At 37.1% G+C, this 144,179-nt stretch overlaps 1 protein-coding gene and 1 pseudogene across 10 annotated transcripts; both read right to left on the bottom strand.

Moving 5' to 3' along the window:
• Window positions 1-58,326: 58,326 nt before the first annotated feature.
• On the bottom strand, window positions 58,327-115,309 carry VGLL3 (vestigial like family member 3). Of its 10 annotated transcripts, none has more exons than XM_055259590.2 (5): window positions 115,137-115,309; window positions 103,083-103,359; window positions 93,151-93,687; window positions 73,445-73,481; window positions 58,327-58,576 (listed from the first exon to the last, which is right to left on the bottom strand). In XM_055259590.2, the coding sequence occupies exons 1-5, from the start codon at window positions 115,260-115,262 to the stop codon at window positions 58,546-58,548; spliced, it is 1,008 nt and encodes a 335-aa protein (XP_055115565.2). In that variant the 5' UTR covers window positions 115,263-115,309; the 3' UTR covers window positions 58,327-58,545. The 10 variants fall into 10 exon arrangements, 8 of the variants coding, with proteins under 8 accessions (XP_055115565.2, XP_055115566.1, XP_055115564.1 ...); XM_055259591.2 differs by having other exon boundaries at window positions 58,522-58,576; window positions 73,424-73,481; XR_008653521.2 differs by having other exon boundaries at window positions 58,531-58,576; window positions 73,274-73,481.
• On the bottom strand, window positions 64,266-65,466 carry LOC134735451 (uncharacterized; annotated as a pseudogene).
• Window positions 115,310-144,179: the final 28,870 nt, after the last annotated feature.

Genomic DNA, 144,179 nt, shown 5'->3' with positions numbered 1-144,179 from the left:
TTACACTTAAGGTTAATATTGTTATGTATAAATTTGATCCTGTCATTATGATGCTAACTGGTTATTTTGCCCATTAGTTGATGCAGTTTCTTCATGGTGTTGATGGTCTTTACATTTTGGTTTGTTTTTGCAGTGGCTGGTACCAGTTTTTCCTTTCCATATTTAGTGTTTCCTTCAGGAGCTCTTGTAAGGCAGGCCTGGTGGTAACAAAATTCCTCAGCGTTGTCTGTAAAGGATTTTATTTCTCCTTCACTTATGATGCTTAGTTTGGCAAATATGAAATTCTGGGTTGAAAAGTATTTTCTTTAATAATGTTGAATATTGGCCCCCACTCTCTTCTGGCTTGTAGAGTTTCTGCAGAGAGATCTGCTGTTGGTCTGATGGGCTTCCCTTTGTGGGTAACCCGACTTTTCTCTTTGGCTGCCCTTAACATTTTTTCCTTCATTTCAACCTTGGTGAATCTGATGACTATGTGTCTTGGAGTTGCTCTTCTCAAGGAGTATTTTTGTGGTTTTCTCTGTATTTCCTGAATTTGAATGTTGGCCTGTTTTGCTGGGTTGGGGAAGTTCTTCTGGATAATATCCTAAAGTGTGTTTCCGAACTTGGTTCCATTCTCCCCGTCACTTTCAGGTACACCAATCAAACATAGGTTTGGTCTTTTCACATAGTCCCTTATTTCTTGGAGGTTTTGTTCATTCCTTTTTATTCTTTTTTACCTAATCTTGTCTTCACACTCTATTTCATTAAGTTGATCTTCAATCTCTGATACCCTTTCCTCTCCTTGATCAATTTGGCTATTGATACTTGTGTATCCCTCATAAAGATCTTATGCTGGGTTTTTCAGCTCCATCAGATCCTTTATGTTCCTCTCTACATTGGTTATGCTAGTTAGCAATACCTCCACCCTTTTATCAAGGTTCTTAGCTTCCTTGCATTAGGTTAGAACATGCTCCTTTAGCTCAGAGGAGTTTGTTATTACCTACCTTCTGAAGCCTACTACTGTCAATTCGTCAAACGCATTCTCCATCAGTTTTGTTCCCTTGCTGGCAAGGAATTGCGATCCTTTGGAGGAGAAGTGGCTTTCTGTTTTTTGGAATTTTCAGCCTTTTTTTACTGTTTTTTTTTCTCAACTTTGTGGATGTATCTACCTTTGGTCTTTGATGTTGGTGACCTTAGGATGGAGTTTTTGCAGGGTCATCCCTTTTGTTGATTTTGAGGCTATTCCTTTCTATTGATTAGTTTTCCTTCTAACAGTCAGGCCCCTCTTCTGCAGATTTGCTGGAGTTTGCTAAGGGGTCCACTCCAGATCCTGTTTGCCTGGGTATCACCAGCAGAGGCTGTAGAACAGCAAAGATTGCTGCCTGCTCCTTCCTCTGGAAGCTTTGTCCCAGAGGGGCATCTGCCAGATGCCAGCCGGAGCTCTCCTGTATGAGGTGTCTGTCGACCTCTGCTGGGAGGTGTCTCCCTGTCAGGAGACATGGGTTCAGGGACCCACTTGAGGAGGCAGAATGTCCCTTAGTAGAGCTTGAGCCAAGCATTGTGCTGGGAGATCCACTGCTCTCTTCAGAGCCAGCAGGCAGGAACATTTTAAGTCTGCTGAAGCTGAGCCCACAGCTGCCCCTTTCCCCAGGTGCTCTGTCCTTGGGAAATGGGAGTTTTATCTATAAGCCCCTGACTGGGGCTGCTGCCTTTCTTTCAGAGATGCCCTGCCCAGAGAGGAGGAATCTAGAGAGGCAGTCTGGCTACAGAGGCTTTGCCCAGCTCTGGTAGGCTCCGCCCAGTCCAAACTTCCAGGTGGCTTTGTTTACACTCAGCTGGAAATGCAGAAATCACCTGCCTTCTGCATTGGTCTCCCTGGGAGCTGCAGAAAAGAGCTGTTCCTATTTGGCCATCTTGCCTGGGAATCCTCGTGTTGTTTCTTAAAGGAGAAGACCTAGTAATCAAAACAGGAATGCCTTTTAAATATTTTAACAATGATGGTTGATAGAAAAGATAAGTTATTAAGAAATGTTTTTATATTTTAATTTTAAAAATCATTATTGTTGTAATCAATATAGAATTGTATATTTCACAGCAAAATGTTAATGCACATCAGTGTTATTAAAACTCATTTGTAGTGCAGCAAACCAACATGGCACATGTATACCTATGTTTCAAACCTGCATGTTGTGCACATATACCCTAGAACTTAAAGTATGATAATAAAAATAAAATAAAATAAAATAAAAATAAAAATAAATAATCTTGAAATAGAAAAACAAAAAAACCAAAAAACTCATTTTTACTTCTCCAAAAATAACTTTCTATTTGTCTTGAAGAGTATTTAACTTTATGGTATCTGATTTTTAACCCATCTCAAATTTAATGTTAAATCTTGGAAATAAAATTCAACTATATTTTTATATTTCTAAAGTATATTAATGATTAACATTGCCTTATTTTGATATATTTTTTCATGATTATATTTACATACAAAATTCCAAAACTACTTAGAACTACAAAAATGTGTTTATTTCTTCAAATACATGGACTCATTTCTCTTCAGATACATTAATAAACAATAAGCAATCTCAAACTTTTTTTTTTTTTTTTGAGAAGGAGTCTCTCTCTGTCATCCAGGCTGGAGTGCAGTGGCGCAATCTCGGCTCACTGCAGGCTCCGCTCCCCTAGGGTTCACGCCATTCTCCTGCCTCAGCCTCCCGCATAGCTGGGACTACAGGCGCCCGCCCGCTCGCCCGGCTAATTTTTTTTTTTTTTTTTTTTTTTTTTTGTATTTTTAGTAGAGACGGGGTTTCACCGTGTTAGCCAGGATGGTCTCCATCTCCTGACCTCGTGATCCACCCGCCTCGGCCTCCCAAAGTGCTGGGATTACAGGCGTGAGCCACTGCGCCTGGCCTAGTCTCAAACTTTTTAAACATTTGTAACTGAGCCTAAATAAACATAGTTTTGTGTTTATGTTTTCTCTGGTAAATGAATAAAATAATGCCTTCACAAAGTTATAAATTCAAACACTACAAAAGGGATCATAACGGAAAATGCTACCTTCCCACACCAATAATGACAACTAATCTTTATATAGTATAGTGTTTCTTATGGACCAGATATTAGTCTAAGTCTTCTGTGTATATACATATGTACATTAATTTTCACCACATCCTCATGTGGGAGGTAGTTATTATTGTTTTCATGGTATAGATGATGAAACTGAAGCAAAAAGTATTAGGTAACTTGTCCAAAGTTGCATGGTTAGTAAGGGTCAGGGTCAGAATTTATAATCAGTACTTTTACTGCAGAGGCCACGTTCTTAGTCGCTACTCTTTTCTCTTTCCCTCTGAGCATTATATTCTTGATGTGACTAGTGAATTCCTTCAACAGAAAATAATCACTGTATGTTTCTTAAATCAGATGGGTAAAAAAAAGTGTATATTTTTGGCCATGTTGAATTTCTTCAACAGAAAATAATCACTGTATGTTTCATAAATCAGATGGGTAAAAAAATGTGGATATTTTTGGCCATGTTTTTTATTAGAGAACAAGTCAGTGGAAGGTCATGCTGTGAAGGATGGATGTGGGTCTGTGCATTTGTCTGCATTTCACTGTAATAAAATTTATTTGCTTGTGGTAGTTACCTTTCTCTTTATGTTAATTATTCTAACAAAAGTAAAGGGGATTAAAACATTAAACGGTCACCAAATTCTCTTGCATGGCCCTTTCAAATGTGTCTCTCAGGGCTTGGATTAAGACCTTCTCCTGCTCTGCTGTGACAATATTCTTCAAGACAGATTTCACAATAAGGAGAAGAAGCATTTAAAAACGGAGGCATGGTGGATATTTGTGTGTGGAGAAAGGGAAGGAATAAAAGGAGAGAGATCCAGGGGAACAAGGAGCAAAACATCGCAGTGGTTGTTTAAATAATCTGAATTCCACTAATAACCAAGAATTGTAGAAATAAAATGCTTTAGAATGTTGACTGGGCATTCATTTATTTGTTAACTAACAAGTTGAACACAGCTTTCACATGGAGGCCCTTTCAATTTCCCTCCTAATTTAAATTGAAGCTGTGACACATGGTTCAGTTCCAGCAAATATGACTTTCCCCTAGCCCTCAGAATCTAAGCAACCCATCTCTCAGTTTAAAAAGAAGAAAAGTAATAATAAATTCTTTATAATATACTATAATCTATTTGCTCCTTTGTTGAGGAATAGTGACAGTCATTTTACAGATTGGATACTGATCAGAAAATTTTTCAAATTTGCTTTGCATTCAGTTTCAGACCTGGACCACAGCTATCGATTATTAATTTGATTTGGGCGCACTTCATCTGATATAATCTAAAATGTTGATTTAGACTGCATTTTGAATATCTCAGTACATCTCGAAAATATGGAAACTCACCTAATAGCTGAACACTGCCTACTGAGGTGGGCTAAAATGTGTATTTCAATTTAAGCTCATTTTTCTTATTAACATAGGAACCAGGGCTGTGTGAGTGTTGTCCTAGTAAAATCAAGTCAACCGATAGTCATTTCATACATTGTAGGCATTGTAGGGAATACTAGAGGAAAAAAAAAAAAAGACACCTGCACAGTCTAATTAGAAAGGCAAGATAAATGTTCCTCTAAATTTTAAGACAATACATGATCAATTAATAGATTGGTTTATACAAATATAAGTACTACTGGAAATTCAATGTTTGAAATACCTCTTTTTTTTTTTTTAATTGAGCCTGAGTTTCGCTTCCCGGGTTCAAGTGATTCTCCTGAATAGCTGGGACTACAGGTGTGTGCCACAATGCCTGACTAACTTTTGTATTTTTAGTAGAGAAGGGGTTTCACCAGGTTGCACAGGCTGGTCTCAAACTCCTGACAGGTGATCCTCCTGCTTCGGCCTCCCAAAGTGCTGGGATTACAAGAGTGAGCCACCATGCCTGGCCTTGAAATATCTCTGAGGTTGAATCATTAATAAGGTTTTTGTGAAGAAAATTGTTCTAAAAAATTGCATATGGTATTATGTTGCAGAAAAATAAGGAAGAGACTGCAAGGGTGCAGTGGAAAATTTAGCTCTGGGAAGAAGCTAAAGTGGAAGAAGATAACAAGGGGCAATGACGGAAGTTACCTTACATTGTAGTATGACACAAAGCGTTGCTAATGACTGGAGGTTTGTTTCCAGCCTCCCACTCTGCCCCAATTCATATGTTGGAACTTAATTCCCAATGCGATAGTATTTGGAGATAGGGCTTTTGGGGGTGATTAGGTCATGAGCGTGGAGTCCTCATGATGAAATTAGTGCTCTTATAAAAAGAGACACAAGAGAGTTTGCTTCCTCTCCCTGCTCTCCACCATGTGAGGCTACAAGGAACGGGGAGCTGGCTACAAATCAAGAAGCGGGCACTCACCAGACACTGCATCTGCTGGCACCTTGATCTTCAACTTCCCAGCTTCTAGACTGTGAGAAGTACATACGTGTTGTTTAAACTGCACCATTTATGGTAGTTTACTATGGAAGCCAAAACTAAGATAAATATGTTGATAGTCACCCGTCGATGATCTGGACTGTCTGATGGTGCTAAGAATCTACCTCTCAAAAAGCTTTTACTCCTAACCTCCTAAGTAAAGACATGCTATTTTCAAGTTGGTTGTTTGGGTATTTCAGGGAAGATTACTCTCTTTACTGCCTTAGACATTCCCCTTTTTCAGGTCACCAGCGGCATCATGTTTTTCCTACTCTGTTATACTTCTGAGCCTCTCACTGTTTGATGGGCGGACCCGGTCCATGAGACTGTCCTTGTCCTAGGCTGGACAGAGCCATGCTTTCCATGTGATAGTGTGTCATGTAGACCAAGCAGTGTGTCGACACCTACCTGAGATTCAGGTGTTTCCATGGAAGCTAGGGCCACTCATTCAGGTTGCATGCTTAAGGACAACAGGTGCAGTCTCTTGATACGTAACCTTCTTACTATCTTCCTACCACAATCTCATCCCCTATCCGAGTCCCCTTATCTCTCAGGGACCACACAACTTTAATTCTGCTTCCCAGACAACCATGAGGAAAAGTTTAAGCTGTTAAAAAAAAAAAAAGGAGTTGAGCTGCTGTATCTTTGTATTGAAATATAAACAATTCAAAATTCAAACAGGAAAAAAAAAGTTTTTTCTTTATATTTTGTAATTGATTAATTATGGGAAGGGAGCAAGCATTATTCAATGTAAAAGATGTTCCACCTGTGCCTCCAATATTTCTCTACTTGTGGCTTTTGTGATCTGTAAATCCCATCCCTCCTAGGTAAGCCATGACTCTTTTGCTGCCCCATCTCCAAGATTCTAGAAGAAACTAATCTGATACAATTGTAAACTTAAATGTATATGTCCTTGGCATACAGTGTAACCCAGATATAAAATATACTTATGATTTTCTAAACTCCAAAATACCACCTAGAGCAAGACATAAATAATGAAATTTAAGTGAGAATATTGCTCAGATATTTATCTTGAGTGGTTATCTGGGCGCGTTCTCTCTCTCTCTCTCTCATTGTTTTAAGCAACTTTTTTTCTGGTTGCATAATACAAAGTCATGTATTAACAAAATTTCAAATTGCCACAGGTTTTGGAATCTTGTAGTAGCTTGTTGGCAAAGAGATACAGCAGAGAGGCTACTGTGTTTTCATTGTAAAAAGGATCTCTGAAGAGGGAATATTAACCAAAAGGAAAATATAATAACAGTGTGGGAATAAAAGAAATTTTTGTTATCTTCCCTTAAAAATAATTGTTATTATGTTGAATTACATCTTTCACTGTAGCTTAGTGGGTGTTATCACAGGAGAGGAAAAAGTCTTAATAGCAAGTAAGCAAAATTTATATTTTTAGGAGAGCATTCATTTAGATCACACCACATATTGGCATATAACCAGTTCCTACCAAATGAGTCCATTGAGATGACAGTACTGATTTGTTGAAATCAGTGTTGTTTTGAAAATCAATGTTGCATTTACAGTCCACTTAAAAAGTAGAATAATTTATTAGTCCTACTTTATACCCTAAACAAACACTTCTTTTTAAAAAAAAGCCATAGTATTAATTCTATTTATATATTAGTCTACTTTAAGAATGTGCACAAATGAGAGGAAAAACCAATGGTAGAGGCAGGGCAATGAAACCCAAGTCTACCCCTCGTTTAGCCTTATTACACTAGAGCTTCAACAAAATCGTATGAGCAATTCTCATTTTTCAGAAATGTTTGACAATCTTTTTGTTTGTTTGTTTTGTTTTTGGACACAGGGTCTCGCTCTGTTACCCAGGCTGGAGTGCAGTGGCGCAATTACAGATCACTGCAGCCACAATTTCCTGAACCTAAGTCCTCAGCCTCCTGAATAGCTGGGACTACAGGCATGCACTACCATGCTTGGCTATTGCTTTTTTTTAATTTTTGTGTAGAGATGGTGTATTAGTCCAATATTGTATTTCTATGAAGAAATACTTGAGGCTGTGTAATTTACAGATAAAAAAGGTTTAATTGGCTCATGGTTCTGCAGGCTATACAGGAAACGTAGCAGCTTCTGCTTTTGGGGAGGCCTCAGGCAGCTTCCAATCATGGCAGAAGGCAAAGGGAGAATGAGTCATCTCACATGGCCAAAGCAGTAGGAAAAGAGAGAGGGGCATGTGTTGTACTCTTTTAAACAATCAGATCTCTTGAGAACTTACTATTGATGACAGCACCAAGGGGATGGAGTTAAACCATGAGAAACTCCTCCCACGACCCAATCACCTCTCACCAAGCCCCACTTCCAACATCGGGAATTACAGTTTTACATAAGATTTGGATCGGGACACAGATCCAAACCATAGTAGACGGGAACTCACTGTCTTAAACAGGCTGGTCCTGAAATCTTGGGCTTAAGCAATCCTCCCACCTCAGCCTCCCAAAGTGTTCTCCCAAAGTGTATATGTTGAAGTCTTAAACCCCAATCCCTCAGAATATGACTGAATTTGAAGAGAGGGCCTTACAAAAAGTGACTAAGTTAAAATGAGACAGGTTGAGTCCTAATCCAATATGATTTGTGTCTGTAGAAAGAGGAAATCTGGACACATGCAAGAAACACCGGGGATGCATGTGCACAGAGGAATGACCATGTTGAGCACATAGTGGAGGGCAACCAACTACAAGCCAAGGAGAGAAGCAACCAATCCCCCTGACACCTTGATCTTGGACTTCTCAGCCTGTAGAACTGTGAAAAAATAAATTTCTGTTGTTTAAGACACTCAGTCTTGGTACTTTTTTATGGCAGCCCTAGTAAACTAATATGTATGCAGATGCAGAAATAGCAAATCCTTATACAGGCATATATTCATTGCTACGTCATAGTTGTTAGAAACATGCATTAGAAAATGTTCTACAACTTTACATGCATTATTTCATTTAATCCTCAAAATATTGTAGCAACAACGAGTTAGGTGCTATTTTAATGTCCATTTTACAGAGAGGAAATTGAGTCACAGATGGTTTTGATAACTAATGTCTCACAGCTAGTCCAAAATCAGAGTTCAAACTCATAACCACTATTCTCCAGAAGAAACTTTTAAAATTAAAAAAATAAAGAAATAAATAAAAATTTAGTTTTGTGGGCATGTAGTACAAATTGTACACCAATAAACCAAAAGCATGAAGCCCCAAAACTTTTGTTAAAAACTGGGAGAATTCAAGTGACTTTAAACCTAATTTAGGCATACATGAGTGCATGTTACCAGATGTATTTTTATAAGAACATTTCAATGTTCATTTTCATGAGGAATGTGGATGACATGCGATTTTTAAAGCACTAAGAGTTGTTTTTAATGCAGCCTGGCCTATAATTTCAGAGTCCCTTAGCACATTAGTTTCAAGTATCCATTGGGCAATTCCATGATCACAGACACAAAAGTAGATATAACTCAGAAGAAAATGAAAGCTAATAACTCCCTTGTCCAGTCCATGGCTAAAATGCTCATATTTTCAACTTGAAAAGTGTTTCATTTTGCCCACATCATTTGGTGTGAGGATTTCAATAGGTCAGATATCTAGATTATATTGTTTTAACAGAAACACAATTTGATAATTTGAAATGTGTTATTAAGTATTGATAGGAGAGGCCCCCAGGGTATATAAGAATTTAGAATGTTTAGTATTAATTACTTATAAATAAATGTATCTAATAAGATAGAAATAGCATTTGAAGTTATGAAAAATAGTTATTACCACATGCCAGTTACCTTCTTAGATTACAGATATAGAAATCAACAAGATAAAATCATTTTCTTTATTTGTCATAAATATGAGAAAAATGCCACCTCAAATTCATTTAATATTATTACTTTTCCTTGAAATGACTCTTTTGATGAAGCAGAAGGAAATGTTACCTGATGACCCAATAAATATAATCATAAATTATAATTATTTAATTCTGCGAGTGGCAGTATTTTCTCTTACTTATTTATACAATCTTATTCTTTGTGTATCTTAAAATCTAAAAAATGGTACTTAGCACTTAATTATTTTCTCTAGCTATAACACTAATACATAACCATTTTGGAAAATTCCCACATATTATCCCTCCATTGCTGAAGATTAGTATCAGATATTGATATATTGCATTTCAGTTTCATATCTGTATACATGAGTATGTGCTCTCAAAGGTGGCTGCATGTATTTATTTATTCTTTTGTTTAGTTACTGTAGCCAATGTGTATGGATAACAATTCTGTTTCAGAGCAATGGAAAGCAGAAACCATAAACTCTGTATTCAGAGATTTAAAAAAACAGTCTATTGATGGAGAGATCAGGAATCCAGATTTGGACATGCTAAGTTTGAGATGTGTATGAAGCCCTCAAATGGAAATATGTTAAGCAGGGAGCCAGATATTGAGTTGTGCGGTTCAGAAGAGAAGTCTTGTGCAACTTTATTATATTTGGGAGTCAAACGTATTTAAGACGGTGCAGCCACATAAAGCAGAAAGACATGGGTATGGCTAGAAAACAGAAGACACCAGGGATGAGCCCTGAAGCACTTCAATATTAAAAGCATGCGCGGTGGCTCACGCTTGTAATCCCAGCACTTTGGGAGGCCGAGGCGGGCGGATCACGAGGTCAGGAGATCGAGACCACGGTGAAACCCCGTCTCTACTAAAAATACAAAAAAAAAAAAAATTAGCCGGGCGTGGTGGCGGGCGCTTGTAGTCCCAGCTACTCGAAGAGGCTGAGGCAGGAGAATGGAGTGAACCCGGGAGGCGGAGCTTGCAGCGAGCCGAGATTGCGCCACTGCACTCCAGCCTGGGCGACAGAGTGAGACTCTGTCTCAAAAAAAATAAAAATAAAAAAAATAAAAGCACGAAAAGAAAAGGAAGGGCCGGCAAATCTGACAGAGAAGAAGCAACTAGTGAGAGAGGAGAAAAAGAGATTGAGTTTGGAAAGCCAAGTAAAACATTTTTTTCTAAATTGTACGACTAAAAGAGATAGTTTCAGCTTCGTTAAATAGTGCTGATAGACCAAATGAGGTGACAAGTGGGAACAGATTGTTGGATTTAAAATGAGGAGGACAGTTTCTTTATCCACTTGTAGATGGACGGGCATTTGGGTTGGTTCCACATTTTTGCAATTGTGAATTGTGCTGCTATACACATGCATGTGCAAGTATCTGTTTCGTGTAATGACTTCTTTTCCTCTGGGTAGATACCCAGTAGGGGGATTGCTGGATCAAGTGGTACTTCTACCTGTGGTTATTTAAGGAATCTCCAAACTGTTTTCCGTAGTGATTGAACTAGTTTACATTCCCACCAGCAGTGTAGAAGTGTTCTCTGTTCGCTGAATGCACGATGCACCAAAATCTCAAAATCACCACTAAAGAACTTACTCATATAGCAAAACACAACCTGTTCTCCAATAACCTATGGAAATAAAAAAACTAATAAATATAAATAAATAAATACAACAGGGAGGACGTTGGTAATCTTGATGAGAGCAGCTTCTATGGAGTATTGGAAAAGAAAACCCGACTGGAGTGGAATTAAGAGAAAAGGGTATAAGAACTGGAGAGTGTACACGCTTGTCTTTCTTGGAGTTTTGAATGAGGAGGCTAAAGAAATAAAAGCAAATGGTGTGTCAGAAGGAGGTGAGAAATTGAGCCAAAATAATGATTATTTTTCTTTTAAGATGAGAAAAATAATATCTGGCCTAAATGCTAATTGAAATGAACCAAAGGGGAATAAAAAGTTGATGATGTAAGAAAAGGGAGAGAACTGTGACGCCGATGAGAAGAAAGGAGAATGGGGCATCCTGTCGTCAGTACGTGAGGAGTTGAACTGTAGTGATATGCAAGGGTGCAGAGAATGTGAGGGCAGGCAAGGATAGATAGCTGGTCATGATTATTGACAGCCTGAAATAATCCCTTAGATGTGAATCCACTAGAGATAGGATAGGATAGGTTCAGAAAGATCTAGGCTACTAATCATGAATTTAAAGTGAGAAAAATCAGGGGGCTTGTTTTCTCCACTAAGGTTTAGCTGATTAAGTGCAAAATAAATGTAGGATAAATTTTGAATTTAGATAGTATTGGCTAGTTTATCAAGTGTCCAAGAAAGTAAAATGAAGATTTTTAACATGAAGTCATAAGCCTCTTTCCTGTATTGTTGAGTATCTTTAAACTTACTATTTTAATGTTTATAAATAAATATGAACAAAAACTTATTGAAGTATTTTCCAATTGTTGGAATGTTTGGTTACACTCATTATATATAATATTTCAATAATTATTGAATTTAAGGACCAAAATTGAAAATCAATTTAAAAAAATAAAAAAAATAAATTACAAAGAGCTTCCAAAAGAATAACTGTTTTAATTATGATCTATTGCTATATAACAATTCATTCTCAACATTCAGTTGGTTTAAGAAACAACAGACGTTAGTTTGTTTACAGTTTTGAGTTGTGCAGTCCAGAAGAGAAGTCTTGTCCAACTTTATTACATTTGGGAGTCAACAGTTTAGGAAGGACTTGTTGGGAATAGCTTATTTTGTACATGAACGCTCATTAGCTAAAGTAACCTGGCTAGAAAAATTACTTCCAGAATGGTGTCACTCACATGGCTGTTGGTGCTGGTTGCTGACTGTGAGTAAAGCTGGAGATATTTGAAAGATCAAAATATATCTTAGAAATCAATATTGCTTGTGGCACATATACACCATGGAATACTGTGCAGTCATAGAAAAGAATGAATTTATGTCCTTTGCAGGGGGGACATGGATGAAGCTGGAAACCATCATTCTCAGCGAAATAACACAGACACAGAAAACCAAACACCGCATGTTCTTACTCATAGGTGGGAGATGAACAATGAGAACGCATGGACACAGGGAGGGGAACATCACACACTGGGGCCTGTCAGAGGGTGGGAGGCAAGGGGAGGGAGAGCATTAGGACAAATACCTAATGCATGATAGGCTTAAAACCTAGATGACGGGTTGGGTGCAGCAAACCACCATGGCACACGTATACCTGCGTAACAGATCTGCACATGTATCCCAGAAATTAAAGAATAATAAAGAAAGAAAGAAATCAATCAATATTTCTATGACGGATATAAACTTAGATTAGATTAGGAGAATTTTTATATATTTCACTATTTTTCACCCAAATTTTTTTGAAATTTATGAAATAAACTTTTTTAATAATTAAGTTTTGCTTAAATTTTTTTGAAATTACTTTTCTCTTTCTTTTAAGTTTACTTTGTTCTTTGGCCAATTGATGTAAAGGTTTATTTAATTTAGTTTTATTCTACTTTGTTAATCTATTTTTTTTGGTGTTTATCAGTCTCAATTTTTATATTTATTTATTTTTTGAAATCAGTAGGTACTTTAATGAGGGTGTATGTGAAACATAGTCGCGACATTTTATAGCCAATGAAACCAAAGCCCCCCATCAAAAAGTGGGTGACGGATATGAACAGACACTTCTCAAAAGAAGACATTTATGCAGCCCACAAACATGAAAAAATCTCATCATCACTGTTCATTAGAGACATGCAAATCAAAACCACGATGAGATACCATCTCATACCAGTCAGAATGGCGATCATTAAAAAGCCAGGAAACAACAGATGCTGGAGAGGATGTGGAGAAATAGGAATGCTTTTACACTGTTGGTGGGAGTGTAAATTATTTCAACCATTGTGGAAGTCAGTGTGGCGATTCCTCCGGGATCTAGAACTAGAAATACCATTTGATCCAGCAATCCCATTACTGAGCACATACCCAAATGTTAATCTATAATTTTTAAATTTAAGTTTTAAATAATTTTTAATTATTAAAATGTTTAAAACTATGCTTGTGCCTCTGGATATATTCTTGGACACACCTTAAATCATACCTAAGGTATAGCCTAGTTGTTCACTTTTGCTCTTAACTTCTATTTTGTTTATTTAAAAAATGAGAACTTTAAAATTTCTTCTTTGAGAAATACATTGAGGTTTTCTTTGTGGCATAATCTAAATTCACTTTTTTTGATGAATTTTTAATGAACTCTTAAATAGTTCTTATTCTAAGTTTTAGGTTGTTAGGTTCAATGCATGCTTTTAATTTAACTTAGTGATTCATCACCCAAGCATTTTCTTTTATGATATTATGCCAGTGACTTGATTGGCTACAGTTTTTAATGTGTAACAAAATTATCATGCCAGATTTATGACTGAGAACTAATGTATATAGTATTAAGAAAAAAAATGTTCATGACACTTGTTAAAGCTGGCAAGGAAGAATCTAGGGGAATACAAGGGACTACTGCAGTGGGATTTTACAGTAGGGGAAAGAAATTAGGCTCAATTCTGAATACCACATAAGGATTTACAGCTAAGAAGTAGGGTGAAAAGATTGGTGGATGGAAAATTACTAAGAAAGTAAGGTAATTCTCTGCTAAATTTACCTGTCAAGATTCTTGCTAAAGGTAATCAGACATCACGAAGGGGATGGTAGAAAGGAGGAAATTGTCCAGGTATTAAGGCTGATAAGACTCTACAAGAACTAAGACCAAAGCCCAAGTTTGAGCTACTTGAGTGGAGGGCTTAAGGGAACTTGACTGAAGTTTGGCCAGGTACAGTATATTTGACAATAGCATCTCATTGGTAGAAATGTAATATTTTCAGTTAAAGTAATATCCTGTCGCGATACAATTAATTGTATTTGCCAAAATGTAATCTGAATAATTGATTCACTGTAAAGCCATACAAACAACCTATAAAGCCATTCTATGATTTCAACCTAAAAGACCATTCTAAGATTTTCCTATAAGTATAATGTTGACAAAGTATTAGCCTCTTACATTTAGAATCACTCTGTAATCTAATTCTAAATAATATATTAAGTTGCTAGGTATTAAAAGTTATGTTGCCGAATCCAATTTATCTCTTCCTAATACTTAAAAAATATACTAAAATTTATAAAACCTAAAAAGACAGTTTCCATATTATTCACAGGAGGTATCTTCCTACACTCACAACTTTAACAATGTAAGTCTTCCCATAATAAAATGCATCTTAAATATTCATGTTTTATGACCTCATCAATTGTAATCATTTTATCCACCTGGATGAAGCATCAAAATAACTATATTAATCATGTTAACAGCGTTGCAGTCTGAGGGTACTTACTGAAATCACATATCCTCTCTTTTGACTTTTCTTTTTTTGCAGAATTGATCTCATGATTTATTTTTACACTGCTATCATAAGTTTCATTGACATATATTATTTAATGCAGTTAATATTTCAGCATGGCAATAATATTTCTTAAGGTTCTTATGGGTAAGTTAAAAAGTGTTCATGAGATCTCCATATGCAATGTAACAAACTCACAACAATATTTGACTTTCGTCATTTGCTTACTAAGAAAATGACTTATAATTTATTTCTATGTAACAGAATATTTTCTCTGTGAACTTCATTAACATAGATATTTTTCCATCTTCTGGATTTGGAATTACACTTCAAATCATCACATGGACAAATTCAGTGTGATTGAATGCTTCCTAGGTAATATAAATAAATAATACATTTTTGCACACAAGGTTGACTAATAGCTAATTATTCTTACAGACAAGCCTCTGTAGTAGAATTTGTGAGGTTTGTAGGTGTATTATAATGCCATTCCAACAAATGTACCTCTGTAACAAGAGAATAAGCCTAGATTTTAGAGATGGTTTGCTGGGGTTCCAGAACTATTTGAAAAGTAAAGGATACTTTGATTTTTTTTCTATGAAATATATTCATATTTCAAGTTTACTTTTACACTTTTATTTGTAATTTTACTTCTTCTCTTTTATTCTGACTCTAAATATAATTTTCATCTTCAATCTTGAGCGGAACGTTTGTTTCCTCAAAAAGTAACTATGTACTGTATCAGAGTGAATTGTTTGTATTGACATCTACAGGAAGATAATGCACTACATTTAATTTCCCCAGGTAAATAAGTCATATAGAAAATATACATTTTATTACAGCCTCTAATTCTAGAATTTAGAGATGCACTTTGTTAATAGTATTACTATTGTGTTTGTTTTTAAAGACCAAAAATCCATATGGAATATTTTAATGTTATCCTCACATTCCTTTCAAAAGTATCTACACATCTTGAAGGAGAATAAACACATGCATACACACACACACACACACACACACAGTGTCTCAGCAATTGAAAACTTAAGATAAATACGTCAGTATGTAGAGTGTTATGAAGTAGACCTGTGATATCAGATCTCTTGAATAAAATTCTGTGTTCTCCATTTACTACATGGAGAACTACATGCCTATCCTTTTATAAACTACTCAGTTTAAGTTTTGAAATTCTTATCTGTAAAATGACATTTTACTTAGGACTACTGTGAAGATTTAGAGTGATCATGTACCTAAAGGGTAGTATATTCCTGGTACGTATGAAGCACTGACCATATGTTAACTACTATCTTTTTTGTGGTACGTTTTTCGTATCAATACAATTTTAAATGACAGATAACCATATGCATAAAACTATGTATGTCTGTTAAAAAGTAATTTAAGCTGGCATATGATGGATTTCACAAGGAAATCTATACAGGCTCAAAGACTCAGAAGAAAGAAAGAATATTTAATTAATATTTTTTGAAAAGATTCCATGAATGAATAACACCCTTCCCAGTCACTGACACAGATAGCTATAACATGTTATTAATTTACGAGTTTTTATTTTTTATTGCTATAAATTATATAAACAATTGCCTGGATGACACAGATGCATTATTTTTCAAGAATAATAGAATTAGTACATGTTTTTGAATAAAAAATAGATCTAATTCAATGTATATGAAGTTGATAATTTATTCTTTATTAGATTTGAGTTCTTCTAGTGTGTTTGAGAAGCAAACTACAATTGTTTTTAAAAGTTGCAGGTTAAAAAGTATGTGAAATACTTTTCAGAAAACATTTCAATTGGTTGCTGCACAGATAATAACCTACAGCATGTGGTCGTGAATTAAAGGCAAAATAACATCAGGAGCCCTGCTTCAAGAAATAATTAGGCTTTCTGCAGAGTCATTCAGTAAAATTACGTTATAGTGTTCTACTGAGAGGAGCTGTGTAGAATTGTATTTGTAAAATATAATTGCAGGGACAGCTGGCCTGAAAAAGGAAGAATCTTAATAATATATGTTGCTGAGGTGGTTGTTTACTCCCCATTATGAAAGTGGCTGATAAGAAGAACAGTTACTGTTGCATGGGAAAGAGAAATTAATTCAGGAAAATAATGATGCAGCTTCTCATGTCATTTAACTGAATTTTAAAGCGAAATGTATTGTTAGGCATGCAAGCAGCATGCCTGGAGAATTTGCGCTCCTTTCTCCTACTCCCAAAGCCTCCAATCTGCTGTGTGGCCTTTCCCAGTTGGCTTCTTTTATTTTCTTAACTTCTCCCTTGTAATGTAAACATGGGAAAGAGAAAGTGGTAGAAGAACAAAGAATAAGCATACAAAGTAGCTCCACTCCTTCTGCATAGAGCTTTAATAGGGAAATGGTGCCACACTGAGACTATATGAATAGATTGATAATAGTGTGTTCATTTAAACCAAATAAGGAACCACTATATATTTTGCCACTTTAAAGTCAATTTCTCTTTTACTTAAAGGTCTTCTAGATTTTTTTCCACTCTTTGTCAAATAGGACAATTAGTTTTATCAACATAACCTTTCAATGCTGTTATAAACTCACATGTGCTAAAATAAATGTCTTAACACCCTCATGGTGATGACTTATACAGATTATCACATAAAATATGGGTGCTAGTATTTGACACACAATTCACTGTCATGTAAATTAAACATAAATCAAGGGAAGACAAAGAAAAATGTTTAGATGATTATTAACTCTGGAAAGAACCACATTTTAATGATTAATGATTATTTAAATGCAGGTTAGTTTTGAAGTGGCTTTTCATTATTCAAATGAATATTAAGTAAATATTTGTTATAATCATCCTACAAAACAGAAACATTGATAAATGAATACATTTACCATTTCCTGGAAACTGAAAGTTTCTATTTTTAGACAATGTCAGCGCGATGTTCTCTTTAAAATTATTGGGATGACCTGTATTTTCATTTGTAAAAGCCAAGTTTGTAATTTACAGGCAAAATATCTGAAGGCCAAGTTTTACTTCTTTGACAAATATATATTAAGGCTACTATGTGCCAGTCACTATTCTATACAGAAAACAAAATAGAGAAACTACTTTCAGGGAAGGGGTATGCAAAAGTGAAGGTGGACGTTACTCATTTAATGTCATGTCAGTAGTAATAAATACAGTGAAGAGACAAAAAGAGGAGTAAGGGTATCAATGAAGGATGTGCTATTTTAAGTCGGTTAGTCAGGGACGGCCTTTCTGAGGTGGTGACATTTGAGCAGAGTCCAGTCTCTTATTTATTTATTTATTGAGAATCCTTTAATATTTTTATTATTCTGAAATTGAGGAGAAATAACACTACTTGAAATCTGTAGGATAAAATAATGATGCAGCTTCTCATGTCATTTAACTGAATTTTAAAGCAAAATGTATTGTTAGGCATGCAAGCAGCCTTTTAATGAAAATCATTAGAACAGATATTTGTGCAATGCCAACATTATGATGGAGATGGTTTCACCTGTCCCTATTTAACTCAAAGGCAATTTTATGTCTACTTGAGAATAAATTTTGAAAGCTCTGCGATGTCAATCCAATCATGGCCTCTCTTTCTGATGTTTCCTTTGGCAGGTAACTTTAAGTGACAAGTGAAGTATTCACCCAATCAGTTTCAGCTACAGTAGCAATAAAATCATTCTAGTATTCTCCTTCACTGTGGTTATTCATTTACTAGATCAACTTTGAAATGACAGACAATATCATTGAGAATAATTCCTACAGCCATGAAAATTCTTAATTTGGGAAACTATTAAGAACTTTTAATTTTGTATCTAATAGTAGCTCTGAGGTATTATTTTAAGATAATTTTATTTCTATGTAAAAATGCTTTCTATGATATCTAAATTGCCACCATTTTGCTATGACATTTTAAATGAGAACATGTAAAATTCTAGGAATGGCCTTGCATCCATTGTAGCAGTTTGTTTGAATTATCCAAATTTCTGGTCTGTGTGGACAGCAAGGAACTATACATTCTAGAATTCACTTGATTTTTAACGGGAATTCTTATTTCTGTTTATGCCAGTTTGAGGATAGCTATGTGCAACTGGATACTTACTTTTCTTTTCTTTTATCTATGTCTCCCACACACTAGCTATGACTATGCCCTATATTAATTACATAAGATTTCTCAATATCTAAATTCTAATAATTAAATTCTTAACATCTGCATGAGTTAGAAAACAAAAATTCTTCTTGCAGTTTTGCTCATTAAATAAACGGAAGCTACTCAGAAATTGCCAAGTGGAAATAAGAAGAAAACACTTTCCACTCACCTTGTGCTGATCTGATGAAATAGTCTCATTCACTCTTTAAATGTGTCTCTAAAGTTTGACCTTGGCCAGAAAGTTATGAGGACAGAATTACAGTCTCTTGTCTTTGAAATGGGTGGGTCTGCTAGGCAATTTTCCTTTTGGCATTCACAGTCTCAAATTAGTTGTGCACTTAATTAATAGCTACTTTAGTTCCTTTTTTGAAAGTGTAATAAAAATTATATGCCAACATTTAAATGTCTATCCATATAATCACCTAGAGATGGTTTGATATCACTGTTGTGGGAATATCTGGGTCTAGATATCTGGGGATATCTGAAAGTTTAATTTTTTTTCTGCTTTCAGATGCTTTATTTTCTGTGCCTTTAGCATTATAGAAGCCTTACTATAAACTACTTAATAACAAATAATGTTTGTAGGAAGCACTCATACCGCTGAGCAATTCACAGGCAACACTTACAGCAATCAATGTTCAATTAAATTTATTAATTTTATTTTCTAGAAACCAGGTGTCATTTTCAGAGCTGTGGACCCATGAGCTTTCAAAAATAAGAACTAATGCTTCCTGAGCACTAATTCAAATCCAAGTGTTTCTCTAGTGCTTCTTTGTATATTGAGTTATTTAATCCTCATTACATTTTTACAAAAAAAAAAGATACTGGTTTTGAAGGAGAGAGAGTCATACCCATTTCTACATGGACATTCTGTCCCAGAGAAGATCACAAAGCTTGTAAATGATAGAATCAGGATTTGAAATCAGGCTGTTTGTTTTGCCTGTTTTTTAACTGCTATATTGTTTTTGCTCTCTATATAAAATTAGGAAATTATTTGTAAAGACGCTGTGGCCTTAAGATAAGTCACGGCAGAACCTATATATTCAAAATTGCTTGATTGTGAGTCATTTGGAGTTTTCAAGTGTTCAGGCCTATGAACTCACCACCTCGAACCATGTAGAAATATCCGATTATAACATTTTGTAGCAATTGACACATCCCTTGATCACTTTTTATGTACAATATATGATTACCACTTGGAGATACAAATATATATGCATATATATAAATGTTTGGGGGTAATATTGTCACTATTATTACATTTTAAGACACTATTTTTCTTCTAATTTTAACTTAGGAGTATCTACAAATGAGACAAATTGTATTTTGGGATTTATTTTTTTTCCAAATTAATGTTCTACTTTTGGTGACCTCAAGTAGATATCTCAGAAAGTGAAGAGGGAGGGACATATTTAAAAGGCAGAAGCATTTCATGTATTTTGACACACTGCCTAAGATAAGTGCAAGTATAATGTTAAAACAGTAATTGTTTCTCTTATACATGCAACTAGTCATAGCCTTTAAGTAAATTTTTACTTCATGGATATATCAAACGTATATTCTTAGATATAACTGACATAATTTCAGAAGAGCTGTTTATCAGGTTCAACAAAATTCACATTCTGGAATTTTTATAATGATTTTAAAAATTATTCAGTTTTGAGAAAAGTTTTAAAATAACAAGTCTCTATAGACCATGGAAATATTTCTCAAAGAAAATAAAATGGAAATATGAAGATAAAATATTTCAGGATAGCTGTTTGTTGTGACTTGTTAAGACAGAGCCTTTCTTGTGGAATTAAAAATTCAACACATCAACAAAATATGTTTGCTAACTTATAGTGTGTGGGAAATAACTCACATATTTTATTTAAATCACTATTATGTTGTATGATTTCTTTCTTCTCTGACTATGCAAGGCTTAGACTCATTAAAGTACAAATTCAAAAAATTTTATTTGAAGAACATTATTACTAGATCTCATAATATGTTTTCCTTATGATCTCTTCAGAAGTGAACCATTTTTTCCAGATATTATTTAGCTTTAGCATTTGGCCAGTGAATCAATAAATATAAACGTTATAATCTCTATGGATAGATTTGGTGCTAGGTATGGAAGTAAAAGAGCAAGAATTTTTGAGACATTATGTTGGCTGTGCCTTGTGACGACGTTCCCTGAGGCTAAGACCGTATGTTTTTCATCTTGAGTCTAGCACAATTTCCGACACATAGTAGGCAGTTAAAAAATATTTGCTGAATGAAAAATGACTGAATAGCCGAATGTACTTAATTGTTCCAGTTTGGCATTTAGAAGTTATTTTTAAAACTGTTAGAGTGATGAATACACTCATTGAATACGGCAGCAAATATTTTCCTTTCACAAATATCCAAGGATTTTTTGGTAGGTATGTCAGTTTCCCATTGTGCCAAAAGCTCTAGTAATTTTTATTTTATTTTTATTTTTTAATGTAAGTACACCTTAGAAGTCTTTGGTTAAATTGCAAAAGACTTAAGTTTGCTTTTTCAGTTTTTGTAAAAATGTTAATTTTCGTGTTAAATTTTCCATTTGATAAAGTATCATTAATAGTTTTTATATAGTATGCCTATGATTATAAGCAGTTTTTCTTCTTCTTCTTTTTTTTGTTTTTTTTTTTGTTTGTTTGTTTTTGAGACGGAGTTTTGCTCTCGTTGCCCAGGCTGGAGTGCAATGGTGCAATCTCAGCTCACCACAACCTCCACTTCCCAGGTTCAAACGATTCTCCTGCCTCAGCCTTTCTAAGTAGCTGGGATTACAGGCATGCGCCACCACGCCCAGCTAATTTTGTATTTTTAGTAGAGACAGGGTTTCTCCATGTTGGTCAGGCTGGTCTCGAACTCTCGACCTCAGGTAATCCGCCCACTTCGGCCTCCCAAAGTGCTGGGATTAAAAGTGTGAGCCACCGTGCCCAGCCAGCAGTTTTTCTTAAAACAATTATTCCTATTAAATTAAGTACCATTTAGCAATATTGAAAATTGTGCATAAACCTCATAACAATCCTAAGATGTAGGTATTATGGTTATCATTCCTATTTAATTAGGTCTAGAGATGTTAAAAGAGTTTGTCCCAGTTCATTCGACTAATAGCAGGGCCAAACATGACAGATCCTAAATTGTTGCCTTTATTATGGTCTTTGGCAAAGCTACTTTTTGTTGGCATTGTAGTATGTGTACCACATTCATTTCTCACTGTGTGTCTCTGTGTGTGTGCATCCGTGTGAGTGTGTATATATATATTTTTTTCTAATATATATCAGACTATTTAGAGTCCTTAGCTCAGCATGTTAAGTACTTCGACTAAGTCTAGAATCAAAAGTGCATGGCTAAGGTGGGCGTAGTGATGCATGTCTGCACTTCCAAATACTTGGGAGGCTGAGGCAGGAGGATTGCTTGAGCCCAGGAGTTCCAGACCAGCCTGGGCAACATGGCAAAACCGTGTGTCTGCAAAAACATAGAAAAATTAGGCAGGAGTAGTGGCACACGCCTGTAGTCCCAGCTTCTCAGGAGGCTAAGGCCTTAGCCTGGGAGGTAGAGGTTGCAGTGAACCGACTGCACTCCAGCCTGGGTGACAGAGTGAGACCCTCTCTCAAAAAAATAAAAATTGTGTTTAAAAAAGTACATGGCTGGAAACCCCAATTTTTCAAAGTATTTGATATCAAAAATATAATTTATTTTAATATTTTAAATATCAAATTACTTAAAAACTTTTCCACATTATTAACGGTGAAATATAAAAACTTAAAAAATAAGACAGAACTTGTTTATTTTTAAGCACCAGATCTGTTTCCCATACAGTAATTACTTTGATTTGTTTTATTTTGTCTTCCTGCTTCCCAAAATGCTTACATGGGTGTGCCTGGTTACAAGTCAAGTTGTTTACGTTATTCTAGTTTTTCAGACAAAAAGAAGTTTCTTTTATTTTTCATACTTTTATTAATATGTCAATGTACCACTAAAAATTCTAAAGAAAGACAACTAGAAAATAAATCTGAACCCATTACTGTCTGCAAATGAGTAAAAAACACATGTATTTAAATTACCCGAAAAAGTGCTCATTTTGCTTCTTCAATTGGTGTGATTCAGATATAGTGACGGAAGAAACTCTCTAAGAGCCATAATTGCATTTCTATTATACCATGTGGATGCTCCCAGCTGCTTGTGTCTCAGGAGCCACATCGTGGCCATGCACAGCCTGTTTCCTGTGGAAAGCAGCGACACTGCCACACAGTTCTCCATAAAAAAAGAGACAAAGCACTGCCATGTTCACGTTTTTGACATTTTCATTATTATCATAAGTTGCTTCCGTTTTCAAAGTTGAACATTCATCAGAGTAATCATTATATCCAAAGCAAAAGAAATAACTATAGAACTCGAAATTTATTGAAGACATGGAACAACTGATTTAGGGGAGTCAATATTGAACCCGATTCTATTATCATACTTTTAGTTCCCGTATTTTTGCTTTATACTGTATAGATGGGCAAATAAATTGACTAATTTTATCAACATGTAGCTTATTGACTTATAAGTCACTAAATCCAAAAATTTAGATGAAAAGATATTCCTGAATGTGTATAGAAATCACAATTTCTGGCTGGGCGCAGTGGCTCAAGCCTGTAATCCCAGCACCTTTGAAGGCTGAGGCGGGCGGATCACGAGGTCAGGAGATGAAGACCATCCTGGCTAACACGGTGAAACCCCGTCTCTACTAAAAATACAAAAAATTAGCCGGGCGTGGTGGCAGCGCCTGTAGTCCCAGCTACCCGGGAGGCTGAGGCAGGAGAATGGCGGGAACCCGGGAGGCGGAGCTTGCAGTGAGCCAAGATCGCGCCACTGCACTCCAGCCTGGGCGACAGAGCGAGACTCCGTCTCAAAAAAAAAAAAGAAAAGAAAGAAATTACAATTTCTATAGTAATCCATTCACATATTTGTTGAGTACATTAGAGAACAAATGAATAAACTGAGTCCATCTCAGCTGCTTTTGGTGAAACCAAACCAATGAGGAAGTAAGGCCTTAGTGAAGGATCATGGATGCCTGTTTGAATATTACAGGTACTGAGAGAGAGAGAATATTCTTTCCTTATTTTAACTTTTGATATTTGTTGTTGGTATAATTTGAAGATGACTGATTTAAGAGTCGGAGGCCTGGATATTTACTGATTCAGCCGTGTAATGCTGTGTAACCTGTTGCCATGTATTTAACCATTTTGGGTTCAAATTTCATCGTGGAGACTGTCACAACTTTCCTTGACTTACAACTTTTTGGTGACTACCAAAAGTTGTAAGATACTGTTTTTTAAAAGCCGCATTATAAACTAAAGAGCCTTTTTAACAGATTTTTCTTATAAATATAAAGTTGAAGATTTTCTAGAGTTTGTCTCATTTGGATAAAATCTTATCCCCCAGTAGCTTGCTCCTTTTTGAATCTTTGGAATTTTCCATGTCTACACTCAAGAATACTGAATGGGAAATTTCCTTGAAGGGTTTAGAGATAACAGAGATGAAGAAGGAAAGTGTGCACCTGTCATAAGATCAGATGACTAAATTGAAACCAGCATTCCGGATTGCCTGTGGTCTCATGTACCCAAACCGACATCAATAATCTTCTGTGTATGTGTGCATGTGTTTGTGCTCATGTGTGCTTCTGTGTATATTTGTCTGAATTTTTACCTTTATAATAAATGCTTATGATCCATTCACCAAAATACGCAAATTTTTAACTCCCGAATGATCTACTACATGTAGAAACTATTCTGAGCCAATAGTGTATGTATTAAAGAAAACTCCTCAAAGAAAATAGATTTATGTTTACCCACAGGACTGAAGAGCAAGAAGACATTATAAAGGAGAAATAACCACCTTGTCCAAAGGACCAGTCTTAAAACGATACACGTTTTATGTTCTCATGTAGAAATGATGGATGGTCCTCATTGTAAATGGGATCAGATGGCAATAAAAGGAAGCATATCTGATGGCTACAATATCGGGACCAATTAGATAAAATGAGACAGCAGTGCATAATGGACAGCACACATCTGTTTACAATACAAAGTGCTCCAAGGAGTTCAAGGACTACACAAGAAAGAGTAGGGGAATTTCACACTCATTGACTTTGCCTCTAATTGATATTTCAGCTGCAGAGATAAGATAAACCTGTTTTCATGCTTAAGTAACAACACTCTCCAAAATATCTAAGTATCATGAGCAATTATGATATACAAAGAAAGCAAATGTTATAATATCTGACTTTGTTTTCCAGTGGTTAATTAAAAGAATACATGCTATTTCTTTTGCTGCGAAAATGCATTCAGTCTTGAAATATAAAATCAAACTTAGCAGTGCAAGTGGCAAGGAACTAATTTGTGAACACCACATATAGGCACTCTTAAGAAATTGAGGATGTCAATGTTTTAGTATTACTGGGCTCCAGCAGCTGTGATTGTCTGTCAGTGTAATCAGCTATCTAATTATATTGGAATGGTGGAAAATTTTTTGTGTATTTTATAGCTCAGTGGTCAAGATACTCAAAATTAGATAGCACATTAGGGCTTTGATAATGAAAGTAACGTACTGTAATATTTTTGAAGGCAAGGGATATTTTGGAAACTGATGTTAATTGATTTTAGTGTTAATCCATTTTTAGTTTCAAATATACCTATCTACTTTGCTATTGGAGAATTATAACTAAAAATAAATTAATGATCCTTTTTCAGTCAGCACATTTATTCCAACAGACTTTTCACTCTTAGTGTCCGTTTTTATAATTAGCCACAACACAATTAATAATACAATACAAATTTTATTATATATACGGGGGAGGGAGAGAGAGAGAGTTTACTGCAATCTATATCAGATAAATACTATTATCGCTCAATTTCGCAAAGGAGAAACTGGCACCAAGAATTTAATTAACTTTTCAAAGATCAAAAGCAAGTAAATTGTGAACACATGATTCAAATGTAGGATGGTTTTGCTACACATTAAACCTCTACAGGAACCTGGATTTCACTGTTCATTAAAACTCCAAATTTATATAAAGAAGAAAAATGTTGAATCCCTAAGTCTGCTTTCAAGTAAATAATTTATCATCAAATTGTTATTTATTGTGCCTAATTTCAAAGTCTGTTGTATTTGAGTTTGAATTCTGACCTATCCTTGTCACTTACTGGATGTGTGATTTGAGGTTAGTCACAGTTTCTTAGCCTCATTTCCTTATGTGTAAACAATAAGAAAAACATAACACTGTCCTTTCACCATTGTACGCATAATTGAGCAAAGATTAGTCTTATTATTTGTGATATTCTGGGCGAAGAGAACGGAAAAATAGAAAAGGCCTAGTATATGGAACTATTAACATTAATATCATTGTTGCCATCATTATCATCCTCCTTTAACATGTGATTCATTTAAAATAATTTGATAACTTTCCATAAGCATTTCATAAATAGATAATTGATACTTTTATTGTTTTAGAGACTATTAGCCCTATCTGTTAAATTGAGAAATATACTTTTAACCTGGCTTCTAAACAGTAGAATTTCATGATCCATTTGTAGAGAGGGACTAGAAACAAAGAATAAGTTATTTCTTCAGATATTTTATTTACATTAAAACAGTATATACACACAACCATCTATTCTTCAAGTGAGCTCAAAGCTGTGTAACGTTGTTATCTATTTGAATTCAATTCAATCCCTGATCAACTTTTGTGGTTGAGCTCATTAGTTGATCTGATCCTTTGGCTCCGTCATCTTCTACAATAAGAACTCTTAACAGCTTCTGCAATTAACTGTGCCTAAATATATTTAAGACAAACTGACATCTAGCAAAGAAACACTTTGCCTTTCATCCATCTTTGAGGAGTAAAGACTTGTGTTCAGGTATGCCCAACTCTTCTTAAGTAGTCTCCACAATCTTAAACACCTCTAAAGAATATAATGTTATATATGTAAAAATATAATGCACCATGTTGCAGAGATCCTATTTAAAACAGATTTAATATTGAGATTACATTGTAAATATAGTAACAAAAGGCTAATTTCTATTATTTAAAAAGTTTTTGCACAGACTCCTTTCACTTTATTTTTTTCTTTTCTTCCTCTTTTTGTGAGGATACTTTATGTGCAAACTACAGTCCTAAAATTTCATTTACTTCAACACTTGCATAGTACCTGCTAAGAATATTAGCTACTACTAATAGCTATTCTGCATTAATTATACACTTCCATTTTCAAAAGAATCCAGTAAGGTAAATATTGTCTCCATTTAATAAACAAGGAAACTAAGACTAAAGATATACAGTAAAAAAAGAGATAGAGCTTGCACTCAATAAAGCTTGCAATCTACTATGTTAGAAGATAGCCGTAAACAAAAACAGCTTAACGCAAACCATGGCGTAAGTACAAGCCCTCTAAGCATGCTCGATATACAAAAATCATTGAATGCACAGAAAGAAGAGCACATGATACAAGTTGGAGAAAGCTGGGAAAAGCTGGCATTAGATGCAGCTTGAAAAAGAACAAGTGAATATCTGAAAATGGGGAAAGGACAATTGAGGCAGAAGAAACAATTTGAGAAAAGGCGCAAAGGTGTGAAAGTCTATGGTATATTTGGAAATTAGTGTGTCATCTTGTGTGATTGTAGTACAGAATATTTGAGGAAGAAAATAGGTGAGGCATAATGGTTTAGATCCGTTGCTCTCAAATTTTAGTACCACTCAGTAGGGACTCCCAGGAGGTCCCAAGAATTTTCACTTCTGACAAGTGCCCAGGTAACCCTAGCGCTTCTGTCTCAGAAAACACACTTAGAGAACTACCAGTTTAGAGGCATATGAGTTGCTAATTTTAAATGCAGAATGTAAAAAGGTTTTATTATTTATAATTCATAAAATGAGATGTTCAACGTTGGCCTACAATGTTAAAATCATGTGATTTAAAAGGTAATTAACTATAGGCTTGAAGGGCCTGTTAAGAAAGGATTTTGTACCATGAAGTCTGGAGTTCATTTGACAGTCTAACAGGATGCTTGCTCATAACCCTAAGGATGAAAGCCCTGTTGAAATTGACATAAGGGCCGGGCGCGGTGGCTCACGCTTGTAATCCCAGCACTTTGGGAGGCCGAGGCGGGCGGATCAGGAGGTCAGGAGATCGAGACCACGGTGAAACCCCGTCTCTACTAAAAATACAAAAAAAAATTAGCCGGGCGTGGTGGCGGGCTCCTGTAGTCCCAGCTACTCGGAGAGGCTGAGGCAGGAGAATGGCGTGAACCCGGGAGGCGGAGCTTGCAGTGAGCAGAGATCGAGCCACTGCACTCCAGCCTGGGTGACAGAGCAAGACTCCGTCTCAAAAAAAAAAAAAAAAAAAAAAAAAAAAGAAATTGACATAAGAACAGGCTGTGGCTAGGAGCAATAGTTAAAGAAACCATTGGGACCTTAGTTGTGGTAATACAACAACAATCCCCCCAAAATGAAGACTGGGGTAACAAAGCAACATTAGGTCACATATGTGAAAGAAGACACCACTTGAGACCAAAGGACTGTCTTTGAACTGTCTCTCTTTGAAGAGCTACTTCAAAAGGTCACGAATTGGTACACAGCACAAGGGTACTGAGCGGAAGCTGACAGAAGGAGTTAAAATGTACCTCCAGGCTGGGTGCAGTCGCTCCTGCCTGTGATCCCAGCACTTTGGGAGGCCGAGGCACGTGGATCACCTGAGGTCAGGAGTTTGAGACCAGCCTAGCCAACATGGTGAAACCCTGTCTTTAATAAAATTACAAAAATTAGCCAGGCATAGTGAAGCACGCCTGTAATCCCAGCTACTCAGGAGGCTGAAGCAAGAGAATCGCTTGAACCCAGGAGGCAGAGGTTGCAGTGAGTAGAGATTGTGCCACTGCACTCCAACCTGGGTGATGAGAAAGATTCTGTCTCAAAATAAATAAATAAATAAATAAGAAATCTACCTCTAATACTTTCACTGTCATATCTGATGCTGAAGCAAGGGTGTAGTTTTGCTGTCACAAAATAATAATTTGTCTGGACTGCACGTCCCTTTCTAATTTATCTCCTCACTTCAGGAGTCTATATTTTTTCATTCAAACCCAGTAAGCCAAAGAATTGGGCAAAATTAGTTAGTTCTAAAACGTGGAGAAAAAGCAATCACCTTCATATTGCTGGTACTGTAGTAGTAGGTTGCATGATCTTAAGTAAGTGGCCTAACTCTTCTGGGATATAGTGTCCTAAAACATGAATTAAAATAGTCAAAATAAGTAATTTCAAATACATTTTCATATCTGAAATCTGTCTTTTAGAATAAAGAAAAAACAATGTGAGTAATCATGAGTATTGACACAGGGAAGATCTGGGTTGAAAACCACTCACTTTCAGAATGCTCACTTATTGAATGATTTTGGGTACACTAATCTTTCAAAGTTTCAGGTGACTTTATTTGCAAAATGAGAACAATAATCCCTACTTCATAAGAACAGATAAAACGGAAGAACAAGTTCCAATATAAATTTTTTTCAAGCCACTGAAGCAAAACATTTCGCCCATTTTTTTTTTTCATGGTAAGGTAAATAACCCTACAGAATGAAAATCCATACCAACTTCCATTTCAAATCTTTCCTTACCCAACCCTAAAAGGTGTAAATTGCTTTAAAAAGAAAGGCAAATGAAATTGCTTTAAAAAGAAAGGTAAGTGAAATTGCTTTAAAAAGGAAGGAAAGAAGAAATGAACAGATGGAAAGAGATGGAAAAATCGAAGGAATAAGGGAGGTAGGAATGAAAAGACACCTCTTTTAATTCTAGAAAAGAATTACTTTTCTTTAATCCAAAATGACTAAATCAAATCAAGGCAGTACAAGAATATATAGAACAAACGAGAAGTTACATACTATAAAAATTAAATTGTCAACAGCTCTATATGAAAAGTATGACTACAGAGGGAACAAACATAAGCAGTACAAGAAATATTAATATTTAACAGCTATCTATATTTTTACATGTGTTCTTTATAAAGAAGAAATTAATCATTAAGATGTCAAATTCTGGGCCGGGCGCGGTGGCTCACGCTTGTAATCCCAGCACTTTGGGAGGCCGAGGCGGGCGGATCACGAGGTCAGGAGATCGAGACCAGAGTGAAACCCCGTCTCTACTAAAAATACAAAAAAATTAGCCTGGCATGGTGGCGGGCGCCTGTAGTCCCAGCTACTCGGAGAGGCTGAGGCAGGAGAATGGCGTGAACCCCAGAGGCGGAGCTTGCAGTGAGCCGAGATTGCGCCACTGCACTCCAGCCTGGGCGACAGAGCGAGACTCCGTCTCAAAAAAAAAAAAAAGATATCAAATTCTGCAGTGTCTTTAAAGGATGTGAAGCACCATACTGTTTTCTAAGAATGCAGATACAGTGTGGGTATTGAGGCTTAAAGCAAATTTTATTTGAATCTTGATTCCAGCACTTGTGTATTCCAGTGACATGACTTTGAGCCAGGTATTTACACTCTCTCAACCTTAATTCCCTCATTTGCCAAATGTAAATAATACTACCCGCTTCTCTAATGAATCTGTGCTCACTACTCAAGTGACCACATAACCAAGCATTTAAATACTTCAAGCCCAATTTCTGAGCTATCTCTGAGTGTTGTTTATTTTGGGGATTAACTGAGACAATGTATTTAAAATATCCACATATATTAGTCTTTCAATAAATATTAGCTTTATTAATACTAAAGAATTAACATGCAAGTGTGCAATTGACATGCAGTTAAAAATATTCCTATTTGAATACCATAATTTCAGTCATTTTAGCACCGTAGGATTTTTGAATCTATCAAATTAATCTAAAATAGCTATTTTTTCTTCAACAACTGATTAAGGATGAGACATAATAACAAACTAGTTTTCTAGAAATTCTGTTACTTTTATGGGACAAAACAGAAAACATGATTACCTCAAGCATCACATTTTTTATAGAAGTCAACTCATATCACCAGGCACTTCTGAGTGCTCATCAATTTATCTCAGAAACTAGACACAGTAACACAGGTAGTACCTATCTAAAATTCAAATGAAAGAGTCAGTTATCTATGTATGGGTCCTGAACATGATTTTTCAGAAATTCCAAGAAGATGGTAATACCATACTACATATCTTTTTATCATCTCACTCTCTAAAATTCCAAACTTTAATGCTTCTTTCTGTAAGTGAGGAGCTAAGATTCCTACTATCACATTCACATACCCATGAAGGACATTTTGAAATGTAATCATTGGCTCTCCATGCTTATCCTCATTTTCAAACATGATTGTGACCAATTGCCTCCCCTGACATACTCAATTTCATGATCTAGGTGACTTTTGCAGGCCTTGTTGGCTCCTGTTTGAAATGAATAAAGGGCAGTAACACTGCTCAGGTTACAAATGAAATGTTCTTTTATTGACATATTTTATAACTAATATTTAGGTACATTACATCAATTTCGAAATGTACATAACAAAGTCAAAGAAGAAAATCAGTATCACCTTACACTCAAGAGATGTCCTACATGCACACAAGAAAGAAAATAAATACCCTGCTATTTCCATATATCGCAAATATTTTTTCTGGTAACTACTTTTGTAAATAACTATTCTAATGAGAAATATATGTTAACACAATCATCCTATAATTCATTTCAATAACCCAATTGTTGATGCCCATTTTTCAGTATTATAAATGTCATAACAATAAAGATATTTGGAGACAAATAGATGGCAATTATGTATAACCTTAAATAGCTTCCTAAGAAGAAAATTTCTGATCTAAAGTTAATAAAGCATTTATTTTTGGTAAGTGCTGTATTTTGTTTTTCAGGAAGTTTATACCAGGCAACAGTAAGTAACATCACTATTTAAAATATTTCCAGTAATCTTGTTGTATACCTTAAAAAAATTCAATTTTTGTCAGTTGTACCTCAATAAAGCCGGTGGAAAAAATAAATAAAAATAGAAGACTTCTGATAAAATTTAATTTTAGTTCAATAGAAATATAATTAATGAATGTTCATTACAGAAAATTTAGAAAATACAGACAAAAATTAAAAATTTGAATAAATTTTGCCATTCACAATTACTGGCTGTTCCTTTTTTCAGCAGAGCTTATGTATATATTAAACACACATTTTTTTTTTTTTTTTTTTTTTTTTTTTTTTGAGACGGAGTCTCGCTCTGTCGCCCAGGCTGGAGTGCAGTGGCGCAATCTCGGCTCACTGCAAGCTCCGCCTCCCAGGTTCAAGCAATTCTCCTGCCTCAGCCTCCTGAGTAGCTGAGACTACAGGCTCCCACCGCCACGTCCGGCTAATATTTGTGTTTTTACTAGAGACGGGGTTTCACCATGTTGGCCAGGATGGTTTCGATCTCTTGACCTTGTGATCAGCCCGCCTTGGCCTCCCAAAGTGCTGGGGTTACAGGCGTGAGCCACTGTGCCTGGCCACATTTTCTATTTCTGAGTCTCTGTTTTTCTTCTCTATTTCAGAGATTGGCTACTATCGACAATGTTGCTCTCATCAGAAACTCATGGGTATCACTCCAGACATTACTTTCTTTCTTTTGTCCAGCACCAGCAGCTTACGAAGTCCTAAAATGTCCACTTGTAGGATAATTCTTGTAAGTTTCAGCTCCCCTCCGATCATATTTCCTCTCTTGTTCACTTGTATTACCACAAATACCTTTCAGCAGGTCTTTTGACCTTCAATTTAGCCATTTTATATTCCACATCCCAAGATCCTGTCAGAATTTTCTTCCCAATGTTGAAATAAAACCCTGTCACTCCTAGGATTATAATGATTCATTTAAGATAAAATCCTAGTTTTTCCGTGTAACACTGTTCCCCTTTACTTTTTCAGCTTCATTCATCTCTTGACATTATGTCAGATGTAGCCTGCACTGAGGCATGCCAAACACTTGCTGTTCCTTGACTGTTTGCTGCTTTTCCATGAGTGTGTAAGTTCCATATTGGAAGCCTCAAGTAGGGGCTCAGAGCAGGGGCTCTGGGTGAACACTGCCTATACTTAAGTCTTAGCTGTGCCAGGTGTTGGCTGTTGTCCTTGGGCAATTCACTTAACTTTTTTTCTTTTTTTTTTCTGAGATAGACTCTTGTTCTGTGGCCCTGGTTGGGCAGTTTCCAGAGATTCTCCCGTCTCAGCCTCCCGAGTAGCTGGGACTACAGGTGTGCACCACGATGCCCAACGAATTTTTGTATTTTTAGTAGAGACAGGGTTTCACTATGTTAGCCAGGCTGGTCTTAAACCCCTGGCCTCAAGTGATCCACCCACTTGGCCTCCCAAAGTGTTGGGATTACAGGCATGAGCCACCACACCCGGCCTCACTTAAATGTTATATGTAACTTTTATGTTTTCTCACTTGTAAAATTAGGATAATAACAGTATTTACCTCTACAATCATTAGAAGGATTAATTGTTATGGTTATTAACTAACAACTATGTCTATTAAATAAATGCTTTCTGTTTTGCCTGCATGTTATACTGATTAACTTGCACAGCTTACCTAACATTGAGATCTCCCCAAAACCTTTTTTTTTCCTGATACTCAGCTGAGATGCATTCTTCTCTACTTTTACCTTTGTCCCATCATTTTCATCCAGTGTTGAAATTGTCTGTTTGTAACTCCTAAAACAGACTAAGTTGTCTGAGAGTAGAAGTTGTCTTTCTCCTCTTTGTCGCCAGCATCGAGCAGAAAGCTTAAGCTATGTCTCAAATTGTTGTGCCTCTGTATCTGTTTTATGAGTGAACAATATTTGATAAATGGTAGTTTTTATTAAGATCTTATTCATCACTCTTCTTTTTCTGTGCAATATGCTTTCAAGACCTTAGTTAAATTAAAAAATATACATATTACATATATATAAAGGCCTAAGCTTCACATAATAAATTAAAAACATGTAATCTAATTTTAAAGGGAGACAGGGTCAAAATTTACTTTTATCTGGTATTTTATTGTAATATTTTCATGGAGAAAACAAATAGCCCATGTCATATAACAAATACAGTGAAAATTAACAGCCAAGCAGGCACATTGACTGAAATTGTATGTTGTAACAATTGCAAGTAAACACCATGAGAAGACACGAAGGAAAAAGACATAGAACTTACTTTGCAGGATGCTTGGGGGTCTCTTTGGCTTCAGAACACACATCCCCAAGATTCTTTAGGCACACCTGGAGATCTGTAACAACGTATAATTCAGAGAATAAGCAAATTAAAACAATGTCGTATCCACTGTTATAAAGAAGACATAAATAGAACCATTATGACGGGAACTTTCAGCTCAGCAATGAAATATTTTAGGATGATATTAGTCTTCATTCAAATTATAAAGACAGAGACAAACAAGGCTCTGAAAAGAGAAGGTTAAAAAAGTTAAGGGAGATGAAGAGAACACTCAAAGTCATAAAAGTAGAAATGAGATTGATATCACCAGAAAGAGGCTTTGTGGAGGATGTAAAGCAATCGGCAAATTCTTTTTCTCAGTCTGATGGTGCAACAGGAAATGAAAAAAGGTATACTACAGAGCATGGAAGTCTTTCACTACTGAAGTATTTAAGAATGAGTGAGGGCGCTTGTAATCCCAGCACTTTGGGAGGCCGAGGCGGGCGGATCACGAGGTCAGGAGATCGAGACCACAGTGAAACCCCGTCTCTACTAAAAATACAAAAAATTAGCCGGGCGTGGTGGCGGGCACCTGTAGTCCCAGCTACTCCGAGAGGCTGAGGCGGAGAATGGCATGAACATGGGAGGCGGAGCTTGCAGTGAGCCGAGACTGCGCCACTGCACTCCAGCTTGGGTGACAGCGCAAGACCACGTCTCAAAAAAAAAAAAAAAAAAAGAATGAGTGAGGTAAAAGTACTTCATAAATGAAGAAGTTACAAAATGTACAGATGCTTATAATACCACCAATGTTCCTATTAAGTTTCTAACAACAATAATAGTAAATGATAACATAATAGCACTATGACTGATGATGATGAAAAATGATGAATATTATCATTATATTAGTAATCAAGGCGAAGCAAGATGAATAGACAAATATAGATTTTCTAGATTATGTTATTTAAATACTTCAGGTTTACTGAACACCTGGTTGTCTAACGTGAATTATTCCAAAGAACATTCTGTTCCTTTCCTAACAAAAAAAGCTTCAAAGGCAAATAAATAATTTCCAATTCCTTTTTGGTCTCCAAGTCACTCTTTACACAAGAGGAATTTGGTGAGTTAAGTGTAAATGTATAAGAAACACGTGGATTGCATTTTCTTTAAAAATATACAAGGGTTTAAAAATTAAGGACGAAAAGTGTTTGGCACAATGCATTTTTGGTGAAGCCAAACCAGAAACATTTGAGACAGTTTCAGATTGTGACCTTCAGCGTTGCTTGTGTTTCTGGGTATTAAATGAATCTAAAAATAAACGCTATCCTGAGCTAGAACTGAATCAATAAAACCTGTAGCAAGGTATGGACCTGAATGAAAAATTTTTTGAGGATTTACTGAATTTTTTTCTTTTTTCTAAAAAAAAAAAAGTCTTCTAGCCTGAGAGTTCAAGCAAATGCCCACCATATGTGTCATGCTCTGTGTCTATTGCCTTATTTCTTCTTAAGGTTTCTGGTTCACATAGAAGAGGAGACATCTAAATATGTACAAGAAAAATGTCAACCCTCCCCTAGTGGTAAGATTAATTTAACTACAACTTGTACTCTTCAGTGGGTTCAAATGTGTTCTGAGCTTGAGTCATTTTTGAATGCTTTTGGTCCATACTTTGTTCTAATTTCTCCCTACGTATTTGTTGAAAAGAATGACATGGTATTTTTTTCAATGCTTTTGGTCCATACTTTTGGTCCAATGCTTTTGGTCCATAATTTGTTCTAATTTCTCCCTATGTATTTGTTGAAAAGAATGACATATGTATTTGTTGAAAAGAATGACATTTTGTTTCTGTCCATAGGAAAGAATTATAAAACATAAATAGCTGGGTTATGTTGAGATTTTTTGGTAGGTAATTTAAGGTGATAGAATATGCACTATAACAGGCAACGGCCATTTTAACAGCCAGTAACAAGTGGAAAAAACAATAAAATGGAAATGCAAAATTAGTGTTTTTATTTCTGTTGTGTGCTGCTGGCTTACCTGGTGCCTCTATTGAAGAATGGCATTTCAGTGGTTTTTGCTGTTCTACAAATTCTCTCAGTCATCGCACATTACCTCCATCTCCTTTATCCCGTTTTCCAAGCACAAAGCACTGTATATTAGTCCGTTTTCACACTGCTATAAAGAACTGCCTGAGAATCAGTAATTTATAAAGGAAAGAGGTTTAATTGACTCACAGTTCCGCATGGCTGGGGAGGCCTCAGGAAACTTACAGTTATGGTGGAAGGCGAAGGGGGAGCATGAACTTTCTTCACATGGTGGCAGGAGAAAGGGGAAGAGAGCAATAGAGGAGCTACCAAAACACTCATGAAACCATCAGATCTCATGAGAACGCCCTCACTATCACAAGAACGGCATGGGGAGAACTGCCCCCATGATCCATTTGCCTTCCACCAGCTCTCTCCCTCAACACCTGGGGACTCCAATTCAAGATGAGATTTGGATAGGGCACAGCCCCACCATACCACACTGAGTCCTGTCAATTATTTTTTAGTGCCTTTCTCAAAGTCATCCTTTCCTTTATTTTCCTACTGCCAGCTTTCTGAGGTAGGCTCTTATCTCTCTATATCTAGACTGTACTTGTGAAAGAGAGAAAGCATCAGTCTCTCCTATTTTACATATGCCCCGTAACCTGTTGACAACAATTTAATATTTCTAAAAAATAAAAAATTATTCTACCACTTTCTGCTTTATAACCTTCAATGGCATCCTATTGCTCAAAAGCTAAAATCTTACATCACAATACTAGAAAGCAGTGGTTATTCAGTAAATATTTGTTGAAGAAACAAATGTATTCATCTCTTTTGTAGCTCTCTAAAACCTATCTTCTTGCTATCTCCACTACTTTTTGAAGCACATCAACTCTTTGTGGTAAGCAGAATGGTTTTTCGAAGTTGCCCACTCACTAATACTTGGAAACTGAGTATGTTATGTTACATAGCAAAAGAGACTTTGCGATGTAATTAAGGTTATAAACCTTAAAACAGGAGGGGAGAAGACCCACTATCCAGGTGGGCTCTCAATCTAACTACATCACCCCTTAAAGCAAGGAATCTTTTTGGCTTTCAGGAAAAAAAAAATGTGGCAGAAGGTGAAGCAAGAGATATGTGACTGAAGGAAAAGTCAGGGAGATTCCAAGTGTGAGCCGATTTGACATGCCCCTGCTGGCTTTGAGAAGCAGGAATCCACAGGCAAGCACCTCAGGGGTCTCTGGGAGCTAATGGCAGCCCCTAACAGAGAGGGCGACCTCAATCTTACAAGTGCAAAAAACTGGATTCTTACAAGAGTCCAAGTGAGTTTGAAAGTGGACACTTCCCGGCACCTCCTGATAAGAACCCAGTTTGCCAATATATTTAGTTTAGCCTTGTGAAAAAGCCGAAATCCAGAGCAGTGCAACTAGCTGAGCCAACAGAATAAAGGGATAAATGTGTGCTGTTTTAAGCAAATTTGTGATCATTTCTTACAGCAGCAATAGGAAAATAATACACTCTCAAATATGTTGTTCTTGCGTTATGCCCATTGCCTCCTCAGCTCCACCTAGCATGCTACTTACCTACGGCAATAGTATACCTTCTGTATCACCTCCCAGTCCATCCCTAATCCACACAAACATCTTGAAAAGAATTGCATTGTGTTCCTTACAGCCAAATATTCTTAATTAATTAATGTTTGAAAAAGAAAATTCCTGGGAGAATCTCTTTGGTTTGACTGGAAAGAGCAATGTATCTTTTGGATGACTTGCTGTTGTATATAAGATGTTCTTGTTTGATTTATGGCTGTGGACATTTAAGAAAAACATTTTAAACTAGTGCATAGCAAACCTAAATATGCATATGTAACACCTGGGGATCCTGTTAAATCGCAAATTCCGATTCACTAGGTCTGGATTTGGGCTAGAAAGTCTTCATTTCTAGTAAGGTTTAATTGCATTGTCGTTTACTTTTTGTGTGACCTTGAGTAAATTACTTCAGTGTCCAAACCTAATTATTTTCTCCTGTAAAATTGATATTGTGCATATAAATGAGAACATGGATATAAGGGAAACACTGCTTTTTATGCTTTTCTATTACTGCAGCTCATATAACACCAACAAAGCAGCCCAGAAAAGCAGGGATGAGCCAAGGACAAATCACTCTATTAGCAGATCTCAAGAGCTGGTAGAAAGGTCTCAGGCTCTCGTTCTTTATTTAAAACTGCATTCAGCACAGTTTTTTGTTTGTTTGTTCATTTGTTTGTTATTGGAGGCAGACTCTTGCTCTGTCACCCAGGCTGGAGTGCAGTGGCCCAATCTTGGCTCACTGGAAACTCCACCTCCCATTTTCAAGTGATTTTCATGCCTCAGTCTCTGGAGTAGTGGGGATTGTAGGCATGTGCCCCATGCCTGGCTAATTGTATCTTAATAGAGACAAGGCTTCACCATGTTGCCCAGACTGGTCTCAAACTCCTGAGCTCAGGCAATTCTCCCCCACCAGCCTTCCAAAATGCTAGGATTGCAGGTGTGAGCCACCGCGCCCTGCATCAACACAGTTCTTTAGAGGGACTGAGGCCCACAGCAGATGGAATTCCAGTTGTTCTCAGTGGTAACAAGCTTTCCTCTTTTCTTAGTTTACTTTCCCCACCGCTTTGCTTCTGTTTCTTGGACCCTTCAAATAAACTACCTTTTCATCAGTCCTTTTCTCAAACTAATTTGGCATCACAATTACTGATACTCTTACCTATTTTGAAATGGGATAAGAGGTGGAAAAGAGGGAAACAGCTTATGGAGTAGCTCTGATACTTGAACTTTGTGGGGGCAATGATCATTTAAAAGATTGTAAAATTAGTTGACATTTAATTTGCATTGAAAACCTTGGAGAAACAGAATGACACTGGCCAGAAGACCTTCATGGAAGTTTTTTAAAGCCTTTTATTTTCTATAGCCTTGGGTAGACTTTGCTGAAATTCAAGCCCAGGATTTAATAGCAAAGGTGACAAAACTGCAAAGGAGACAATGTTCAGCCTTAGTGGGTCTTTTGTGCTAAAATCATGGCCAAGATACAAAAGAAGTAAGAGATTGATATATCTGAGATGGGAATACCTGGGTTTCTCCACCCAAGGAGGCATGCATTATTGAGGAAAACACTAACATTTTTGAGAAGTGCAGTATGGCCATCCTCCGCAGTACAGAATTGACAGAAGGAGACAGTTCCACGAGACAAAGGCCCCCAGTGTCAATGAAGCTGACAGCGTTCCGGAAGAGCAGAAAACGAAGTGGTGGCACTTAGCCATCAGAAGCAATATGAGAAGGCGCAGACATATGTGTATGGCAAAAAAGGGTTCCTTAACCTACAGAGAACTCTGGCAATGGCTAAAAGACTATAGTGTATATCTGGAAGTGAAATAAATGTGCAGCCGTCAAAGATGTTGCTTGACATGTATAAAACCAAGAAAAAACTCAAAAGGTAGTAGGCCAAGAGTTCTACCAGACTCTGCAATAAAAAATTACTGTTCCTGGCCCAGTATTCAGATCTGAGATAGCCTCAGATAGGATCTATTGAATAAAATAAGGATAGATACTCCTGAGGAAAGACCCTTTTATGCCACCAAAAGCGTATATCATAAATGTTATATCAATCTCTCCTCAAAAGTACCTGTGGTCTTGTACCAGAGTAACCACACATTAAGGAAAATGCATAATCAAGCTCTTTCAAAGAGATGTTGAAAACTGAGTCTTACTTCATACTGAAATTAAAGTGACTCTAATTCCTGGTGCATTATGACCAAACAGTAAGTAGATTTCTGGCTTTAAATCTGGCTTATAATGAGTTTAATTTTTCCATGGAATCACCCTGTAGTCGTTTCTCAAGACTCTGAATTTTAATCAAACTTAGGATCTGATAGAACCCTTACATTAGATTTCTGATTTGTGGAATAAGAGACATTAGGTTGAAATACCAAGAGCAAACCTGAGCTTTCCCACTCACTCCCAGTCATGATAGTAAATCAAAAGTCATGCTATATCCAAGTTGAAAGTGTGTAATCACAAGATCATAGACAATCTGATAGAATGCAAGAACGGCCTCATAAAGGTTCAGCCTAGCTCTCAGTGTGGGAATGGCACCTTATGTGGTTAGGATACTGCCTTTTGTGATGCGATGTTCATATTCAAGAGAAAACTATTATATGATGCCTTGTTCCTACTACTAGAATACACAGGTGAGAGAATGAAATGTTGAAAGAAGCATCGACCGCGCTCACCATCCCCCATCCCCACAAATGACCCACTGGGGAGTTTGTGTTTCTCACTCCTGCACCTTTAGACTCCGTAGATTCCAGATCTTAAACCCCAGTAGGGGAAATGTTGCTTCTAGGAAATGCACTAAGGGTTTCTTCAAACCTGAAGCTTTAGCTTTTGCTTAGTCATTTTGGACTCCTCATGCCTGTAGACCAACACATAAATGATTTTTTAAAACAGTTACTAGATTGACAGGATGTTTAACCCTAGTTCTCATGCGTTTCTATGGTTACTGCCGTATAATGGAGGCGTGGAGGAGTGCACTGGGCACTGAGGAAAATCACTGTAGCCTCCCGTGGTGTTTCTACGCTCAGTGAAAAAAGAAAACAGGCATTTGCTGCAGCAACAGTCTGATAAGGGGCAAGACAAACAAAGAAGACTCAGATCACTAAGGGGTGAAGCTCTGTGCTTCTCTATCAGGCAAGCAGCTGTATGCCAGCTGTAAGGCTGGCCACGTGAAAGAAAGCTGTACAGTGGGTGGTAGAGAAGGAAGATAATGAATATCAGTTACAGTCTTGGGACTCAGACTGTAGCAGGAACTGTAGCTCGCTCTACTAAACCTATTTTAAATTCATATTTAAAGAGGTTGTGACAAGCCACGACTTCAGAGTTGTTAAAAAGTTGAACTGAATGTGGAGCAGTAGCATTTCTGAGCAGTGAAAAGGGATACTATAGTAGACAACTTGTATGTTTTGTGTCAAGGTCCCTAAGCCAACTTGCAATTTTAGCTGCATTTCCGGAAAGTTCCCAGGCACTACAGCAGCATCCCACCTTTCTTCCTTGCTTTTCTTCTTTACGTTTTGTGTGGACCCTCACTCCGCATACAGGGCAGCTTGGGAGTGGGAGATAATTAACTGCCCTGGGGCACAGCCCTCAACAGTAATGGACAAGGGTCATGGTAAAGGCCCAGTTTCCTGTTCTACAGAGAAACAATTCTCAGGGTCTCCAACAGGACTGAGCCCCCGTGGCTCACAGTCATAACCCACCCTTTAGTGGCATCTCTTCCTTTCAACGCCACATTCCTGGATCCTCCGATATTGCTTTCTGGGATCACATGCCAACTAAGTTACCTGAAAAAAGACAGTCACTCTTTCTGAGGAAATCTAAATTGTGAACGGATATAAAGTGTCCCGCACCATGCTTGATAAATAATCATACCCAGTACATGTTCCTATCCTCTGATTTTTTTCTTTGCCATAAGATATTTATAGTTCTTTGGAGAAAATAACCGACTAAAAGATAGGTGTTACTTGTAAATATCATCATACTCTGCAAATGTACTTATAGCCAGAAATTAAGCCAGCATATTCCCATGTGCAGAGGGCCAACTGATGTTTTTCATTCATACATGTCTGGAGCTTGAGAGGCAGAGTTTTGTATCACTATAATAGGAACCTGAAGAATTGGATTTTGATTCTGTTTCATTTACTTACTGGGATTTTATTTTATGTTTAAAATATTCACCAATATATTTAACTTTAGGTTCATTGTCTTCAAAATATTGTAATTTCTTATAATTTCTCAGTTGATATGAAGTCCGAGTAAGCTAATGGATACAAATATGTCTTGTAAAATGTAAGCTATCTTAATGTAAATGTACATGTCTCTACCACATGATGTCAAAGATGGTTGTTATTTGGCGAAGTGAGCCAAAATAATATTTCCTGAAAAATGCTAAATGCATGCTAATATATGTTATTTTGTCTTTATTTTTAGGAAAAATAAAATTCGATCTCAGGGGGCTGATTCTATTTCTTGGAATTTTAGATAATTTGAAAGGTTCATGATGACAAAACTGCCTGTTAGCACATCCCAAATTTATGCACAGAATATAACCCATCTTGCTTGAGGTTAGAGCTGGTCTTAATAGTGCCTTTCTTTCTTTTGAAAACAGTTCTAAATGTTACCAAGATATTTGGCAGAAATTTTCAGCATCTAGACACAGACGTGAAAGAAACAGATGAGGGATATAGCTTGTGTCTGAAAACTTATGGAGGCTCAGGAAATAAAGAACAGTTAAATTACAGTCACTTATTCACTAATATCCCTGGCTGGTTATTTTTTTGGTAGTTACAGCACAATCATGTTGGTTTCAGTGGTAATTCATTGGTAATAAGTGAGTATCTACCAAGCTCAATCCTATCTCTACACAAATATTTGAATTATCTTGTAACAATTTTCCTAAAGATTTTCCTTAATTTACTATTTGATATGGTTTGGCTCTGTGTCCCCACCCAAATCTCACCTTGAATTGTAATTCCTAACGTTAGGGAGGGATCTGGTTGGAGGCGATTGAATCATGGGGGCGGACTTCTCCCTTTCTGTTCTTGTGATAGTGAGTGAGTTCTCATGAGATCTGGTTGTTTAAAGGTGTGTAGCACTTCCCCCTTTACTCTCTCTCTCTTCTGCTCTGCTACGGTAAGAGGTGCTTGCTTCCCCATGGCCTTCTGTAATGACTGTAATTTTTCTGAGGCCTCCCAGCCATGCTTCCTGTACGGCCTGCAGAGCTGTGAGTCAATCAACATCTCTTTTCCTCATAAATTACCTAGTCTCGGGTAGTTCTTTATAGCAGTATGAGAATAAGAATGGACTAATACACTACTTGAACAATTTAGTTTACTTTTCAAGAGATCATGGAACAAAGTATACTTTTTACCATTTTTGATTCACTGGTAATGAGCTCACTCATAAACTCTAGAAAGATAAACTAAACTGTTCAAATAGTAAAGTAGAAATATCTTTAGGAAAATTGTTATAAGATAACCAAAATATTTATGTAGAGATAAGATTCCAGTTAGTATTGTGCTTCAATGATATATTGGAAAATAGGGTTGTTCAGTTATTTAGGGGAAGTGACTTTTTCTCCTTTAAGTTTTATCTCCTTTTTAGGGAGGTTAATATAACTTATGATATTTTTGATAACTACTCTTACTCTTCAATATAATATTCTTAATAAGCTTTCAGTCTATTAAATTTTTTAATTGAATGATAATTTGAATAGCAATCATCCAGAACATTTTTCTATTCATTAACATTTTTCCTCTTGGTTTTAAGTTTGCTTGCTTATCAGTTACTTTTCAAGGCTGTCATAATTTGTAATAGAATAGAGATTGCTAACTCAATCTTAGCTGACAATACTCTTTTATATCAGTGACATGACATAACAAAACTTTCAGCTTGCTTCATCATCCAGTTTTTCTTCTATCACTACTTCCCCAATAGTTATGTTAATAAACAGTTATATAAACAAACTTTATCCCTTTGTTTCTTCTTTTCAGGAATACTGGTAGTTGACGAAAACAATGAGAGAAATGCCTGCTTCTTTCCATACATCATAATTTCCCAAGAGCACCCAACTGAATGCTATGTGTTTTAAAATGTGTCCATCTAACAGTCAAACCTGGAATAAAACTTTTACTGGAGGCGAAGGCAGTTAAAGCTCAAACTTTGGGAACTATAAAATTCCAAATTCAAGGTGACTCCTCTCTAATTGATTTCATTTAAGACAGAACCACTTATTTCCAGAAAATGAACTTGAATAAAATTATAAATAGGTGAGAGTATGAGTAGGCATGCTATGGTTAATCGATGAGAAACGTAGTCATTTTATCAGACTAGACATGCTCAGTGAATAAATATGAATAGTTAGAACCTTTCATAAAATGTCTGAAGAAATAATAGATATTTTAATATATTATTCCTGTGTATATTAGTTTCAAAGACTCTAAGAGAAATCCTAAGATCACAGAATGTTAGAACAGGGGATATTTTAGGGAGCATTCAATTTCCATCCTCTGTTCTTAGATCCATCCTCCTTCTTGCCCAGGAAAAGCAATGTAGCATTAAGGTTAAACATGCGGAATCTGGAGCCAAACAATCTTAGTTTTAGTCTCGGCTATGACTAAGCTACCTAATGTCTCCACCTCTCAGTTTCCCACCTGTGCAAGGAGAAGGATAATAGGAGCACCTAATTGCAGGGCTGTTGAAGAATCGAGTGGCTGAATACATGGTAGATCTTAGAAGAACTTGACACACCCTAATAACAATAAATGTGTGTGTGTGTGTGTGTGTGTGTTTTTCTGCAGTGATGTTTTATTGAGAACCTCCTACATGCAATCATTGACCAGGTACTAAAAATGCAAAGAAAACTTGTCGTGTTTTCTGTCCTCAGGATACTGAAAAACTTGAGGAGATGGACATCACAATGGTGTGAATGGGCAGATTTCCCTGAAACGATATTTACAGATGAGATGATATTTCATCCAGATCCTGAAGGTTAAGTAAAAGCTTGCTAATATGCCGCTGCTGTTACTGCTGTTGTTGCCATTGATGATGATGATAATGATTGTGATGACAATTAATAATGAATTAATAATATAATTATTGGTTAATTGCTCAAATTTATTGGACACTTACTATTGGTTAATTTCTAATAACAAAATGTGTTATTTTGTTTAATGCTGAGAAAGATCCTATGAGTCAAGTTTCATTTTTATCTTTATTCTTGAAGACATGAAACTGAGGCCTTGAGAGATTATGAAATTTTCTCAAAGTTACTCAAGGAGTAGATGGCAGAGCTGGGAAGTTAGCACAGGCAGAAATCCATTTTAAGTAATGGGACAAGCACTGGAGAGCATACCTAAAAAATGATGCATTGTGATGAATGGAAAAAAATGTTCAAAGTAGCTCAAGCACTGAGTGTGTGCAGGTGATGGCAGCTGATGGTGAAGAACCTTCAATACTCTGCTAAAAGGGTGAACATAATATAGTAGGACCCAGCTTTTAAAAGAGAGAAGTAAGAATGATTGCTTCCATTCGTTAAGAATTTATGTCTACTCCTAATCCCAATTGCCTGTCCCAGTAGCAAGTTATACACATAATAGAATCCTTGGAAGTTTAGAGGTTAATCACTTTCCTAGGAATTTTGAAAAGATTACTCTGGAGGCAGTGTGCTTGAGAGTAATTTGTTAATTGAAGGGGAGGATGAAAGGGAAGAAATGATGAAGTCATGAATGACTGCGGTTTCTGGAGTAGGGAATTATGGAATAAATTATAACAATAAATGAGATTTATTGGAGAGTTTGAGAGGCAGTGGATGAAATACAAAATTAAGATTTTGCACAGACACTTTTCACTGATTATTGGATTTCCTAGTGGTAGATGTTTTTAGATGAGCAGTTAATATATGCATCCGAACAGGAAAGAGAAGGTAGATAATAATGACAATAATAGTAATGATTTGAAAAGCATTAAGGAATTTTCCTTTTACCTTTCTGAGTATATAACCATTATGCTGGTTGATCTGAGGTCCAGGGATGTGGGTGTCAGTGGTGGGTGAGAAGATGAAAATGTTTCAGAAGAAATGTAGAGAAAGAAGATGATAATGGTTATATCAATAATGATTTACAGCAAAACAGTGATTGTAAGTTCCGACATCACAGAGAAAAATAAAGATTACTTTAACGTCTTTAATTCTCCGTTTATATATGAAGGGCTAAACTAGATGTTTCCCAAAAGTTAGAAAAGGCAACCATTCCCTGAGGTTAGAATAGAAAGGAAAGTGATAATGTGATACATAAAAGCACTTCACACTGACTTGAAGCTTGGTCAGAGAATGGAGTTGGGGACAGAGGAAACTATTTGACTTATATCTCAGTATTCCCGCTCTGGATTGGACCTGAGGATGAGGAAAGTCTATTAGATAATTAGGGGAGAGTAGAAAGTTCGGGGGACTTGTGACTTCAATTGAAATAATTTGGGCGGATCCACTATGCACTGCGCCCTGCACTAACATGAGGCAGCCAGTTTAGTAGACAAGGTGGAGTGGCGTGGGAAAGGAGGAGCACAATGGGCACCCTCTAGCTCCTGCCATTCTTTGATGGCAGGAAGACCATGGTGGAGGTCACCAGATCTGTGAGCAGCCTCCCAAAGTGGCATAAGTCACACTCTTGTCAAGGCCAGAGAGATGAATGGAAGAGAACTGTACATCTTTGCCAGCTGAAACTTGGGTAAGCTGAGCTAACCAGGTGGGAGAGGGCTATGCTTCTGGGAGGACTTGATTACAGCCCTAAGTTTACAACCTCAAACTTTAGTTTAGGAAGCATGTGCGAGGCCCAACTACAAAGTGGACAAGAGTGACAGTAAAAATATCAGCAAGTACATATCTAGCAAAGAACCAAAGGTCGGAGGAGTCCTCCCCGTTGTACCTCTCACCAAATTAAAATAATACAAAACTAAGAGCCACCACAAAGACATGTGAACATTCCCTTTTCTCTGTCTGAAAAGCTTAACTTCATAGCAGGTGAAGGAGGAGGAGAATATCTGAACCTAAATACCGCTAAAAGAGACAGCTTATTTAGCTTCCAATTAGATACAACTAAAAGTTAATACTTTTCTTCTTACCAAGGAGTGAAGATTTCTAGGAAGACAGGCATAGCTATGGATTGGATAAAAGAGGTTTTATTTCCTCTGTGACCAGAATGAGATTGGGAAAGAATAATGAGAGAGAATAGAGGTATTCCAAACTTAGAGATTCCTTTCCAGTTATGGGAAGAGTTTCAGAAGAAATCTGAAAAAGTTTAATTAATTTTTCCTATGGTACAGCAGGTGAATGCACTGAAATTTTTAGCTTGAGTTCATTTCTAGACTGTGCATCACCTCATGGCCACTCCCCATGGGAGGAGCCTGAGGATACCAAGCACTTCCCATAGTGCTCATGAGGCTTTAAAGAAAAGAATTTCCCAGTTGGCTTCTGGAAGTACTGTGCTAGATGGGTGGAAGGAAAGCTCTGTAGAATGTTACGTAGAAAACGTTAACCCTCTCCATAAAAATGGTACCAAAAAACCCCAACATAGTTTATTAGAAAAATCTGGATAGATAGAATCCTTTTTAAAAACTCAATTTTATTTTTTACTTGCCTAAAATCAAAAACGTTTTATATAATAGTTTGGGGGTCATATTTACCATTATTTTGGGGGGGTCATATTTACCATTATTTTGCTTTCCAAAACAGGTTTGGATTTATCAGATGTGGTCTTTGCTGCTTTGGGGATACAACATTTTCAAATTGTATTATTTGGATTAAATCTAAATGAATTACAAATATATATGTGAAGTAAAAATATCAAGATTCTGGTAACTAATTAGTGTATCAATTGGTATATTGATATTAGTAGCTCTCATATTAATAATTACTCTGACTTTTGTAGCCATAAGGCTTACTAACACTTTAAGTACTTCTGTGATGTTCCTGGACAGCCGTCAACATTACCAACTCATTCCTAACTCAGTTGACCCAATGGAGAAAGTCAGACACTGCTTAGCCCCTACTTTTACCGATTCTTAGTACAGAACCAAATCTGTACCCTGTGCCACAGAGTGTGTGTGAGACCAACGTCATATTTTCTACTTATAAGCTCTTTCTTTTGCCTTTTATCCACCTTTCCATTAGTTCCTCTTCTTTTTACTTTCAAAGTTGTAAGGGTTAAACTACTTTCTTGTTCTAGCTCTGAGAACTGCATTGTGTTTCACCCTTTTGTTGAGAAGGGAAATTGACTTTAAATGAAAGGCAAACAGATACTACTCAGTCATGATAAATGGTGAAAATTAAGCCCACAGAACTTTTATCTTTAAGCATATTTTTACCCTGACATCTTGAAAATATTATATGATGCAACTATTTCCACAAGTATTTTAAAACTGTTTTTCTGTTCCAAATAGGACCTCAAATTACTGCCATCATCATCTTTCCATGGACTCCTACTCTGCATAAGGTGCTCTAAAGATATTGTACCCACTGAAAAGATATTGTACATGACTAAGATCAAAGGATCTTTCTCACTGAGAGGCTAAGAGTCTATTTGGGGAAATTGTACAAGCACAGAAAAATTATAATCCCAGGCAAGATTTATTTACCATGTGGGTTATAAGATCAGAAAGCAATGAATGCTATTCATAGAGTAGAAAGTGGCTTTGAAGGGTCTTAAAAGATGGGTAAGATTGAGGCAAAGGAAGTCAGTGTATCACAGCATCCTCAACAGGAAGTGTGTGGCGCGTGCCTGTGTGGAGTTGGGAAGGCACGTGGCAAGCCTGGGAAACAATAGTAGGTCATTTGGGCCACAAAGAGGAATTTTTATATAGAATAATTTTTCTCACTGGTAAAAACTACGAGGAGTTCTGAAGGAAGAGAAAAGAACTCCCAAGCATCAACAAAGATACAATATAAATAATGGCTGCTAGGTGAATATTCTTGTAAACAAAAATTTTTGTACGTCTTTGCTTTTTCTCTTCCTTCTTAATGGGGACTTAATGTTCTAAGAATCCATTTGACTTTGACAAGCTCTACCAGACACCAAGTGATGGCATCTTTAATTTGTTTACATGAAACAGAAAAATAGAAAACAAAAACAAATAAATAAAACCTAGAATGATTTTCACTTGAAAAAGCCAGAAACTGAGAAGTGAGTGGGTGCTGTATCCACTGTGAAATGGATGCTGGTATCTCTAGAAGGATCCTATCTCTACTGTACAGGTTAGTTTTGTCATGTTTCATAAAATGTTCCAGCCCTGTGACATACTGGACTCTTTGCTCTTTTCTCCTTCCCTTCAAAGGTTAAAACACGCAGGGGAGATTGGGTGATGATCAGAACAGAAAGAATGTGGGCGTAGGAGGTGTGAGGAAATCAGTGCCTGGGGCCTGAGTTGGTTCTTCCCTGAAATGATTGAAAAGCACAGTGTGGCTTGATGACCAGAATGAACAACAAAGACTTTGAGTAGAATCTGCAGTCTGGGCCCATGGGAAGAGTGTTCTGCAGTGATGAGTCCAGCCATCACTCACTCACGTTTGCCAAAACAACCAGCCATAAGAAGGATGCCCATCTCCCCCCCGGGCCCTGCTTGTAGCCTGGATGTAGTGTTGCCTGTTGCTAATGAACCACGAGGATTGCCTCAAACACACCCTGACAGCTGCAGAGTTTTCGGTAACAGCCCTAATTCTACTTTCTCTTCCATCTGTCTACAGATGGTTTAAATTTGACCCCTTTAAAAAAAAAGTATCCTATTAAGAGGCAATTACTGTGCTTGTAGATTTCCCATAAAAAATGACCGAATTGTGATTTGCAAGAGAGTCTGGTAATTGTGGATTATGTTGAGAGTTTGATACTCATTCTGGACATGGAGGTTTTGACACTATTTGGGGCTGGATTGCTAATATTCTATTTGGATTTATTCTGTCAATCATAATGGCATAGATAATAGTCAGAATGGTCAGCCATAAGTGCAGAAAGAAGTCAGTCCTTTCAAAACCATTAGCACTGAATTTATTTTTATTTTTTAAAATGTCTTTCAACTACAACAGGATGCTACAACACCAGAGTGTTTCTGTTTATTCTGTGCCATCTGGGTTTCCTTGATTCATTATATAATTCTTCTTTCTACAAGAACTTTCTTCTGAAAATTGCAAAGCAGTTTCAAGGTAGTACTTCAATATTCATTATACTTTACATATTATCTCAGTGTGAATACAAGAACCAAGCTAATTTAGGAGAAATCAAAATGTAAATAGGTTTCTAGAATATTTCAAAGAATTACAAATCTTAGACTCTTTGCAGCCTTAAAGTTTGCTTGTCCAAATGTCTCCTTTGCTAGGGGCAGGGAGGATCACCATGCCCTGAGTGACCAATTTTGCTTCCCAGTGAGCCAGAAGGAAATGCCAGTCCTACTGATGTCCAATTTAGTACTATGTACTTTTGACACCTAAGTCACAAAAAATCTTTCTTCTAAAATGAGTCTGTGTTTTATAATGACCGAATTTCTCTCTAAAGTTTTCTGAAATAGAAGGATTTTCATTTTAACATATCAAACCAAGCACTTTTAAGCACGTGCTTTGTGCGCTATGTTGCAGAGACTACAAAGAAAAGATACAGTCCCTGTCTCAAGATGCATATTATTGTCTTGGAAAATTACCTTGAGGAATCAAGGCCTTCGAATGCGAAAATGTATTTTTTTTTTTTTTTTTTTTTTTTTTTTTTGAGACAGAGTCTCACTCTGTCGCCCAGGCTGGAGTGCAGTGGCGCGATCTCGGCTCACTGCAAGCTCCGCCTCCCAGGTTCACGCCATTCTCCTGCCTCAGCCTCCTGAGTAGCTGGGACTACAGGCGCCTGCCACTGCGCCCGGCTAATTTTTTGTATTTTTAGTAGAGACGGGGTTTCACCGTGGTCTCGATCTCCTGACCTCGTGATCCGCCCGCCTCGGCCTCCCAAAGTGCTGGGATTACAGGCTTGAGCCACCGCGCCCGGCCGAAAATGTATTTAATATTGGGAGGCTGTGCATGACAGAAAGTGAATGGTGCAGTTGACATGGAAGTGAATAAGGCTTCTCCTCGACTTTCAGCAGGTGCTCTGCAAACACTTGTTGAGTTGCATTGAGCTGTATTCACTTGGAGAGCAGCTTCTCGATGGGAAAAACAATGGGTTTGATCAACAGTGTTAACTACTAATTTTTAGTAAAAATTCTGTAGGTTGGGCTAAGTTGTGGATATTTATTTATATATATTTCAATGTACAGTGTGACTAAAAAGTGCTGCGCTATGTGTTTATTCTAAAAAATGATGTTAACATGATTATATTAACATGGGGGGAAATGTTTTAAAAATAATTTTCTAAGTCTTTACCAGTAGCTTTCTAATTTGTGATGGCTGATTTATGTATTAACTTGGCTAGGCCATGGTACCCAGGAATTTGGTCAAACACCAGTCTAGATGTTTTTATGAAGTATTTATTTAGAGAACATTAACATTTAAATCAGTATTCGATGAGCAAAGCAAATTACTCTCACAATGCAGGTGGGCCTCATCCAATCAGTTGAAGGCCTTAAGAGAAAGAAAAAGGCTAATATCCCTTGAGGAAAAGGAAATTCTATTAGCAATCTGCCTTCACACTCATATTGCAACATCAACTTTTCCATGGGTCTCTAGCCCCTCTCTCTATTCGGAAGACTTTGGACTTACCAGCCTCCATAATCACCTGAGCCAATTCCTTAAATCTCTCTTTTGTGAATGTGTGCATGTGTGTATCTTTAGAAATATAAAATCCCATAATACCATATATACAGCAGGTTCTTGAATAACATCCTTGCAAACATGCAGATGGACTGTGTGCTGCAGAAGAATTACAAACACACACCAAGAACAACATGTGGTTGTAATATATATGTAGAGTTTATTGGGGAAACATGTATATATAGAGTTTATTGGAGAAAATTCAAATTAAAGAAGGAGTATAGCACACGCTGTCTTCCAAGTTCATTATTCTACAACTTAAGCAACCTGGCTATGGTTTCACCAGGAGGGGCTTCCAGGATGAGAAGCTAGAAGAAAAACTGAGAACATGCCAAGACAGTGAATAAGCCTGGAGCCCGCACTGCATTACATATTTTTTGGTTAACCTATGAGGGGCTAGGGAATACCTAGTTTCACAAAGTAACAAAAAATATTTTAAGATATCTCTGAGCCCAGGTAGGATGCTACAGAGAATGCATACAAATCAGGTGGGTCTGGAAGGCTATGCATGCTAGGAATGCAGACATCAAAGATCTTTTCTCTCTGTAGGCCATTACACCAACTGAGCCAGCTCCCTGCCAAGATACCAATAAAGAGGAGAAAATGAGCCTCTAGAGCCATGTAGACTTGTTTCCCATCAGGGTCTTAAATATGAGTGACAGGAGTCACTTCCACTTTCTGACTCAGTTCCCATACTTGTATATTCTAACTATGGAAGCAATACAACTGCATATGAGTTGCTATTTCGAAGCAAGTTATGCATCTTGTGTGATAGCAAATCCAGCCTTGGAGGGTGTTGTCTCCTAGGTGGCCCCCAAACTGAATCTTCAGCCATTCCACTAGTCTACTAGATCAGCTAGTATATAGATATGAATTCATTGCCAATCTTCTATGTTTCTAGGTTAGAAGCAATATGGTGTGGGATACAATAACTTGTAAGTGAGGCATTCTATAATTGCTTGGATGATAGTACTAGAAGCAAGGTGCATTGATAAGTCAAATCCAATTTTGAAAATATATCTATTTATATTAAAAAATTTTGCTCACCAGGACTTGTTTCTCCTTTTGAGTGGGATATCGTGCATATTGCAACACTTGTCTTTCACCGTAAAAAGAATGTACCTATATGCCCTTAGAAACTTCTCTAAGGGCAGAAGCCTGAAATTTCATTGTATCTCTTACTCTATACACACAAATGACTTCCTAATCATTTAGGATATTCTTGCTACCTCCCCCTAAACAGATTCAATCAGCATCTAAGTCACCTAAGTCACGGACAAATGTGATGTTCTGTGAAAGGTCCTAATCAAGGTCCTGAGTATGTATAAGCATATTATATAAGGTATGAACACTCCCATAGCTTTTATAATATAGAAGCATATTATATGCTGTGTCGATACCTTATATACTATGTTTGTACATACAATACACTGATATCTCTGAGAAGAGAAAATAAGCTGCTTTTGGTCAACCTTTCAAACTGTTATGGAGAGGAAGAAAAAAGCATTTTTCAAGTCAGATTAATAGATGTGTACCAGAATCTAAAGCTTTGTTTGGTTTATTGTACTCAGAATACCTATGTGGAATAGCAGCTGCAATTGGAGTAACCACCTGAGTTTAAGACAGCCCTCAGTCATTCTTTATGACTCCTTAAGCTTTTTTCCTGGAAGTAAACTTGTTGTGGCCCTCCAGGGATGAGGCTTTGCTTTTGGTTTGCTATGTAGGTACAGATGGCACTTCCAGGTGCTAATGCTTGGGACTTCTTATCATAATGGACAATGCAGGGGTTCTGTTAGTTTCCTAATGTACTTTACCCAACTATGCTATTAGGAACTGGGAAAATACCCAAAGGAGGATCCTGGACCCAATAGGGCCATTTTGAGACAGACTTGGCCCAAAACTTTATTCATCAGCCAATTTCCATAAGTCCCAGAAGACTACTGTGGCACTTCAGGTGCTCAGGGATGAGTGTCAACTCAGAGCCAGTGTCTAGAATTTTCCCTTTCTCCAGTGCAAAGTCATAGGTGAAATGGCCATATACTCATTCAGGGTATGCTTAAAGGAAGATTTATAGTCTATACATGAGGATATTGCAAGGCCTTCCTCAAGGGGGCCTGGTCTCTCCTTCAGTTAAGCAATCCAGGTTTGTAGACTAGTTTAGGTGGAGGAATTGGAGGAGATGCCATGGCTTCTTACTGCAGTGACTCAAATACGACCTCTGCTCCCCATATATAGTGTATTCTCTATAATAAAAATCAAGTAATATTTTATGCCTATTTATTGTGTCCCTAGGTCCCAATAATCAATTATCCATGACTCAGGTCCCTCGAGTTCAAAACATTCTGGATGGCAGTCCACCTTTACAACCAGTCATGGTAATTGAGCCACCCTTATCTCTGATGGTTAAGTACTGCCACCTGGCCTCTGTCACTCTGGAATCCCACAATTTCCATTAAAATCATGTAGACTACTTCACAAGTGGCAACTCCCATGATCAACCCCTATTTCCAGTTGAAATTCAGAACCAAGTTTTCAAAAATGCTGGTATTTCCCTCATGAAGCATTTCTCAATGCCCTGGTGATTAAGTGTTTTTTTTGTAACTTTCAGATAAAATTGTCAGAGGAAGAGAAAGCAAATTGTCCACAATTATTTTACTCTAAATTTATCATGTTTTCATATCTGTTGGACTCCTTGCTCTAAATAATTATGGGAAAGTTTTCGCCTCTGGACCTCTTTAGACATAGTCCTTTGTGGAATCCATGCTTTAGTCAGTCAACCAAGTGAACTATTAGAGCCATTTCCAGATGATCAAGTTAATAAATTAAATCATGAATCCAATAGATATAGCCAACCTAACTGTATATTTCATTTTCGTCCTTTCACATGCTTAGGATTCATTTATATATGTGTTCTTTAAATTTCAATTAATCAATATGGGCAAGTTTTTGCAATTCCTGGTAGCCTATGTGCTGTCTTCTTCCAAGATAACTGTTGATTCTACCCTGGTCTTACTGGAATCTGACTCCAGTTTTGGATCTTGTAAGCAATGAAGTGTGATGTGTGTGAATTTCAAAAGAAGGCTAGTTTCCTCAGGAAAATGAAAAGCGGGAGAGGTGTTTCTATTGGGAAATCAGTTTTGATATTGAATTATGGAACTCATTTCTTTGTGGAAGTCCAGTGTCCAGCTTTATCTGTGAACAAACAGGTTTCTGTCCATTTCTAAGAGAATTATTGCTTTCTCACTAACCCCTGAATATTAACAGAAGAAATTTGGCAAAGTTATCTGACCAACTTGCTTCAAAATTCTCCAAACTACGCCACAAGACGTTAGTCCTGACTTTCAGCCATGCTGTCCTGTATGTATCATTATAAAAAATAATTCACTGAAAGCTGTCATCAAGTGCTCTGGTTTTCTACCTGTGTTTGAGCTGAAACTTAAAAGTCTTACATTGGCTTTCTTTTTTTGGAAACCGTGAAGTGTTGTCTCAAACACTTTATCAAGCTCTACAATACTTGTAGTCATTGTTACTGCCGTAGTGGAAGAGTACAGCAGATTACTTAATTTCTTAGAGCCCTGATAATACAGGTAGTTGTGATGCCCTGCATACCATGGCTTACCAAAATTCCCTCTCTGCCTTCATGCGGGTCATTCCTACTTTCATGATCTAACAGAAAATCCTTTCTTGAGGATTTGTTTCCTGGGACCACTCCTTATGGGCAAAATGGTATCTGCCATATTTCAACCAGGTAAATAGAAACCACTCTGAGTTCTTAAATAGCAAATTTGAAGCAGGCAATTGGTTATATAGTGATAGAAGAGCTACGGAGATGGTCAAACAAACCAGAGATTAGCAACATCAGGAAGCCACTCCCACCCATAGGGGCAAAAAGGAGAAGCATTCTAAAGGGAGCCCAGACACTAGGGTACCCAGCAGTAGTTGGGAGTGCGTCAGCAGCTGAGGCCTCAGAGGAGTCACAGTCACTGCGGGAAACACAGCTGCTGCCAGAGATGCTGTGCAAAGCAGAGCAGGAGTCCGAGAAATATCCCGGCTTCTCCTTGAATCCGGTCTCACCCTGAATCTCCTGCCAGGGCCAGGGCTCGATCCTCTGGTGATACTACATGGGACATTGTACATGGGACAATCTACACGGGACATTGGAAAGTCGAGGAAGGGATCAGTCTTCGGAAAGCAGTTTCAGCACCTGCAAGGAAACTAATGCTTCCCTTTTCAGAGCAGAGTGGTTTATTCAGGAAGAGAAACTATGTCTTCCTCCATCTCAGAATGGACTGCTCTGGCCGTAATTTGTAACCACCACTGTGCAGTTAGGGGGCCTCAGGCTTGATGTGATCAATCTATTTACAATAAAGCTATGATGAGGGTAAAAACAGATGAAGTACGTGTTAGGACACTCGCTGAGAAAGACGTACTCATGAGAAATGAGGCAAGTCAAATTGACTAATATGGAAACATTATTGATAGAAGAGAATGCGATAGAGATCCACACACATGAAACAGCCAGACCAAGGAGGTTGAGGGTGTTTTTAGGGCACAGAGACTGTACTCATTTAACTTGCTCTGTCTACATGCTGGATGGCATCATGAGCAGGTGGTAAATGCCTTCAAATTATCATGATAAACTGTTCTTACTAATGAAAGTGTGAATGACTGTAGGTAATTACGTGAAATTCAATCACGAGATTAAGCCGTCAGCAAGTGCAGGAAAATTATATTGAAATTTAGTCATTTATTAGTGTCCCGGAAGAATCTATAGAAGCCAACATGGATTGTTGAAATTAAGCTGGACACATAACAAAGATTTTGTTTTGTAAAATGCAGCAGAGCTGACTGAGCTGGATAACCTGTTATGTCTTTAATGACATATGTCTGTAACTTTGTCTACTGTGCTGCCTGTAATTAGTAATAGGAATGCTGTGAATGTTTTTTTTTTAAATTCTACATTTCTATTTTCCACCACTGAATAATTCAAACCAGCACATGAAATATACGGGATGAGCAAAACGTCTAAATTGTGCACAGGTTTGCATATTGGCTCCTTGAAAGAAAAACTATTAAAAACACAATTCTAGGATGTCAAGTTCCTGAGAGAATCATGTCTCTCTTGCTATTTCTTTCTTCTCTGTTTTTAAACTTCAGATTACATAAATGCCAATGGCATTTGTTGCAGAGACTGTTTGGAAATTTTCTTTGTTCCACTCTGAACAACATTGTCATTATTGAATTTTTACAGCTCCAACTTCCATTAACATCTGAAGAAGTTGTTAAATAATCTTTTCCAATTAGATTATTCTTTCCAAACTATTCTAACTCCAGGAAAATATGAATGATGATGTCTAAATAGGGTATGGTGTCATATTTAAAGAAAATACACGTACAAAAACTTTTAGAACTAGAAGAAGCCTTAAAGATTGTCTAATCGTATTGTTCCTATTTTATAGAGAAGAAAACACATCAAAGAAATTTAGCGATTTTTTTTTCTAGGAGCACATGGGTTGTTAATAACAAAAATAGGTCAGGAATAGATTTTTTTTTTCAGATAATCTACGAAAGCATTCTTTAGGTAACTCTTCATTATTCAGTAACATTCCATTACTTTAACACGTGATGTAGTTCTGGTTCATGATGATGCATAGTTGTAAACAACATATAGTTTTATTATTAACAACAACAAGACTGCTTTATCCAGAGGATAACTCATTCCTCATAATTCTCGGCATCAGGTTATTTGCAAGCAAATTCTTCAGTTCAGAGTCATCTTACAGACTTTTTCCTTGTTTGTCTACTTAAAATTTTTTCCAAATATTTTTAACTTTCCCTTCTGTCTCTCTCAGTCAACCTGGTCTTGTTACATCTTAGTTATTCAGTATGTAACTCTCTTATCATCTTAGGGTTCTGTTTGTTTGTTTGAGGCAGGGTCTTGCTCTGTCACCTAGGCTAGAGTGCAGTGGTACAATCTCAGTTCACTTCGACCTCAGCCTCCCAGGCTCAAGTGATCCTCCCACTTCAGCCTCCCAAGTAGCTGGGGTTACAGGCATGCAGCACCACACCTGGCTACTTTTTGTATTTTTTTGTAGCGACATAGAGACAAGGTTTCACCATTTTGTCCAGGCTGGCCTCAAACTCCTGACCTCAAGTGAACTGCCCCCCTTGGCCTCCCAGAGTGCTGGGATTACAGGTGTTAGCCACGACACCCCACCTTATGTTTGAATTTTCAGTTTAATGTACTGCAACGGATAGGAACCAGAAATTAAAAGTGCAAAGCCACAATCTGATGCCTTTCTAAATAGAACTTCCTTTTTTTGTCATGGGAAACATGCTTAGGTGACATGTGCTTAGGAGATTTGCCGTGAGGCTAAGCAAGCTAAAGCTTCCAGGTCTCACTTGCACAGGCCCTTTCCCAGGTCTTGGGATGAATCTAGAGCTCATGTTGACATATGTTTTTGTGATTTTCTCAAAAATTAGCTGTTTTAAGCACTATTGTTTAAGAACACTGTCTCCTTCACTCACATACACTGTCTTCTCCATCACATGTTCCCCTTACGGGATGGTAGGGATGAAGCTAAAACAAGGTTGAGTTGGTCAACACATACAACTGAGATTTAGTGGATATATTTATGCCATTTTCAAATACGTCTATGTACAATTAAATAGTCATTCCCTGGTGTATAAATGGCTTCTAGGAATCCTTCAACCCCTCCATTGCAATGTTTCAAATGGGCCTGAGATGACCTCTCTCTATGAACATATCCTATCGGTGTTCTATCAGCAAGCACAAGAGTTTAGTGAAAAATAAAAAATAAAAAACAGGTTTAAAATGCGCAGAGGATTAAAACTAGTCATTAGAAACGCAGTGCAACACGTATGCATCTTTAAGCAAGTAATTAATGAAAATATACGTTTTTTCTGAATTTTGTGTTCTATGGCATTTATTTACTTTTCAAAATCTGTCCACTGTGATTTCTCATTTTCAGTCTTTGCTTATGTACATAACTTAGTATTCATTTTGTATTCTTTTCCTTAAAATGTCATCCTCCCCCCAGCTTTCATAAGTCTCAGGCCCCACAAATCCTGGATCCAGGTGATTAAGTTTCCAAGCTAATCCTTTTAGATCTCAGAGGGAAAGCCTGTTCCTGGCTCGCTCTAGCAGCCTAAGTTTCGCAGGGCTGGGGTAGCAAAGACCTAGTAGAATAAAGAAATAAAAACAGGTAAAAATCTTTTCTGGGACATGCAATAAAAAGTTCCACATCAGAGAAGCTGAATTCTTTTGACAAGTCTAAGAGAACTGTCATGGGGCCAGGGAACACGGACAAGTTTAGAAGCCTCACAGGTCCAAAAGTATAGCAGAGAGCAAGATGCAGTGGTTGCATCTAAAAATATTTCCATGAAAAAGCTGGCATTTCTGAGACTCGTTTTTATGAACGTGCACTACCTGATCAGAGAGAGTGGTTTAGCCTATTACAAATAGTCAATACAGACACCATATTCACTGTCAATATTGACAAGGGAAATGGATTAAACATCCATATGAATTCAAATCAGGACTTCTAGGGATTGAAATCACTACTTTGTTTTACTTCTATTAATATTTTTACCACGTATAGTTGACCCTACAGAAAGTCTAAATAAAGAGGAAAAAAATGATACACACACACACTCACACATATTCACACACACACACACACATACACATTCACACACACACACTCACACACACACATTCACACACACTCACACAAGTTCTGGGGGTAGGATGATTACTCCTGCTTTATTTTCATGAGTTTAGAGAAAGAAGGAAATGGGGATTATAGTTCACAGTAATCTGAATTTCGATGCAGAAATTGGACTAGATTTTCCAATTACTTATTATGATGTGTCAGTCTCATAATTCAATTTTAAGAAAGTAAGACAGTAGTGCAGAGTACAGCTAGTTTGTGGTATAAGCACTTTAAAAACCAGGCTTTCAGCTACCTGTAATAAGATCTCTAGACTTCTGCCCTACTTGTATTTTGTATGTGAATGTGAGCAAACACTAGGCACTCAATATTAATTGTATAGTAGATTGAGATGGAGCTTGGTGTAGTGGAAAATACATGAGCTGTGAAATTTCACAACTGGACTTTTAATCCTGATTCTGTTTTGTCATGTTATTTAAAATCCCTGCAAATCAGCTTCTCATTTCTAATGTGAAAATAAGGAAACCTGCCTTGAAAAGTTGTTCTGAGGATTCCAAGAGGTGACTTTTGTAAAGTTCTTGGTTATAGACGCCTAGTAAATTTGAGCCAATACTAATTGATGCATAAAATTCTAAGCTTCCTGGGAAGTCTAGTACTTAACAGGCACGTACACATTATCCCATTTAATCTGCATATCTATCCTATAATGTAGGTATTGCCATCTCCTTTTTACTAATGAGGAAGGGTACATTTCCAATGTCAAACAACTGGCAAGTGGGGAGTAAGATGATGATAGAATCTTACAGCCTCTCAGCTTTCTGACACAGAAGCTGCAGGTTAAGTGTTTTTAAATGATTTATTCTTTTCATGTTTATTAAAGTCTTGACCAAACACATACTCTAAGTGTGAGAAATGAGGGTACTTCATTAAAAAAAATTTTTCAGGACTAAAATGTAATTTTGATTTTTTTTCTAGCAGACAAAACAAGTGCTGAACACCTAAAGAGATTAGGGAGTTGACAGTTTCAGACGAAAAATAAGATGTCAACATCAAGAAGCTATAATTCTTCCAATCCATTATTCACTATTTTAATGAGATTTGAGTAAAGAAATAATCATATTCCTTGAGACCAGAAGAATATGTCAGATGAATTTATTCTGTATCCCCAAGTGGCAAATAATATTCTACGATTCTGAAGTCTCACATAACTCTCATTCATGAAAGCCACATTACTCTCCCTCACTCTTCCAAAGTACCCTATCCTTTCTGGCCATTTTTAGCTTCTCCTACTGTCTCTTTTTATCCCAGTTGGCTATGAGATTATAAAATCTTCTCACAGCTAATACATTCAGATGTGACAATAGCAAAAATTTGGGGGTAGTATGGAGTTCTGAGTTTCCTGTTTGGCTAAATCTGGGTTTGGATCCTGGCTCTGTCACTCACAGCTGAGTGCCTATATTAGTCAGGGTTATCTATAGGAGAAGATTATATATATATAATATATATATTTTATATATATCCCAACACACGGACTCCTTTGGCAACACCTCACAGACACACCCAGGATGGATACTATGCATCTTTCAATCCATTCAAGTTGACAGTATTAATATCACAAGTCCACCCCTTGTCAAATTGAACCCATACACGTCTCCTGAAATCATACATAACTTCAAATAAAGACAATAATAAGGTCATAATTACAACTAACATAATACAACTCTCCTTCATACAACCAGAAATGCAACAATCCCTAACCCAAATGCTATTACATAAAGTTAACAACAGTTAAATGCTGATATGAAGTCAATAAATCTTATGTCACATGATAAAGGAAAAAGGAAATAAAATGAAGGTACTTTCCTAGTGCAAGTGTATACGTGCACAAACATGTTTCTAACAGGAGGAGAAGGAAATACTCATGACAGTTACAGTCCCCGTTTCTGCAGCTGGTCACATGGTCGTAGCTGGTATTGGTGACTACCTTCTGCTACCTACCCATTCTGTATTCCCTTTGCCTTCAGCAAGCACCTTGGCAGGTCGTGTTTTTTCCCCTGGTGGAGTTACCCAACCGTCAGTTCTTGACTTCTGTGCATTCGCAGGCTCAACCTCATGTGGAAGCTGCCAAAGCTTTAAGCCACAGCCCAGCCTCTATGTTGGGCCCTTTCAGCCACCGCTAGAGCAGCTGGGATGCACCAAGACCTCAGGCTGCACACAGCACAGGGACCCTGGGCCCAGCCCACAAAACCATGTTTTCCCCCTAAGCCTCCTGAGATGGGAGGGACTGCCGTGAAGACCTCTGATATGTGCTGGAGACATTTTCCCCGTTGGCTTGGGGATTAACTTTCAGCTCCTTATTATTTATGCAAATTTCTGCAACTGGCTTGAATTTCGCCTCAGAAAATTGATTTTCCTTTTCTATCACAATGTCAGGCTGCAAATATTCTGAACTTTTATGCTCTGCTTCCCTAATAAAACTGAATGCCTTTAACAGCACACAAGTAACCTCTTGAATGCTTTGCTACTTACAAATTTATTCCACCAGATACTCTAAATCATCTCTCTCAAATTCAAAGTTCCACAAATCTCTAGGGCAGGGCAAAATTCCTCGTCTTTTTGCTAATACATAACAAGTGTCACCTTTGCTCCAGTTCCCAACAAGTTCCTTCTCTCCATCTGAGACCATCTCGTCTTGGATTTCATTGTCCATATCACTATCAGCCTTTTGATCAAAGCTAGTCAACAAATCTCTAGGAAGTTCCAAACTTTCCCATATTTTACTGTCTTCTTCTGCCCCCTCCAAACTGTTCCAACCTCTGCCTGTTACCCAGTTCCAAAGTTGCTTCCACATTATTGGGTATCTTTTCAGCAGTGCCTCCACTTTACTGGCACCAATTTACTGTATTAGTCCATTTTCATGCTGCCAATGAAGACATACCCAAGACTGGGCAATTTACAAAAGAAAGAGGTTTAATGAACTTACAGTTCCACATGATTGGGGAGGCCTCATAATCATGGTGGAAGGCAAGGAAGAGCAAGTTACATCTTACATGGATGGCAGCATACAAAGAGAGAGCTTGTGCAGGGAAACTCCCCTTTGTAAAACCATCAGATCTTGTGAGACTCATTCACTATCACAAGAACAGCAAGGGAAAGACCTGCCTCCATGATTCAATCATCTCTCACCAGGTACCTTCCACAACTCTTGGTAATTATGGGAGCTACAGGATGAGATCTGAGTGGGGACTCAGAGCCAAATTATATCAATGCCCTTTGGAATGAACTTATGATTTCCTCAATTACTGAAAAGTTAGATTAGTTAAAGAGAAACAACAGTATTTACTTAGTGATAAGTAAATTAAATACTTAATTCCTGTAACAACTCCGTGAAGTAGTTTCCTTTAATATCTTCATTTTATGGCCAGGCACAGTGGCTCATGCTTGTAGTCCCAGCACTTTGGGAGGCTGAGGCGGGCAGATCACGAGGTCAGGAGTTCAAGACCAGTCTGTCCAGTGAAACCCAGTATCTACTAAAAATACAAAAATTAGCTGGGCATGGTGGCAGGTGCCTGTAATCCCAGCTACTTGGGAGGCTGAGGCAGGAGAATCCCTTGAATTCAGGAGGCAGAGGTTGCAGTGAGCTGAGATCAAGCCACTGCACTCTAGCCTGGGTGACAGAGCTAGACTCCAGCTCACAAAAAAAAAAAAAAAAATCTTCATGTTACATACAGATGACCACACTGTGACTTAAAGAGGTGAAGAAAATTATCCAAAATATACAGCTTCTAAGTAGCATTGCTGAAACTCAACCCCCATTTTTATATCGCTAACAGCTTCCCAAATGATGCTATCTGCATATTGCTATTTGTGAAAATCACTTGGGATGAATTCATGTAATACTCATGATAGATCAAGGACTTTCATTAAATATTGGTTCCTATTTGTTTGTATTTGTATAGCACTTTATTTTTCCCAAATCAGTTTAGATTTCTTATTTTATTTGATCTTCCTTGGACAGATAAACAGAAATATAAGATTAAATGATATCAACAAATCACCAGTGGAAATGGTCCGGGATGTGGGCCTTCTGTCTTCATATTTGGTACTTTTTTTCCTTCAAACCTTCAATTCCTCAAGATACCATAAGAAGAAACTTTGAATTTTAACTTTTCTTGTGTTCTCCCTCCATTTTGGGGCTCTGAGGAAAGGCATATGAAAATAGGGCATATGCTTATTTTCATAAAAGGATGAGTGCCTTGATGTTACAGAACCTGATAGCACACACTTAAAATGATTATTTTGCCATCTTTGGAATCGTCATGGCTGGAAGGCCACTCACAACAGGACTTTTCCTCTTCTTGCAATGATCAGCCTTAAGGGAATCTGGCCTGCAGAGTGTCTGGGCTGTGTGTGAGCTTGATGTCAGATCAAGTCCAAGCAGGTTCCCCGAAGCTCAGGCTTTACAACATCGTGTAACTCAGAAACATTCCATCAAGCCACCACCCACCTTTTCCAGTGGGAATCTACTAAAATGATTCTCTTGGAAGCAGTGTGGAAGTAGGGGGAAGGGTGTTAAATTTGTGCTTTTGGAGCGGATTGTAGATGGGTGAGTGGGTGGAGAAAAGAGGGGGGGGACTTAAAAGCAAAGATGGAAAAAATAACCACACTGCCACCAAAATATTCTGCTTAAGGATGAGGGAGTACACCCTACAGCTGTTAGCGCTGTTCAGCATATTTTGCATATTTACATATACCAAGTATTTCCAAACAGCCTTGTGTTTGTTTTAAAATCCCACACGGAGATGTCTGGTAAAGCTGTCACTGCAGAAACTTCATGGTAAAGTTTGCAAGACTATTTTCAAAATTCCTTATATGCATCATAAACTGAGCAGAAGAGTTATTGTCATTAACCACATTATAGAGAAATCTAAACTAATCTGCCTATCCATCAGACAACACTCAGAACAAAGCACCCGTGTTCTAAGACAAAGAAAGAACCTCGTTGATCGAAGCCAATTTTTTTTATTGTTGGTGTAATTTGTTTAATACAAAATGGCACATAGCATGATACCATGTCACCCACTGATCCTTGATTAGTCGTGAAGCTATCGAAGTATGATTTTTCTTTATTTCTGTTGACTCTAATCTTTGACTTAAAGACATTTTCCCAGACTTACTGAGTTACAATTGACAAATTAAAGTTGTATGTATTTAAGGTATACGATATGATGATTTGATATAGGTAAACATTGTGTAATCATTATCACAATCAAATTAATTAATACAGCCATAACCAGAAGTATCTTTTGTAAGAAAAATGATAACACGGGACAGATTTTTCATGTAGCTATTTTCTTTTGGAAACATAAAACGCCACAAAACCATACACAGCTCATTTGAAAAAGATTCGTAAGCTTTCAACAGAAGGAATAGGGGAGTTTAAAGCTATATTTTCCTTTTAGCAAGATCCACAAGAAAGGATAGAGTGTCATGCTTAAAGGGGAACAGATTTTGTATTTTTTGGCAAGATATTAAGTCCTCTGTTGCTATATTTGGCTCTCTGCAAATAGTCTCTTGTAGAAGTGCAAAGCAAAGATCAATGCTGGTGTTCTTCATTCAGTCACAGCCAAACTTGGTATGGAAAGTAAAACAGTGGTGCTTGAGTGTTGTTTCGAAGAAAGTCCTGCAGCTCATTTATTGATCAGCAGCATTCCAGAGGATGGATACCCTCTTTACACATTAAATCTATCAAAACATGTTTGCTTTTCCATAACAGTTTTCCACTGCTTAACTGATAGCAGATGGAGTGATTCAATCTGGACAACAGTGTTAAAGCTTTACCACGTCAATGTGGTCATATTTAGCTATTTAGTCAAATGTGTATAAGCAGGTCAAATAAGATGCTTGGAGACTTAGGACATCACAAGATGGGCCTAAGTTCCCAAAAAAGGAAGCAAAACAATTAAATCGGACTTGGTTGTCCCCAGAGAAAACACACTTCAGCTAGGAAGAATCTGCACTGGATGACCTGCTCTCCACCCCCCAGACTGCTCATCTTACATAAGTAACACATAACCCTTTGGATTCTGAAGCACTATAATAACTACATGAAACATTTGAAATAGTGACAGGAATTTTCTTTACATGCAATTATTTAATGCATGAAGATAAACCCCCACACAAATGCCAATGCAAACATTATGACTTGCTACTCCCAGTGAAATAGTCCTTCTTGATCACAAGAGTGACAGAAAATGACGGAAGTCCAATACTAATGGTTGTAGGTAGAATAGTGGCTCCAAGTCCTAATCCCCAGAACCATTGAATGTTATTGTACATGGAAAAAGGGACTTTAAAGATGTAATTAAGAACCTTGAACCGGGCGCGGTGGCTCATGCCTGTAATCCCAGCACTTTGGGAGGCCAAGGTGGGCGGATCACGAGGTCAGGAAATGGAGACCATCATGGCCAACATGGTGAAATCCTGTCTCTACTAAAATACAAAATATTAGCCCTGTGTGGTAGCATGCATCTGTAGACTCGGGAGGCTGAGTCAGGGGAATCCTTTGAACCTGGGAGGCGGAGGTTGGAGTGAGCCGAGGTCGCGCCACTGCACTCCAGCCTGACGACACAGCAAGATTCCATCAAAACAAAACAAAACAAAAAAACAAAACAAAACAGAACAAACAAAAACCTTGAGATGAAGAGATTATTCTGAATTATACAGATGCAGCTATTGTAATCACATGAGTCCTTAAATATGTAAGGGAGAGGAAGAAGAGAAAGTCAGTGATGCCATGTGAGAAGGTCTGGACCAGGTTGCTGGATTTGAAGATGGAAGGAAGCTAAGCAAAGGACTCTAGAAGCAGGAAACAGCAAGATTCTTTCTTGGAAGCATCCAGGAAATGCCTCCTACATTCTGTAGCCCACCAAGACTAAGATCTTTGCTGAATGTCTGATGGACAGAGCTGTAACATAATAAATTTTTGTTGTTTTAAGCCATTATCATTGTAGTAATGTAGTAATATTTTACAGCAGTTCTAAAAAGCTCATTTTGACACCACATTCTAAATATGGTGGACAGTCAAAAAGCCTGTGCCAAATTATTTCATCTGTAATGCTGGAAAGTCTATTATTTAAATGCTGATTTTCAGACTTTAGTACTTTCACATTAAAGATACGTGTAATAAGAAAATTGAGGGCCCACGGGCCAGGCGCGGTGGCTCACGCTTGTAATCCCAGCACTTTGGGAGGCCGAGGCGGGCGGATCACAAGGTCAGGAGATCGAGACCACGGTGAAACCCCGTCTCTACTAAAAAATACAAAAAATTAGCCGGGCGTGGTGGCGGGCACCTGTAGTCCCAGCTACTCGGAGAGGCTGAGGCAGGAGAATGGCGTGAACCTGGGAGGCGGAGCTTGCAGTGAGCCGAGATTGCGCCACTGCACTCCAGCCTGGGCGACAGAGCGAGACTCCGTCTCAAAAAAAAAAAAAAAAAAAAAAAAGAAGAAGAAAAGAAAATTGAGGGCCCACGTAGAGAAACTCTAGCTTTCTTCAGAATACAAAGTCTTCGAATTCTCTTTTCAATGTTAATCAATCGTAGAAAAGTTTTTGTTTGTTTTTTCATACTACTTATGGCAGAATCCCTGTCAACAAATGTAAAAACAATAAAATACACCTTGGTCAACCAATATGCTTAGAAGCATTGTATTATAAAATTCTCAAGACTCTTGCTGTTATGTAATTAATAGACGCCATTTCATTTACTTTTCCATTATAAACATGTGTTTTATAATCTATTCCTTGCTGTAACATATAGACTTCTTGGCTCTAGAAATTAACTTCTTAATTAATAACACCTAAGATGTTGTAATTTCCAAAATATTTATAAGATGCTTACTTGAATAAGGAGGAAACAAAAAGAGCTTTAAATTCTCAAGAAATGCAGACCAAATCCAAATGCTATGTTAAAATACAAACATTCAATTCACACTAAATTATTTATTGAACAAATTGAAGATAATGACATATGTTTTTATTACAAAGTCTTCCATCATCTTATATCATTGACACATATTATGAGACCTGCATTTGAAGAGTGAATAGAAACAAGAAAATGTTTTCCCAACCCCACAAAAACAGAAAAAATATATAATTTTATAATTATCTTATAAAGCCAGAAGTTTTATGAATTATACTTTTTTTATTAATTAAGAATGACAGCATAACTAAGGTTAATTTTTATTTCTGGAAACACAAAATGAAGGTAGCACAACTGCTTGTAGAACTAGCAAGTCTGAAATTTCACGGTATTTCAATGCAGTAAAATAATATTTCTATTGTTAGTTTTCAGTTTACCTAATCAAATGACAAATATAAAATTCACTACACTGTATTTTTGTTCACGAGAGAATTTCACCTTACCTAGATTTATATAATAAAAACAAATTGTATCCATATCTTCCCTTTAAATATATGTACTTTAAAGTGATACAAAGAATTCACATGAAAACCTTTCCCTATGTTTTATCTCCTGAAAAAAATGTATGGAATAGTATTTTTAAATCAGATATAATATTCAATATTGTACATATCCTAAGAAATTAAATCAATTGTGTAAATAATCATTATTAACTTTTACTCTAGCCACAGCATAGAAAGAAATGTACATCTCTATTAATATAAAGAGATATCAATAGGAAAGTTCACATCTTATGCATATACCAAAAAAACTAATTAAAGTATCTTGCATTTTAAAAGAATTATTCTTATGTCAAATTTAGTAGTCTAGAAATTGTTTTTTTTTTTAAAAAACAAATTGGTGATTACTCACCCTTTTCTAAAAGGTGTCTGTTTGCTTATACAATGGAATTGGTAAAAGTACACTTATTTATAATAGAATTTCTTGGAACTTAAAAAGGAGATTCAGAAAAACTTATTGGATCAAATTAAACTGACTACAACTTCAAGAGAATACTACTTTGATCAATACTTTAAAACTACAAAAGTATTTTTAAACAAAAAAGCACAATAGACAATAAAAGAAATAGAAAAATTGAGATACTTTAACAGTAACGACAATTTCTATAGGCTGTAAAAGTGTACATGGTGCAATTCCCAGAGAGCACTACAAGATTCAAAAGAAAAAAAAACCTGCTAAAAAATTCTAAATGTCTGTGCTGTGACCAATCTCCATGACCAAGTTACCACGGAAAGTAACATTTTGAAGTTACTGAGACTGAGGTTTCCTTATAGGCGCCACCCATGCCCCCAATTGCCAGAGCCATTCACTTTTTTATAGGTTACATATTTGTTTTCAACATCCGTTTTTGAATGGATGTTGAAAGTTAGGCTAAAATTTTTGCCTAGTTTTTCTATAATGATTTTAGTAATAGTTTTAACGCTTTAATAATAGATTTAAAGGGCACTTTGCTCTTTAAATATTTTCAGAGAATAAACTGTAATTTCTCTCTCAAACAAGTCTTTCTTATTCTAAAAGATGTCTTTTATCTTACAGGAAAGAAAAAAATGAGTTTCTAGGAGCCTCTCCATTAAACTGGCAGGTTGATTTCATTTCTGATCCCATACAGTTTCTGCTGTCTTTCCTTTGGCTGCAAAGGTGATCAATCAGGAATTCGAACTGCCATCAATACCCCTTTGTAACTGCAATGGCTCAAGTGAACTCCTTCCATCTTCAGTAACTGACACAGTGTCAACATCTGCTTCCAATAAGGTTGTTTCTCTTTTCCCTTCAGTAGAGTAAATCTGCTGACTGAGATCGTAAATGGTTGTGTTTTTTTCCCCCTTTTAATGAGGAAGATTTTTCCACCATATTTTGCAACTTTCCTTCAAGTCAAGTAAAAATAAAAAAAAATTGGATAACTTCAAAAGAAATGTTCTTATCCTAGGTGCCAAGGAAGTTCGGTATATAACTAAAAATATAAACTATGGTGAATGAATGACGCTGTCCTCACAATTTTGGACCCAGTAATTTAAATAAAATGTTGGAACATGTAGGAAAACTGAATTGGACCTACATGCCACTATAAGGTTAATTTATTTTTCCTTCAGAAATGACACGCTAAAAAGTCAGCTAATTAAGAAACGTACATTTATCTCCTATTCCAGGTAGAAGGAACAGTTAGTAGGAGAAAAAGATTCTCTTTGCAGTAATTTCTTACAGAAAAACAATCATGTATCTATTTGATTGCTGCAGAAACGGATATGGATGTGAAGAGAAGAGACCTTTGGGAGCTCAATTTAATGAACTACTTACTCAACTTGATAGGCATCTGTAGTAGCTGTTATTTATTGAACATCTAATATGAGCCAGATGATTGATCGTGTGTGTGTGTGTATGTGTGTGTGTGTATGTATGTGATTTCCAACTTCCAGAGCCTGTCTATTATCCCATTTTACTCATGAGATAAATAAATGGAGCCCCAAACCACACATAAACTTGTGGCTAAACTAGAATTTAGAGAATGGCCTAACAGCCAAGTTCTTTTCCATTAATTCATTCTGCTTTCTATTTATCCCTCAGTCAGAACTCTAACATACATACTTTCCTTTTTCCACCACTTAATGCCACTGCCCCCATCGGCTTAATTCAGCAAACACTATTTAAAGAAGGGACACTCAGTAAGGGATAGAATACAGGTTCTTGAAACAGTTTCTGATTTCCACTTTAAATTATAAATACAACATTAAACCAGATAGCAAACTCAAAAGCTAGAGAAGGTGACATATTCTGCAAATCTCAGAATAGGAATGGGCAAATACTTTTTGTATAATGAATAACAAGCTTCTCAAAGGCAACTTTCATGTCAGTGCTTAGAATTTGGGTTTTTTAAAAAGTCTTAAAAAGTTAAAGAAATAAATCCCCAATTATTTGCAATCCACTCCTCATTTTGTAAATTTTAGAGCAATCTTGGCCATTTTTGCTTAACAAAATAATATAAATACTCTTAAGAAGAAAGAGAAAGGAGAGCAAATAGAGGGGAAAGTTAAGAAAGGGTGCTTAACTTTCTTAAGAAGACACATTGATTTCTCAAAAGTTTTAGAGGCTCTTTCAAATTAATAATGAGAGACAAAATAATCTGTTAGGTTCCTGATTTGTCTACATTATGCTGTTTCTTAGCTCCCGATGGTTTATTGGTGGAAGCATAGATTCTATTTAAAATAAATGAGACAATTTTCTAGGGTCTAGTTCACAGATATTTAGAAAGCTTGAATAAAATCTGATTTGTAAAATCAGACAAAAGTCACCTTTGTCTAAAGGTGGAGTGGTTTTAATAAAATTGTGGAGGCAGATAGTAGCCCTCAATAAAACAGTTCCGAAGGCTCTAAGTCCAACAGCATCATTTGGATGTGAAAAAAGAAGAGCCAGAGAATGACAGGATTTTAAACTTGGAATGAATTCAGAATATTATGCTAAATTCCAACCCATCCTCTTTTAGGACTTCTAACAGCAATAAGGTCCTAGAAGACAATTATAGAGGCATGCTCCTTCTCTTTCCATGTATATTTTTGATCCACTCCCTGGGTGGCAGTGTACCCCAAACACCTAGGTCCTGTTTTCTTTTTCCTTTTTCTTTTTGAGACAGGATCTTGCTCTGTTGCCCAAGCTGGAGTACAGTGGTGCAATCACAGCTCACTGCAAGCTGCAAACTCAAACTCCCAGGCTCAAACGATCCTCCCGACTCAGCCTCCAGAGTAGCTGGGACAACAGGTGTGCACCATAATGCCCAGGTAATTTTTCAGAAATTTTTTGTAAGGATAGGGTCTCCCTATGTTGCCTAGGCCGATCTTGAATTCCTGGGCTCAAGCAATCCTCCCAAGCCTCTGCCTCCTATAATACTAGGATTACAGGCATGAGCCGCTGTGCCCAGCCTGGGTCCTGTTTTCAAAGAGAGAGCTCACTTACAAATCTTCCCTGTGTACAGCAGAAACCAGGGTCCCAACATTTCTCGGGTCCTCAGAGCCAATAAATTTTTTTATCTGACAGTTACCAGGAGAGACACAGAGCAAAATCTAAATTCAGGGTGAAGACATCTAATTAATGCCCTTCAATTAAATTTGGTGGAAAATAAGAAATGGAGCTAGGAGTAACTACTTTCCTTTTCCTCTTCATTGGGAAAATCCAACTGAATGATCTGAATGAGGTTGAGTATAACACTACTTTCAGATAAATTACAAAGGAAGTTAATGTATTCTGAAGGTGGATATGGATGAGGCAAATAACCCTGTGAGTCACCACATGGGAACTGTTGAATACTTGCCTTTGAAAACTCAGAAGGACACAAGGCAAATCCAGATTTATAAATTCACTAAATTTTGTGCTCCATGTATTTGGGCAAATTATAAATGAAACAATCATATCAAATCAAATTATGGACCAAAGTATAGAAAATTTAACCTGGCTACTCCCAGGAAATATAAGTTCATGTTATTAGTGAGTGGAAGGTATCTTAAATTTGGACCCCACATTGGTAAAAATGTGCATATTGTGTAAAAGAGAGTCTAGGTGAGAAACAGCAAAGTGCAGAGTGATGAGAGTACAAGAGAGTATATAGATCTGAAACTCAAAAGATGGACAGGATATAAATGAATACATAAATTACAGCCAAGGAAAATATTTGAAAATTATCTATGAGAACTCTGCCTAGTTGAACATGCCATGTTCATGTCTAAAAAGTTCGCATATATGATACGAACAATTAAAGATAGAAAGTGGCATTTCACTGAACATACTATTTTATGTGGGTGGAGAGAAAAATGGGAGAAATTTGAAAAAACCGCTTTATGAAGCTAAAAAACTTCTCCAATACACTAACTTTTTTACATGACGTCTCTGGAAGCAGTTGATGGAAGAAATGAACTTTGCCTTTGAAGTCCTAACAGTATCAATAACTGCTACTTTCATAATCTTAATCTTCTCCTAGCAGTGTCTTAATGATAATTTCAACTTTATTTAGATCCTGAGAGCTATATCAAGTTAAATCCTCAAATTTTTAATTTTTAGCCCAATTTAAATTGTATATAACCTCTGGTTTTATTTTTAAATTGTGGCATAAATTTAAAACCTAATATACACTTTATTTTGCCCTAAATTTCTTTCTAAAAAGGAACTAAATGAAGTAAAGCCAGATTTAAATAAACAAAAAAAGAGACTTGTTAAGTTCTGTGTTGAAACTATTATATATAGAACTGTTTGTTTGTTTGTTCGTTTGTTTTAGCTTACAGTGATAGGTGGCATTATAAGAAAGAGCTCGGGCTTTGTAATTTCTCTAGTACCTTCCCAGATATTTTTCCTTCAGATGCTCCTCAGGAAAAAGAAATCTCACTTAAAATACGACTTTTTAAATTGCCATGAATGAATAATTAGAAACAAGTGAAATAAGTCACTGGCACTCATAGGTAGCAAGGTTAAATGCATTTTTTTCCTTGTAGTTGTGTATAACCTCTGGTTCCATTTGTCAAATTTGGATGGGCTAGAAAGAGAATTAGTCTCCTCTAGGCAAACTCTTCATCTGATTGAAAGTTTACGCCAACTTTCTTATTAGTCAACCTCCAAGTTATTCTTTGGGAGAAATCAAAGCAATAAAATATCATTTTTTTAGTACAGTCATTAAAAAAACTTTTCAAGCCATACATATAATTCAAAACTAATTGAGCTAGCATGGAATTAAATCTTTACTGAGATTCAATGTAAAAACAATACTGCATTGGTTTGACTACGATATAGCTACTTTTGTAAAAAGGAAAAAAACTAAACATTTGAGGTAACCTAGAAAGCACAGACAGAGCATATAATAGACATCTTAGAGATAAGCATTTTAAACATTTTTGCCAGTGCTTCTCTGAGAGCAAGTTCTTTAAACAGAACTCAACAATTTTTACAATATTAAAAAAAATACATCCCTCAAAAATAGCCCATCAATGCTAACCCAAACTTTTTGTATTTCTACAAAAATAGATGCACATAGAGCTACAAACTTGTATTCCTGAAAGAATGAACATTTTAATGTGTGGTTCATCCTTTCCTGACAAGGTGGTTGGCTAAAAAAAACATCAAAATGAAACAAAAACTTAGCTATATATTGATAAAAGCAAGATAACAAAAGGAGAGAGTTGCACAGTTGGCAAAGGCTCAGATGAGGAAATAAACAAACAAGAATGCTTTTCTTCAATGTCTAGGACCCACTTTGCTTTCTCAAGAAAGGCCGAAAACCAGTCAACTGCTTGACGCTTTGTCTTCTCCTTCCACGCCTTTTCGTGTCCTATTGCTGAATGGAAAATCCCAACAGTATCTTTTCCCAGTAGGCCCTTGGATTTATGCTGCAACTTAACTCACTAAGATTGTGTGTTTCAGTACCATGGTGATTCCTTACTCTTGTCTTGATGCTGTAGACCTGGAACAAATGACAATGGGGAAAAATAAAGAACATTAATACATATGGTACCAAAAATTAGCATAATCTGCAGTACATCGGATATAGAAGCCAAAAAGATAATCCAGGCAACTGTGAGTTCTGACCTTTAGACATCATGATCTCTAAGCAAATTCTGTGCTGGAGCTCACAGTTTTCAAAAAACCAACTAACATAGTATGTGACAAAAACACAAGACTAGGACAGTGCTATTTATACAATACAAATTATTTGCTATGTTTTTTATTTGCTTGGAGTATGAGTGAATAGTAAATAGCAAAAATGAAACATTTGTAATTTCAAATGGAGGTGATATTGGGAGAAAAAAGACATAAATAATCTTTGGAGCATTTATGCAGTGCTTCAATTAATACTTTCAGTAACAATCAAAATTATTCTTTTAGACTAATGTGATAAATTCTGTGTTATTTTGAAATGTACTGCACAATGGGATTACTATAAACTATGTGAGCGATTAGATGGCTAAAAACTGAGTCTACTATTGTCAGTAAAATAAATTGGTTCATAACTAATAGTCCAGACCCATATTCTATTTATTAATTTACTTACTTTATCTTATCTTCCTCCAAAAAGTATGTAAAGTGGATTTAAAAAATCATACCAGATAGTAACAATTAAAATTTAGAAGTTAAAAATAGTGACAAAAGGAAGGTATACGTTGATTAATAGGACATAGATTAATTCAAACTCAAAGCTAAAATCAGTAAGAAGTTTATCAAAGAGAAAACGGGAAATGTGACTTTTATCTGTCTCTAATACAGTTAAGTGACTAATTTCTGATATGGGCAATTCACATAGCACCTTCAGTTTGTACCTACTCGAAGTTACTTTTTTTTTTTTTCTTTCCAGCTTCACTGAAGTATAATTGAAAATTAAAATTGTATATATTTAAGGTGTATAACAAGATACTTTGATGAACTTATATATTGTGAAGTGATTACCTAAATAAAGTTAGTTAATAAATCTGTCACCTGTTTTAGTTCTCTTTGTTTTTGTACCTGAAGTATAATTGTTTGGAAAAGTAAAAACACAGAATAATAGGTGCTTTTACGTTGTTTAAAACTAAATAACAAAACATGAAGCAAAACTCTTTAAACATGTGGGTAGAAATGCAGCACGGTTGCTGTTGTGTGGGTGCAAGGATCTCAAGTTGTCTTCTTGGTCTTTGATCTAAAACTGTTGTAAACCCAGGATGGATGTCAGAAATTTAATAGCTAAATGAGCCAATTAGTTTCAAAGTTTTTCTATTATTAAACAACATTTCTTATCCCTCAACTAGTCAAAGAATTTTGTAAAATATGGATTTCATTACAAAATAGGACACAATTAGTGTTTGGAGACATTAAGGCAGTCTACAGAACAGACTACACAAAGGGCAAAAGAACAAATAGAAGGAGATAAAGAAGCATCTCATAAAATTACAAGTCACAATCTGTGTACTGTGTAGCATTTGTGTACTGGGAACAAACAACACTTCCTTAATGCCAAAAGATTGTCTCTACTTTTTTCTTTTTACCACAAGCATACTGGTATTATGCTTGATAAAGAAGCAACAGTTTTCCTTTCCCATTTCGAAAGAAGAGGAGGAGAAGGATAAAAGAGGACAATGAGAGAGAGAAAAAAAAAAAGGATCTGGGGTACGTCAATCCAATCTAAGTTTGCTTTATTCATTTTCAAATGGTTTTCTGGTTAGAATAATTTGCAACCTGACATAGTCTCTGTTGGGTAACTCTTGTAATCTAAACCACCTTTACTGACAGTCTGCTGACTATATAAATATTTTTTAAATTATTAAAACATCTCATCTTCTGTATGACTCAGGATTTCCACACTTGAAGACTGCATCAATCTACAGAATGTCAGTACTGCAAGTCATGAATACTGTTGTAATCATCAAGTGGTTTGCCTGTCTTATTCTTGCTTTTAAATAAAGGCAACTTCTTATTTGCTTTGCAAAGACATATGACTATTTCAAAATCACGTGAGCCTTTTGCTGCGGACAAGTATTTCATTACTTAAGATCGCCCCACATTTTCCAATCAGAATAACAGAAGTCATTCTCTCATTATAAATTCATATATTCAATTTTTTGTTTCCATGTCTCTGCATTTCTACAATGCGAATCTTAAAAAGTCAATTCCTCTGTGGCCTAAAATGTATCAGATATCTAACGGCTCCTTGTGGTTAAACTTCTTGGTGATGGAACATAAAAAATTTTGCTTTAATTACCAGGCATTCATATTTGTAAATCTCAAAATAAGCATATGTAAAGCACAAGAAAATGAGCAACTACAAACAAAAAACCCTACTAATAAGTTGCAAAAGAAAAGCAGGGCTGGCCGGGCGCAGTGGCTCATGGCTGTAATCCCAGCACTTTGGGAGGCTGAGGCGGGCGGATCACGAGGTCAGGAGATCGAGATCATCCTGGCTAACACGGTGAAACCCCGTCTCTACCAAAAATACAAAAAATTAGCCGGGCATGGTGGTGGGTGCCTGTAGTCCCAGCTACTTGGGAGGCTGAGGCAGGAGAATGGCGTGAACCCAGGAGGCAGAGCTCGCAGTGAACCAAGATCGCGCCACTGCACTCCAGCCTGGGCGACAGAGCAAGACTCCATCTCAAAAAAAAAAGAGAGAGAGAAAGAAAAGCAGGGCTACAATTTTTTTTTTTATTAAGACAACTAGTAATGGTAGATTGGAATAATTAAGAGTCAACAGGTACATTTAGTTTTCCCAGCGAAGGTGGAGGGGGGCAAAATTGTTAACCCATGAATCTTATGTGGTCTACATTTATTTGGGATTTCCCAAGATTTTTCTTGCCAGAACAAAATCCACTCTGCTACAGGTTCTGCTCCTACTAAGACTTTTCTGCTTCCTCACTTACCCAAATCAAACCTACTTGAAATTAATTCATAACATATCCTGAGATTTCCCCACTGGCTGTCTGAAATCACATCTGTTTACCTTCTTTATGGTAGCCATTTTCTTTCAGTTCTATTGTTCAGACCGTGAGATTTTTCAGTAGAAAGGAAAAAAAAATCATAAAAATGATGTAACCTAACATTTTCTTAGGGACTTAATGATTATATTAAGCACGGTGCTAAGTGCTTTATATGAAACATCACACTTCACTCTCCTAATCATGCTAAAATAATATTTGTTTTACAAATGAGAAAATTTAAGTTAAGAGAATTTATGCAATTATTAAGTGAGAGAACTAGGATTTTAAAAGAGGTGGTCTGATGTCAGAGTCAATGACCTTAACCACAATATACATGTTCACATTATATGAGTTACATTGGCTGTAGCCTAAGTCAAAATTATCACAAAATGAATTCAAGGAGAACTTAATAGATTATTATACTCCTTTTCACACTGCTTAGAAACACTCTGATTTAACAGAACTGATATGAAGATTAACAAAATAGTCCTCAGTGATTTTTTAAAAATTCTCCATTTGTCACATTTTTCCTAAGATGACATAAATGATGACGTAGTAGTCTGTTACACTTTTGATGAAGACCACTTCAATGGTACGATAGGATGTGTCATGTTTAACTGATATGTCTCTCTATATGTATCTTTAATTTAACCACCACACCCCCTGCCAGACTTCTCCAGTGTGAACTTTAAAAACATAGGGTGGTCAGTTGGCTCTTGAGGTGGTTGTCAAAAATGAACGAAGAAACAAAGATATCAATTGTTTACTCCAAAGTCTGAGTTTGAAATTCAATTAGGACAAAAGACTGAAATAAATTGAGAGTCCTTAGACCCATTTCCTTACTTCAGTTCCAACACCACTACTGCCTAACCACCAAAAGAAAAGGAAAAAAAAAAATTCAGAGCCAGGATGAGAGCAAAGGAAATAGAAACATACAAAAAAAAAAAGAAAGAAAGAAAGAAAAAAAAAAAACGCCCACCACCACAACAACAAAAAATAAACGACAACAACAAAAAACCTTTGGATATGGGTAAGTGAGAAGTCTTGGTCAAGGAAGAGGCTGAGAACATGATTTTCCTTAAAAATTTGAAGATTCTAAACAGTCTTATTCCATTTGGGCTGCTATACCAAAATATCATAAACTAGATAGCTTATCAATAACCAAATCTTATTTACCACAGATCTGAAGGCTGGGAAATCTAAGATCAAGGTACCAGCAGATTTGGTGTCTGGTGAGAGCCTACTTTCTGGTTCACAGAGAGTGCCTTCTACTGTGTGATCACCTGAGATCTCTCTGAGATCTCTTTTATAAGGGCATGACTTATATTCATGAAAGCTCTACCCCCATGACCTAATCACCTCCCAAAGGGCCAGCCTTCTAATACCAGTACCTGGGGGCTAGGATTTCAACATATGAATTTGGGAGAGATGTAGTGATTCAGATCATAGCACTGACTGTATATAACAAGGCATCATGACTCATTTTCTAACTGAGATTCAGGGAGGCAGCAGCTTCACAGATCTGCCTCTTGTAAAATGCTATAGAAATAAGAAAATAGAAATGGCAACACGGTAGGTCTGAGCATGAACAGCCTAGAGACTTCCCCCTCTTTAGTTTCCCTCAAACCCTGTTTTTCCCCCCAAAAAGTGTTAAAGCTTGCCTATGCTCCCCACAAATGGTATAGGAGATAGTTCAGTGAGAATTCTGGGGTCCTGCCAGTGTTAGCTGTGATGTGGGTATCCCACAGCAGAAGAAATAGCATGGGCCGCCCCAGATGAGCGTCTTGGAGGGATCACAAACACTAGGAACTGACTTCAAATAGGCCACGTTGAGTAGGCCATTATTAGAGAGAACATTAGAAAGAATATTGTATACAGAATGGCTGGAGAAACAGATTAGAGGAGGACGGTATATTGGAAACAGCAGTCCAGGATAAGAATGAAAAGACAGAACCAAAAAGCAGACAACAACTATCAACTGGACAGTTTTTGTGATGTGAATAACTTTCTAGGAACAGAGGCAACTCCAAGGAAAAAAATGAGGAAAGAATCTGAGAAGAGCTTTCAATTCAAATGGGATTTTGTTTTAAACTGAGAATAATGGAGCTGCCAGTGGATTGAACTAAGAATAAACATAATTGATGAGGGTAAGTCTTCTACCATTAGAAATAATAAATAAACATTGGGTAACAAAAAATGTTACACTAATATACAGCTGAGTTTTAGGTACTGTTTGTTCGTCAGAGTCATAACCCACTAAATAAACATGCTGTACTTCTGAGAAAGCATAGTCATTTGACAACACCACTGATCACGGCTCTTTAAGTAAGTTGAATATGCTTTCAATTAATTTTATTGCGGGAGATAAAAGAGGTAACCATACAATGGGAAACATGCTGTTGATTAAAAAAAAAAGAACATAAATAGGAACATAAAGCCTTAAAGTGTGTGTAGAAACTTTGAAGACCTAAAAGTAAAGATAGCATTTATATGGGTAAGTGTAAACTTCTCATTTCATACATATTAAAAGTCAAGAAGCCAAGTGGATTAGAATGCTTACTATTAGACTATAAGAACCTGGTAACATTTCTGTATTTAAAAACAGATCTCCCTTTTCATCTATCCTTTAGTAAAGATAAGAAATACTTATTACAAAGTTAAATATATACAACACTGTGTCAGATGCTACATCAAAATATCCAAACTTCACCAGCAACTTGACAGCTAACACTGACACATTGACATATGATCACAAAAAGGTGCGAGAGACAGTCATACTATTTTCTATTGCTTTATGAAATTATCATTGTTAATGATCATACAATTGCATTTGTTTGTCTGAGCCCTGGGGCAATCACTTTAAATACTAGTTAAGAATTTCTAAATAAGATCTGTGTAGGCCGGGCGCAGTGGCTCACGCTTGTAATCCTAGCACTTTGGGAGGCCGAGGCGGGAGGATCACGAGGTCAGGAGATCGAGACCACGGTGAAACCCCGTCTCTACTAAAAAATACAAAAAATTAGCCGGGCGTAGTGGCGGGCGCCTGTAGTCCCAGCTACTCGGAGAGGCTGAGGCAGGAGAATGGCGTGAACCCGGGAGGCGGAGCTTGCAGTGAGCCGAGATTGTGCCACCGCACTCCAGCCTGGGCGACAGAGCGAGACTCCGTCTCAAAAAAAAAAAAAAAAAGATCTGTGTAGGGGTAGGACCTTAACACTTGCAAGAGAAAAATTTAAGAGAGAAGGCTACTCAATCTGAGAACTATGATTTCATTTCAGGTGAATATCAAGATTAATATATAGGCGCCACATTTTAAAACATTTTTAAAACTCTTAAAACATCATGGAATTCTTGCTTAAAAATCAAGTTAAATAGTATTTAGAAAGTAAAAAGCCTACATAATATCACCTATCATCAGACAATTTGCTAAGTGTACCCGATCTACATATATACACATACCACTTGCCTATTTCACCAGCAGTATTATCTTGGAAAACCATTCCATGTCTGTATGTGTAGCTTGACCCCATCCTTTTGGAGAGCTGCACTATATTTATTCTATAGTATACTATTACCCAATTCTCTATAGATGTACATCTTTTAGATACACACACACACACACACACGCGGGTGTACAAAGTTGCTGTTACTTGTGTGAATACTTAGGAGTTAAATTTCTTAGAAAAATATACATGTGTATAATTGCTGAATCCAAGCATATGAACATTTACATTTACATATTTAATCGTGGTGACTAAATGTGCTCAGGAAGTTTGTACCCATATTTATATATTTTTCCTATTTATAATCAATATTATAGATTAAAAGTATCTAATTGTTTCAATGTGAGTTTCTTTCACTGTTAGGGAGGCTGGATATCGTGTGATTATGGCATTTATTCCTCTGTGTTTTAACTCTGGCCACATGTTCATGCTTTTTAAAAAGTAATTTTCTAGTTGATTTTTAAATGCTTTTTGTATACTAGCATTTAGTATACTTTTAGGTATACTAGCATTTTTTCCTATGTATTACAAATATTTTTGCCAGTTTGATGACTTCTCTCTATATTTAATATGCAAATTTTGGACAATAATTCTTTTTAACGTAATCACAAATAAGATGTATTTTCTTAAACCAGACCAAAGATTAAATTTATTATGATATTTTAAGTGCAATTATTCTCTTATAATTACAATTCTTGCACACTAAAATCATTACAAAAGATACCTAGCATGGCAGCACAATAATTTTCTGGCAGAGGAGATTTTCTGTTTATAGAGGTATTTTCTCCAGACACATTTAGAATTCACTTAAAATCTCCACGTAGTAGTACTGTCAGAAACAATGAGGTTAAAAACTGTCTGAACCTGTCAAAATGTCTTTAAGCTCAGATTCAAAATAGGGCAGGAATGTAAAACCCACTGAAGCTGATGTTACTAGAAAACCATAATTCACTATGTTGTCTTAAGAAGTACAGCACCTGCTCACCTGAGGCAAACATTGCAGGTGACAAAAGTTCAGCCACCCAGGTGTTTCTCCTTGCTGGTGTTTCCCAGACCCAGACAGCAAGCCACTTTATTCTGTTTGCTCTCTCAGTACCCACCTCCCTCCAAAAACCACACACTCTCCTGTGCACAGAATCTCTAGCCTTTGCCTTTAGCGACATCCACATCCTCAGACATGTGCATATTAAAATGCATAGCTGGAGGGTAAATTGGCAAGTACTTAAAGCATCAGGATATAAAGTTACAAATCTGAAACAGTTGTTTAAAAACTGACCTTGTGGATATATATAAAATATGAATCATAGAGTTAGGTAGTTTTTTTTTTATCATAGTGGCAATTTACCAGTCTCAAAGTTTGAATGTCAGTGTGGCCAATAACCTCCTGGGTGACAGAAGCTGGGGACTATATGGAACAATATGGAATTTAGACACTGCTTACCAATTCAGTGACTTCAATTTCAAAAGCAGATATAAAGAAACTTTGAAGCCAGAGACAAAGAATAAAGGAAAGGAAGAAGGGAGTGGGGAAAATGAAATGGAATACTCTTTGTAATTTCTTCTACAGGCTTTCTCCCAGAACTGGAGAGGAGCAAAACCAAAAAAAAAGAAAAAAGCTTGGATCACTTATTGTAACCAAAACCACAAGTTATAATAGTCTCAAGAGATTCTAACTATCCAGACATCTGCTGGATAACAAATGTAGCCAAACATGCATCCTTAAAGAGGTTTCTAGGTTATGCAGTGTGACAGCTTTACAGTCCAGAGAACAGATAATCCAATCAAAGAAAGAGCTAATCTGGATCCATTTCTTACCCAAAAAAGACATAGTTAAGGACATAACACCAACGTAGGAAACATGATACCTAGGAGTATGAATTATAACATTTACTACTCCAATTTTTAAAAGATGCTTCAAAACTGCTGAAATCTACTTGCATTTTAATGCCTATTTGATATAAGTAATCAATCTCTCTATTAATGCAAGATACATTGGAAAGCATTCCATTAGAATGAGATACGTTGCATCTATATCAATTCTTGAGTTGACATCAGAAACTTTTCATCTCTCTCTGTCTTTGTTTTTTTTTGAGACGAAGTCTCACTCTGTCACCCAGGCTAGAGGCTGGAGTGCAATGGCACGATCTTGGCTCACTGCAACCTCTGCCTCCGGGTTCAAGCGATTCTCATGCCTCAGCCCCGCCCCCGGTAGCTGGAATTACAGGTGTGTGCCACCACGCCTGGCTAATTTTTTGTATTTTTATTAGAGACGGAGTTTCACCATGTTGTCCAGGCTGGTCTCAAACTCCTGACCTCAGGTGATCCACCCACCTTGGCCTCCCAAAGTGTTGGGATTACAGGCGTGAACCACTGTGCCCAGCCTCATCTCACTTTTATGTGACATGAACAGAAGCTTGCTCCCTGACATTTTCCAAAAGAGACTGTTCAATTCAAGTAAACATAAATAGGGCTTCAATGATTATGAAGATGCTAAGCATCACCTAATAGTGCTCAAGTAAACCAGGCACGAAAATAAACACTATAACACATACTCGTGTTAAAAAAAAATCATGAAGTTAAGTCCCCAGCATATCAGACTGTAACCCAAAAATAAAAAATACCTAGCATATTTTGTTTCTCATCAGTCCTTTTTGCCAAGAAATTCGGAACATGTTGCCTGCAGACAACTGTTTGTGAAACCTTATATTATTGATAAAGAGAACAAGAAAAGAATAGTTAGGCAGCCTGAAAGGGATTAACAGTATCTGTAAATTCCTCAGGCCATATAGAAGTTTTGTATGTAATCTTTGCAGACTGTTCAAAAACGGATATAAAATTGTCAGGGAACAAGTTCTGAAACAGATCTTCATTTGAGCTGTTCTTTTAGATGCGCCCCTACATGATCGATGAGAAACAGCAAAGCTGAAAGTATTATTTGCTGATAAGAACCTGACCACTGAAACAGGCTTTCCAATGCTTTGTGTCGTTCCCTACCGAGAGTCATATCAGGACAACCTGGGAGTTATGGCTTCCTTCAATAGTGAGTGAGCACATCAGTTTCTTTTGGGAAGACAAGTTTTACTTTGAAAAAGTCTCCACCTTCCAACCACAGCTAGTTGATGACCATTTCTTTAAGAAAACTGTTAAAAGATGATGGCATTGCCTAATCTTGCTTGCAGTTTTTAAGAAAATACTTGGCCTGGCGCAGTGGCTCACGCCTGTAATCCCAGCACTTTGGGAGGCCCAGGCGGGTGGATCACGAGGTCAGGAGATCGAGATCATCCTGGCTAGCATGGTGAAACCCCGTCTTTACTAAAAATACAAAAAATTAGCCGGGCATGGTGGCGGGCGCCTGTAGTCCCAGCTACTCAGGAGGCTGAGGCAGGAGAATGGCGTGAACCCGGGAGGTGGAGCTTGCAGTGAGCCGAGATTGCTCCACTGCACTCCAGCCTGGGCAACAGAGCAAGACTCCCTCTCAAAAAAAAAAAAAAAGAAAAAAGAAAAGAAAAGAAAAGAAAATACTTGAGATAGCAAGGGATGCTATCCAATTTACATAGTAATTTATATAGTAAAGTGAGCTTTAAAACTCCTTCATAAAATTAATGCTAAGATAAAAAACTGATTAGATTTGCAACTTTTAAGGATTAGCATTTATTATTGGAGTTTTGTTGAGCCTAATTCATAGTCTAACTTCCTTTTTTGTACTTAAAATTTTCTTTTGTTTTATGAGTGCCAAGGATGAATATCTCAACAATACGTAAGCATAATGGGATAGGTTTTTTTTTTTTTTTTTTTTAGTACCCTCTCATTCCACGTGGGAAAATGTTTAAATGTATAAAAACGCCTTGAAGATGTTAACCCCGCAATATTTTTATCTTCTTTTCCATTGTCTGCCCAATCAATACAAAAGCACCTAGTTTTCACTGCACGGCCAATATCAGCAAACACCACTATCAGGAAATTTAACTGTAACAAATATCACAGCTAATCTTCAAGAACAGGAAAGAATTAAGTCAGACACAGACAAAATAAAAATGACAGAAGCATTCACAGCTTGCGCCTCAATTCTTCAGGATGCCTCAAACCTCCAATGTGAATTAATCTTTTGTTGTAATGAGCCCTATCTCAGATTCGGAACCATGAGAGTTTTCATTCTGTATCATGCATCACCGTCTAGAAAACACAAGCTCATTGGGTTCTGCCAGCTGTGTCAGGGGAGGAAGTGTCCTCTCCATTTTGCATCTAACGAAGAGGAGGAGCTGAGGGGTTATAGGCTTACTCAACATAATGCAGCTAGTAAGTGGTGATATGTGTCCAGAATCTGTTTTTCAGTCCCATTTTTCCCTACATATATCTGCACAGAATTTCTACATCTCTGCAAATATTAAAGATGCCTACATTGACCAGGATTTTTATGAGCCCCTAAGTGAATTTGGGAGGGGGGAAATAAATTACTAATAGAATTAATATATCTCTTTTCTCTTTTTCCCTGTCTGCCTCTCTCTCTCTTTCAATGCATACATACAAATATGTATATAAATAAATATGTATATATATTCTTTTTCTAAAGTCCTTCTCCTTCTTTCCTCCTCAGACTTATATTAGTGACCTCAATACCTGCAGCCCCAAAAGAAAACCCATTTTGACAAACTAGTCTTCTCTGCTTTCATTGAATGATATGTATGTTCACATATGATACAGACAAATATGCACACCTTTTTGTTATTATTTTCCAAAAAAGACATATATGTGCTTTTCTTGAGCTTTCCTTTTTCAGTCAGCAATACCATATGGAACGCAATTCACTCATAGATCCCACCTCTTGATGGTAATCGCTCAATTCCATTTTTTTTGTTACCGCAAACATTGTCACAATAAACACTTTTGTACACACATCATATGCTGCTGCTTGTATTTATGGGAGGTAGACTCATAGGAGTGAGAATGCTCAGCCAGAGTTTATGAAAATTATTAGTTACTACATTTTGCAGTCTACTTCTTTAAAATACTAAAACTCTAATTTTCTACCAGCAATATATGAGAAATAGCAGTTTCTCTTAGGAAGACATCTTTTACAATGATTCAAATTTACACCACATAACTATTTGTATTATTATGCAAGCACATCCTAAAACACAGCACCTTTAGAAAGTTCCTGCACCTGTTCTACCAAGTAGGAGAAGAATCTGAGGCAAATCCCCATACTTTAGGCATTGCGACGTTATGGCACCATGTTATGGAGGAAAGCCCACAGAAGCCCATGGGCATGATAGCTACACGGCTCTCAGAGAGTAGGGGAATTTCATTAAGGTCCTGCAGCATCCAGCCTGGAATACTTGAAACTGACGGCAATGTTCTGGAATGCATTTCTCCCCTCTTATTCATCATCCAGTTACTTTTCATGCAGATCTCACAGGCTGGGATCTCCTGGCGTTTTGTGTGCATCTCAAAGATGGTTTCCATGACCCTTCTGGTCATGAAATTGTCATTCTGGACACGTGCCCTACACAGCTAACACCAATCAAGAGTTTGTAAATATTTTAACATAACTCTGATGTTTTTTTCCTCAGTGGAAAATAGGCTTATGACATATGCTAGAGAAAAAGAAAAAGTTTTGTAGAAAGTGTGAAGCAATCGGGTGTTGATTAGAAAAATTTTTATTGTTACCAAATCATCATAAACTCGACGATGACAACAAAGTCCAGAAAAAGTGTTTCCATTATTCATAAACATTCTGCCTGGTATTTTCAAAAATAATCTGCACCTATTGTTTCATGATGTTCTAACTATCCCAGCTGAGATACTGCCCTCAAGGTAGATATACAAAATTCTATACATCTTTTTTGAACCATAATAATGAGATGGAAAAAAATCATATAGTCCTAGGGCTGACTTCCATATAGAAATGTCATTTTATCTGGCCTGGTGCTGTGGCTCACGCTTGTAATCCCAGCACTTTGGGAGGCTGAGGCAGGCGGATCATGAGGTCAGGAGATCGAGACCACAGTGAAACCCCGTCTCTACTAAAAATACAAAAAGAAATTAGCTGGGCGTGGTGGCGGGCACCTGTAGTCCCATCTACTCGGGAGGCTGAGGCAAGAGAATGGCGTGAACCCGGGAGGCGGAGCTTGCAGTGAGCCGAGGTTGCGCCACTGCACTCCGGCCTGGGCGACAGAGCAAGACTCTGGCTCAAAAAAAAAAAAAAAAAAAAAGAAATATCATTTTATCTGTCTACATACTGAGATCAAATGATTATAAGTAAACTTTTATGCCTATTATATATTTAATACCATTTTTTAAAATCTTCATAATTTCCTAATGATTTGTACAAATTACTAATATTGTCAGGAAAGGCTTCAATCAATCCCTAATGCCATAGCCCTCTGAATTCAGATGGCTAATGTCTGCTCCCTGAGAAGGAGTGAAGTAAAAAGGAGGAAACTACTTTTAGTTGAGCATCTACAATACATGATATTTTGATGCCCTCTCATCTTTAGGGTGAAAAATATCACAGTGCTTTAATATTTTAACATAAATCAAACTATTCTGTTTATTATTATTGAGGCTTTCTAATGATTCATCTCCATTTCATTGTAAAGCCTGGAATTGGAGCATTATCATATTTAGTAAATATTCAAGGGTCTTGAGTTGTAAATCTAGGTTTCCTTTAGTCCTTTTTGTAAACGTAACTGGGTATTGTAGATGTTACTGGGTATAAAGCTCCATAATTTTAATGACATTAGTACCCCAATGAAATTAACGTATCAGTAACTTTTAAAGAGTGTTATTTAGCAAGGTTATTTGTAGAACTTTCATGCAACTAGTGATTTTTACCCAGGTGGGTTAGCACCAGACCACCTAAAAGAAATTGTGGGTCTTGAGATGTGAGTAAGTTTTGGCAAATTTACAGGTGGAATGGAAAAGTAAGAAGTAAATAGATCTATCTCTCTTTCATGGAGAGAAACTGCCTCTCCATTTGCTTCTCTAGTATATTTGCTATTCTCACCCAGTTTTTTGTATTACCTGTACCTAACAAAACCAAGATATTTATGTTTTTAATTAATAGATTTCATTATAAAGCATCATTGTAGTGCCAACTATCATAATCTTAAACACTAAAGTAGTTTAATTAGTCTGTTCCAAAGTGAATACTATATAACAATTTTGAGCAATGATGATTACAACTTAAACCCATTAAAATATAATTTTTGTCACTTGTGAATAATGTCCCTTTCACAGAATATTCAGATTAAATCAGAATGTTGTTTTTAAATATAGCTTACTGGCCTTAAACCATAAATAATTCGGAATACCATTTAATGTGATTCTGCTTTTATGATATCATAAGGCACAAGCTGTCCATGAAGAGAAAAGTGTAGATTAGGACATTTATCTACTCCTGACTTCCCCTGTAGTACCCAGTGCTTCCTATCTAATGTCAAAATGGAGACCCTCAAACAATTTTCTTCAGTTTTCTTAACAGATGAACTTCATTCACAGGTTAGAGAGTAAAGTTTATTGCTATGAAAGTCTCTTCAGAGAGTACTAGAAACAACTTTCTGTACTTCTCAGTCTGTGCTGTGCAAGTCATTTATGGACTAGTAGCTATTGTAGTTTTGTTTCCTCTGTCTGGCAAAAAAGGGTTGTCCCAGTCTGTGACACACAATCTTGATTTCACTTGATATCTAAAGATATCTTGCTAAGTGAGAGATGAACAAGATAGTGTTTAATATCTGGATATAATCACAGTTTGGGGCCAGCTCATATAATGACTCACTTATAGAATCCACTATTAGGTGGCTACTTACGCAAATTAATGGCTAGTAATTAGGATGTGTTTTTTTGAGAGGCAAAAGGTACATCAACATATGTTTACTCCCTCTAAGCTCTAGATTTCATGGACCTGTGAAATATTAGGTTATGCAAAAGTAATTGTGATATATATATAAATACGCATATGGTGTTGTTTTGTTTGTTTAATATTAGGTTACCTAAATGTATCCTAGCAAAAAGCATGTGAATAACCTCAATTCTAAGTTGTTTATGTATACTGCATATTGCATTATTGTGACATTCCTCAAAGTAAAAATAGATATATATAACAAAATTGTAGCTAAAATAACATGAGGGATCCCAAGAAAAATAAATCTGTGGATCTACAGATGAATGCAATCTCATGCCATGAGCAGCTTGTGTTTATAAAGAAGTCACACCACAAAGCATGACTGCTTTTGCTTTTGGTACATTTAAATAAAGTGGATGAAGTGGAAATGATGAAAGTCAAGTTTAAATTTCAGTAAAAAGCCCTTATTAACAAATCTTCACTTGAAAAATTAATTTAAACTTGGCTGGAATGTACAAGATTGTATGTCTTACATTAGGTAAATTATTGGCAACAACAGGAAGTATGAGTGACAACATTTTAGTAAAATGCCTGGAATGATTATGACCACTAAAAGAGGACTACTATGTCAGAATTTACTTAACGTTATCACTAAAAAATCTGAGGATGATAAGAGGAGACATATTCTTGCATTCACACGTGAATGCCTGGTAATATGTTGTACACGATCACAAATATTTCCACATTTAACTCTCCCCTTCCTTACACATAAAGGGGCCCAGTATAATACTCTGAGATAGCTGAAATCAGTCCTCCACATCCTGTGACCCTCCCTTATTCATTGTACTATTCTAGGTGTTATCTCTGGCCCCACCTACCCTTGTTAACCTAGGTTACACGCAGCTTAGTATAAGGTGAAAGTCATTCATAAAAGTTGAAAACTATGGCTTCTATTATGCGGAAGAAACAAAGCTAAATGAGAAGTTAATAAGTACACCCCCAAAAAATGTGTTCATAAGAAAGGCAGAGTGAAACAATCTCCTGCTAAACACAATTGAAAATGCTTTTTTACTGAAGAATATATAAAACATTTTATATGCTACCACATGAGCAGAGTAGAATTAGGTAGTGGTAACAGAGACCTGTATGGCATGGCAAAGCATAAAATATTTTTATCCGTTTCTTTACAGAAAAATGTTGCTAACCCCTGGATTATGCCATACATGATATTATAAAACTTTTGTCACTACACATTATATTACATTCAACCTTCTAGATTTCAAGGTTTCCTTAATTTCTTTAAGTAGATACAATGAAAAAATGTACCTAAAATTATTAAACTATTTGCAATGAATTGAATGTTTATGACTCCCCTCCAAATAAATTCAGATGTTGAAATCCTCACCCCCAAGGTGATGGTATAAGAAAGTGAGCCATAGAAGGTAATTAGTTATGAGGGTGGAGCCCTCGTGAATGGCATTATTGCGCTTATAAAAGAGATCCTTAAGGTTACTTTGCCCGTTTCACCATATGAGGTTACAATGAAAAGATGTGCATCTAGAAAACAGGCCCTTACCAGACATCGAATCTTTTAGAACCTTGATGTTGGATTTCCCAGCTTTCAAAACTATGACAATAGATTTCTGTTGTTTATAAGCTACACAGTGTATGATATTTTATTATAACAGCTTGAAAGCACTAAGACATAATTTCTCTACTAATGAAAATTTAATGTTTTTAGGCTGGGCACAAGTGGCTCACGCCCGTAATCTCAGAACTTTGGGAGGCCAAGGTGGGCAGATCATGAGGTCAGGAGTTTGAGACCAGCCTGGCCAACATAGTGAAACCCCGTCTCTACTAAAAATACAAACATTAGCAGGGCATGATGGCATGCACCTGTAGTCCCAGCTACTCAGGAGGCTGAGGCAGGAGAATCGCTGGAACCAGGGAGGCGGAGGTTGTGGTAAGCTAGGATCATACCATTGCACTCCAGCCTGGGCAACAGAGCGAGACTCCGAAAAAAAAAAAAAAAAAAAAAGGAAAGAGAGAAAATTTCACATTTTTACCAACTTCTTCTCAAAATAGTTGGTTTAATGTATTTATCTCCTAATGGATGTGAAAATGACCTATATTTTAATGGTCCAGGTCACCTGGACTTTGAGAAGTTTTATGACTGTATGAAGGTTCTTCTCTTGGCTGCTCAGTAGTCACCCAATATCGATGCTGAGTTTTCAGCTAAATCACTGTTTCTGGCTGTATGTTCAGGCCAATGTGGCACAGATTATATAGAGGGACCCAACTTTCACTGTTCTCAACTGTTCTACTACCCCTTCCTAGCTTGGTCCTACTATGCAAAAACTTCCGTTCATTTAAAAGTAGTTGCAAAAGTGGCAGAGTGGCTACTACCCCTTTGCTGTCCGTCTTTAGAGGACAGTGTGGTGTGCAACCAGATCCCTCTCCCTTTAGGACCAAGGCATTTATTCTCCTGTTGCTGGCAATTCCTGATTCTCAGTTGCTTCTCTCTTTGGGAATTGCCTTCAGCTGAACAAACCCACCTGGCCCAATATCATGTCCCCTTCCCAGAAGCAGATCACAACTTCTAACTGGTCAGTTCAGGAATGTAAAAGCCCAACCCCCTTGACCCGAGGCAGCACAATGAGACTTCTTCTGCCCAAATCTCCTATCCTCCAAAGATGTTGCCCTGAGAACATTACCCCATAAATTGTCTACAAGCAAATCTGAGTCTCAGAGTCTGTTTCCTAGAAAAATTGACCTACAACACCCCTCTCTAACTCCTCCCAAAGAAAGAGAGATGTAATATTTTTTATTATATCTGAGTGTAGCAGAATAAAATGACTACATATGGCTCAGCCTCTTCCACTGTCTCTTTTTCGGGCCAGCGTCAATGCATGATGGTGCATTGTCCTCCTGCTTGTGCCTTTTGTAGGGAAACTGCACAAGGGTTGGGCCTCAGATTACGTTTTTCAGAGACAAATCTGAGCAATCATCAGTCTCTTCACAGTAATGGAGCTCTAAGCTGTATAACAAGGAAGATGTCTATGGGAATCTTCTCTGAAGTCTAGATTTTCCCCAGAACTGCATGTCCCAGAATCGAAATTTAGCTGAAGGAAGTAGAGGTCTAATTGTGGCACTAAGTCTAATCTAGAATCTCCAATTCTGCCTGATCAATGATTATCCTAATAATTTTATCTTTATTTTAATGATTCCTTTGTTTTCTCAATTGGGTCAAAATTTATGAAACGAATCTTCATTACTGTCCTAAACCCACACTGACAAAGGGCAGCATGCCACACATGCAATAGGAAAACCTTCATCTTTCACTATTAACCATTTTAATAGTCGAATTCACCTAATTTTATCTGATTTACTTATACAAGGAGACGTTATCCCAGCAATCCCTTAGAGAGGGACACGTCTTAGTTCAAACTTCAGCTTGGACACATAACAATGCAATTTAAGCAAGTAGTTTTCTGAGTCTCAGGTTTCTTAGTCACAAATGAAACTAACAAGATCTATCTCAGATTTAGTTTAAGAACTTAAAGTAATAGTGTATGTATGTGTGTGTGGGGTAATGCCTTATATTGTGAGTAATAAATGCTCATTCATAGCTCTGTAAGTATGAAGAATTATTATAAGTGATATCCAACTGGGTCCTCTCAAGAATTTCCAGGGAACAAAAACCCTCTTTTCTACTTCCAAAAGGTGTGAGAATGGCTTTTCATCTTGATGAGTTTATTTCAAGCTGAAATTCTGTAACCAGTCAGTGAATCAAGCTCACACCAAAGTGAATAAGTACAAAAGTAGGCTATCAAAATGAAAGAGCAATAATCACACCCATTTCCCCCCTTACTGGTAGAATTCATAGAGGGAAGGACACGCCCTTTGCCTGCTAAGAGCATTGTTACCGTTGCCACATAAGTACCACATAAAACAGAGAAGAGCCTCCTGAGACCTGCTGTCTATGAAGGCAGCTGCCAAATTGGGAATGCTAGTAAGATCTGGCCTCAGGCATCAAATGTCTCCCAAGTTGTCTTTATTCTGTTAGTATGTGGCAAAGAAAGAAGGGAAGCCTGTGCTGGCTGTGCCATTACACATGCTTCCGCAGAGGGAGTACCAAGTCCCCTGACACTTTGTTTAGAAAAGCGGCTTGAACCCGGTCTCAATAGGAAGCTGAAATGGGTTAGATGGGGCAATGATCAACAATGGAAAGCTCAGTGGAGAAAAGTTAACCAAAATAAGAATGTTCCACTCATGTCACGGGAGAGGTAAAATAAAGCTGAGCATTTATGACTCTGGGGAATTATTTGTTGTGAACCAGCACATGATTAAGGGTTCTCCATACTGCAGAAAAGCTAACGAAGGAAAGAATTTCTTTAAGCTTTTGGAAAGAGAGTTCCCACGTGCCACAAAATGTTCTAGCGAAAGAACCTGGGACCCACTACTTTGGACTCTAGGGATGCAATGATCAATTTGTCGTTTTGGGCTCTGATGCCTGTGATTTCATGAGCTCAGAACTATGAATACTTATTAATATGACCAGTCTGGTCCAAAAATCAAGCTCAGACATTTAACACAGAACCTTCAGAACTAGTGAATTCCAGAAAGGAGATGAATGCTCTGTGAAGAAATCATTTCCTTACTATTCGTTTCTAAATCTGTTGAATATAAATTTTATAGTAGTCTTTTAAGTCTTGTTTTATTTAAATCAGAGACAGGGAGAGAGGAGAGGAACAAAGGAGGAGGAATAAGAAAGAGAAAAGAAGGAAAGGCAAAGGAGGGTAAAGTCAGGGAATGGAGGGCAGAGGAGGGGAGAGGAGGAAGAAAATGAAGAAAAAAATCATTCTTTTAAAATACGTTCCCTAATTCTTGTTCAAAAGGCTACACTATAGACTATATTTCAGAAAGCAGTTTTTACAAGTCATACATAAGGCCTAACAAAAAAAGGAAGGAAAGAAAAATTACTGAAGTGTACTATTTCTGAATTCTGTTAGGCCTGACACATGGTATAACGCGCAGAGACATGGGAGATTTAAATAATGGGCTCAGTTCTTTTTAAACAGAAGGTACCAGAGATTCCATTTCAAAGGAACAGACCGCTGGCCTAAGAGATGAGAGAAAAGCTCTGAGGCCTTTCTCAGGCTGTATGTCATGAGCTAGTCCTACCAGTTTCTGCAGGAATGCAGAAATTATTGCAAAATGGCTAGGTTCCATAAACATGTCGGTAAAGTTTAACTTTACAGATAAGAAAAAATAATTTCCAAACAAATTTCCACCCTTTCTTAAATTAACTTTATCTTGTTATAGAAAGAAAGAAATCCAGCAGCTTACCTGTATCAAATCCCACGCTTGGCACTATGTCTACTGTTCCATGAAAGGCTCCAGCCCATGCTGAGGTAGCAGAGGTGACTGTAGTCTGTTCTGTCTTTGTGATGTCACACTGGGGAGCAGGAATCCTGGCCGCATGCACTGAAGGCATCAGCAGAGGCCCATAGGACGGATCCAGGGCAGAGCCAGCAGGAGGGTGGTGATGGTGGTGATGACGGTGGCGGTGGCGGTGGTGCACGTGGGCATGAGGGTGGTGGTGCCGCATGTACACGTCATGCATATGGCTGTAGGATGGGCTCACCTGAGATGTCAAAGGATAAGGCCAGGACTCAGACACAGCAGGCGGAGGGGCTGGGCCAGTCTGATGCAGGTTGTGTCCTGGCCAAGGACTGGGATCAGCCGCAGAAAAGGTGCCAGGGGGTCCGGTGACCTGGAAGTCAGGATGAACTCCCCCCAAACAAGGCGCAGGTGGGGGCTGGTAAGAGCCGGTCCAAAAGGAAGTTGGGAAACTATTCCGTTGGCTTGAGAGAGCTGAGCTGTCTGAGAAGACAGAAAATAAAAAACATTACTAACATGAGACTACTCAGTTTTGGGATAGACTTGCCTTTAATTGTCCACTCTAATTGTCCGATAATATTTTACCAGCAGTCAAATCAGCATGCACTCTTACCCTCCCCAAACAGGGCTGAATTGATACCAGGCTGGCCTCTGGGCTCGTAAGCCAGTGGGTCCATGTGCAAGTTCCAAAGTGTTGAATGAGCCTCCCTCCATTTGCTTTGCTTGGCTTATGCCGTCACAGTCTGTGCTAAGGTTTGCTATTTGGGGACTGAAAAATTTCATTTCCTTCTGAGTACCTTGCAGCCATCGGGCCTAAGAGGAGGTCATATCTACCCACTTCACTGGTAAAGAAAGCTTATGCCATAAATGAGGTTTATATAAGTTGGAAATGATCATTTTTTCCAACTTCTAAATGCAAATACAATTTTCACTTAAATGAAACATTGTAATGCCAAAGGTAACAATGGAAGTAAGATTACAATTACTTACACTCACTAACACTCATTTTCCACTAAGAAGAGTGTATTCCAGCCTCATTTTATTTATTTATTTGTTTTTTATTTATTTATTTATTTATTTATTTATTTATTTTCTGTGGAGATCTGGGAGTCTCTAGACCAAGAATAAAAATGGTCAATATTTAATGACAGTATCAAATACCCAACATTTTTCCAGGGGCTTTTCATGGATAATCTCATAGGAGTTTCATTCCAGGCCTATGGGGTAATTATTGTTATTATTCCCATGATGAGAAAATCCCAGCAGAGAAGAAGCCTAAGGCTTAAGATGGCAAGAATGGGACTAGGCTTTGAAGCCAGGTGGCCTAAATGGCCAATGGCTGGTCCTCTTCATAAAGTGCCACAAGAGGGCACAGTTGTAACTATGAACCTCAACATCTCGAATTTGGTGACAATCCTATGGAAATGATGAGTGGAGGAAATTCAAGTAGAGGTCACGGGTTTGAGGAAGTATTTTGGGGAGAGGGAAATATCAAAGAATAGCACTTAGAGACAAATGCTAATGAAAACCATCCCCTAACTCTTCATCAGTTCAATTTCCTACTCAATCATAATAACATACTTATACATGACCTACTATGTATCAGACATAGGCGTCAGGGATGACCAAATGCACATCATTTTTAGTCACAATCTGCAGAAGGATAGATAAGTAAAAACGGACATGTGCAAGGTGACACCGTAGGTATTCTCCCAACAGGAAGCACAGAGAGCACCGACCCAGCTCAGAGAGTGACAAGTAAGTGGAAGCTGACTGAGTTGGGGCTAGCCCTGGAAAGAGAGCTTTAGACAAATGGATCAGCATATCAGAAAAGGCCATATATTACACACACACGCACGCACACACACACACACGACAGCAGCAGCGTTTGAAAGACAAAAAGAGATCTGTAGGCAGAAGGTGGCAACAGAAAAATTGAGACTATTGAAATAAGGACCAAAATGGGTGTAGACTTGCTGGCCATGGTACTGAATGTAAATTCTATTCTGCGGTGGTAGGGTCTCAATGGGCTTTGAAGGGTTTTAAACTAGGAAGTGACATAGTCAAATCCGTCTGTAGAAAGATCAGTGCCTCCACCTGTAGCCTGTTGCCTACAGTGTTGTATAACTGAACAAGCAATGGGCTGGGAGACCAAGGAGCCTGGCCTTGATCCTAGGTCTTACCCTATCTCATTTTATCACCCAATATGGACCCATTGATCTTTCCATGGTTTACTTTCTTTCTGGAAGGAAATGAAGTATTTGAATTCATTAATTCAAATTATCTACAGCTTAATACTGCTAACAGTCTGTGAAGTGCCCTATGGATTATTTTTATTTACAGAAGAAGGTATTTTCTAAAGATGTTAGTCATGCAAGTTTAAGAGAGTATTTTTATACTGAGTCCCACATAAAAGAACCTTGCTAGATCTTTCCATTGAATGAAGGGTATGAATGGAGGATATCTTAAGAAGTATTTTAAAATAAGAATATTCAAAACTCTGACGTTATCTATGTTTTCACTATAAATATCCAGGCCACAGTTTTCTTGCCTCCAGGAAAGCTTAAAAAACTTCAATCAACCACCACATATATCATTTGGTTAACATAATTAGGCTATTACTGTGGTGTTTGAACATTTCCTCTCCCCTGAAGGCTGTGGCAGCAGCACTGCAAGCTCTTCCATTCTTTCCCCTTCAGCTGGGCACCAGAGCTATGATCATGACCATTCATCCCATTCATCCTGTGGTCACACAGGTATTCACAGTCAATTCCCTCTCTCACAACATCTCCTTCGATCTCAAAACGCTTGGGGAAATCTAGGAAACGATGTTCTTCAAAAGGCAAAGAATGGAACTTCAAACTTCAAGTCTTCAAATAACCTCAGGAAACTTTTAATTGGATGACTTCATTAAAATCACAATCTATCCAAAAATACCACCTATAATCAACCTTACTGGCATTGAGGTAACTATGTTTTCTTGAATTAGCAATCGTCTCTTTGCAACATATGAAAAATACTATTAATGACAAGAAGGAAAGTCATGTAAGTTGTAAGAAGAAAATTCAATTTGCCTTAGGTGATGGTCATTTGTAAAATATTTCTGTCATACCCACAATGAAAGCAATCAATGTTTAAAGCTTAAAACCCATACACAGAGTTTAGAGAGGCTCCTTATTCTACATAGTTCATCCTTGCTACCACACATCTGCCACTTTGCTCTCACAACTCCCACCTTTGGGACCAAAGCCTTCCTTCTGCTCCTAACTTCCATCTCCTGAGGGGCAAGAATCCTATTATGAAATTATCGAGCCCCAACCACAAGTACGTGCCAGAGATATAGAATTCCCCTTATTAAAATCCACCATTAAGATGTCAAAAGTACAGAGTATATACCATTTCTCTGTATGCTTTTAGTCTCATATAATTATGTACATGGAGCCAATCTTATTTTATAGATGCTTATGCAGTTTGAATATGCATGCGCAAATGGGAATAATGAATGAATTATTTATCAAAAATATTATTGGTCTATTTATGAAGTACTGTACCATGATTAGTGAAGACATTATTATTGAAAGTAGAAATCTATTTTTGAAAATGCACTCCATAAAGATTGAACAAAGTTTTAAAATGCTCCAGGGAAAAATAAAATTAAAAGGAACTTAATATTTTCCCAGTCAATATGTCTCCTGAGATGAATATAAAGTTTGCAAAGATCTATGCAGCCCTTTAAAAAAAACCTGTTGCATTTACAATTGAAACAATATTGAATTGAAAATATGTTTATGAAGAAGTTTATACTTCAAAATCACTATCAGGTGTCTTGCTTGTTTAAAGAAAAAAAGTCTTGATACAAAGGAAGAGATGATGTGCTTTGTTTCATGCCTGAGAACCAGTGTGCTTATTTCATAAGTGAAAAAAATTTACATTTTTTTCATTACATGATTCTTTGCTTACGAGTACTTAATCACAGCCACATTTGTTGGATGAAGAAAACATATGAAAAACTGCATGGGCTATTTCTATGCAATATTATGTTTCAGGTTAGTGAAGAAAATACAGTACTTGATGCTATTAACACTATATGCTGACTTTGGATTCAATATTACCTGATATACAGATGATGTTAACCAATATTTGGATGATGTTGACACTGACAGTCTAACACATACAAAATGCCTAACTATAATTTTGGTTCAATTTGCTTTTGGGGTTAAAAATATTACTCACACATACATAGACATAAGTTTATTTCTAGACAAAAAAGAAAATGATAATACTGATACATTGTCTAATACAATCCGCTCAAAGCAAACCTAGTAATCTCACTATCTGATTTAGACTGCAAATATATCTTAAAGACATGAAAGAGTTCAACATGGTATACCAGGTATTTCTTTCAATTTCATAATAGCTGAGATACTTTTTACACTGATTCTAAATGTCTCTTAAAAAACACACACACACACACTCCCCCCAAAAAAATTTTTAAAAATCTCAGAGTAAAAAATTTAAGATAAGATTCAAAATTTAAAGAATGATGCAGCTTATTAATTTTGAAAATAATGAAAACTAAATTAAAAGGAAAATGGGGCAATGAAGTGTTGTAGAAACTAAGTCACCTTAAAAATTTCCAGAAAATACATTAGAATCAATATTGATTAAAACATCATTATTAAATGCTAAAAGGTAACATTTTTACATTTTTTATTAATACCAGTTAAAAAACAAAATTCTACTCAATTCTTAACCTAAAGTGTTCTTGCTGTAATTTCACTGCCATTCTCTTGTTCTTCCCATAAAAATAAATGGCTGGGACAGAAGTGAAATGACATGTGTTCCAGTGTTTTCTGTCATTCGGTAATTATGCATTACCATTATGTCCAAAGATTGCCCTCTAGTTACTTTCTTCGAGAGTTGCTCAAAATGGGCCTTGTGACTCTACAATGAGAGTTTCAAGGGGTGATGTCAGAGGCCCATACTCCTTGGAGGCAGCAGGGTGAGATTAGTCACGCCTCACTTTTTTCCCCATGTCTTGGTCCTATGGACATTCTGTTCATTTCCAGTATCAGCCAGCTCATCAGACAGGCCCTCCTTTTCCTTTCTCCATTTGTCTATTTAGGTTTCATATTTATCTTGAGAGCTTTTTCCCATGAGAATGAATTGCCCAAGCAGACTCTATGTATATCAATGAGACAACAGATGATTTTCTTTGCAACCACTATATCAGTAAGATTAGCATTCTGTATGGTTTTAAGTCAGTGATCTACACTGCTATGGCTTGACATAATTCCTGCCCTTTTCTACAGATACACACAGACTCATTTCTGTAAAGATCAGTGCATAGACATATTTGAAGCCAATGTTTAACTCTGTGCTAAATTAATCATATAGATTATTTTAAAAATCTTTATAATAACTCTAGGAGAAGGGTATCAATAAACGTATATTTGTATGGAGATAAGGGAACAATCATATTCATTAGGTTTTCTTTTTTTTTTTTTTTAGATAAGAATCTCACTCTGTCACACAGGCTGGAGTACAGTGGCACAATCTCGACTCACTGCAACCTCCACCTCCCGGGTTCAAGCGATTCTCCTGTCTCAGTCTCCTAAGTAGCTGAGATTACAGGTGGCCGCCACCAAGCCTGGCTAATTTTTTGTGTTTTTAGTAGAGATGGGATTTCACAATGTTGCCCAGGCTGGTCTCGAACTCCTGACCTCAGGTGATCTGCCCGCCTTGGCCTCCCAAAGTGCTGGGATTACAGGCATGAGCCACCACGCCAGGCTAGTTAGGTTTTCTTAATGGAAAGAAATGAAATTCTTTCAACCCTATTAGAATATATAGCAGGATTAGAGGTAACTGATAAAACATTGTGCCAAGTAAAATACATATACTTAGTGTCAATGTTTGCGTTACAGCTGAAAAACACCTAAAAAAACTTTCCTAGCTTCATCAAGGAGATATACATTCAAAGTATAACCATTATTCCATTATTAGTCTCTGTCTAAAGATTTACCATGTAAATATATTCTGCAGTCAAACATGATTCAGTTAGTAAATTTGTTTGTAGCATGGTAGCACTTCTGTGGCACTGTAATAACTTTATGCTGTAAACTAGACCCTTTAATACGTGGTCAGCAGTTCCTTTCTAAGCATCATTGCCATGGCCACTAACATTATCATTAGCCTTTAGTATCTACTATTATCTAAGACTCTGCGTTTTGTACCAAAAACGCAAAGTTCCAGAAAACAGTGTTCCTGGATAAAGGCTCAGGGTTTGTTTTCTATGTGTCAAACGAGTGGAAACTTACTTAAGGAAGAGAGAAAAGGCATCTGACTTTCATTTAGCAGCTTGAGTCAAGCTCTATGCTAAATTATTCATATACATTATTTAAAAATCTTTACAATAACTCTCTGAGATGGGTATCAATAAACACATATTACAGTTGAGGAAGTTGACGTAAGAGATTTCAATTTAGTAATCCAAGATCACATTGCAACCAGAAGGTAAAGGCTGGAACATGAATCTAAAACAAATGGACTCCAAAGACTGCATTTTCCAATCCTGTCTGGCTTTGCCAATTAATATTAAATTGTCACCAACTCTCTCATTTTATGAGAATAAAAATGTGAGTCTCATTTTATTGAACCTCTTCTTTAGGACATTTTCTATGTTTTTAATTATCGTTTGTGGCTCTCCTATAAATCCTACACAAGTTTTATATATTTCTCTAAATCTGACTAATTCACAGCTTAAGACAATTATGGCAAAGATCTAAGAAAGGCAAATAATACCTTTGAAATTACAGAACTTTACAGAAGAAAATATTTTTACCAATTATTTAATTTAACCCCCTTATTTTATAAATAAAAAAATTGTACCCGAAGATTTCATATAACTTATTACCAAGAAATTTTCTATTAAAGACTCTTGTTTTCTAATTCCAGATACATGGTATGAAATTGGTTCATTTAATTCAGTCACTTAATCATTCAATGCATATCTATTTCAGATTTTCCACGTAGAAACACATTGTCGTGAGCATCAGAAAAAATGAGGCACCATAAGAAGATATGGTATTTGTAAACTTAGTGGGAGAACAGGAGATGAAAATTGAAGTGCATGCTGTGTTCTCCTGGTATACTCTGATAAACTGATGTAAAAAGCTCTAAAACTGTGGGGCGCAGTGGCTCACGCCTGTAATCCCAGCACTTTGGGAGGCCAAGGCAGGTGGATCACCTGAGGTCAGGAGTTCAAGACCAGCCTGGCCAACATGGTGAAACCCCATCTCTACTAAAAAAATACGAAAATTAGCTGGGCACGGTGGAGGGCCGCTGTAATCCCAGCTACTCGGGAGGCTGAGGCAGGAGAATCGCTGGAACCAGGGAGGCGGAGGTTGCAGTGAGCCGAGATGGCACCACTGCACTCCAGCCTGGGTGACGAGAGCGAAACTCCGTCTCAAAAAAAAAAGTTCTAAAACATCTGTTCTCCACCTATCACTTTTCATTTCATTCACCTCACACCAGCATCTTTGCTTCTCATTGAACATTCTAAGCTCAGTCCATCTTCAGGGCCTTTGTACTATCTGCCCCTTCTGTGTAGCATTATTTTCCCCTAGGTAACCACGTGATGCGTATTCTTATTTCCTTCAGCTATCTGCTCAGACATAACTGTGCCACACAGGGCTTTTGTTATCACCTTATGTAAAATAACATATTTTGTAACAATTGTTTGTTTCCTGTTTCTACCCTAAAATGTCAGCTCCATGAGGGTAGAGCCTTGGGCTGTTTCAGGACTTAGCACATTGCCTAACACATAGCAGGGGGTTAATAAATGTTTGCTGAGTATGTCAATGAATAAAACAGGAGACGTATTTGAAGATCAAATTTAAGATAGTTCCAAGAAAACTTTAGTAGTAGTTATGAAAACACTGCCTTTATTAACCCTTTCTATGCTACAATTTAACATCGGCTAAAGGACCTTGTGTAATGTGTTATGCAAATTACAGAGAAAATGCTGATGTGTTGTAGGGTTTCCGCACATTCACAACATCCCACTAAAGATTATTTTGAATATGATTCTATAGACAATCACTCTCACACCAAGAAATAATTTGGAACATTAATTCTGATTTTTCAGTTTAAATGATAGCAAGGTTGCATATGCCCATGTGCCGAAAGTAGACGTTATATTTATTACTCTCCTGGGACTGATTATCTTGATAGGATTCATTATTGATATATCAAATTATTTATTAAAGCCGTCTAACTCACTAATGTTTTCCTATTTTCTTCCTCTACAAATTATTAAAATTATTCGTCCCGTCCTGTTAAATAGGACATTAGTCTATTACATAAGCATCATAGGCTTCCAAGGACTAAGTCTCAGTTCTCATAGTAAGCCCATAATATTTACTAATCAAATAACTAGTATGTTTTTCAATTCATTTCCATCAAGGCCTTGGATATTTTATTTGTAATCTACCTTCTCCTTTATAGTCACTGTTTAGTGTTGTTTATATTTACTAAAAAGAAAAATAAAGAAGGAAGGAAAGAAAAAAAGGGAGAGGAGAGGAGAAGAGGCAAACAGGGAGGGAAGGAAGGAGAGACGGTGAGAAGGGAGGGAGGGAGAGAAGAAAAGAAAGGTAAAGTAGCTAAGAATAGATCAGGCCCAGCAATTCCACGTGGCCAGCACTTCTGCAGTGGAGCAGAACCATTTCTGTGCTGCTGAGAAGGTACCACCAGTCACTGCTCACTGCTCACCTGGCCCTGCCCACACGTAGCCAGCTTTTCCTCATGATAGGAATCACCCAGAGCCCTTGTTAAAGTGTGATTCCCACACCTTCCTATGAAGATTCTTGTTCAGTAGATTTGAGATAAAGGGGTCCTGCAAACTGTCCTTAACAGGACTAAATCAATGGTTATCAAACTCTGCATTGGAGTCACGGAGAGGGCTGGTTAAAACACAGATTGCCCCACCCCAGTTTCTGATTCTGCAGGTCTGGGGTGGAGCCCAGGAATTTGCACTTCTAACGAGCTCCCATGTGGCACTGATGTTTCCGGTCAGGAAAATCACACCTCGAGAACCATTGCACTAGATCATTCCTATAACCAGGTGAGTTTGGAAGAAATCACCACTGTAACAAATTTCTCTGAACCTGTCATTGGAATGATGTATTATGTTTTTCTCTAACCCTGTAATTACCCTGATTTAGATGTCACCAATAATTTTCTGTGAGTCAGAAATCAGTTTCAAACACATCTCTGTGACCTCGATATAGAAAGAAAGAAAGGAGTCCAATGTGCTGCTCTGTCTTTATCAAGGTAAAAACACTAGTTTAAACCATGTAGATGCTGCCAAAAATGCCTAGCTTATATACTAGAAAGAATTAATACAACAACAAATCAGGATAAAGAAGTCTATTAAAAGAACACAGACAGCTTTCAATGTCTGTATTCCTGGGTCAGACTCCGGTCTCTGGTATGTCACCACGTAGCACCTATTGGAATGAGCAAGAGCTAATTTTTTAAAGCTGATTTAGACACGCCTATTATTTAGAGATCCAAATTGGGCCACCGGGGTTTTAGGAATGGTGCTTCGCAGCCCAGTGCAGCCACTATAAACTCAAGTCGGTTGCATCACTACTTTCCATGAGGAATTTAAGGGGTGTGACTGCATCCTTTCCAACCCTGCATTCCACATGTGACAAAACCGATCCAGCTGTTTGTCTGAAAGAAATTCCTCACTGTCCTTAAATATTAAAAAGCAAGTGGAGATCCATCCTCAGGGGCAAGTCTCCAGCTGGAACCTGGTACAGGCAGTTGCGAAACAGAGACAGTGCCCTGGAGAGCATCTGCTTTTGAATTCTTACCTCGCCACAGGGGGGTTAGCCCCATCTTGTTTTTTGAAATGGCAGATTCTGGATGGAGGGTGATGACTTGGCCCAAAGCTCTTGAGAAGTGTTGATCCACTACTGACCCAATGTCTCCCTGGAAATAAGTGAAAAGGACACAGCGAGAGTTAAGGTACTCCATCTCGGCAGGCTGGTCTTTCTCCTGCTCCTCCTCCTCCTCATCCTCCTCCTCTTGTTTGCTGGGAAGGGTGACTTCCAGAGAGTCCTGCATCTTGCTGAATACCGCTAACTTCTTCTGGGATGGAATAAACAAAACACAGTATCAAAGACAGTTTGTAGAAAAGCATTCACTAGTTAAGTTTTCACTTTTTAAAAAAAGAATCTAAATATTAACATATGTTTGCAAACTGATTCTTCTTCATCTGCTTTACTCCATTTTTTTCCTCCCCAAACCAGTTGCCTCCTTCCCACACTAAAAAAATAAAATAAAAAGTCTGTGATTCTACATCTGGCAAACGAACATAAAAGCCCATTATCAAATAGTATATTTTCAATACAAGATTTTGTTGTTGTTGTTGTTGTTTTTGCTTTTTGTTTTTTCATCTAGTTAGGACAGCAGGAGAATGACTTTTTAAAAAAAAGTTTCTCTTCCCAGTTTTGGTTTATTTTTAAAAACGTAATGTACAGCAGTGTTATGGTTTAGGACAGAGAGGAATGACTGTCTGGGGGTGGAGTGGAGAAGAAAAGAACTTTTCATAAATAAAATAAACTAAAATAAAAACAGGAATGTAGCATCTTATAAAAGGATTTGGCAGATGTGCTGAACTCATTTCTCAAAAATCAAACTAAAATGGCAAAATAAGTCTGTGTGAAGATGCATTTTGCATGGAACATATTTTTCAGATGTTCCACTTACCATCATTATCATGAGGGAGAAAGGTTTTATTATGGCTTACTGAAAATATTATAAAATACTAGTAGTGGGTTAATGTTTCAAATAAAATGAGAAAGATTTGTTAATTTAAAATGTTTAAAAACATATTATAATTCTAATAATAATATACATTATTTCAGACATGTTTCTAAAACTTTATATTTATCATCTCATTTAATCTTTACAATTCTATAACATGGCTATTAATACTATCCATATTGTAAAGATTATAAAGCACAGAAAAATTAAGTTACTTGCCAAAAGTCACAAATCATGTAAGCTGCAGTCAGAATGCATAAGAAAAACACACAGGTATAGACATGTGTGTGCATATATATGTTCTGGGGAATGGCAGGGAGGGGTATCTAGAGTATAGATATGTGTGGTGGGGAAAGGCAGGGAGGGATATCTAGAGTAAAAAAATTACAAAAATGTATTTTGTATTGTTTTTCTGTGTAATACATTTACAGTTAATTGTCATTTTCTTATTCCTGCTTTTCAATATTTCCAAACATTTTTCACTGAGCACATATTCCATTTATTATCAACTTCAGTGCAAATTACATATAAGAAGATAATGCTAAAGATTATGAAATGTATTATTCTAGTGACCAAATGAGCTTTCTCTGTTATCTTTATGTCTGCAAAACCTGATCCTTGATCATACCATTTTTTTTTTTTACTTTGAAAAAAACGCATGCTGGAAAATGAATGTGAATAGAAAAAGATAAATCACTCCAGAATACTCAGTAATTTTTCAAGTGTTAGCAAAATACATACCCCAGACTCTATATTTCTAATGTAATTGCTAGCTTCAATATCTATAGCTTCAAATTATAAATGCACCATTCAATAAATTGGTCCCTTTCCCCTAGCAGTGAATATGTTGTTCTTGTATGAGGTGAGACCTGAAATATTCAGAAATACTATGAACTTCTAGTTCTCATTTCAGGATAGTTATTTATAAATATATGTTTTGCTTTTATTTAAAATTTGTGTCAGTATGGTTATGATTTGTTGATGAATAGATAATTCATACTTTGTAAGTGAATGTGCCTTGCTGATGAATAGGTGATTGCTTTTATTTCTCATAATCTACCTCTGCACAGATTTGAACATATTTATATTTAACTTCAATAGTAAAAACACCATAGAAACATATGGTATGTGTAAAATGAGGGAATCGAACTAAATAACCTCTAAAGCTATTCCTAGTTTTAAATTCCATTATAAAATTAAATGAATATTATGACTTATTAGTCAAATCACAGTGCTGCTTCTTCGGGTGCATGTGTATTTACCTAAAACATGTACTGTTTTAACCATATGCACACACTCTCTGTTGAATATTCTGGCACATTAGAAAGCAGCTCTGTTTTTATATGAAAAAAAACCCTAAACCCTATCTACATGGTGGCATCATTGTCCACAAGTGTTCATTCTTATCCGTGAAACTAATTTCTTTTTTCTGTTAATGTCCAGATCAGCATCAGTTTGTGAGAGTGGGCTTTGCACATAAATGCTTTATTTGTTTAATTGTAACATTCATTCTTTAAATAGAAGAGCCTGGCTATGTTAACGATCCAAATAAAGTTAACATTTTATTTTATCCTTAATTGACAGCAATTAATTCTTAGATGAAATAAAATTGGAGTTATATATATGTAAAGGATTTGAAAGCCATGAATCCTGATACAAATGTCAAATAGTATTCTTATCAATACTAGCAATCATGAAATATCAATTTTAAAATCGATATTTTAAATCTATTAAACTATTGTATTTAAACTATAGAATTTCAATTGATTTAAGATTTCACAGTTTTCTAAATGCTTCGTAATATTGTGTTACTTTTCCTACCAATTTTTCAGTGGTTGGATAGAAATAAACTAACCTAAAAATTATATTTTTCAATATGCAATGGAAAATAGTAAGCAAAAGCTGCCCCTGCATTAAAATGCCTGTCATCAGTTTATTTTAGAAAAAGAATTCTCTCAACGTATGCATTCTTTATATTCTTTTTATTTCATATATGTAATATATGTATATTTACATAAATATGTATACTGAAATATTCCTTTTTGATACAGCAAATATATATGGTTCTTTAAAATATTTATACTGAGTCCTCTAATTAAATAAAATTTTTTGGAATGATTATATACTTTCTTTTTTCTTTTTCTCTCTCTCGATTATTTGAGCCCGTTCTTTTACTAATTAAATAAATTTGCTAGAAAACTATCAAACAAATAAAATGAAAAAAGCTTATATCTACCAATAGGCAGGACACAAGAATGTCTACCATTGCCACTTGCAATTTTTTTTCAGATAAAGTTAGGTTAATTTTCACAGATTATAATGAACTAGTTTAAATATTTACGTTTACAACACACACAATCACACACACACTCACATACACAGACATTTATAGCCTCACAATCAACAGTACTGGTTAAAATAAGAATCTCAAAGTATCCAAATGGCCTGATAACTCACTAACGTGCCAAGGTTGAATCTGCATACTTTTTTTTAACATTAAGTGTGATCATGAAGAAAACAGAAATACAGCATTTAAACAGCAATGGATTCAAATGCTGCCATTCATCCCATCCTTATTTCATTCTCCATGGACTCTGGTGCCTCAACTACTTTCTAATGTCTGTGTTCTGTTGACTGTAAATCAATTTATTGCTTTTTTTATTTTTATTTTTTGAGACGAACTTTTGCTCTTGTTGCCCAGGGTGGAGTGCAATGGCGCGATCTTGGCTCACTGCAACCTCTGCCTCCCGGGTTCAAGTGATTCACCTGCCTCAGCCTCCCTAGAAGCTGGGATTACAGGTGCCTGCCACGATGCCTAGCTAATTTTTTGTATTTTTAGTAGAGATGGGGTTTCACTATGTTGGCCAGGCTGCTCTCAAACTCCTGACCTCAGGTGATTTACCCGCCTCAGCCTCCCAAAGTGATGGGATTACAGGCGTGAGCCACTGCGCCCAGCTCTGCTTTTTTTTTTTTTTTTAACTAAGTATTTTGCTCATGAGAGCTTCTGCCACATTCTGTATTCACTTGGTGTTTGCTCCTTCAGTGAAACTTTCCTAGTGTTACATTCTTTCTTGAGAATGATATATAAAATTCAAAACATCCAGACTAAATATCAAATCATCAGAACCAAGATTTCCTGATCGAAGTTCACAATGTAATCTAATTGGTATTTTTCTCAAAATGCACAATCACTTCCTAAAAAATCCAGATTTCTCAGAAATATTTATGTTTTTCTTAGAAGACCCTGCAGAAATGTTAACACAAATAAAGTCATCTAAAGGGACTTTAAAGACTACAAGTTGTTGTTTTTTTAAATGCGCATTTATGTCTCTTCACCGCTACGTAGTTATGACAATTTTTCCCTCGGTAAAGTGACTCTGGAGTAAGATGAAACAACAAATGGGTTAATAGTTATAAAGTTAAAGCTAACTCACAAAGAGGTTAGAGTATCAGTGTGGAGAGTTCGCTTGGGCAGTACAGACCATATCCAACCACCACACTGCTTGCCATTAGGCACAACAGCAACAAACTTTCAGCAGGAATGTGCAGGGGAAGGATTTGTCTGACAAGAGAAAGACTTCCATGTCAGGAGCCAAATACCACTAACTCCCCAAGGCTTAAGCCTACAAAATGCCAAATGATTACCGTGCATATGTGGAAACTTTTTTTCCTGGGGAAACAAAAGTATTTTAATGAATCACTGGAGTCTTTGGATATTTAGAAACAGATTTAAAAAGAAAATCTACTGGCTATCTTTTGAAAATACAATGATTCTTTTATATTCAAAAACATGATTGGAGCTATAAGAAGAAATCACTGTCCCAGGGTAAATATTTCAAAATCATAGAGGACATAAAAGCAGCACATTACTCTCTGACCATATATATTTTTTTCTTTTGAGAGAGGTTCTCGCTCTGTTGTCCAGGCTGGAGTGCAATGGCGTGACCACGGCTCACTGCAGCCTCCACCTCTCAGGCTCAAATGATTATCCTACTTCAACTGGGACTACAGGTGCACGCCACCATGCTGGCCTTATTTTTTATTCTTATTTTTTTGTAGTGACAGGATCTCACTATGTTGCCAGGGTTGGTCTTGAACTCCCAGCCTTAAGTGATCCTCCTGCCTCAGCCTCCCAGAAATGTTGGGATGACAGGCAGGAGCCGCGGTGCCTGGCCACATATTTCTTAATTTACTTGGATAACAGATTTTGGTTCTTAGTCTATTTAGAGAAGGATAGGTCAGGTTATATGAGGTTGGGTCAAGTTAAGGAACATATGTCACAAATCTTTTGTATGTTTCATTTCACATAACTGTCTTCTCACATACACGTATTTTGTCAGAATAAGTATTCCCAAGTAATAAGTTAATATGCAAATTACTGGGTCAGGATGGCCTACCTATAATAGTAAGTGGCAGAGATGGGATTAGAACCTATTTCTGTCTGTTTACAAAGCATGTACCCAGAAAATAGAGTAAAGAAGATGTGTCTCTATGATATTTATTTTAACTGAATAAACAGACAAACAGAAAACATCAGCCAGCATGGCATCACAGGCTAACTAGGACAGTCTAAAAAAATTAGAGATTAAACAACGCCATGCTTTTAAAAACATATACAATTCTAGGTGAAATTGAACTTCTATGTCTAAGAATATATTATCTCCTTGACAAATCAGATACATAAAACAATTGTCTACAATTTTTCTAAAAATCCTATTTTGGAAATTTGACCAGCGTCAATCTGTGAGACAAAATCACACCTCAGGTTTCTGTGTGTGTTTGTCTGTTTCTGTTAACAGTAGGGAGGAGCCAACTAAAAATAATATAACTTAAGAGGATGAGTTACTTTTGAGTGCATTTGCCTCTAAATGATTCTTGTCGTTATCAAAAAATCAAACCTAACCCCTCCAAGGAAGAAAAATTGCCAGTTTTGATGATGTTCAAAAAAATGTGCCACAGGCTTAGAGGCGATTTCAAAATTTACATTCCCAAAATGTTTTAAGCAATGATCATATCATGAGGGTATGTGTTCTCTCTCAAACCAACTACTTTGAAGGAGACAACAGTTTCCAACATATCAATTTCTAGTTAATTTGTATAATTCTATTACTAGACTTAGGGTATAATTTCATTTTTAAGGTAATTTAACCATTATTCATTAATTTATCTAATTGTCAATTAATACCTACCTTGTGTCAGAAATTATGCAAAGACTCGGAGTCACAAAGACGAAAGTCATAGCCTGTTCCTAAATTCAAACTTCTCATAGTTAGTTGGAAGAGTATGGTGAGGGCAATAATAAATAAAGAGAGCCTCATGGTTTATTTATATGGCTGATTGCATTAGAATCTCTAAATGGCTAATATTCCAAAAGTTAAAGGTAAGAAAATTCAAAAGATAACATAGGTTAATTACTAACTGTTTTCTTGTTTCTAAAGCAGCATAGATGGGAAGGGAATTCAACAGAAAAAGAACTGAAATGGGAAAGAAGATTTGACCAAAACTATTTCCATGAGTCTGAGCAAGCCACTGAAGCTTCTGGCCCTCAGCTTCCTCTTTTGAAAACAAGAAACTTTGATTTGATTGTCTCAGAGGTCTCTCATCCAACTCTATATCTTAATAAGCAACATGCTGGAGCTCTAGACAAATTCACACTTAATTTTGTTTCCTACACTGGCTGCCTCTTCTGATATTTAGCCAAAAAAACCCTACAGATCATTGAAGAACAATTTATTTTCAGACATGGGTCATCTAGCCCAATTTCTAGGAATTAGTTACGGCGCTTCCTTTATCTGTCTTTGTATTAACAAGAAAGGATACACTTTTAGAGTCCCCCTACTTCATCCTCCAATGACAAGTGTTTTGGCATACTGAAATCATTTGGTTTTAAGGAGAAATGACACCTGTTGAATTTAGGTCATTCTTTTTTTCTTCTTCTACTAAAGAAGGAGACAAGTGAAAAATGGTTCAGTTACCCCAGTTCAGACCACACTTGTAAATTACTGGCGTAAACCTGGTATCCACTGAACTAACAGTAAATATGGATTTATGAGTTGTTCTAGCAGCAGCTGTTTGGGTCTAATGGTTCAAGGCAGTCTTAGGTCTTCCTAAATGAGTAGTCAGAGCAGAGAACCAGCTGCTTAAATAGATGTGTTTTGAAAGGTTCAGAGCAGAGCTTAGCTCAAAAGTTTTGCTTCCACTGTTCCGGACAGAGCCTCAAATTCAACTTTTAGAGAGCGTTTGCTTCTTGAATAAAAATGTTTTCTTGGAGGTAATACCCTAACGTACTATCTGTTACAGGATATATTAGTTTTCAGATTTTTAAAAAGTTAGTTGGACACAGAGCCTATGGAAATGAGATGCAAGCTAAGCACCCAGGTCTTAGAATGACAGTCACCTAGCTTACAAGTTTGCTTTAAGATCTGCCTTAGGTATCATAAGCATAATAGTTTTATTCCCATTGAAAATTCCCTTTGCACAGATAGATATGACAAATATATATATACACACACACGTGTACACACACACACACACACACATATATATATATATACACACACACATGCACACAGCCCAGCCTCTTCTGCAGTAGCCTGAAGAAACAGTGCATAGGAGAACAAGACTTTCCACTCTGAACACCTCTTTCACCATCTTACAGGTCACCTCCTTGCCATCTCTGGCTTTGTGAGATGTGAAATTTTACTAAGGGCTAGATAAGGTAGAACTTTCTTGCATTTAGCCAAAATACCCTTTACATAAATTTCCAGAGTGTCACCTTGTCCTGGCATTTTGTTTCTTGGTGAACACACCCTCACTCTGCATGATTTTATGGATCTCAATCTTGCCCTTACCATCATTATCGTAATCTCGATTCTGGTTGAGTGCCAGAGATAAGAGTTCAATTATTTTAACATTTAATTTTTCCTCCGGCTTTGAATTTTCTGGCTGGGAAGTTATTGGGAGCATGAAGCTGTGGGGCACTTTAAGTCTCTAAGTCTCTACAGTGAAGTTAATTTGTGTAGTGTGAAGTTATAGGGGCTGTTATTTCTCAAAGAAGTCCTGTATAAATTTTTATAAATCCACTTAAGTCCTTACTTACAGTTGCAAGAAAAATAGATCCTCTGCCTCAAATAAGTTGTCTGTGAATTGAAACTACTTCGGTTATAACTGTATTATTTTCTCTTAATGAATCTAAACTTATGTTGGAATAGCAATAACAGATGAGACACTTAAACTTAACTGCTAATACCACTTCCTGTATTTTATTTTAGATAAATAAATATTCATTTGCTAAGTGGATATACTGTTCATCAACAAGGGTGCAACGTGGATAGCATAAGTCATTAGCATAATCCAAATGCTTGCTAAAGGCCTTTGGAATGCCTAAACTTAAAAAAGTACACTACCAAGGACTTGGAAAGAAACTCGCACTCCAACGCCAAAGAATCTACTGCATATTAATCTTCATTATCAAAAAAAAAGTGATTGGGGACCTAAAGACAAAAATAAGCCTATTGTGCAACAGCAAAACATTAAAAAAAATGAAAAAAGCTTTAGGAAACTTCATGGCATTGTACAAAGACGCTACACCGGAGAAAGGGGGATCTGGTGATCCTAATTTTGTCACCAGCTTTGAAATCTTTAGCCAGGCATTTCAGTCCTATAAAAATCCATTTTCTCACTTGTAAAAAGAAGAGTTAAAGTTATGTTTTTCCAGGGCTTTTTTCTCTCACAAACTGAATCTCAGAACAATTTTATGACTCAACCAAGGTAGCAGAGTCCAGAGAGAGTTTGAAAAAACACCTTACAAAACTTATAACTGAAGTTCTGCCGCCAAGGGCACTTAATTTTTTCAAGTGAAAGCATGCATGCAGATTCACCCAGCTGTTACCCTGGAAGAGGACAGAGTAAATATACTCTTTTATATGAAGCCCAAAGTGTGATTGTTAAAAATCCCCATGCACAATTAGAAAACCAGTGACTGTTCTCTGTCTCATCTATAAACTGCATAATTCTGAAACCTTTGACAGCATGTGCTGAGAGACTGGGTCAAGGATTCTCCTGAGGAGCTGTTAGAGACTGACATATTAAAGCCAGAAAGAGATGGTGGGCACGGGAAACAGGTCACCCAGCATCCCTCAGCAATTTTGGCTCTATAAACCCCACTGTAGGATTTATACCCAGCCATGCAATTTCTAGTAATTAATGTCAGGGACTATAAAATTTATACTTTGGACATATTTTAGCTTACTTTGACTTTTTAGCCCATTGTATACCTAAGTAACACACTGCAGTGCAAGCTAATATATATATATATATATACAGTTAACTAGGTTTTTAAAATGACATTCACTTATTACCCACCTACAACATGCAATATGTTCAACCAAAACCTAAACTTAAATTTCCAGTGCACATTTGTGCTTATAGGGAAACAGGTGAGAGTACAAATGCCTGGATAATGAAGTTCTGTTATTTCCAAAATAATTCTCAATGTTATATGATCATTTGTTAAGAGGGAAAATATACCTGTGTTTAAAATCCATCATAATGAATCATTTTGATATAGTAATTAATAAGGACTTCAGAGCTATAGAGTTTGAGGGGAAAATTAGTGGACAGATACACTACTACAATTGAATACAGAAGTTGTACAAAACTTTAATGCTGTCTTTTCTAGCATTTTTTAAATGACTATTAAAATTTCTTGATTGCTGTTACTTTTCTTTGCTCCTTTTCGTCTTTTCCTTCTCAAAAAATCAATTTTTCAAACTCAGTAGGAGTTGTAGCCCTTACTTTTCTCTCCCAGGCAAGATGCTATTAGGGGTCACTTCCCATGTACGGAGAAAACAATCTTCATGGATAATAATGATAAAACCTTATGGAATGCAAAAACAACCAAAATATGTATTCTCGGATGACTGCATTAGGGCCAAGTCAATATTAGTCTCACTTCACCCACGCATCACATAGTCTAAAAATGCTGTCAGCCTGATAAGAATTTCCTGATTTACTCTCTTTTCCAATAGAAAATGTAGGTCATCAAAATAAACTTCTGACACTAAAAGAACAGTAGTTACACTGTCAAGTCTTTTTTTTATTTCACTAGCCAGTTATGGTCAGTTTCTTTATTTGACCATAAAAAAAAAGAAGAAGAAGGAGAAGAAAAAAAAAAAGAAGAAGAAAGAAATTTTGAACAAGCCATTTTAGTAAAAGCAACATGAAAATTTCCAAGCACATCCCTATGGTTGACTCAGCCTAACATCTAGTTAAGCAATGTATACAAAAGCCCAAAATATAGAAGTTGATCATTATGTAACTAATCAATGTAGATAAATTGTTTTCTTTTTAAGGAGCCTATTGGTCAGAGTTTTTCTAATTTTTATTTTATTTTATTTTTTACTTTTTAAAATTGTTGTCTTCAGTAGGTTGATGGTTTTAGAAAAAGAAATGAATTTGGGGACCGAGCCTCAGGGCTATGGCAAACATTATATAAAGTATTGGAGTCATTTCTTATGAAAACATTTATGATTGGTAATTTGCCATTTTCTCTGATACCGAATGTTATTTTCCAGCTCAAAAAAAAGTGTTATAGTATTAACTCCACCATAGATTCATTAATTTCACAACCCTAAAAAAAGAAGCCATATTCGAAACAACTTCTACTAGTTTGTTATTTTATAAGGGAGGAAAGTATCTTTCTGAACACGTAGAGAAGTTTTAGTTCGTTGCTCATCCACATTCCAAATGATAATTGAAGGCCTCTATAATATCAGAGATGCTTTGAAATGCTGGTGCTGCTGAATATATATATTTTTAAAGAGGATAGCAAGAAAGTAGGGCTCCTTCCTCTTTTGCCCTAATTGGTTCTGGTTAAGCTGGTACTATTTAGCAGATGAATCTGGGGCATGTACCCTTCCAGAACTAGCTGAATTTCATAGTTCCTAAATTCTACACAGAAAGTTAGATTTCTTTCTAAAGAGTAGCACTGTAATTCTAGCAAAGAGACAGAGGCAGAGGAAATATAGAAAGCAAAAAGTCAGATTAATTAACAGCCCAAACCTATGAAGGTTTGCAATAAAACATGTGGTTCCTAAGAAAGTAAAAAGAAATAAATTAATATATTCTAAGGATGGTAATTTCCTAACCCAATCGAGTTCTCCAAATCCACCCACCCTAATTCCCATACTCTGAGGTGGACTCTATTTTGGTACAGTCCTTGCCACATACATTTTTTATTTTAACGTAGCACTAACTAAGCCTTGGCACACTCTCCTTTGTATCCAGAGAGTGATGTCCAAGGGCGCCTCGTGCCAAATTCCCCAGAACTCTACTGTTCCTTCTAAAGTAACTATATCATCTCCTCAGTTCTCGACCCCTTATTATGGACATCTTCAGTTACTCTTGGAAGAGTGGAGACTCAGCATCCAGAGATTCAAGGTAACCTTTTGGCCGAGGGACACACTGTCAACAGACTGAACACGTACAAACTGTGCTTTGCTGGAGTTAAAAAAATGAATGAAGAACCTTGGAATCCATCCCTGTCCTCTAAGTCACAGTGACAGGGAGAAAGACTCTGTGGAGAAGTTCTAGTAACACCCGACAGACATGATGCTAGACCAGTGTTCCCCCAGGAAAGTCCCAGATCATTTCGTGAACTCACTCTCCAGGTAGCCTCCCCTGCCTCCTGTCAGCGCACTTCATCTTCCTCATCAATAAACCCTGAAACATTCCATCTTTCCAAACAAGCAAAATAGTTGGTTTAAAGGAAGTTTACTCACATAGTCCTAAGATAGATGCCCTTGGTGAGCTTCAGAGAACTGAGTCCTAAGAGCTAGGGTGGCTGGGAGGGGCAGCCTCTGAGCTCCGGCGACCACAGCTCAATGAAGCCCCCAGCTGGGTCATGCCTCACCCACCCGTCCTCCCCGCTGCTCTCCCTTCCCGGCTCTCTCGGGATGGCTTTCTGCTCAAGGACGCTCCCGCAGGTCCCAGAGCATCCTCTGCGCCACGCGTGCCGGCGGGACGTCGCCGAGCCCCAGACCGATACTCTCGATGCCCTTCGCCCCCGCCCCCAGCAGGCTGCCCGGCCGGTGACTCACCTGCTGGCCAGGTTGGGGCGCCGGCTGATAGTAGGCTGTGGGGCAGGTTGTCGCTGCCATGGGGTTGGGCAGATACTGGGACGCTCCATACGGCTGGGGGTGATACATCACCTCCGCACAACTCATGGCAGCCGGGGCAGTGGCGGCCCCCGAGCTGCCGCCGCCGCTCTACGCGCTGGCGCGAGGGGCGCGGGCGCCGCCGCCGCAGCTGCCGCCTCTGTCGCTGCTCCAGCTGCTACTGCGGCGAAGGCGGGTCCTCGGCGGCCTCGGGCTCCGCGCGGGGCGCGGGCTCGGGAGGGACTGGCAATCAGCGGGGGCCCATGCGCGGGCACCTTCATCTTCAGCCCCTCCGGGTGTCCCCTGCCGCGCTTATATAGCGGCTCAGGGACGCAGCCTCCCACTGCGCCGCTGGGGCATTACCGCGTCCGGCTCCCGCGAGGGCTGCGGCGCCCACGGCAGCGCCAGTCACAGCCACAGCCCAGGCCCGGGTCGGACAGCCGTGGGGAGCCGGGCTCCGGTTTGCATATACACAATGCACGCCCGGGGCTCGTCCTATCACGGGTGCTCCCGGCTGTGCGAGGACCGGGAGGCGGGGGCGGAAGGAGGGGGAACGCCGGGGAGGAGGGGGAGCACTTTGCCTCCCCAGGCTGTGACGCGGAACTTTGCAAAGTTTCTCCAACTCTCTTTGCAGCGGGCGGGTCACCCTGCAGGGGGACCCCGGGGAAGTCTGGCTGCGGATTGGAGCGAAGTTTGCAGCCCTCTCCGCCTCCCAGCATGGGATGGTGGTGGGAGGGGAATGGTATGCAGAGGCTCCGCGCCCTCAAGGCTCGGCAGGTTCCCACCCTGTCTCTGTCACCTGGCCGCCAGGGCGAGGTCTTCCCAACTCCAAGGAGATTTTACAGGGAACACCAACTCAGAGGCTGGGGCCAAACAAAAGCCGAGTGTACAAAGGGGTAAAACAGAGCAGGAGCAGAATACACGGGGATTAGCTCCTACATTAAAATAATCGTAAGCGAAAGTTAACATCACTGCAAGTGCGCACATGCCAAGAATGCAACACAGTTTTCCACGAGCAATCTCTGCTTTAAGTTTACATCTTCATGGTATGACACTGCTGTGGGATGTCCACCATTTCTGGCTTTTACAGCCTGGTTTTCATAGAGCAATAAAGGGTAGTTGATTAAGCCCATTCAGCTAATAAAGGTTTATCTATTTGCAATTGGATCTGAGCCTCTCCAAAATGGGGGGAAAAAGTCTGTGAGAATATACTTGTATTCTGACATAGTCAGTAGAAATAATTATATTCGCATTATTTTATTTATTTTGAGACAGGGTTTCCTTCTGTCGCCCAAGCTAGAGAACAGCTCACTGCAGCTACCACCCCCACGCTCAAGAGATCTCCCATCTCAGCCTCTGGAGTAGCTGGGACTACAGGCCTGCATTACCACGCCCAGGTAATTTTTTAAAAATTCTTTTTGTAGAGAAGGGGTCTTGCTATGTAACCTAGGCTGGTCTCCAACTCCTGGGCTCAAGTGATCCTCCTGCCTCGGTCTCCCAAAGTGCTGGGATAACAGGCATGAGGCACCACACTGAGCCTCATTTTATAAATGAGCAAACTCTAGCTCTGAGATTCAGCAGACATATCTCTCCTTAAATGTAGGCATCCTCTTTTATGACTCAAAGCAATCTCTCATTTTCACAATCTATCTTTTCTCAGAGAAAAAGTCAGTTTGAAAGTCAAATGCACTAATGTTTTTATAGATTGAATTATATCTTCCCCAAAATTTATATATTGAAGCCCTAACCCACAATATGGCTGTATTTGAAGACAGGACATATAAGGAGGTGATAAGGTTAAATGAGATTTAAAAGGTTAGGCCCTAATCTAATAGGACTAGGTTCCTTATAAGAAGAGAAAACACGCCAGAGATACCTATCTCTCCCCCAAACCCCACTCCCTCTCTGCTCTGTCAAAGAGGAAAGGTCATCTGCAGTCGTAGTGAGTGGCCTACAAGCCAAGAAGAAAGGTCTCACCTTGAAACCAACACTGACCACACCTTGTCTTGTGCTTCTAGCCTCAAGAACTATGAAAAAATTAACTTTTTTTCTTTTTTTGAGACGGAGTCTCGCTCTGTTGCCCAGGCTGGAGTGCAATGTCACGATCTCAGCTCACTGCAACCTCCGTCTCCCCAGTTCAAGCGATTCTTCCACCCCAGTCTCCCTAGTAGCTGGGATTACAGGCACCCACCATCATGCCTGGCTAACTTTCGTATTTTTGTAGAGACAGGGTTTCACCGTGTTGGCCAGGATGGTCTTGAACTCCTGACCTCAGGTGATCCCTCCACCTCGGCCCCCGAAGTACTGGGATTACAGGCGTGAGCCGCGGCGCCCAGCTTAATTTGTTTTTTTTAGGCCACCTAGTTTGTGGTCTTTATGACAGCCCTAGCAGGCTAATACAGATATACAGTTCTCATATATTGTTAATGTTTACATAAGTGTCTGTGTGAATGTCTAGCTACACAGATACATACACATGTATAAACACACAGGCATACACACACACGCACACTATAAAAATTGGATAGGAACTTTTTGCTACCCCGTAACAGCTTTTATTCACTCATTTTATCCACTGAATATTAAAAGCACATTTATTCAGGGCTTGCACAGTTTTTGGACTTTAAATTGTGCTCTTTGTAGTGCAAGAGTATTTCCAGCAATAATATATTTCATAATTTACTTTAAACGTTTATTATTGTCTTTTCCCAAATTGACATCCTTTGATCAGATCCCTTTCCTGTGTTCCAGATTTATCTAGTCAATTCTTTCTAGGTAGCTCCACATAGGTGTTACATAAGGACCTCAATCCTAATAGTACTGATAGTCTCACGTACCCAGTTTGATCCTCTTTTTTAATCTTCATCTCTACTGAAACTCCCCCACTACCAGTTGCCCCAGCTGGAAATATGGGAATCTTCTGGCACTCCTTCCTTCTCCTCACAGTCCCCACACCTGGTCTTGCAGTCAAGTTGACCCCAAATTTTCCATTTCTACTGACTCTCTCCTTATCTCTGTTGCTATAATCGTTAGTTTGCTCGGCATCTCTCACTCAGACTCCTGCAAGAGACCCTTAGTGATTTCTGGGCCCCAAGGCGAACTTTCTTCCTGTTCTTCATAGTTTATACTACTCTTTAATGACCCAGGCACTGTAAATCCAACTGTGCAATGATGATTCATTCTTCTTTTAAAAATTTCACATTCACATCCCGCAGTCTGTACAAACAACTCTTTAACCTTCAGATTCTGATCCCTGCCCATGTCACTACCTCCTGCGAATGTTTACCAGCTATCTGAATTGAGATCAGCATTCTGCGAAGAAGCTATGGTACTTTCTACCAGCATGTCATTTTACATATGTGCAGAGCATTTGCACCAACACATCCCCCACCCTCTTCACTTGTTAACTCCTTCTTGCTCTTCATGTAATTGTCTTCCAAAACATCCGCTGAGGATCAGCTTTAATGCTCCTATTTTCACCATCTCTTGTACTTTTAAGAATACTGCTCCCATCATACAAATAATTAACTACTTGATTTGAAGTTGCTAATTTGCTTGTCTCCCCAATATGACCATGGCTGCTTGAGGGGAAAGACTGTGACTTTTATCTCTAAATTTCAATCATATTATGTCAGGCTTAGTAAACATTCTTTGAATAAGTAAAGTATACAATAAGAGGAGAAACAAAAACTATTAGAATAACTTACAGATTCTTGGTGGGGTCTGAGCACATATGAAATCAGTGAAGACTATAACGTAGAATATGATTTCAAACTCTGTTTTAGTCTTTCTACTGTATGTTAGATTGAGAAAATCCTTATGATGTTAAAAAAAATAGGACCTAGAATATAAAGTGACTGAATTAGGCCACAGAGCAAGTTTGTGAGGACAGCCACTGCTCAATGCCAAACCTCCTGTTCAAATGTTTAATGCCTCCAACTTTTTTCAAATAACTTATATCTGTAGTTGATTTTTTGTACAATTATGAGTTCAATATCCGTCTCTTTAGCTAGACTTTCGTTATTTATATCTTGTTCATCTCCATATCTAACACTTAGAAGACATTCTATATATATTTTCCGAATGATAAAATAAAGCCAGAACTTGATTCGACGTGTCCATACCCCTCATCGCTGCATCTTCCATGCTCCCTATGGCCTCTAGTGTGTTGCAAGTATTTATTCTATGACAAAAAAAAAGTTATTTGGTACTAATACGTCATGTACACAAAAGTCTGTAGGTGTTTGGCAAAATCTTCCTACAATGCAATATCTTTTTTGATACCATTCTTTCTTTCTATATTGTACTGCTGGAAGAAGATAAGAGAGTAAAGACTAATTCTACCTAGACTTAGAATCTACAGAAGTGGACAGAGAGAGAAAATAGCTTGTCAAAGGCTGCAGTCTTAGTGAGGTCATTAATAAAAATTCTGATAATTCATGTTAGGGAAATCTACATTTGAGTTCTAGTAGGAAAGCAGATGTACCTGACTTCCCCTGGGTAACTATTAAGGGTTTTATAGTGGAAAATAATAAAAAGGATCATCAAGCTTAAAACATCCTTTTTCATAGATAAGTAAATATATGATCTGATTAATGTCTTCTAGGGAACTAGTGGCAGAACTAAAACCAAAGTCCCATTTCTCTTGACTCTTGATTTAGTTCTTTCCATAATTGCATAATAAAGATATATAAACAAATATATATGCATATGTATATGCACACATACATTATACATGTGTGTACATATTCCTAGATATTTACTTATGCATATATATATATATATATATATACACACACACACACACATACATACACGAAGGAAGAAGTTTTTGATCGGATTGTCCTTGGGTCAACTGGGAGTTGAAGAAGAGGAGTGTGTTTATGGGGTGGGGATGTGGGCCAATTGCATTTAGCAAGAGTGAGTCACTCAGATCAGAGAATGTGATCTGACCACTGGTGTACTCATTGTCATCTCTACTATGTAAGCGTGTCACAATTACTTGGAAAAAGCAGCAATGGTATGGAATTTAATTCTATGTAGCTCTGAGCTAAAGTTCCTCAAAGTTTACCCTTCTGTGATTTATCCTTTTACACTACTCCACCGCTTTTCTGGTTCAGTTCTGATGTGGCACCTGATCTAAATAAATGGACTTAAACATTTCCAACTCTTCTGAATTGTGAGTTTATAGTCACTACATTTTTTCCCCCACTACCAAATTTCTTGAAATGTTTGTTTCCAAATTCTCCAACTGGAAATTAGTGAGGTGGGCCACCCCCCGCATCTAGTTTTATTTGGAGGGATAACTTGAAGTGGATTTTCCTAATGTATTTTGGAATAAGACAGGGTAAAAAGTGGGGCAGCTTATTTTTTGAGTGGTGACAGCCATCCCTGCCTTTAACTTGGGATCCCAGTGTAAGAGAACTCCCTGGACCCTGCAGTACATGCATGTAGATATCTCAAACTAAGTATTTAAATCTCCTCTACCTGCCCCCTGCTACCAAACAGTTGAGTTTTGATCAGCCCTTTACCCTAAGCTGAGCCCACTGACAATGCAGACTGCTCTAGGAACCATGGCTCTGCGGAAATGGGCCTGCGTCATCTGTGCAGGAAATTGTCAGGTCTTGAGTAAAGAAACATAGTTGTTCTAGGCAGAATTATGCCCCTCCCCAAAGATGTCCACATTCTAATTCCTGGAACTCTTGAATGAATGTTCTGTTACTTAGAAAAGGGGAGTTAAGATTGCAGATGGAATTAAGGTTTGCTAATGAGAGGATTTTAAGAAGATAAGCCCGATTCTCTGGAAGGGCCCAGTGTAATCATTATGAGGTGGGCCTCCTCACATAAGGGAGGCAAGGGACAGAGGAGTCCCCCATACTGATGCAAAGAAAGAAAAAGGACTCTGCAGGCCATTGCTAGTTTTGAAAATGGAAGGGAATTGAATCATCAGCCAAGGAATGCAGACAGCCTTTAGAAGCTGAAAAAGGCGAGAAAATGGGTTTTCCTAAAGTCTCCAGAAAGAACACAGCCCTGCTGACACATGTGAGCCCTGTTTTTGTACTTCTGATTTGCAGAAGCATAAGTTACTACATTTACCTTGTTTAAAGCCACTAAGTTTGTGGTAATTGGCTACAGTAACAATAGAACCCAAATACAATGGTAGGATGGTGAAGGAGACGCTGGAAGAGGTTTTGGGTGAGCAATTCCCCTTTGCCCTACAATTTCCTATGGGGAAAGTCATCACAGAAAGAGAGCTAGTGAGGGGTACTGTAAAGCTCAGGGCCAGGGAAGGACTCTAGTTGCCTGGATCTAAGAGTGGTATCAATGGTGCCAATAGGATAGAAGTAAAAACAGGAGGTCAAAACTTGCATGTAAGAATGAAGATCATTTTAATCAGTTGTCATTCAGGATCACCTGCCCTCCTCAATGGCACTGCAACTTTACTGTTTCTCTAAACGTGCTTACCCATATCCTCTTGCAACTATTGCTTCCTGTCTTGTCCGCCATTCTCATATCTGTCCAATTCAATTTTATCTACGTTCTCCATCTCTATTCTCTATTTTGCTCCATCACCTCACCAACATATATTAAGGTCAGTAATACTGAACATGTTGCCCAATTCAAAGTTAACTGTTAAAACCTCATCCTAATTGATGCTTTATAAATTTTGCCATTGTGAATTAATCCCTTCTTAAAATTCTGTCTTCTATTGATATCTTTTCATGGTATCCTCCTGTCTGCATCTGTTTCTTTATACTTTGGCTGTTCTTCCTGTTTGCTTTGCTACCTCCTCCTCTACCTAAACTTTAAACACTGAGTGTCTTAGTATTTGGTGCTGTGCCCTTTTCTCATCCTTAGGTAGCACTTCTTGAAGAGATTTTATATGTACTCTAATTCAAGGTGTTTTTTCTTCTTTTTCCTGATGAGTTTACAACATCTAGTGAAGTACTCCCTTCTCTTATTAGTGACTCTTATGAGGTTGTTAGAGTACACCTCATATAAAGACTCTGAGGCTGGGGTTTCAACTGTAACAATTAATGATGAACTACTTTCAATCTTCATGGTTTGATTTATTTAATGAAAAATGAGACTTTAAATATTTCTGGTTGACTCAGCAGAGACACACAGCAAATGTTAGCACCTGCTTCACACAAGATTCTCATTTGCTGGGAGCCCAGCCAGGGTTGGCCAGGACCCTCTCTTAGCACCTCTATCTACCATTAGCACACATTCCTGAAAGAGTCAGCACACTCTTTCTGTTAAGCAGTTTTTTTTCCATAATTTCATAAAATTTTTTCATATTTTTTCATGAATTTGGCTGGAGTTACAGGATTTCACTAGAAGGCATACACACACACATATGCAAATATACGTGTATGATACTATATTACTAGTATATTTTATAGATACTTAAACATAGAGGAGTCCAAGATGAGAAATAGTGAGGTGAGATGAAAAGATGTCAAGACACTACTTAGGATCTATCAGCAGAGTGAGGTGATAGATATGTTAATTAACCTGATTTAATCATTCCACAACATATACATATTCTACATTCTACAATATATCATAACATCATATTGTACCCCCGTAAGTGTATACCATTATTATTTGTAATTAAAATAAAATTTAAAAAAATACAGGTTAGTCTAACAAATGTTCAGATAACATCACCTCATCATTTAACTATGTGCTGTTAAAACGTTCATTATTTTTAAAATATTAGCAAAGAATATGTACTTAACTGTATAATAGGGTTATCTGTCTTCGCAAATGACAGACCTTGAGTTCATTGCATACTTTGAGTTTGTTGTTTGTTTCTTTGCTTGTTTTCCTCATAGTAATGACAGATCTGGGCTAACGTAACTACATTGTCTCTCTCAGCCTCTGACAAGTGGAATACATTCACGCGAAGTCTGGCCTGGGTATGAGTACAGTTCTGTCCATGGAATGGAACAAAGCTAAGTAGGCCAAGGGGATTAAACCCTTGATCTTGGCATCATTAGCACTGTGTTCTAACCCACCAGGCTAACTAGCCACAGACAAAGACCAGTTAGACTAATAAATCACAGCAGCCAGAAGTATCTGGTTTGCATTTATATCTCATTTGTAATACATTATTTTTATAATTTGATTTAAATATTTTAAAATAAAAAATGTAAAAAGAAAAAGAGAAAATAAAAATAAAAGCTTTGGAAGAAATGAAGCCAAAGGCAATGTTGCTGTCACTCAGAAGAGAGAAAGCAGAGAGGAAAAGCTATCCCACGCGAATTCCCAGCACAAAGTAAGACCATGAGATGTGCTCTCGCTTTGTACGAGAGGTGTCAGCTGAGAACATTGAGAGAAGATCACAATTCTTTTAAGTAATTTACGTTTAAGAAGCTTTGTATTTAAGGAAACCTTTTTTGAACCACTTTGAAGGCCAATAGCTTTTATGAAAAAAAAGTACTGTTATGAAAAACACAAATTTTCTGCTCTGTTGTTGCTGTTTCCAGATTTTCAGTTTTGTATTTGATCCAAAAATGAGGTATGCATGTATTTTCACATCCTAAAAGTAACTTAGTTGCATCCCAACTGCCCAATTCATTCTCATTGTATAAATAGGTCACTGGAGAGGATGTCTTAGCATTATTGTCCCTGTGGATTTTGAGTCCTGGAATATATTCAAAATCCTATTTATTTCCAAAGCCCATTATAAGTAGTACCTCCTTTAGGAAGTGTATCTTAACATTTGAAAATTGACTTCCCTATACTGTCATAATTTGTGTTGCCTGCATCTTATATTTGGAGACTTGATTGTATGTAATTATTATTGTCGCTCCTTATTTTGCTCCAATCATTTCCATTACCATAATTGTCTCCCTAATGAGAAGACAAATTCCTTAAAGGAAAAGGCGGAATTAGATACCTCTTGGATGACTCACACAGCACAAAAGGTAGGCACAAAGTTTATACCTGCTGAATTTTATTTGAATTTAACAACTATACCTGTGATCTGTGAATATTGTGGGATTGTCAATCTACAAATGTTCTTGCTTTGGTCTCTTTCAACACCAAATAAGAAGAACAGAGATGCTAAGAATTTTTATGTGAACATTATACAAGAAATATATGTTGCATTATTCTTTAGCTTAATTGCCTAATTTACTCTATGAGTAAATTATGTCTTCAAGTAGATGTCTCTTTGAAAAAATTATCTACAGAATAATGTCAAAATGTTGAATGTGATGGGCAATACTTTTGGAGTTTTTTATTTTCTAAGAATTCTAACTACAGCTGTTTCTTTAGTATAGTACAATTATAGTAAAACTGAAAAATATAAAATAAATTATTTCAGAAGCTATGCATCACCTTCAGTAACTATAAATACTAGCATCTCATCTTCATATGTTTGTATCTTGACGCCTTGCAAAATCAAGTTCGTCTTGGTGGTATAGTAAGGGTCAGACTTCCTGAAATTATCTAACCATAACATAAACTTGATGAATATAAAAGAATAAAGTAACAGCAATAATAGTAATAGTAATAATGATGATAATAGTTAACCTTTAGAGTGCCTACAATATTGTAGGCAGGTCTTAAGTGCTTTACACATACTAACTCATTTACTCCTCACAACAGCCTCATGAGGTAAGGACAATAATTTTCCCCATCATACAGATTAGGAAATTGAGGCACTAAGTGGTTAAGTGATTTTCTCAATGTTATCCAGCCGGGCAATCTGTTTCCACAGTTCAGCCCTTAGCCAGTGTGCATACTATGTCTCAAAGGTGAGGGTGTTGAAGAAAGTTGATGTGCAATTTTGCCAGCTCTAGATCATTTTACTCATTCTATTAGAAAAAGTCATGGTCTCTTGTCTACAATTTGTTCTTAGAAACTGAGCAGATAACATCATCTCGGAAATCTAGGATGATGTTCTGTACTCTAGATAACAATGATCTTCACTAGAAGGAAAAACTGTGGGTGATAATAACCTGTCCCCTACATATGCCAGCTTCTTGGAATCTCAAGGGGACAGGGACAGTGAAAGCAAAGAAACCAACTAAAATAAAACAACCCCAAATGCCTTAATATAATACTTGCCCAGTTATCTTATTTGTGGAATCCAAATATAAATTTTATTCTTTCTTAAAAGTGAATAACTGAAATAATGGCACGCATGCTGCCAACTTTGTGGAATTAAATCTCATAAATTCTCAAAGACTGAACTGCTTGTTTATATTTTCCTTGGGAGCGCACCATGTTCTGTGTAGATAATAACAATTTAAAAAGAAAACCTGAAAGAAATTTCAGAGCATTTGGTAATCAGGTCATGACATCATCAACTTCAGGTATGATGAGAATATGAGGACAAATGGGAGAGAAAAAGAAATTGCGAGCTCTTCTTGGACAATGTGAGATATGATGCTGAGTATTAATTGTTACTTCAAGCTCAGGAAATGTGCAAAAATTACTCATTAACTAGAGCATTGCTACTCAAGGTGTGGTCTATGATCCAGCAGGATTGTTATTACCTGAGTTAGAAATGAGTAATCTCAGGGCCCCAGTTCAAATCTGCAGAATCTGAATCTGCATTTTGATAAGATCCTCCAAGCACATTAAAATTTCAGATTCACTGAACTGAAGTGTCTCTCTATACCCAATATCAAAATGTAACATCACATCACTTATATTACCTTTTAGCCTAAATTTTAGACCATAGCCACCTTAAAAAATAGACTAATTATGGCATATTTATGGCAATTTAAAGATATAAAACCCTCTCCCAGGCCCTTACCTCATGTAAAATCCTTATTCTGCCTTTGAGAAATTCAGAATATGTACATGTTTTTAATGGAAAACTGTTGCTAAGAGAGAAATTATCATGTGGACAAATACATAGAGGTGGTATTTAAACCTTGATCTCGTAAATCCAAATTCAGTATCCAAATCCACTTTAACACCCTCACCTTTGAGACATAGTGAGACCTTTTCTATTTCTGAGACAAGCATCTACAGTCATCAGAACATTATTAAGTTGTGTTCAGGAAATGCTGAAGAGTTGACAGTCTATTTTTCTAAGACACAATGTATTCCCAATACAATTTCCAGTCTTCATGAAGGTAGAAAAGGTGATTTAGTCAAGCACACGTAAACTATGTCACTCTAAGATTTTCTTGACATTTTCTGGATAAAAGCAATGGTTTGAGGTTAAACTAGACATTTCAGATGTTTTCCTTCTTCTTCTGCCTGAAATGTTATTAGGCTATTTGGTGGGGTAGGGGAGTGCACATGTGGGGCCACGGTATGGAGGAGACGCTGTGGTTGCCTCAGGTTCTTAGTGCTGACGCCTCATGTAGCCATCTCTACTCTTTCCCCTTGCCACAGTGACATTCTTGGGAGATTGCTGCCTCTTGGCATGCTAGGCAGAGAGCAGAGGCACAGGCATTCCATCCTTTAAAATTTCACTTATGATCAACTTCTATTTCTCCTTTTCCCTTTTAGGATTCAACTCCAAGGGTGGGGAAGGGAGAGGAGTGGACAGGCCAGAGGTGCCCCCCCTCTCATATGCTTTCACCAGTTCTCTACTCTTTAGTTTTCTGTACAGCTCTTCACTATTTATTCTAGCCCAGACAGTTCTTATCTCTTCAAAGGCAAGAAAAACTAGATCTTCCAGTATTCTTATGTGGCTTTTATTTTAAAGCTTAAAAGTCAGGAGTTGGATGGTTTTGTTTTTCAGTTTCCATAGCTGCACTTCCCCTTAAGGCAACGCCTGCCTCAAGGCCATCTGGTGACCTAAATGGAGGAGAGGTAACGGGGAAAAATGGAATGAGGTATGGCAAGCATCGGTTAATATTTAAAAATATTGTCCTTTCTGGTGTCCTATAATTCTCATGAGATAATATGAAAGTCTAGAGCATTGGACCTTCTAGAGTTTAAACCATGGAAACTTGGGCTCATCTAATCTGTTTGTCTGAGAATATTTTAGATACTGAATTCAGTTCTTGGTACCACTCTTTAATTTTTTTTTTTTTTTCAGACGGAGTCTCCCTCTGTTGCCCAGGCTGGAGTGCAGGGGCGCGATCTCGGCTCACTGCAAGCTCCGCCTCCCGGGTTCACACCATTCTCCTGCCTCAGCCTCTCCGAGTAGCTGGGACTACAGGCGCCCGCCACTATGCCCGGCTAATTTTTTTGTATTTTTAGTAGAGACGGGGTTTCACCGTAGTCTCAATCTCCTGACCTCGTGATCCGCCCGCCTCGGCCTACCAAAGTGCTGGGATTACAAGCGTGAGCCACCGCGTCCGGCCTTGGTACCACTCTTTAAATGTCATTGTCAGCCTAAGGGATGGTCTTAGGAAAAGAATGAAAATGGAAAGGTGTCCAGGAATGATTTCCTGTGAGGTCTGATTATATGAAATATGATTACTTAGCCTAGAAAAAAATAGACTAAGAGGAAATAAATATTTAAACATCTATCATATTTATGGGGAAAAGTAAGGAAGCTTTTGCTATTGTTGTTGCTTGTTCCAAGAGCAGAATGAATTAGAATCAGTGGATTAAATTTAAGAAATCTAACTTTAGTTCAAATTAAGTATGGCAGACAAAACATTGCCATTTTCATTTTACTTTTGGATAGAGCAACATTATAGAAAAGCCCTAATTCCTGAGATATGATTTGAAGGGAAAAGCCTTGAGGAAGGCATTTACATATATCAAACGGTGATATGAGGGAGAAATAAAATTTTTATTATGTAATGCCATCACTAATATTTTGTGATTTTTATTTTATCACAGCATATTCTCCTACCTTGAATCATATAGTAAGGAAGAATTTCCTGGGACAGATATTCAGCAATGAACTGGATTTCCCCTGCAGAAGTACCTATTCTGTTATGGAAATTATTGAGCAGTAAAAAGAATACATTTATTCAATAAATGTTTCCTTAAATTTATTTTTACATTTCTTAAAATACGTATCTTCATTGAGTACATACTATGTGCCCGCTATTCTAGTATGCAGTGAAGAAAAATTGGTAGGCAAGATCAGCATGGCCTCTCGAAATTGACTGGTTGCTTTGATTAGGTGATTTTTATGTTTGCTTCTGATCCTAAAAGTTTTAGGATCAATTTAATAATTGATCTTAAATCCTACTGCACATTAAAGTTCCTATAATATTCAGCCATCTCATTTTTTCCATATATATTAGTGTGTATGCCTATTTTTGCATTTTTGTTTATACACAGTTTTATATTTCTGATAACTTGCCTAATGATTTTTAAGAATTGTAAATAATCTGAGATTTTTATCCTACTTGTAAGATAACAAGTTAGCTTGCCCTAGTTTCATGGATGCTAACAGAAGGCAAAAGACTCCTGAATCAGAAACAAAAGACAGTTTATTGCTTACATCAATAGCAGTAACCAAAATATCAGCATTTACGCTGGTTGCCTGAGTCCCAATTCCTATATGCAGATGTGATGAAGGCCAAGTGGCACCTGCACAAGCAACGGGTTGCATTAGGTCACAGGGGAGGAATACCAAATTTAGGAAATCTCAGGGTTTTAGAATGGGCTGCAAGCAAGCCTGCTCAAACTTTGTCCCTGAGGAAGACATTACATACTTTCATAATGGATAGCAAACAAGCCTGGGCTCTGCCCTCAAAGGAGACACTCTGTATCTTCCAAGGTTGTCTTCTATACAAACCTGAAACTTCTCTGAAAAGATAGAACAAAAGGCTGTCAGTACCGTTCCCAAGACACACAGAAAAGCTAGAGATCCATAGAAATTGTCTTGCAATAATCATACCTGCTAGATTTCAAGTTACCATGAACCAGATCCTATCTTTTTCATCACCATATTCAATTTCTTCCCCAGTGTCTAGTGCATAGTGCACAGTATAAGGATGTAAGACTTACTGAGGTCTCATCATACATCACAACCTTTCAAACACTGTGTATGTAAACTCAATTCTAACTACTATTATATAGTCACAAATGTTATCTTCATTTGGTACCTGAGGAAACTTCAGTCAAAATAATTTAGAAACTCATCTAAGACCAAACAACTAACAAGGGTTGGAACCTATATATATATATATTTCTAGAAGAAGTAAGTTGGATTAATAGATGGCTGGAAAATTATGAAATAGAAAAGAAGGCTCTGTGATTATATGCATCAAGCTATGTATCAGGCTTCAATTATGAGTTTGAACACAGTGCAATTCTTTCTCCAGACCTCACATACTATTAAAATCAGAGGCTAACGCATATCGTTTTACTATTTGTTGATTTCTGTAACTGCAATCTGCTCAGGGAATCTACAAGGATGCCTGTGCCGTAACATATCTAATGGAAGCTTTAGTGTCTAGGTTTAATTTGCCTGACTTGGCCAAACTTCACGGTAAAAGAATAATTCTATCTGAAAAATACAAGAATTTATTTCATACTGATTGTTCTTAGCAGTATGTCCATTGGCAGAACATTAAAAAACAAGAAGAATGGCTCTGTTTTATTAGCTGTGGAACAAATGTACAATGGAAAAATTAGCTCATGCCTAAAAGAGAGAGAAGTCATTTCTGTGCTATGTAGCTGTCCCTGGATATAGACATGACTGTAGCTACACAAAGTATATACTGCTCTATGTCTTGATTTTTGTTTTCAGAAATTACACTCCGTTCATTTCTAGTCCCCCTCTTCATAGAATTATCTCTTTTTTTCCAGGTTGTAAATATAAAGTGGCATGCATTTGGATAGAAGGAGACCAAAAAATATATATTACTGCATATCAGCAGGGATATAATGGAGAAAAAGGTGGGAAAAAAGAGGAGTTTGGAAAATCAGGAAATTAAATAAATGTGCACATAATTCCACACCCCAATGTAGAACAATTATCATATTAATTTATATATTTTCCTCCAATATTTAAGTGATTCATCAACAAATTCACACAACACATACTTATTGAGCACCTACTATATGTCAGATACCGTTTAAGGTACTGGGCATATAGCAGTATACAAAATGAAACAAATATTCCTGCATATATTCTAGAGATGGTTTTCTAGATAGTACACATAACATTTTGAATGCTATCTTTTAAGCTTTTAATCATTTTCCAGGTTACTCTTTGGTTTTCATAACCATCATTTTTAAAGGACTGAATGATCTTAATAAAATAGCCAATGATTTCAACTACTTTTTTTATGGTTGTTATATTTGCTGTTTTCAATTTCCTTTTCTTCTTTCCTTTCTTCCTTCCTTCTATTTTTATTTAAAAATAATTTTTAGGAAATAGCCTCATACTGAACATCTTGTCAGACTGCTTTTTTCTCTGTATTTTATACCAGTGTGTTCTTTCAGCTCACATTTCCTTTGGACTTGCGCATGCTGCCTTTAGACACTCTTCTCTGTTTTGGGCAAGATTCACATTACAGAGACCGAATGTTAACACATTGAATTCTCTGACAGCAGAATTGACACTGAATAATTCCAAAGGTGCCAAAGAATGATTCTCCTGGGATTTCCTTTACGGATAGCTGATTTTTGAAATTTCAAGGTTAGAGCTTCACATTTGCCCTCCTTCAAAATGTACATACCACTGCAATACTAAAATCTAGCCTTATTATAATCATCTATACATTTATAAGAACAAAGAAGGAGCAGGTTTGATAGAGCAGAAGAAGAAAGCAGAAAACTAATGGTGCCCATTTTGTCCTATGCAAACAATCCAGGCAAGTTCATTTTTATATATGTATATATGAATGTTATTTCTTGCTTCATCGTTGCTATGAAATACCTAGTATGGGATTATCTGACATTAAGAAAATCTGTCCAACTGTAAGCACATGTGTAATTGGCTGGGTAAAGGGATCAGGTGTGAATCTCATCAGCGCAGTGTTTTAGTTGTCTAGAGTCAATGAATAGGAGGGATTTTATATACTGTCAGACTGTTATAATGGTTAAGGATAAGAATAAGCTGGGAATGGAGTAGGCTCACAGATTGTTAGCACTATATGCTTTTCTAGTTTAGTTATTTGATTTTCAAATGGAGAAGCTGAGGACTAAAGAAACTGACTTAACTAAGTCATAAAAATAGAACAATATTTCCATATTAGTATCCTTGCAGCTTGTGTTTACTGCCTCTATACTTGAATGAGCATTTGGATATTTTATAATGGCCTTGCGAAACCTCAATTTTTTCAGCTTTTTGAAGGAAAAGAGTGTATCAGTAGATGCTCTTATTTAATTGTGTATTTTTTCCTTTTCACCTGAAATCTCAATAATTGTTCTAAACCGCTTTGTGGGCATACGTTATGAAAATATGAAATAGAAAGGAAAAAGTGGAAAAAAAAATAGAATGAAGTAACAATTTTAAAGGAAATTGAGTGAATTCTGACTTTCTCCTAATAATATATAAAACTTCAACGTGTGTTTTCTATATAAAAGTTCCAGTTTCCTTTGTATTCCACTAGAAGGAGCCATTCAGTCTCAACTTTGAGGGCACACTTCCGTCCCAGAATAACGTGAAGCATCTATTTTTTCCTGTTAGGACTTGAGCTAAGCATGAGAATCAATTTTCTTAAAACAAAGTTATCTCTATCTTTAATTAAGAATAAATACTTGTTTTAAATTGCTAATGGATTTGGGCTTTATTCTAATGCATGGTTATGCTCCTAAGAGTCTGTCCACCCTAACATGGAAGAACAAAAGGCAGAAAAATAATCCATATATTTATAAGAGACCAAAAGGATGTGAATGAAAATTCTTGGAAACTGGAAGTTGGAAAAACTAGTTAGAGGAGCGTAGAAACCAAATGTCAAATGACTCTCCTATAGTGAATCTACTCATCAGCAATTCCTGGGGCAAGGAAATGAAGATGAAGACCTTATAAAAAGCGCTATTCTAATGTCCAGCAGCTGGGCTGGACAAAAAACTCAATTTCAGTCAACTTCCCAGTCATTACATGATGGAAATATGTCCCTTCCCTGCTGTCAATTTAGACTTCAGATGATTGAGATCAATGACTTGCTCACATTATTTCAATCTTCTTAGGAAACATATTTGCTTACTCCATGCTAGAGTTTAAATGTTTGTGTGCCTCCGAAACCTGTATGTTGGAATTTGATCACCAGTGTGGTGGTATTGGGAGATGAGGGCTTTGCGGGGGTCTAATTAGTAGTTAGATGGTGAAGCCCTCATTAATGGAATCAGTGCCATTACAGAAGGTGCCCCAGAAAGCTGCCTTGCCCCTTCTACCATATAAGGACAGAGCTAGACAGTACCATCTATGAACCAGAGAGCAGGCCCTCACCAGACCACGGCTCTGCCAGCACTTTGATCTTGGACTTCCCAGCCTCTAGAACTGTGAGAAATAAATCAATCTGTGGTGTTTCCAAGCCACCCGGTTTATGGTATTTTGTTATAGTATCCAGAATGGACTAAGACACTTCAAGATTCTACTTTAGACAGAAACAAAGATCTGAACTATTTTTCCTCATATTGTTTGTTAATGCTTGTTTTAATTGTTTACTGGATTGTTACTGAAAATAAATAAAGAATATTTCCCCCTTTTTTCCACATTTACTATGCTATCTTAGAGAGAGAGAGGGAGAGAGGTTATAGTTCATTCTTTTTTCTCCACTCATATTTCTGGACAGTTATTTGTTCTTGAATAATGCATGCCAGTTGAATTTGCATATGCTTATATAATTTATAAACTTCTAGAACACAGTTTTGTAAAACTACCAAATTAAAATATTATGCCCACTGAAGTGTAGCATTCCTTATTTAGTTTATGCAGTATTTCTTAAGTAATGGGAGTGACTCAAAAGCATTTTATAATTATTTATTGGGATCTACTTTTGTAAAACAGGCCATAAAATATATAATAGGCATTACATGCTAAATATTATTTACTTAAAAATAAAATAAAAATTAAATTTTTAATTGCAAAATTTCATATCTAAGTGGTAGCTATCAGAGGCTATATTTAGATTCATAAATTCCTGCTCCTCCAAAACAATATATAAATGAATACTTTGTCTTTATTAGTTTGGTTACATATTTTCATGTATCTATTAGGTTTTTTTACTTGTTTTTAATTGATGTATAACAATTGTATATATCTTTGAGGTACATGTGATATTTTGATACATGTATATAATGTATAATGATCAAATCAGGGTAATTGGGATACCTGCCATCTCTTTTCTTCCTGTTAACATTGTAATCCTTCTCTTCTAGCTATTTTGAAATATAAAATAAATTTTTAACCATTAATCTCCCTACTATACTAATGAATACTAGAATTTATTTCTTCTTTCTAACTGTATTCTTGTACCTATTGACCAACTTCTCTTCATCACCTCTCCTCTCTACCCTTTCCCTTGGTAACCATTCTTCTCATCTCTGCTTTCATGAGATCTACTTTTTTAGCTCCCACATATGAGTGAAAACATGCAATATTTGTCTTCCTGTGCCTGGCTAATTTTGTTTAACATAATGACTCCTAGTTCTATCCATGTTGCTGCAAATGACAAAATTGTATTCTTTTTTACAGCTGAATAGTATTCCATTGTGTATATATACCACATTTCCTGTATCAATTCATCCGTTGATAGACATGAGGGTTGATTCCATATTTTGGCTATTGTGGCTAGTGCTACAATAAACATGAGCATGCAGGTATCTCTTGAATATACCGATTTCCTTTCTTTTGGATATATACCCAGCAGTAAAATTGCTGAGTCATACAGTAGTTTTATTTTTAGTCTTTTGAGGAACTTCCATACTGTTCTCCAAGGTGGCTGTAGTACTTTAAATTTCTACCAAGGAGAGCATTCTCCTTTCTCCCCACTCTCATTCATCTGTCATTATTTTTTGCTTTTTGTAATTGTTTTCGTTTTGATCGTAGCCATTTTAACTGGGTGAGATGGTATCTCATTGTGGTTTTGATTTGCATGTCTCTGATGATTAGTGGTGCTGAGCATTTTTTTTCTCATTGACTATTTGTATGTCTTCTTTTGAGAAATGTCTATTCAGGTCCTTTGTCCATTTTTAAATGGGATTATTTGGTTTTACTGCTAATGAGTTATTTGAGCACATTATATACTCCACATATCAATCCTTTGTCAGATGGACAGTGTGCAAATGTTCTCTCCCATTCTGTAAACCATCTCTTCACGTTGTTGATTCTTTTGCTGTGGAGAACCTTTTCAGTTTTATGTAATCTCCTTTGTCTATTTTTGCCATTGTTGCCTATGATTTTGAGGTCTTTTCCAAAAAATCTGTAGTGTTTCCCCAAAGTATTTTACTAGTAGTTTCATAGTTTTAGGTCTACCATTTAAGTCTTTCTCTCTTTTGAGCTAATTTTTTATATGGTGAAAGATAGGATGTAGTTTAATTTTTCTTCATATGGACATACAGTTTTCCCAGTACCATTTATTAAAGGGACTGCTCTTTTCACAGTGTATGTTCTTTGTGCATTTGTCAAAAAAGAGTTGGCTATAATGTGTGAATTTATTTCTAGGTTCTGTATTCTGTTCCATTGATCTACATGTCTGTGTTTATGCCAGTTTATGCTGTTTGGTTACTATAGGTTTGCAGTATAATGTGAAGTCAGGTAGTGTGATGCCTCCAGCTTTGTTTTTTGTTTGTTTGTTTTTTGTTTTTTGTTTTTTGCACAGGATTGCTTTAGCCACTCAAAGTCTTTTGAGTTTCCATATAGATTTCAGGGTTGTTTTTCCTAATTCTCTGAGTAATGTCACTGGTATTTTGATAGGGGTTGCATTGAATCTGTAGATTGCTTTGGGTGGTATGGAAATTTTTACAATATTAATTCTTCTAATCCATAAGCATGAGATACAGCTTTCATTTTTGTGTATTCTTCAATTTCTTTTATAAGTGTTTTATAGTTTTCCCTGTGGAAATCTTTCATTTCTTTGGTTAAATTTATTCCCAGATTTTCTTTTTTGTATCTATTGTAAATGAGATTTCTTTCTTGATTTTATTTTCAGGTTGATAGCTGTTTGCAAACAGAAACACTACTGATTTTTGTATGTTGATATTGGATTCTGAAACTTTATTTAACTCATCAGTTGTAAGAGTTTTTTGTTTGCATCTTTAGGATTTTCTAAATATAAGATTATGTTGTCTGCAAACAAGAATAATTCAACTTCTTCCTTTCCAATTTGTATACCCTCCATGTCTTTCTCCTGCCTAATTGCTCTGGCTTGGACTTCCAGAACTATGTTGAATAAAGTGGTGAAAGGTACTATATTTGTCTTATTCCAGATCTTAGTGGAAAGCCTTTTCATTTTTTCTTTTTTGTTCAGTATGATATTAGTTGTGGGCTTATCATATATGACCTTGTTGTTTTGAAGAATGCTCCTCCTATGCTCAGTTTGTTCAGGTTTTTATCATGAAGGGAAGTTGTATTATATCAAATACATTTCAGCATCTATTGGAATGATCATATGGCTTTGTCCTTGATTCTGTTGATGTGATGTATCATGTTCATTGATTTGCATATGTTGAACCATCGTTACATCTCTGGGATAAATCCCACGTGATCATGGTGAATGATCTTTTTAATGTGTTGCTGAATTCAATTTGCTGGTATTTTCTTAAGAATTTTTGCACATATGTTAATCAGGGATATTGGTCTGTAGTTTTCTTTTTTTTGTTGTATCTTTGGTTTTGATATCAGAGTAATGCTGGGTCATAGAATGAGTTTCAAAGTATTCTCTCCTCTTTAATTTTTTGGAATAATTTGAGTATAATGGTATTAGCTCACCTTTAAACATTTGGCAGAATTTAGCAGTGAAGCCTTCAGGTCCTGACTTTTCTTTGATGGGAGACATGTTAGTACTGCTTCAATCTCATTACTTGTTATTGGTCTGTTCAGGTTTTCTATTTCTTCATGGTTCAATCTTGGTAGGTTGTGTATGTCCACAAATTGTCTTCTAGTTTTTCCAATTTGTTGATACATAGTCTTTTTTTGTTTTAAAAATATGAATTAAATTTTTAAAGTATGAAGTAACTATTTATGGCAGTAAATATAATTTCTTATTTTAAAATAATACATATTGAGGTTAATTTGCATATAGTAAATTTGCCCCTTTTGGAGTACAGTTTTATGAGTTTTGACAAACAAATAGAGTTGTGTTGCCACCATCACATTTAAGATATAGAAAATATCCATCATCCTCCCCAAATTCCCTTGTTCCCACTTATAATGAATGCGCTCTGCAACCACCGTCTCCCACCAACCACAGGTCTATTTTCTATCTATAATTTCCTCTTTTTCAGAATGTAATACAAATGGAATAATAAGTTATGTAACCATTTAAATCTGGCCTTTCGCTTAGCATAATGTCTTTGCTATTCATCCATGATTTTACATGTATCACTAATAGTTTGCTGCTTTCTGTGACTAAATAGTATTCCATTTTTTGAATGTACCACAATTCATTTTTCCATTCACTATGTGATACACACAGAGAGAGGGATTGCTGAGTCATAACATTTGACATATATTTAACTTTATTTACTGTATTCCCCTACAAGAGGGTTGTATAATTTTTCCTTTGATATTAAGGGTTTCTGTGTAGCTTGCTTTAGCCAATAAAATGTGAATAAACATACCTGTGCAGCTTCAGAGTAAAAGCTTTAAGAAACAAAGCATGTGTCTTTTGCAAATATCTTTTACCAGTCTGTGGCTTGCCTTATTTTCTTGACAAAATCTTTCACAGAGCAGAAGTATCCGATAAAAATCTGTTTTCCAAAATATACAAGGAACTCTTAAAAGTCAACCATGAAAAACACAAACAACCTGAACAGAAAAATGAGCAAAAAGACACCTTAAAAGATACCTCACCAAAGAAGATATGCAGGTGACAAATAGCATATGAAAACATACTCCACATCATATATCATCAGAAATGCAAGTTAAAACAACAATGAGAAACCACCACACAACTACAACTATCAGAAGGGCAGAAATCTGAAGCACTGACAACACCAAATACTGGCAAAGATGTAGCGCAACAGGAACTCTCATTCGTTGCTGATTGGAATGCAAAATGGTACAGCCACTTTGGAAGATAGTTGAGAATTTCTTATAAAACTAAACATACTCTTAGCATATGATCTAGCAATCATATTCTTTGGTATTTACTGAAAGGAGTTGAAAACGTATGTCCACACAGAAACCTACACATAAATGTTAACAGCAGCTTTAATTATAGTTGCCAAAACTTTGAAGCAACCAAAATGTCCTTGAGTAGGAAAGAATAAATAAACTGTGATACATTCAGACAAGAAAATCCCATCAGCACTAAAAAGATATGAGCTATCAAGTGATCAAAATACTTGGAGAAAACTTATACGTATGTGCTAAGTGGAAGAAGTCAACCTGAAAAGCCTACACACTATATGATCCCAACTTCATGACATTCTGAAAAAGGGAAAAATAGAGAGACAGAAGATCAGCTGTTGCCAGGGTCTGGAGGGAATACAGAGGCAGAGGATGAATAGACAGACCACTGAGGATTTTTAGGGCAGTGAAAATACTCTTTATGATACTATAATGATCCATAAATGCTATTATAAATTTGTCCAAACCCATAGAATGTAGAACACAAAAAGTGTACCCTGATGTAAACCATGGACATTGGTGAATATGATGTGTCATTGTATTTTCATCAATTGTAAGAAACATACCATTATGTGGATGGTGTTGATAATAGAGGGGGGTATGCATGTAAGCGGAAGAGGGTATATGGGAAATCTCTGTAATTTGCTCTAATTTTGCTGTGATCCTACAGTTGCTCTAAAGAATAAAGTCTATTAAAATCAAAAAACAAAAACAAAACAACGAAAAAGAATGCGTGATTCTTCCTCATGCTTTTTTCTCTACTGAGAGAACCACAGGTACCTAATAAAGTTGCTCTTTCATCCTGGATCTAGGAATGAAGATGATAGATAAAGCAGGGCCACAATCAATCCACAGCCTCCATGTAACCTGAGTGAGAAACAAACAGCTGCCATCATTTAAAACTGAGGCTCTGAGTTTGTCACCATAACCTAGCCAAAGTTAACTGATAAACTCTGGAAACTACTTTCTACTCCACTTAACTTCATGTATCACTTGAAGCTCACTTCCTTGAACTTCTTGCTTTATCCCCTTTAACTTGATATATGACTTGTTTTTTTTTTCTTTTCTAACCTCTTGTTTGCTCCTTTCATTCTTATTTTCATTGGATTTTCTTTCTACTGCCATTCTCTACAAAACTAAATCTGTAAATCACACCTTTACCTCCACACACTAATTGTACTATAGTAAATGTTTAATTAGTTTCACAATTTTGAATCTATAATCCCCTAGCTTGGACTATGTATTTGTGACATTAGATTGAACTTAAAAAACAATATTTGCCTTATATTATGTTTCTACTAAAAATCATTAGTAACCACTCATGACTTATAGGATTAATCTGGCCATCTTACTTTTGTTAACAAGGTCCTTCAGTTGGTTTCTGTACTGCCTTCCCTGCCATTTCTACCATTGCAAGCATCTTCCATTTCTCCTTTGAATTAACACTTTTCAAACTGTATGGGTATACTCCTTGTTTCAGGATTTGCAGCATATATTTCAGTCTCTTTTGAACCCTATTTCTTTCCATCATTTGAAATCCTCCAAGACATATATCTTAAATTCTATTCTTTCCAAGAAATTCTTTCTACTGATGTCATTGAGTTACCATTGACACCTTCAAGCCATTCTCTTCCAAGCTGCAAGAATGACCTTTCAGCGACACATATCCTTCATCCCTTCTCTCTACCCTACTTAAATTATTTCACTGGGCATTTAGGGAAAAAAAAATACTAAAAATCTTGAAGAATCTACAGAGGTATTTTCTGTTCTACTCTCTCTCTAGCATTCTAGCCACAGGTATCACGTTGTGGCTGTGTTGAACACCATATTACCTCGCACCACAGGATCTTAGTGCGTGTTATTTGCTCTCCCTAGAATGTGATTCTTTGTCGTTCTGTAGTTAACCTCTTCTTTTCCTTCAGTTCTTAATTCTCTTATTACTTCCACAGAGAAACCTCTGACCTCTCTGTGCAGATCCAAACTTTTTATTTTGATCATGCTTTTATAGCATGATTTACCTACCTCTCCTTCAGAGTATGTATTATTGTTGTAATTTTATATTTATTTTTGGATTATTACATTATCTACCTACTTGGACTTCAGCATTATAGACCTGCCCTACCCATGGAACAGTATCTGGCATGCTGTACACCCTCAATAAATATTTGTTGACTGTTACTCAAAAAGTCCATGATGCCTGGACCCTTCCTTCTGTCCTTATGTTTCATTTGTTATGCATTATCATACTGATTGACAGTCTTATATTGATTTGTAATTTAAGTCTTTGTCACTCTTCCTAGCTAATTTTTTTGTTTGCATCACTGCTATTCCAACAAACACATCTAAGGGTCCTAAGCTATTAGTTGAATAAATAAATGCATGCTTTCTGGCTATTACTGAATAAGAGTACTCACCAACTGAAGGTTAGTAGATGCAGCCAGATTTATATATTTAAATTCATCAACATCTTGCTATTTTAAAAAATTTAGTCCATAGTGTCATTTACATACTCAAAGAAAACTACTCAAGCAAAAACTCTTGAGCACCTACCATCCCAAGCACTATGATCAGGGTTGCCAGATAAAATCTCAGCCAAGAATAATTTTTTAGTGTATGCTTTCTGTATCGCCTAGGACACACTTATAGTAAATTTATGAGTGGTTTTTCTGAAATTCAAGTTTAACTGGGAATCTTTTATTTTTATTGGCTAAATCTGGCAACTATAACTATGATACTCACTGAAATGATAATGGTTGTTCTTCACTGAGCACTGACTGTGAGTCACACATGGTACCAAGTGCTGTCTATTGACTAGGGTTCTATGAAAATTTACTTTGGGCACATGAAAAAACTGTGGCACAGATTAAAGAACTTGCTCAGAGTCACAAAACTATCGAGTGACAACTCTGGTTTATGTCTTGAGATGTATAAGAACTTAGAGCCTGCACTACTAACCATTATAAAATACCACCTCATCTAACACAATCTAAGTTATTGCACATACCCTCAGCAACAGTGAAATCAACAGGGAGACATTTGTCATCAAGTGTTTCAAGTATCTTTTAACTATAATCATCCAAAGATCCTAATGTAAAACCCAGCATCTGATTTGTAAAAGTGCAAATGTATTTCTGGCACTCCTTAGGAAGTTTCAGGTAGTTCATCAACTATAGGGGTTCTGAACTGACATAAGTGTGTTAGAGTATCACTATTTGTGTAAGTTATAATGTTGGGTTTAGTTGCCTATGAGTTAACTGTTTGAGAATTTTCTATGACATTAAAAAATCTAGATATAGTTTTCATGTCCTTAGATCAATTTAATGGATACCTTTCCAGTGACAAAAACATCCCCAAAATCATATTTTCTTTGAGGATTTATAAAGGTTTGCACTACACTCACCATTTTATTCCAATGATAAATTTCGATATTATCAGATCACCCAGTGCTTTCCACTATAACCACATAAACATTATGTCAATTAGTTATTACTTTGAACACCTTTTATAAGTATTAATTTTAAATTCCCTCTCTTTACATTAAATTGTTTGGTGACTTAATCCCTGAGTTCTATTCAAAAGGCGGCTTGGGCATAGTAATGGATTAAGTGATTCTTGTGCAGAGTTTAAACATCAGCTTGAGCGTTCACAAAGAAAAAATTTAAGGTGTATCATATGTTAAGAATGTTGGGCCTTCAACCTCTGCTCCTTCATCATTATGTAACTTTCATTAAGTGGGTGTCTTAGACACAGACATAAAATGGCTCTATTCCACACTGTGTCCATCCATGTTCTCTCCTTGGTTCACTTAACTTAGCTCTCTTGCTTTGTCTCACCATCTTCACATCACTCCCCTGAGATCTTGTCACTCAGCACGCCCAGGGACAAGCTGCCTCCTTTTTCTTATGTGGTGACAATGTCACAAAGTAAACAGTGCAAGCTCTTGAGTCAGACTGACTTGAGTTCAAATCCCAGCTTTATTTATCAGCTGTGTAACCTAGAGCTGTTTATTTAAATAAAATGTTAACTAATCAGTATTACTAGCATTTCATGTCAGAAAAAATTTGCAGAATATGCCATTGTAAACGTGAAAAATAGTATCTTAGTTTTTACTTTCCTGTTGGACTACACTCTAATTTCCCCTGTCAATTTTCCTATTAATAAGTTGCATTTAATGTAAATATGTTTTTAGCCTTAAAAATGCAACACACAAAAGCTATTACATTTTATAGTATCAGTGAAAAACACAGTGCAGAACACATTGCTGATCATATTCACATCTACCCATTCCTTAGATGTTAGACTCTTCAACTACTGGAATAAACGACTAAAGGTACATTCTTCCTGAATAAAACGCTTCCTTGATTTAGAAGACAGAATCAGGGGGTGGAGCCAAGATGGCCGAATAGGAACAGCTCCAGTCTAGAGCTCCCAGCGTGAACGAGGCAGAAGACAGGTGATTTCTGCATTTCCAACTGAGGTACCAGGCTCATCTCACTGGGCAGTGTTGGAAAGTGGGGCAGGAGAGTGGGTGCAGTGCACCCAGCATGAGCCAAAGCAGGGCGAGGCATTGCCTCACCCGGGAAGTGCAAGGGGTCAGGGAATTCCCTTTCCTAGTCAAAGAAAGGGGTGACAGATGGCACCTGGAAAATCAAGTCACTCCCACCCTAATATTGCGCTTTTCCAATGGTCTTAGCAAACGGCACAACAGGAGATCATATCCAGTGCCTGGGTCGGAGGGTCCTGCACCCACGGATCCTCACTCATTGCTAGCACAGCAGTCTGAGATCCAACTGCAAGGCAGCAGCGAGGCTGGGGGATACGTGCCCACAATTGCCGAGGCTTGAGTAGGTAAACAAAGCGGCCAGGAAGCTCAAACTGGGTGGAACCCACCACAGCTCAAGGAGTCCTGCCTGCCTCTGTAGACTCCACCTCTGGGGGCAGGGCATAGCCAAACAAAAGGCAGCAGAAACCTCTGAAGACTTAAATGCCCCTGTCTGACAGCTTTGAAGAGAGTAGCGGTTCTTCCTGCATGCAGCTGGAGATCTGAGAACGGACAGACTGCCTCCTCAAGTGGGTCCCTGACCCCTGAGTAGCCTAATTGGGAGGCACCCCCCAGTAGGGGCAGACTGACACTTCACACGGCCAGGTACTCCTCTGAGACAAAACTTCCAGAGGAACGATCAGGCAGCAACATTTGCTGCTCCCCAATATCCATGGTTCTGCAGCGTCTGCTGCTGATACCCAGGCAAACAGGGTCTGGAGTGGACTTCCAGTAAGCTCCAACAGACCTGCAGCTAAGGGTCCTGACTGTTAGAAGGAAAACTAACAAACAGAAAGGACATCCGCACCAAAACCCCATCACCATGGTTATGTACATCACCATTATCAAAGACCAAAGGTAGATAAAACCACAAAGATGGGGAAAAAACAGAGCAAAAAAACTGGAAACTCTAAATTTCAGAGGGCCTCTCCTCCTCCAAAGGAACACAGCCAATCGCCAGCAAAAGAACAAAGCTGGACAGAGAATGACTTTGATGAGTTGAGAGAAGAAGGCTTCAGACGATCAAACTTCTCCTAGCTAAAGGAGGAAGTTGGAACCCATGGAAAAGAAGTTAAAAACCTTGAAAAAAAAATTAGACGAATGGCTAACTAGAATAACAAATGCAGAGAAGTCCTTAAAGGACCTGATGGAGCTGAAAACCAAGGCACAAGAACTACGTGACGAATGCACAAGCCCCAGTAGCTGATTCGATCAACTGGAAGAAAGGGTATCAGTGATGGAAGATCAAATGGATGAAATGAAGTGAGAAGAGAAGTTTAGAGAAAAAAGAATAAAAAGAAATGAACAAAGCCTCCAAAAAATATGGGACTATGTGAAAAGACCAAATCTACATCTGATTGGTGTCCCTGAAAGTGACGGGGAGAATGGAACCAAACTGGAAAACACTCTGCAAGATATTATCCAGGAGAACTTCCCCAATCTAGCAAGGCAGGCCAACATTCAAATTCAGGAAATACAGAGAATGCCACAGAGATACTCCTCGAGAAGAGCAACTCCAAGACACGTAATTGTCAGATTCACCAAGGTTGAAATGAAGGAAAAAATGTTAACGTCAGCCAGAGAGAAAGGTCTGGTTACCCACAAAGGGAAGCCCGTCAGACTAACAGCAGATCTCTCGACAGAACTCTACAAGCCAGAAGAGATTGGGGGCCAATATTCAACATTCTTAAAGAATTTTCAACCCAGAATTTCATATCCAGCCAAACTAAGCTTCATAAGCGAAGGAGAAATAAAATACTTTACAAATAAGCAAATACTGAGAGATTTTGTCACCACCAGGCCTGCCCTACAAGAGCTCCTGAAGGAAGCACTAAACATGGAAAGGAAACACCGGTACCAGCCACTGCAAAAACATGCCCAGTTGTAAAGACCATCGAGGCTAGGAAGAAACTGCATAAACTAACGAGCAAAATAACCAGCTAACATCATAATGACAGGATCAAATTCACACATAACAATATTCACCTTTAATGTAAATGGGCTAAATGCTCCAATTAAAAGACACAGACTGGCAAATTGGATAGAGTCAAGACCCATCAGTGTGCTGTATTCAGGAAACCCATCTCTCATGCAGAGACACACATAGGCTCAAAATAAAAGGATGGAGGAAGATCTACCAAGCAAATAGAAAGCAAATAAGGCAGGGGTTGCAATCCTAGTCTCAGATAAAACAGACTTTAAACCAACAATGATTGAAAGAGACAAAGGAGGCCATTACATAATGGTAAAGGTATCAATTCAACAAGAAGAGCTTACTATCCTAAATATATATGCACCCAATACAGGAGCA

Source organism: Symphalangus syndactylus, chromosome 21, assembly GCF_028878055.3.
Source record: "Symphalangus syndactylus isolate Jambi chromosome 21, NHGRI_mSymSyn1-v2.1_pri, whole genome shotgun sequence".
NCBI classification, from domain to species: Eukaryota; Metazoa; Chordata; class Mammalia; order Primates; family Hylobatidae; genus Symphalangus; species Symphalangus syndactylus.
This window is presented reverse-complemented; position numbering and strand designations above follow the sequence as displayed.

What these genes read in the sequence shown, in the direction of transcription:
- VGLL3 (XM_055259589.2), bottom strand. Translation starts at nt 115,262, where the DNA reads ATGAGTTGTGCGGAGGTGATGTATCACCCCCAGCCGTATGGAGCGTCC. An exon ending in CGCCCCAACCTGGCCAGCAG is followed by an intron (nt 103,360 to 115,136) that starts GTGAGTCACCGG and finishes ATTCCATCCCAG; the next exon opens with AAGAAGTTAGCGGTATTCAG. An exon ending in GCTAACCCCCCTGTGGCGAG is followed by an intron (nt 93,688 to 103,082) that starts GTAAGAATTCAA and finishes CTGTCTTCTCAG; the next exon opens with ACAGCTCAGCTCTCTCAAGC.